Source organism: Lontra canadensis, unplaced genomic scaffold, assembly GCF_010015895.1.
Source record: "Lontra canadensis isolate GAN:19392208 unplaced genomic scaffold, GSC_riverotter_1.0 scaffold40, whole genome shotgun sequence".
NCBI classification, from domain to species: domain Eukaryota; kingdom Metazoa; phylum Chordata; class Mammalia; order Carnivora; family Mustelidae; genus Lontra; species Lontra canadensis.
The window spans coordinates 16,428,221-16,572,399 of NW_022631034.1; the positions used below are offsets into that span (position 1 = coordinate 16,428,221).

Genomic DNA, 144,179 nt, shown 5'->3' on the forward strand with positions numbered 1-144,179 from the left:
AGCTCCACCGACTAAACTAAGCTGGTGGCCTTGGGCTAGCTGCTTAACCTCCCTATGCCTCATTTTTCTCATCTGAAAACAGGATAATAGTAGCTGTTTTTATACATAACCATCTTCTCAGCACCTCTGCTTGAATTTCACATTAAAAGTGTCCCGAACTCAATTCCATATTCCCTAGCCCTCACAAACATATGCCTCCCCGTGTGAAAAAGCATACGACCATACACTCAGATGTTCGAGTCAAAAAGGTATAAAAACATCCTGATTCTTTCCCTTTTCTGACTCCCAACATGAGCAGTTCCATCTGTTCCTCATCCCAAATGTATTTCAAATCGCTCCGGTCTTCTTCACCTTCGCTCTCCCACCCTAACTAAAACTACCATCACCCCTTGCCCCAAGAATGATAGTAACCTTCCAACTGGCCTCATAGTCACTCTTGCCACATGACAGTCTGTTTTCCACACAGGAGTAGGAATTCCCTTTCTTAAAAGCATAGCAGCACATCACCCCTCTGCTTAAAACTTCCAGTGGCTTCCCACTGAACTTAAAATCAGGGTCCATACCATGACCTAGGAAGCCCTGTGTCAATAGCCCCTTCCTCTCTATCCTCATCTGTACCGTCCTCCCTGACACATTACACGCCCGCTACTGGCCTTTCTCTGTTCCTTCAACACACTATCCTATTCCATTCCAGGCCCTTTGAGTGGAATGTTCTTTCACGGGCAGAGATAATTTACCACTGGATATTAGTTCTTACAAGACTGCCTGAAACATAGTATGTGCTTAGTATATGGCCTGTTTGATCGCTTGCTTGCTTGACTGAGGGTTTTCTAAAGTCTGTAGGTCAGGATTTCATTCATCTAATTTATAGTTTAAATTCTTTAGGGGAGCTTTCTGTGTAAAGGAACTCTGAAGTAAAATATTTTTAAATGTGTAGAATAATTCCTAAATTATAATCATAGTTATAAAATTGTGACTTTTCAAGTTACTTAGTTATTTTGCAGCTATCATATATATATCTGATCTAAGGATGCTTTAGAAAAAATGGGTGGATGGAGCACCTTGGTGGCTCAGTCAGTTAGGTTAAGTGCTGCCTTTGGCTTAGGTCATGGTCCTGGGGTCCTGGGATCAAGCCCCATAGGGGGCTCCCTGCTCCACAGGGAGCCTGCTTCTCTCTCTCCCCCTCTGACTGCTGCTCTGCCTACTTGGGCTCTCTCCCTATCTCTCTGTCAAATAAATAAAATAAATAAAAATCTTTAAAAAAAAATGAAAAGAAAAAGTCGGTGGTTCACTGAATACATAAAATTCATTATATTCTGAGGTAACCATGTCAAGTATGGAATTAGACCCAGGGTCTTAGATATAATTACTGGTTTTTGTTTTGTTTTGTTTTTTAAAAACTAGGTATGAAAGGACAAGAGCAACACCAGATCTCAAGGGTACAAAGACACAGGGCAACGCCTCCTCGTGGCATTAACATTCCTAGGTTATGCCTGTCAATATTCCTGAGACCAAGCTACAGAAACCATGCAAATATTTACATGGAATTTTTTAAATCCACAAGGTTCTTCCTATAAAGACTTCTAAAAATAAACCTTTAAAAAATAAATGCCTTCGGATGTATTTTAACGTTTAAAAATTTTCCTGAATTTAAAAGCACATGAAAACAACTTTCTTAAAAGCACAGAATTAATACATTTATTTGTAGCCATGACTTTGGGGTTTCTCTGTTGTTGTTTCTTTTTTTTTTTTCTGCCCTCACGCTGGTAAATGACCCCCCAGAGGTTGAAAGGTATCTAAAGATCCATAAAACATGAATTTAATAAGTATAATAAATCATTTGTCACTGGCATTTTTAAGATTTGGCCTTATCGAGTTTTAACTGATATGTTTTGCAGGTATTCCTGCTGTTATACAGAAGCAAAATAGAAGTTTAATATTCCATTACTGCAACCCAAAGACACCATGTTTTACTGAAGTATGAAAACCTTGAGAGGAAAGAGTGTCCCCAAAAGACTTAAGATTTTTAAGCCACAGATCCAGCAAAAATTTTAAAGTTAATCATAATTAATTCTTTGAAAGTACATACTTTATTGGTGAAATCTCCACACTTCTGCTTTATGGTCCAATGTCTGCTGTTTGTATTTGGGGCAGGGAGTACATTTTATATCACTAAACTCTTCCAAAAGACAGTCTCCAGACACACCAGTTTTCTTAAAGTTAGATGTTCTGCACCTTGATTATGTTAAAACAACAGGAAAATTAAAAATCCACCACTCGTGCATTTAAAATTCTTACAGTTTTACCTAACTTCGTTGTACCAGTTGGAGAAAATAGATCCTGTTGAAAACCATTTCTGACAGGAAAAACAATGCCAATATTCAGAAACTCATACACATGCATGGTGAGTGAAATCATAAAGAAACACAGAGTGCATAAAAATACACCTGAAAATAAAATTATCATCCTTACAGAACTCACATCAATTGCTATTTGCCTAACTAATCACTGCTCCTTGTCCACAAAGTTCAGAAGCAGGTAAAGTAACAGGTTCCTAAATAAAGCAGGGACATGAGGCCACCACTCACGGCGTAAAAGGACCATGGAAGTGTATTTCTGTAAAGTGTGCTTATGTTGCTCTCTCTTGGTGAAAAAGTAGTACTGTTCAAATTGATTGCCACTGATTTTTTAAATTTTTTTTAAGATTTTCTTTTTAAGATAGTCTGTTTTGATACAGGATTTTCAGTGCCATTTGCACAAATTAAAGTGCTAATTGCTAACCTTAGAACAGCTAGAACTACTTTAAATAATTCTAAGTTTCTAAATTGACATGAATTAAAAAGCCAGTTAGAGCACACACTCAAATGTTTTCATTTATGGACTCACAGGAAATTTCCTTTTGTGATAAAGTAGCAAAGAGAATGAATCGGAGGGTACGAACTCCGTGAGAAATGCTATGTGAGTGTGGAAACCTGATTCACTGGAAGAAGCAAAAATAATTTCAGTGTTGTAAGTGCTCTACTGATTTAATGTTTGCAACAACAAACCACAGTCCATTTGAAAAGAAAATTTAGTTGATAGACACAAGTAGTGGCAGAAGGTTTAAATGTTTAAAAACACCACCACCACCACTTGGGTGATGACCAATTTTAGAATCAGAACCCATGGTTTACTGGAGCCAAATGGTATCACCTTGTAAGACCTGATTGTGCTCCTAACTTCCCAGTTGCATGGTTAGTGACGTAGTGCTGATAGTTGAAATCTGTCATGGCAGGAATGTTTACATTACAGAAATTGGCAAACACTATAAATTAGAGGGGTGTGTGTGTGTGTGTGTGTGTGTGTTGCGTGTGTGTGTTTGGGGGTCTCACGGTTAAACATTTACCAGCATACCACTAGAAATGCCAAAACTGAAAGAACATGCCAAAAAAATCTTTTGCCTTTGATCCATGACAATTGATAATCGAATTAGCAAATTTTCCTAATTGCAGTGAATGTGAATACTCGATAAAGAACCTCTCAGAAATTGTTACATGTTAACCATTGTATATGTGCAGATACTATCAAATTTACTGTGGTATCTTGAAACAAAAGGGCATCTTTCCCCCTCTTTAATTCACTTAGAAATCCAACGATAGGGGAACCTGGGTACCTCAGTGGGTTAAAACCTCGGCCTTCGGCTCAGGTCAGGATCCCAGGGTCTTGGAATCAAACCCCGCATCAACATCATCGGCTCTCTGCTCGGCAGGGAGCCTGCTTCCCCCTCTCTGCCTGCCTCTCTGCCTACTTGTGATCTCTGTCTGTCAAATAAATAAGTAAAATCTTTTTTTAAAAAAAGATACAAAGAAATCCAACGATAAATACCACTTGTCAGAATAGAAACTATTTACAATGACTATTTCATCGTATCCTTTCCTCCAAATCAAGAGTCCTTTCAGAGAAGTACTCCAATCATATTTTTAAACAGATCTCTACCACGGTCAAACAAAGCTGGACAACCTTTGGGAAATTTTTAATTTATCAAAATGCCACACTCAACCAAAGTGAAAGAGTGTGTTGTATGCTTTTGTATTTTTAATATGAGACTGAATAAAGTGGATGTTCCAAGGAATAAACGAAGGCATAAAAGATGCAAGCCAAAGTTTGACAAAGACCTTGACAATGATGTTCCATAAGCCAAGGCCTTTGTGTGCTCCCTGGGTGACACTCACCTTTGGGAAGCAAGACTCCGATTTTTCAGTCTTCCTTTCCCTAGGAAGGCTTACTCGTACACTTAGAGAAATAAACTCAAGAAACTACTCTTCGTCTGTTTAAACCTCAGAACAGGGCATCCTCGCTAAAAGACAGGAAAACTGAACTTCTATAGTATGAGAGCCTTCTGCTGCTCACATATGTCAAAGGCACTGAAATGAGCTCATCACGCAGGGCCTAGCAGCCCAAAACTATACGAGGCCCAGCTTACTGTGCGGGGAGGATGATCAAGGGAAGGTCTGATTGATTATTATGCCAGTTCTGCCTGCCCCCTGGACCCACTTGAAGATGTTATACCTCGAGGTTATTATTTTATTAGAAAGAATATATTAATTAATTAACAATTACATATAAATAATGGAAAGAGACTAATTGAGCAATAGTTCAGTTAAATGGCTCGACCAACGTCACTAACAGTGACAGCACAGCTGAACAGTTGATAAACAGTACCAGACATCGAGGGCAAAAATAGTGCCATTTAAATTAATCTTTCCATGTATTTTTTCATGATGAAAACCAATAACGGAAGCATATTTGAGATGAAAAGATGTTTGAGAAGATTTAATTGTTAAAGCAGCAAGACTCATCTCTATCATTAAAACTCGGAATGGAAATATATCTAGTGATGTAAGATTGTTTCTAGTATTATTGACAGAAGGACAGGAAGATCATCATATCGGTAGCATAGAAAGAGCGAGCCTATCACACTGCAAAGAACAATCAATGGGAGTGCAGTTTTCAATGTTAGAAGTCACCCAATTGAAGATATATGAGAACCAGTTTTAAATACAATATATCATCAGGATCTATTGTGAAACCATGTAATATGAAGATGACTTTTTTTTTAAAGATTTTATTTATTTATTTATTTTTTGACAGAGACGAATCACAAGTAGGCCCAGAGGCAGGCAGAGAGAGGAGGAAGCAGGCTCCCTGCCAAGCAGAGAGCCCGATGCGGGGCTCGATGCGGGGCTCGATCCCAGGACGCTGGGGTCATGAGGCTTTAACCTCATGAGCCGAAGGCAGAGGCTTTAACCCACTGAGCCACCCACGTGCCCCAAGATGACTTTTTAAAAAACTGCGCCAAATCAGTAAGGTATTTATTTAATAAAATAAAAACCTCACTTCTGGTACAGTTATTTTGAAGGTTTTTTATCATAAAAAATGAAAAGAAGACTTCATCTCTTTGAAGTCTTCAGGAATGCACATATCAATCTTCATAACCACTTTATGGCTACTATCACTATTATCCCCATTTTACAGATAAAGAGAATGAGGAACAGGGTATAAAAGAACGTACCCAAGAGCAGACTGGTAGGAAGGGATGGGGCTGAGATTCAAATTCTGCCCTTCATCTCCTGAATCCTTTTAGCTTTATACTACATACCTCTCATCATTTGGATTCAAGATAAAACTGGAGAAAGTCCAGGAGTCCTTTCTGAAGACAAAATTTATCTTGAGCTGTTTCTTGTCTCTCGATAGTCTAGAATATTCATCATCAATTCTGCTTTCTGTATTACTCATTATAACTGATGCCTATAAGGGCCATTCCATCTGGGAGCCCAAGCTAGGGCCCTCATATTACATAGAATGCTCTGTGCTAACAGCAGTGGAATGTTTTATACAATCCCTTACATATAACTCTGTTATGTATCCTTATTACATTTCATTGTCATGATTTAGATGAATTTTTCCTGTACTAGAATCTGAGCTCATGGAAAGTGAGGATGTTATCTTATTAATAATAATTTGTTTCTCTGGTATTTAGCAGAGCCCCTGACACAGAGCTGATACTCAATACATGTCTGTCAAAAGGAAATTACATGCCATAGCCAAGGCAAGCAGGTTGAAAGGAACAACTTCAGCCTGCATATTAAACACACAATCATTTTTTACACTAAATAAAGTTTTTTCACAACAACGAAAACATGTTTAGATAGTTCCTCAGTTGCTCTTCTTCATTCCTCATACAAAATACACCAGAAAATCATAAGGCTTATTCCTCAGAAATGTTTCTTAAGTCTGGATTATGGCCATCCCACCAAAGTTCAGGCCATCGTCCTAACCCACCTGCACTCCAGTCACAGTGCCCTACTTCTCTGCCCCCAAGGCCCATCTTTATCCCTCTCCACAAGGCAACCCCATGACATGCAGACCCCAACTCCTCATTACTTGATATTAAAAAAAATGATCATGGATTCCACCGTGTAAAGGGTAAAATCCAAACAGTTAGAGTGGTATCTAAGGATTTTGAGATTTGGCCCCAATCTACCTCTCTCCTTCCATCAACACCCTAACCCATGTTCAGGCATGCTGAGTCTCTCTGTTTCCTGAGTGAGTCAGGCCCTCTCACCTCAGATGTCCCTGGGTGTCACCTGGGGTGCCTGTGTTTGGCACCCCCCCCTTTTTAATCCCATATGTTGAAATCCTGCTCACATACTAAGACCCAGCTCAAACGCACCCTTATGACACTGGCCCCAAGTCTCCCATACAGCACACTCATAATTTCCGCTATCCTCCCACAGACCCCTCATATTATCTGGTAGTGAGTGATGATGTACCTGCCCACCCAGAATGTGAGCTCTTCATATCCAGAGCTCAGTTCAGCAGTGTTTGGCCAGTAGGAGACCTATTGCTGTTTGTGGTTTTAACACTCATCACGCCCTGTTGAACAAAACCAGAACTAGTCAATAAACCTCTCTCATTTATTATTTTTCTCTACACCTTCTTGTTTCAGAAGAGGCATGTGTGTGGTAATTCTATAATGTTTATATCTACCTTTCCTAAAGACAAGTATGACTATTTCTTAAAGATTGTTCAATTCACCCTTCAATTCAGTTTCCTCAGAGATCCAATGGTTAGGGGAACTTTTAGGAATTGAGAAACTACATTGTCCCCTTGTCCAAAACTGACATACTATAAGAGGAAGAACAGGTGGAGGGCAAGGTTAGAAAACGTGTGATGGCGGGGGCGGGGGGTGCCTGAGTGGCTCAGTGGGTTAAGCCTCTGTCTTGGGCTCAGGTCATGGTCTCAGGGTTCTGGGATTGAGCCCTGCATCGGGCTCCTTGCCCAGCAGGGAGCCTGCTTCCCCTTCTCCCTCTGCCGCTTCTCTGCCTACTTGTGCTCTCTCTGTCAAATAAATAAAATCTTTAAAAAAAAAAAAAAGAAGAAGAAGAAGAAGAAGAAGTAGAAGAAGACTTTAAAAAAAAGAAAAAATGAAAAGAAAAGGTGTGATGGGAGAACTTGGAGCATGATCCAGAATACCGGACTGGCTTTAGGAGCCCTTAATCTTAAAATACATCAACAGAATTGTGTTTCTCTGGAGACAGTAGAGAAAGTCATGTGGAAATAAAAATAACAACAAATATCTATTGGGAGGCCTGTGCCAGGCTCACAACTCTACATGGGATATCCCAATTAATTCCCTTCAACACTATGGAGAAACCCCTACTCTACCAGGAAGAAACTGGGGCCCAGAGTCAATGAGACCCAGGTCATCTGGCATCAGAGGTCACTTACTTTACCGGGAATAATAAAATCTAGGAGTTTTGGTTTTGTTTTGTCTAAAATTCTTGGCTGTGTAAATAACTTACTTTGTGATTTTGAAAGTGAATTTACTGGGTCCACCAAAGGTTTTTATTGAATGAATGAAGATGATTACCATCTGGTAACAAGTTTCCTTCATCCCATTCTTGTAGAACCTGAAGCCTAGTGATACCCCACCAGGCTGAGAATCACAAAGCAGAGTCTTTGGATCATCGGTGAGACATTTTTTATATACAGTGAGGAAATTACAATACTTTGCAACAGAAACTAGTGCTTCCTATTTTCTTCACAACAAAACTCTCCTGCAGACAGAGTTGCTATTATTTTTAGGAAATGAAGACTCTTCCATCCAGGTAGTTCACAGCAAAACCAGTGTTGGAACTCATATCATCTGCTTCCTATTCTACTGTATTTTCTATGACATAGAAGTAAATAATAAAGCATATTAAAAATAATAAACTAAGAAAAATGGTAGAGACTCCAGTCTTTGTGAGGAACTTCATTTCATTTCCCCAAAGCCTTGGAATTACTTGGCAAGGTGTTATGATGCTATGGAGTCTTTTAGAAATCTGTACTCCCCATTTGATAATTACTTATCTAGGTCAGATCTGAAAACTGCTGTGGAAATTTCTAGCATGTACAGGGAGAAGCAAGATCAATATTAGAATATTTCAGGTCTAGAAGTGGGCTGCTCATGGTTTTCCAGGACATATGGTCTCAGGAGATTCTGAGCAACCACAGAATTTAGAGAAGTTTAACCATTCACCTCCTACCCAGAGAAATAGGACACTAGGACTATGAGCCAAATGGTAAAATATATATATATATATATATATATATAGAGAGAGAGAGAGAGAGAGAGAGATATAAATATAGAGATAGATTATATCTATATAGATATATATATCTATAGGTAGATAGATATATATCTCCAAAAGTATAAACAATAATGCAGAAGTGGGATCTGCCTTTACTCTTTCCGTACACTTACAAGAACTCAATCTTTTAGTTAAAACAACCAAAGTGGGCAGTGATTATTATTCTTAAATGAGAGCAATATGGCAATGCTTCACATGGGAAAAGTGGAACTGAATGAGATGAAATGGAGAAACTTAGAAATGGTCAGGAGAAATGAATTCAAAAGCAAATTGTAAGTAATCTTTGGCTGAGAAACCTAAGGCTAAAATACAAAATTAAGTTAATTTCTGAGGAATCTACTTATTCCTTATTTGTACTAAATGTTTTATGACAAGTGTATTGCTTCAGTTTGGGAAGAATCAAAAAGATAATGGAATTAGCTGAAGTTGCTTATTTTAAAAATCCCTTGTTTCTTCCCTAAATTTGAGTTTTTCTTTGTACTTTTCACATTATGATATAGGACATTTACTGAATAAATACCAATTTGAGTGAAAATGATATTAGGTTTTGATGATCTACCTATTTTTAGCCTAAGGACTAAGTGATTTTCTGAATTCACATTTTCATCATTTTAATGAAAATGAAGTAATATGGTGAATGGTATTTTCTTAGATTGTATTAAGGTTTACATACTCTAGATTTTTCATATACACTATGTCATTCATTTTTTCCTGAGTCAGATATATTACAAACATACAGATACATTTTTACTGCAAACAGAATACCACAAGCTTAAAAGTGATTTTTATTATGTTCCTTGACCTTTTTATTTATTCTAATACTAGCAACAGCCTATCTATAATGAAACAGAGCTTTGCTAAATTTATATAGTTTTGAATTATTCTTGCAGGTTTTTGTCACAACAGTGTCAATTTAGTACTTAAAGGATTTATGTCTGCTTGCACCTGTTCTTAGGACAAGATTTGGAATTTGCTTTTTTTCGTTTTTATTAACATATAACGTATTATTTGTTTCAGGGGTCTAGGTCTGTGATTCATCAGTTCACAACACTCACCATAGCACATACCCTCCCCCAAAATTTGCTTTTTCTTACTCTGTGTTTTTATTACTGTATCAAATGTTGAAGCCTGGCTTATTAAAAAGATATAAAAATGGTGTCATTTCTGCACAATAACCAAGACACTACTTTCTAAGTCAAAATTTCAACGTTTTTGATAACTATATATAATAGTTCAGTTTAGGCCATTATAGTACCATTCAGTATATAAGTCTGTAGATACACTGAACTACATTTTTAAAAGGGAGATTAATTGGGCAATATTTCACATGGGACAAAACAGGACTGAGATGAAACTTCTTAAAGCTTCCAAAGTGTCTAACATATTGCTTAAGGAAAACCTAGACATAGGGTGAAAATTGTCTCAATAAATCTTCTCTCATAAATAATACAACAAACTTTTAATAAATTCTAGCTTTGAAGGAAATTTGTTGTAAACCAACAGGACTTTTTGTTTGTATAAGAAAATACTTTGGGGGCGCCTGGGTGGCTCAGTGGGATGAGCTTCTGCCTTCGGCTCAGGTCATGATCTCAGCGTCCTGGGATCCAGCCCAGCATCAGGCTCTCTGCTCAGCGGGGAGCCTGCTTCCCTCTCTGTCTCTTTGCCTCTCTGCCTACTTGTGATCTCTCTCTCTGTCAAATAAATAAATACAATCTTTAAAAAAAATAAAAACATATTTTCAAATGCTAAGTGCTTCTAGATACACTATGTGTTATGCAAAGCTTTTATCTCCTGATGGGTGACAACAGATTCTTATTAAAGACAAACTTTTATCATATTAGACCCAATAAATCATTAATATCTTTTCCTAAGAGCTTGGAACTCATTCCGACCACTATCTAAAACATTTTACACCACTCTGCATATCACCATTATGTTGCAAATGTCTAACAGAGCTCATTTTTACCATTTAGACAATTTAACTAGGACTATTATTCCTGGGTCAAACCAGCCCTCTTGAAACCCTGGTTCAAATATTCCCCTGGAAATGGCCAAATTCTCAACTGACAAGTGCAAGTAAATTCCTGCACTATATTTGTCAGTATTCACAATTATTCCTCCAGTGTATATTTGATAAATGATTAATAAATACCTTGATTACTTTATCAATAAATGAATTGGTTTAGTTTGTTGTTTTCCAAAGTTTGGTCAACGGAAGACTAGTCCTCAGAGATGCATTTCAATTAAAGGTACCATAGTGAAATTAGTTTAGAAACTGATGTACGTTCTAGTCTCTTGCTGAAAACTTCCTCTGGATCTTAAGATACTAAAGACTCAGAGAGGTCCTAAAAGTAGAGAAATACATCGTAGTTTTTACACCTGATGTTTTACAAATCTACCTGATCATGGGGCTAGACATTGTTGTCACCATGTTCTATACATACATGAATAATCATTAAGTGATAACTTTCTCCAAATTAACTTAAAGATCTACTATCTTCCTCTCTGCAAACAAGCAGGTGTTAATTTTGATTTAAGGCACTATATGATGTTTTGTACACTTGAAATTATTTCAAGATGATTTATTTTATAATATAAAAAGATTTCCAGTCATTTAATTGAATGGAATATATACATATGTATATATATCTATATAAATCTTACAAATTATCCTATAAAATAGGGAGATACCAAACTATCCACACTGGTCTCGTCTTTATCTGTCACTGAAAAAAAAAGTCAAAAAATTAAAGCATTCATAGAATATTTTAACCTTATAAAAATAATGACAAATTTAAAAATTATATTTTTAAAAGTCAATATGATACCATGTGGTTATCAATCCAAAAACTAAGTCATACATGGCATTAATGTTATTACTGCATAACAAGATTTTTAACCAAAGTATTTCCTTTCTTTAAAGGAAGAATATTCTCACTTCTTTCTATATAAACATCTTAAAGAACAATAGTATGAATACCAATGAGACTAGGATATGTTTCTTATTGAGACTTAGTATGATGTTTTAATGATGATAAAGCTATAAATTCCTAGGAAAAATAAAAGTCATAACTAAGATGCTGACATAATTCTATTCAGATTAATAATATTGTAGTTATAATCAATGATACTAGAGAGATATAAATGTGTCATTTCTAAATTCTAAAAGGGTCTGCCTTTCAGCTAACTAGGAGAAAAATTGACACCAATTTTGTTTACTCGACCTGACTTTAATAGCAGTAAAAGTTATCCCCATAGTGCTATTGCTCTCTGTACAGCAGAAGAAAATAACTGTGAAAACATATTTCATCACCTGAAAGCTTAATTAAAGCCAGACTCCTCTACTAAAAAGTGTGTGTGTGTGGGTGTGTGTGTGTGTCTCTGTGTGTGTAAGACAGAAATAACCATTTGATGACATGTTGTTGCTTTCTTATGTTAAACATTTTTTATTATAGTAATTGAAATAACTTCACCATACAGATATCACATGCTGAAGCATGACAATGCAATATTAATTGCACATAGTGTTGACATTTCAAGCATATTTTCTGTAACAACATTTGCATTCATATATAGGTAGTAAACACATGGGGATAATTTGAGTCATGATTCATGGTAGCAAATGTATTGCTTTCAAGCTAATCTTGAAACCCAGAATCTTCAACAAATCTATTAATAGTTGATATTGTAGCATGTACAGTAGTAACTATACGAACCAAGTCAGGACCAAGAACTACCATTGTTAACCTTTGAAAGAAAAATATCGGCATTATCTGATTACTTTTGCAAGGTAAGTCTTCTTACTAATTGAAAAAATATTAGTCTATTGAGCAATGACTTTACCAATAGTTTTCAAGTTAGTGGTGGGGATAAAATAAAAGTTTTATGTAGCCCTTCTTAGATAATACAGCCCAGTTAATACAAAATATGTTACCTGAATAGATTTTCTTCAATATACCATATACCCACTTACGACAAGGCGAAAAATCACCAAAAAGGGTAGCAATCTCAAGGAGTGCCATAAGTTTTAATATACTACTTTTGGTTTGCAAGACTGTTATTTGTAGCCATGTATCTTGGTTCAAAGAGTCTAGACAATGTTTTTTTAGGTATAGAAACTTGATTCTTAAAAGTCTCAGCAGACAAACTGAACTCTAATAACACATTTTACCTAAGTTTAATTTTTGCTGAAGTAAAAATACACCACCATAAAATTCAAGGAAAACCAATATTTAAAAAGCAGGATTTATCCTTTCTGGACTTTGTCCATCAAAGGTCAAAACTTCAAAGGTTATAGGAAGAAGAAGAGGTGGTGGTGAAGGAAGGAAAAAAGAAAGAAAAAGCAGCATAAGGAATACAATTTTGATAATGAATATATTTCTAATTTTATTTATTTGTAAATAATATTTACCCAAAATATTTAGATAACTAATTCAGAACCTGAAAACATAAGTTTCTCAATTTAAAGAGAAAAGCCAATTTTCAAAAATCATTAGATCACAGCAACACAACTAACTGAAGTTACACTTTTTATTGCTTAACCTTAGAGCCAGTAAACTAAGACTCGAAATGTAAACTAGCATTACAGAACAGAAAAGGAAGGTATTTTCTGTCACTCTTCTCGAGGTATTTGCTATTATTTTTTAAAGAAAACACATTTAAGAATGAATCAGTGCTTTGCAGAAACCTAGAAATAATCGACTTTATGCAACTATCAACTTTTTTGGTATATTTGAAAAGGTCAAATATGTCTATGTTTAGATTTAAAAAAGAATTTGTACATAGAATGGCTTTGATATGATAAAGATGAAAGCATTTGGATTAATTTGTACTAAAATGTGAAATTTCAAGTTAGATAACAAAATTCTATAATCATATGCTTTCCAAATTAAAATTAGAATGAAGTCCTTGATGTCTAGAAGCCTCCATCATCTAGTTGTTTGTAAATACTACGTGAAAAGAAAGTTGGGTTTTTTGTTTGTTTGTCTGAGTTTGGTTCATTTTAGTTTTAGGGAGGAGGAATTAGTAGGCAATTTTCGTGTACTTAGAAATATGAAAAAAAAATCTGTATAGACCTTTGCATCTGGCAGAGGTTATTTCCATATTTGATCCTGTTATAACTTTGTTTTTATACAAGCAAGGTAAATAAAATGCTAATAAAATAAAATGTGTTGCTAGTAAAAATAAACATAATATAAATCATAATAGTTCCCTCAACAGATTACATAAAGCAAATGGTAACTAATTACAAGGCTGGATAATTAAAGTGAAAACAAATCTGCCATCTCATACCATGTTCATAGATGAGGTTTAAAACTAAGGTTGTTTTTTGTATAATTTTGGAAATCATTGCAATCATATGTAGTCCTGGGAAGCATTCTAATCTTAGATTTACAGAATGAGTAGGGACTTTTTTTTTTAATAACAGAATGATTATAACTTTAATTTTAAGTAAACCAAATTCCCTATTAAAAACTCCTGGTAATATTGAATAACTTCTGAAGTTTTTCAAATAAAGGTACTTTCTCTCCTGGAAGAGAGAGAAAATCAGACCCGTACTATCACTTATATTGATATGTTTTCACTTTATGAATAAAAAATTTATAATAAAATCTGAGGAATATTTTATACCTCTAAAACATTTCTATGGCCTCTAGAGATTTTCATGGTTTACTACTGAATCTTCTCTTCTTAGCTTCTCATTAGGGAATAAGCACTATGGCAACCACAATCCACAATCAGGTAGTATATATAAATAATGAGCACATGGCTTTTATTCACAACGTTATCACATCAAACCAGATCAGTATAAATATGCAAATGTGAGCAAGAAAATTCTAGTGCTCAAAAAAACCCAGATCTAAGTAGCTAGAGAAATAAAATTTGTTCATTAATTAGTTGAGTAGTTTCACACATTTTAACTTTTTTTTTCAAAGGTTCTTAAATAGTGTGCGTGTGTGTGTGTGTGTGTGTGTGTGTGTTTTCTAAGGGGAGAGGGTTCATCCCCACGTTGAGCATTCTTCTTATTTTAAATAAAAACTTTGCTCTTTTATCATTAAAGACAGAAGTCCCAAAGCACCCACTCTAGCATACTAAATAACTGTTTTAATTTAAGTTAATGCAAGTGAGTGACCAACAAACTGGATAGATACCACATACCAGACACTTGAAAATTATGTTTCATTCATGGACAAATCATGAATTTAAAAGAAAAATTATTAAAAATGCTTCATGAAAAGACCTACTTGCTTCTCTTACAGTGATTTTGTAATATCCCAATTTTTGCATTATTTATCCTAAGAAATCTGTAATATATTTAAGAATTCACAAAATGGAGTCACAAACACTCCAAGTTATACTTAATTTCCTTTACTCTGACATCCTTGTCCTCTTTTTCCTCAAAGACTATAACAAATTCTTCTTTAGGATGCATTTAGCAAGGAAAACTATCTACTGGAATATGGATGTTAGGTAATCATAAAGAATCAAGTAGTGATAATTTAAGGAAAAACCTATTTTAGCCTATCACAGCCTCAGAATATGGCTTTAAAACCAAAATAGATCTAACTTACAACTTTGGGTTGCCAATTATCCTTTTTGCAAATTAAACTAGGACAGTTTGTTTCTCTCAGTTTTCCTGTTTGGGGGCCATTTCTTGATTTACCGGGAGTAGTTTCTAGGATACTAAAAGGTAAAACACTCCTAAATTTTGTCAATAATTAGTATCTGTGAGAAAGTAAGACTGTTGGGAGAAGTTTAAACAAACTTCTAAAAGATGCATATTGTAATTTCTAAGGATTTCCATGTCAATGATAGTGCTATTTATATTTTTATGAAAAACTAAAACCTCACCTCACTCCCTCACTCATTGTTTTTGAAACTATAAGCAAGAAAAGGAAGTAAATTGCTATGAAATGTATGCATAATAACTTCAGACAGAAAACTCCATCCTCTATTTTGATTTTAGAAAATTCTCAAGGGTACATCCATGACTAATAATATCTAGTAACCAGAATCTTCTATTTGAAACAATTAGATTATTTTCCATGCTGCAATGTGAAGCTCTATATTAGACTTCATAATGTAAGTCGGTTTCATCATTAAGAGACTTATAAAATAAGTGTGACACATTATCCTATAACACCAAAATGAATTTGAAATGTCAACACTTCTACTTCTGAAGAACAGAAGAAACTGTATCTGATCATACATACCCATCGGAGATATACTTTCCAAATAAAAGTGAGTGGTATGAGATACAAAAATCAGATGGAAAGATTCTGTCATCAGCATCATTTTCTGTTCCTTTATGTGACTCCCAATGAAAAGTAGAAAATAAAAGTTTGTTTACATTTTGTTTAATTTTAACCCACTGGATTGTCTTCCATTGTAGATCACTGCATGGCCTTACTAAAGCCTTACTGAAAATGTACACTATCGCAAGTAGCTAAATTTCCACATAAAGGAATAAAAAATTGGGAAAATCAGGTTGAAATTTTTATAGTACTTTGTAGTGTGCTACAGTAATGATAAACCCGTTTTATATTTAATTCTATCATCAAGCAACACCAGGCTTCTAGCTTTGTTTTTCATTTTAAATGGCTACTATATATAAGAGAATTAATAAGGTTTTATACTATTAATGCTTTTTCAGGTCAAAAGAAGTGTTATCTAGAAAATAATTTAACACTGAAATGGGATCAATTCTGTTTATATACTCTGCAGCAAAAATAACATTTCTAGTAGGAAGGTATTAATTATAAACCTAGCAAATTCTAGACATTCACATATTTGTGTAAACAATTTAACATGGTTTATTACATTTCCAGAAAGGTTAAGTCTTATATCCAGTTTTCTGCTAATTCTTTTCTCATATATTATAATAAATATATGTTATTTTAGTGCACATGTATATATTTTCACACATATATGTCATATATACATAAAACAGCACTTAATGGTCACTTTCTTTGCATGTTTAAATTGGAGGGAAAAAAATGAATTGCTATTATGCATAATCCATGGCAATCTTCCTTTTGTTTCACAAATGGCCATATCGGGATGTAAACAAAACATTGGAGCGAGTCATTCCAGGTGAACTGTATTTCAAGGTGTAGGTTGGTGTTCTCATGAAGAATTGTGTACTTCCTGGTAATAAATACCTACAAATGACAGTTAAAAAATTACACTTTACAAAAAAGTTAATATTAACATCTCTCACTAAAGTGTTCTGTGGTTAATAATTTATATATGCTACGTGAGAAACAATACTATAACAACAATGCATTCTACATCAAAAAACTGTTCTCTCCCAAGCTCAGGTGGGAAGGTGGAAGATGGTCATAAAAGCCTCACTTAAAAAGCTGAATATAGTTGCAACATATGATCTTAGTATCTCGAGACAACCCCAAAAAAGCCATTATACCCACATGCTAGGAAACTATTTCCATGGCTCATGTTAATTTGAAATTCATCATTAATCTCTATAAATAATATATGAAACTAGTCAAATATTTCTTAAAAACATGTGATATGAGAATTTGCCTGGTCACATTACCAATAATTGTTTGTTTCAAGGATGTTGGAAACATTAATTACAATTTGATGATATTTCATTAACATATTATGACTATAGGTAATCTAAAAGAAAAAGACTAAATTCATAATTATAAAATTTATATTCCCTAGACCACATTGTTCTTATGATAACAGAACACCAAAAGTAATCATGATTAAGGTTACATGCAATCCTTGCAGACAAATGTATTTCAGAATACATGAATTTTCCAGATTTTAAAATGATACAGTGTATATACTATATATAATATAATATCTCCATTGAGGCCTTGGAACAGCATCCTGAAGTCAAACCATTAATATTTCTGTAGTGAAATGTATGAATACTCACAATAAACAGGATGAAAACAATAAATAACTTCAAGTCAATTCAGGTCAGGTCAGATTTGAGAATAAGAAATTATAAATAAGAATGTGCACCTGTATAATTTGTTTCTCTCTGGAAAAACTTTGATTAGCATTAGGCCACTCCAATCTATATATCTAGAGAAAAAATGGAAATCCACAAGGAAATCCACATGAGCAAATGCAAGTAAACATGACTATTAAAAGTATAAACCCTGATAATGACAAGATGGACATGCTATAAAGTCAGGACAAAGACATCTAGGAGGAATTTCCAAAACCAGGAGTAGCAAGTAGCAATAGAAGGAGATGTGAAATTTTTGAAAAAATGAACAATGGTAGACAATCAACTCATTTATTTTTTTCACTTTATGTTAGAATCTTCCAACAACAGTATTCATACTTCCATAGATACACAATGAAACTGAGGGCCAAGAGTACTATTAGCTACCTATTCTACATTAAATAATGTTGATAACTACTATGCTTCCATGCCAATGGAAAGTTACATTTACAGTTGGGTTATATGAATTTTGTAGAAGAATATGAACTCATTATGATCAAGCTGCATACAGCATTCAGAGTAAAATGGAAGAATTCTCCATAACATCCATAAACATCATTTTATCATGCATTATCTAATAATATATTCTAAATCTATTACCTAGTATCACAAACTATAAATAATTGCTCAAATCATTAAGTTAATAGAGCAGTAAAATAATACACAACAAACCAAATTAAATCAAAATTGCACAATGGGTGATGAATAATGAAACAACTGGTTTCTCACATCACAGATTATATAAACTATTTTCTTAATATCACTTGGGTAATTTATATGGATTAATTATTATGTCAAGAGCTAGTGGAGTCATGATGATTAATCTGATATCTTCTGTCATGAAAAGGCTCCCGTCCTATCTAAGGCAAAGGTGCAAAAGAAAATAATGTGTTTGAACAAAACCCACTCCTTTTTATTAGTTGAAAGTTATTCTACCTTCTATTGAAAATGCATTCTGATCATACTGATAATTATCAGAGCAAACAACAACTTCTACCAACTTCCTTTTGAACAATTTCCAAGCAAGAGTTCCTACTGACATTACAATAACATTGACATATCCTTTTGAGTTAAAGCTCTCCAGTCCACAGAGGAAAAATAAAAGCATAAAGTCTAGGGTTACAGCTAACCTATACTATTTTATTTAACACTATGTAATACTTAGGGTTTTCTTTGTGCTCAGCACGATCCTAATTACTTTACAAATATTAAATCATTTACTTCTCATAACAATTCTTTACAGTAGATATTATTGTATGCATCATTTTATAGATGAATGCACTGAAGCATACAGGGGTACTTGCCCACAGTTCCATAGCTAGTAAACAGCAGAGCTTGGACTCCAGCTCCAGAATCAGTGCTCCTAGCAACTATACTGGATTGTCGTTTCTCTGTATGAATCTCAGTTTTAAAACTCATGGATACAAACTACAAAGTGTAAAATAACCTAGAAAATAGAAGGTTATACATCCACAAACCTAAACTTTTTAAAAGAAGCAGAAAAAAACTAAAATGAAACTTTCATAAGAAAAAGAGTTCAGTATGAGCTTAAAAAAGAAAAAAAAAAAAGCATATGAAATCACATTGGAGGAAACATTTTGTTTCCCTAAAGCAAGTGCTGTGGGATATTTTAAAGCATTACAGGGAAACAGAATGGATTATTTGTCTTATTATCTCCATTAATATCTCTTGGGAGATCCCACACTAGCTGAACATGAAAGATTATTTTTGGAAATGTTCTTTGCAATGAAATTAAAATACAATTTGATTGTTTTTAGCAAGAAGAATATCTCTGGGAAGTACATTTATAGATTATCTATATCTAAAGATTCTGTTAAAGGACCAAAAAATGTGAAAAGTTTACAGCTTTACCTCTGTTCCATCTTACTCCTGATATATAAAAATAGCTAACTTGTAAGTACCAAGGAGAAATACCTCAGATTACCCTGTTTGCTTCACACATGCACCCTCACTCCTCATCACTGAGGCTATGTGTACACAACCTCAAACATCCATCACATAGACATAAAACATGCATTTGCCCAGTTCCTACTTGATGTAGAATTGGTCTGTCATGTACCGACTTACTGCTGACCATGGGGATCTCTAGAACATAAACATTTCAAGACCAGTAGGGAATTAGCCTTGAAAACTTAAGCTACACCCACCTTCTGAGATTTTCCTGGAGTAAGATCAGGACCCCTGATACCCCCCAAATAAACTCAGCTTCCTGGTTTGGGGAACAAAGGTAAATAAAGTTCATCATAATATTTATCCTATGTTTAAAATTTTTTTCTACTGTGGTATAATTATATGTGTGTGTGTGTGTGTGTGTGTGTGTGTGTGTGTAATCATGAAACTTAATAGTTTTTCATCTTTAAGTGTACAATTCAGTGTATTAAGTACATTTAAAATGCTGTTTAACCATCACCACAACCTAGTTCAGAACTTTTTCATCCCAAACAGAAACTCCTTGTCCATGGAACACCAAATCCCCATTTCCCCCCTCCCCATTCCCTAGTAAACTCTATTCTATTTTCTGTCTCTATGAATTTGCCTACTCTAGCTACCTCATATATAGTGGAATCATATACCATATTTATCCTTTTGTGTCTGGCTCATTTAATTAGCCTGCTTTCAAGGTTCATCCATGTTGCAGCATGTGTCAGAATTTCATTCTTCTATATAGACTGAACACTATTCCATTGTATGTCTATATCACATTGTGTTTATCCTTTCATCTGTTGGTGGACACCTGAGTTGTTTCCACCTTTTGGCTATTATTGTGAATAATGTTGCTATAAACACTGTTGTACAAGCATCTATTTGAGCCTTTGTTTTCAGTTCTTTTGGGTATATATCCAGCAGTGAAATTGCTGGGTCATACGGCAATTCTATATTTAACCTTTTGAGGCACTACCAAACTTTTCCATAGCAGCCACTTCATTCCGCATTCTGACATAGTGAAAGCAGGGCATAAGGATTCCAACTTCTCAATATCCTTACCAACATTTATTATTTTGCATTTGGGGGATAATAGCCATCCTAGTGAGTGTGGATCATTCCATTGTTTTAACTTTGATTTAGGCAAGGGGTTGGGGAAAGCTCTAGTTTCAAATCCTACCTCTGTGCAGCATAGCTAGTAATGTGGGTTTGGAGAAGTCATTTAACCTCTTCAGGCCTCAGTTTTCAGTTTTCTCATCTGTGGAAAGAGTCCAATAGTTTCTCCCATGCTTGGCTCACAGAGTATAGAGCCAATGAAATAGTGCACAAGTGTGAAATATAACTTATGTGTTACGAACATCAGCCTCACAAGGGAAGACAATCCTTGTTCTGAAATATATATTTCAAGCTATCATAGCCTGGGGCCATATTGGTATGATGTATTTAACTCAATTGTAAAAGTATAGTACACATTTGAAAGTGCATAAAACATAAATGTCCAGCTTAATGAATATTATAAAGTAATTATTTGTATAACTGCTACCAGGTTAAATAACTGAATATTCCTAACACCCCAGAGCCCAGTATTACAGTATTACAGAGCCCTTCCCTTCTTCCCAATATCATCCCCATTTTCTCATAGACTGTTTGTTTTTTCCCCCTAGAAGTTAGTAGGACTTCTTATATGATCTAAGAATCTTATATAGGTTATATGGATTGCACATGCCTTCTTCCATTCACTGGCTTGCTTTTTCACCCTCTTAATGGGGTCTTCTGATGAATATATATTCTTAATTTTAATATAGTAAAATTCATCTTCTCACTTATGATCTGCACCTATTGGCCCTATTTTTTATAATATTTGCTTACCTCAAAGTCATGAAAATATTGCCCTGCATTATCTTCTGTAATCTTTAGTTTTACCTTTCACATTTGTGTAGACAATTTTTTTTTTTTTTGCATATGGTTTTGGTAAAATCAAGTTTCTTTTTTAAATTATTATTTAGAAACCCAACTGTCTCATCACCATTTTTAAAGATAAATTTCTTTTTCGCATTTGTCATAAATCATATGAACCTCTTTTTCTCATAAATTAAGTCTCTATAGATATGCCTGGATCCACTTATGACTTTTCTGAATGGTTTCATGGTCTATACTTTTGACAATATTACACTGTCTTAAATTACTTTAATTTATTATAAGTCTTAGTACACTATAGTTAATAAATCTTACCATTATATTTTTCTATTTCAAGTGTGTTTTATCTATTCTTGGCCCTTTGTTTTTCTGTATAAATGTTAAAACAAGCTTTGGTCAAAGACTGCCTCCTCCAAAAAATTTGTTGAGATTTATATTATGACTACATTGAATTTAGAAATGTTCAGAACTATTTACGAGCTGACATTTGATTATATTGATCCTATGATGAATAAGGTATATCTTCCCATTTTTTACATTTTGCTAAATAAAAGTCTTGTACATTTTTGTTACATTTATTACTAAGTATTAATTATTCTTTGCTACAACTGAAAATATCATACCTAAAATTTCATACTCTTGCTGTTTGTTGCTGATATTGGAAAAATACAATCGATTTTCTTATCTTTACTTTGATTTCATTAAACTTGTTAAATTTACTTAATAATTTATCTGTAGATTTATTTTGATTTCTACAAACAGAATAATATCCATTAGTAAAGAGTTTCAGTTTAGTGCTTTTTATTTCTTTTGTTTGACTTATTGAACCAACTAGGACCTCTACTACAATGTTAAATAGAAGTTATAATAAGAGGCAATCTTGTCTTATTCCTCATCTGAGAAGGAAAGCCTTCAACATTTCATCCTTAGGTAAGTTATTTTTATAAGTTTTGTAGTTATTCTTCATTAGATTAAGGAATTTCCCTTTTGTTTCTAGCTTGCTACACATTTTTTTTAAATCATATATACTGAATTCTATCAAATGATTTAGCTGTATCTTTTGAAATGATCTTTTATTCTATTAAAATCACACTGATCACTTTTTAATGTTATTCCACCCTTAAATTGATGCAATAAACAGAAGTTGGTCATGGATACATTATCCAATTTAAAGTTCCTGAGTTCATTTTGCTGGCATTTTATTTAAGACCTTTGTATCTATGCTCAGGAATAACACTGAACTTTCACTATCCTTTGACATAATGTTTTGGTTAGGTTTTAGAATCAACAGTATGGGAGTTTCATTAAACAAGGTGCAGAATGTCCCCTCCTTGTCTGTTCTCTGGATGGCTTTAATAGAATTGGATAGTGAAGACCTGTGAATCTGGAATTATCTTTGCGAGAGGGATTCTAATTAATGATCCAATTTCTTCAATAGTTAAGACTATTTACTATTTTTTATACAGGACTTTCTAACAAGAAATTTTGTCATTTAAAAAAAAAAGAAATTTTGTCATTTTTGGTAATATGTGTTTTTCCAAGAATTTGTTAATCGAAATTACCAAATCAGCATGAAATTTTTCATATTTTCTTATAAAATTTTCAATGCTTGTAGGATCTGTACTGATGTCTCAATCTTTGTTCTTGATGTTAACTCTTTCCTTTCATATTAGTCTTTCCAAAGACATATTTTGGCCATGTTGATCTTCTTTACGCTATTTGTTTCATTATATTATTAATTTCTGCTGTCATTTTTATTCCCTTTCTCTACATTCTTTGGGTTTATTTTAATGTCATTTTGTCACTTTTCAAAATCATTGCTGATGTCATTTAATTTTTGCCTTTCCTTTTGCCTAATGTGTTCATGTAAGTCTATAAATATGCCTATAATAATTATTTGTCTACATATTACAATTTTTTATGTGTTATCATCCAGTTCAAAATACTTTCGTATATCCATTATGATTTCTTCGATTCATGAGGTAATTAAAAGTATTTTTTTTATCCTTCCAAAGTATGGATATTTCAATTTAATTTTTGCCTTTGTTTTATAGCTTAATGGCATGGGATCAGGAAAAAACAAAAAAACAAAAAAAAAAAAACCTCTGTATGATTTAAGTCTTCTGAAACTTGTTGAAATATGCTTAATTATTTTACTTTATGATTGACTTTTATAAAAGTTCCTGGTGTACTTGGTGTTTCATATTCTGAGATTATTGGATTGACTTCTATATATGATAGGTCTGTTAGTTACATTGTTAACATGGTCTATATCTTTAATTTTTTAAAAATACATATATATGTTGAAATATACATATACATACAAATGTAGAAAAAACATATCTATAGATAGATCAAATCAATCTCAAAATCTCCATCTATGGTTGTAGATTTGTCTATTTTTCTTTGTAATTCTGTTAACTTTTGCCTTGAAAAACATTGGGAACACTGTTACTCCTAGGAATCTAGGATGTTCACCAACATTCCCACCTTTGCGAGGCCTTGAACTCCTACTTTTTCCATTAGGCCATGATCTATCAAAAGTGTTACTAAGTACTAACAAGCACTCATCAAGTACCTGGTTACCTCTCCAATGTCTTCAAGCAAGGTTTTCGTACTTTGTCTAGATTTTCTAGTTGTCATTAAAGGGAGGATTTGTCCAAAAACCTAGTGCTCTGTTACCAAAGGCACAAGTCTGCACTCAGTGGTTTTTAAAAATATTTTTAACCATGACACCCCTTATGAAATGAGCTTACATGGAAGTTCATGAAATATAGAAACACAGAGATGTTGATGATAGAAAGTATTTGGAGATCCCAAAGCTTCCCAAGTAAGTGTACTTACAGTACAATATTGAGCTGGTCCCAAGAACTTTAGTTTCTGGAGATAGATTAGATAGATATCTGAGCTTATATATCAGTTCTATTTGCTTAGTTAGGAGTCTACCTCTGAGAAATGGCTTTCCACTTGGTATGCCTATTAAGTTGTTATTTTTATAAGACTTAAAGATTCAAGTCTTTGTTCCATGGAATGGGTGACATGCACATTTTAAAGTCTCTTTCGAAAGAACATGCAGATCTTTCATCAAGATAAATATGGTCCGTAAACCTGACTGATGTTATCTCTATTTTCTTCTCTTTAAATTTTAAAGATAAATTACCTAAATATATATCTCCTCATAAATTGTTTAGGTATACATTATATATTATTTATATTAGGCATATATATTAATTTATAAATATTAATTTATACTTTATTAGGTATACTTCATAAAAGAAATTTATCTATTAATAAATATCAAATTAAGTGACTTCTACATGTAAAGTAAAAAGCTATAGGTTCCTAATTGATAAGGGAAGAAAATATGGCCAGTTTTCACATGTTTTTAAATTAATGTGACATCAACTTGGGTTTTAATAGCTAGGTATGAGGAGGATGTGTTTATTTCTCTCTCCTCCTTGTGTTTCAAGTAGAAGAATTTCCACCAAATTTCTGGCCTTTTACCAGAAGTAAGTTATCTGATTTTCAGGTTTAAAAGAAGGAAGCAGGTATGCCTGGCTCAGTCCCTTTCTCTTGTTGGATCAGCCTATCTGCAAAAAGGAGGCATCCTTACTTGCTCACTAGCCAACACTAATAGAACTAGACTTTATGGGGTAGTGTTAGTGGAAGGTTTGGGTTGATCTAGATCTGCCCATCACTGGATCAGTACATTTAATTCTAGAACTCAATTTTAGAGAACTTACTTGGCTCAAATGTACACCATGGTCCGTCAGTGCAGCTTTACTCAGTAATGAAGCTACATTCTGATGATCGTCTGTCTGATTCCTACATTTCTCTCTCTCTCAAATGGTTCTGAACTTGGGCGGGAATAAAGGGTATGTTTCACTAACCCCTCTTCACCCAGAATTCTTATAATCGTTATATTGGGGTTATACTGAGTATTTAACAGAAGTTCAGAACTCAAGATTATAAAGATTATAAAGTTATAAAAGCCCTCAATAGAAAATGTGTTACAAAATCTATAATTGCAAGAGTGACATTAAAGAGTTTGAAACCATCCTTCCTAGACTGGAACTTAAGATTTTCCTGATCATCACTCCTTAAAGTGAAGCCTCTTCATTTATATGTTGTAATGTCTTAATGATGACCACCATTCTTTTAAATCATACAAAAATATTAATGAAAATAATGTTTTATTTCAATAATTTGCTTCAGTCAAATCATTAAACTGTAGAATATTGTTTTGATATTTACATATCTCAAATACTAATGGCTAGTTTTACCTCTCTCATTGTTGTGATCACTGCTGAATGATTTACAGGGGGAGAGTTAAAATCAGTTAAAGGTATGACAAAGTATAATGTCAGAATCCAAGACAAACAAAGATTAAAAGTATATCTTTCAACACTTTTTTGTGAAATATACTCCAAGCCATTCTGCTGTTGCAGGTCACTTTTTAAAAAGTTAGCTTTATTAAGTATTTTCTATGATCTCTTTAATAAGCAGATCAATTTCTAGGTGTTTCAAAAGATAATCCCGGCTATGGTGTTTCATTTTCCTCATCACTTATTCAACTGTTAGTTGAATGCTATCATCATTTGACTATCACTTAGTTTTTCAAAGTCATAGTTCATTCTCTTCTATCCAGAGTAGTACTGTAACTTATACCTGTTAAAAATAAAGTCACATGTTCATCTTTAATTCTAATGAGCACTATGGATTATACAGAGAAATGGTAAAATGTACTATTTTTTCAATCTGTGTATTTTTTGCAGCTTAAAAACAATATTATTTCTATGTTAATAGAAATGTTAAACTACCTATTTTAATGACAGTATTTATTAAAATTCAATTTTTAAATGGAACTTAATGAAATTCAACTCCCATAGATGTGTGTCATGATGAAGGGAGTAAAGATTACAAGACCAGTGCTCTAACCCCTGAGATATGGGATGAAGGGAGTAAAGATTAAACTAAAGGCATCTTCTCAACTTTTCAGGCTGAAGGATAAATTTGAAATCTCCCTATTGGTGAAAACAGTCAAGTTTATGTTTGGATGTTTATCCTTGGCATTTGAAAGCAAAATTATATAAGCCAAATAATCTTATTTTCAAGTAGGTTATTTCTGTCACCTTCAGGTTTGTGGTTGTAGTCCTTGTTCGGTCCTTTAAAAGTAAAGATGGTGCAATTAAAAGTCTTTTGTAGATAAGAGCATGTATGAATTTTCGGTCTTTAGCTTTTTCTATAGCTATATAAACAAAAAGAGACTTTCAATTTCAAACTGCACTGTGGCATTACTTTATATAAAACTCACAGGGTGTAGAAATGTAAACAAGTACCTGGAATTACCCCAGTCAGTACCAATGCCTGAGACTGATCCTCTTGAGTCAGTTGCATATTTGTAAACCACTAGTAGGCACTGTTTACAAAGTTCAACCAGGCGCTGGCAACACTGGAGCTGCAAAGGAGTCACCACCTCTGGGCTTTTACTGAAAATACTCTCCCAAGAGGATCTGTTGGCATGGAAACAGACATGACCTCATGTGGCTGTTAAAAATGACAACCAGCTTTATCACTTACCTAGCAACAAACCAGTAAGGAAAGGTAGAAATGGACTCAGACATTTGAATTGACTACAAATGGTTGAAAGGTATAAAACAAATACAAATGTGAAAATTAATCTTTATAATAAAAAACACAACACAGAATTCATATACTATTTATCTTTAAAGATTTTACTGATGTCAAATGTGGGTAGCTATCAGGGTGGTTTCTCAACACCTCTGAAAAAAAAAAGAGTTGCTCTTTAGTAAGTCATATGTAAAATACCGAGCTTATTTCTCAAAGGTCAGATATTCTAAAACTTTAGGTTTCCTATAAAACCATCTTTACCTTTACATTAGTAATGACCCCAAAGTAGAGTTTAAAATTTGCTTCAATTTCACTTGTGCCCTCTCTGTATTAGGAGAATTTAAGTGAATCCCTTGATTATGACCACTCCTCTCAAAACACTTCAAGGTGTAATTACGTTCATGATATTCCTAGTGTACAGGTTCTGTATTCTAGAAGTCATGTTATCTCAGCAGTGCTGCCTGACCATAATCACAAAGGTAATGCCCTTCCTCCTTAAGTTCACTCAGCTTATACCAAAGCATGTGGTAGTACAAACGATCTTGGTAAACTTCAAGTGTGTGTATGTGCACGTATGCATGCACACAGGTAAACAAATACATATAATGTACTTACAATTCCTAAATTTACCATACTGATCCAAATCAGGAAACACCTCATCACCCCAACCATGAAAAAGAGACAGAGAGAGAGAAGGAGACTTATTTCCTTAGTGTAAATGAAACTTTTCAAGTCTAAAGGGGAAAGTTTCGTTTGATACTTGGTAATGGTTCAAGTCTCATTTTACATAAACTGATTCACTTAACCCTTAGAGAAAGAAAAGAGTAGATTTTCAGAAAAAAAAAATTAAGGAAAATATTTTTCTGAAGAAATGTACTTCCCAATGGGAAATTCAAAGACTCCATTTTCAATCTTCTATGGATATTTGATACCTTTGGAATTTTTAAAAATGTTTTAGAAACACAGAAAGGTATTTTTTAGTAGAAAGGTTTCTGTTTATTTTTTCAGGAGAAACATGGTCCTAAAAAGATAGCATATCATCTGTGAATGACAGGTATTCTTAAAAGGAATTGGATTCAAATGAGTAGACTGAAAGGAATAAATTTTCTTCCATATTCTGAGATGTTTGGAACTAAAGATAATACTGTTTTTATTATTTTAAAAAAGTTATTTCCATTCAAGAAACAGGAATATGCTAGTTAAATTAACTCTAAAAATAAATTTTAATACCAAATATAAGAGAAACTGGCTATAATACATATGTGTTTGCATATATCGATATATATCTATACATGTGTATATATATAATCAACTTAATTTGATCAAGAAAAATATTGGAGAATACCAATTAATTAGGGAATGTGTTTATAATTAGTATGTCCTAATTTCAAAGCCCTATATGTTTAGGCCCAGAGAAATAAAAATTTCATATAAATACATATGTATACAGGAAAACCTCCTGTGTTTTGACTATCTGCTTAGCATTTTCCTCTCCACTGAAATTCTGAGCATTGCTACATCCTCTCCTCTCAATTTGGATATATTTTTATTTTGATCCTTTGGAGCCATTTGATTAGATCCACTATCAAGTTACAAACATCATGGTAATTTTTCTTTTCCTGATTTGGAGTATAGAGGTAAGAAAAGAACAAATAAAATGGAGGAAAGTTAAAAGAGCTTCTTCTATCATAGTTTAATTTGATGTAACATTCTGAATACCACGTTAGTTATAATCTGACCAGCTTTGGCTTCTCATTCTCTCATTCTTCCTTAAATACTTAAAATAAACATATGGACCAAAGTCCTTTACCAATTTTTGGTGTGCATGTTCCCCACCCCTAACCAAAGACCACATCACTCTATTAATACATATTTAAGTGTCAGCACAGCAGAACTCCTTATAAAGAAAAAAAGAAAATGAACAGGTCTTGCTTCATTTGGTATCAGGTTAACTTCTTGTGCACAAAGGAAACCTATCCTTCAAACTGAGTGTATTAGAACTGCGTCCCTCACCTCCTATCCACCAGCTGGCATAACTGAGTAAACGAGTAATGTAATGCCTCTGTAACGCTACAGTGTCTCGATTTTCAATATTAACACAAAAAAAATTTTTTTAAGATTTTATTTATTTATTTGACAGAGAGAGATCACAAGTGGGCAGAGAGGCAGGCAGAGAGAGAGGAAGGGAAGCAGGCTTCCTGCCGGGCAGAGAGCCCAATGCAGGGCTAGATCCCAGGACCCTGAGACCATGACCTGAGCTGAAAGCAAAGGCTTTAACCCACTGAACCACCCAGGCGCCCCTAACGTAAAAATTTTTAAGAAGGTGAAAGTATATAGAAATAATTTACGATAGCAGTGCCTTTATCAAAGAACTCAAAGTCTTATCTGCTTTCTTTCTGAATCTAAAGTCCAAAACAAAACAGAATTTGAAAAGAAAACTTAAGTGGTTTAGAAGTTCGTTTGGTCCTCCCTAATCCTCAGAGATGTTTAACAGGAAAGAACTTTAAATGACCCTTTTTAGTAATGTAACAATAAGATACAGAATACTAAATACTTCTGTCAACAAAGGGGAGTTGTTATTAATGAAATTCAGAGACTTGAAAAACCTCTCATTGTCCAGCAATCCAATATTTTTCACCAACTTTCTCATCAAAACATTTAAGAAAGCAGTTACCTAAAAAGTAAAACTGATTCATTTCTTTCTCTTTCTCTGGTAGAAGTCCGAATGCATGACTGAGTGAACCAAAGTAGCAGAAAGGAGAAAGGAAAGTAAAATCAAAGCAAAACAAAACAAACAAAAACTGGACTACACCAACTGGATAAACAGCAACAATGAGCTGAAAAGTACTAACAATAATGTATCCAATTGAAAGTGATATGAGAACATAAGATTCAGGTCATTTTTCCTCTGTATGATGCACACATTTTTAAGTGGATTGTAAGTCTAGAAGTAGACTGCTTAGAATAATCCTTATCATTTCCTCTTGCCCAAAGATGCTAAATGAAAAAGTTTTCAATGAGAAACTTCCACTGGAAAATGCCTTTGGCTAAAGGGTCCAAAAAGATCTTTGGGGTTTACATATCATAGTTTTGAGTGGAGAGGGGACTTTACCAAACAATACATTCCTCTCCCATTTATCCACTGCCTCCTACTCCTTATTTTACCTGGAAAATTCTTCTTCCTCTTCCTACAAGACTCAGCTGAAATGTTACATCCTTTGGCCACATTTCCTGAGTTCTCAGGCCTGAGTTTGAATCCCATAGTACCTAAACTTCCTATACCCCAGTAAAACATGGCAGATAATTTTATTCATGAAAATTCCAAGAGCTATTCTGTAGAGAATACATTCAGAATGTGAAAACAAGAAAAGTTTCCATGTGATAACAAGGGTCACTGAGCATGGGCTTCAGCAGTCTGGAAGAACAAGAAAGAGGGGTAAAGGTATGTTCTATGTCATGTGTCAGTAAAACCCTTGGACCAACTCTAGGGAAAAACTACCACAGAGATCTACAATATTCTTTGATGTTTCTGGATGTTGACAGGGAGTGGTTTATTTATTTTGTTTTATTATTGGGGTGTTGACAGGCAGAGGCAAGAATCAAGGTGGCCGAGTAATTTGGATTACACTTTTCCAAGATTTTACACCTAACTGTGAAAGACACTTATACCTTTTACTAAAATCATTCCTTTAAAAGATACAGATGTAGTGAAAAGAAGGGGCACATGCACCCAAATGTTCATAGTACAATGTCCAGAATAGCCAAACTGTGGAAGGAGCCAAGATGCCCTTCAGAAGATGAATGGATAAAGAAGATGTGGTTCATATATACAATGGAAAATTATTCAGCCATCAGAAAGGATGAATACCCACCATTTGCACTGACATGGATGGAACTAGAGGGGATTAAGCTAAGTGAAATAAGTCAATCAGAGAAAGACAATTATCATATGGTTTCACTTGTATGTGGAACATAAGCAATAGCACAGAGGGCCATAGGAGAAGGGAGTGAAAACAGAAAGGGGAGAAATCAAAGAGGGAGATGAACCATGAGAGACTATGCACCAGGAAACAAACTGAGGGTTTCAGAGGGAAGGGGTTGGAGGATGGGATAACTGGATAAAGGGAATTAAGGAGGGCACGTGTTGTGATGAGCACTGGGTGTTATATGCAACTAATGAACCATTGGACACTATATCAAAAACTAACGATGTACTACTGTATGGTGACTAACATAACACAATAAAAATTTTTTAAAAATTTTAAAAAAGAACATTTGATCTACAGTAAAATAAAAGGCTATATAATATGTAAAATAGTATCAGGCATTTAGTAAGTCAAATGCTATTAACTCTCATTATCAACACTAGTAGTAATAGATACCATCAGGGAAATTTAAGGGGAGTATTGGCCAAGGAAGAAAAAAATGATTCTGAATCATTTAGAATATATTACCAATATAGTTCACGGAAGAGGTGTCAGAGGAAAAGAAGAACCCAACTTTATGGGAATCTTTAGGGTATGGGGTTAGAGATTATCTCATGGATTCAAAACTACCAATACCGATTTCAGTAGCAGACTATCTGACCACTTTCCCTGCTGAAGAATAGCTAGGATTCATATACAGCATTCCAACTGATGTGGAAAACAAAGGCAGATATAAGTATAGATAAAGTTCCTTATAACGTGCAGCCCAATGACAAATACTTGAGGTGAGCAGAGGATAACCTTCCTCCAGGAACTCCCAACTGTCTTAATGTTAATGCTTTGCTAGAGGGAAAAACAACTTAGCTTGATGGTAGCTAGGTCTCCAGATTTCTGTGCATCTTCTTTAGCATATGAAAATCCTTTAGCATATGAAAATCAGGAAGCTTACCTGATATTTACCTCCCCCAACTCCACAATAATTGTTCACACATTGTTCCTCACAATATCAGGGCAGTCCTTCTGCCCTCAAGTATTCTTTCTAGGCCATTAACTCTGAACCCCAACATTTCCACAAGTATTCTCAAGCATTCTTTTTTGGCCATTGACTCTGAACCCCAACATTTCCACATCACAACCAATGGATCAACAAGCAGAAACAAAATTCCAATTATAAGTCCAGATTGAGAGAACTTCTACAGAAAACCAACTAATAGGTCATGGAATATAATTCAAATGTTCCACTTAAATCTCTATAGAAATAATTTATAGCCAAGATTACTCTCAGATTTTACCACAAGCCAGAGCACCTTATAAATTCTTTCTGTTTTTAAGTGGCTATTGAGGAACATGATAGTGGTGAGAATAAGTCTGAAAATGGTATGAATTAATCAGTACTAGATGACTAGAATATTTAAACGGAGGACATTGGAGATCACTTCAGACTGTGATAGTCTAAGATTTTACCAAAAAGGGGGATACACCCTGGGTGTTTATATTGGATTTAAATAATACAGAAAGGATTGAAGGTTTGGGGTTATAGAAGGCAGCCCTGTCAGTTACTCAATGATATCAAAACCTCAGAGCAAGAAAAGAATAAATTTTAAAATTATTTGAAAAATAATGAGTTTCTTTTTCTGGAACAAACTTTAAGTAAAAGAGTAATGAGGGGGAAGATCAGAGAAATAAGAAAGCACCAGCATGTTAGAAAGTGTTGTATCTCTAGATAAGAAGTCTAAGTTTTAATGATAAATGATGGAAATCACTAGAGATTTTAGGAAATGACCCTGACAGTAGGAAAGATACGGGAAACAAAAAGCTGGAGACAAAATTGTCTAGAAATCTATTAATTTTACCTAGCCCTTCTACCAAAAGGTTCCTCCTATCTGAAATCCTATAATACTTTATCTAGGTCTTTTTCATAATCATTACTTTTATATATATTTTATTTTGTCTACTAGAAACAGCAGAACTTACTGGTTCAGACCATAAACTCTGGTGCCAGGCTCCCCAAGTCCAAATCCCACTTGCACTAAGTCCTTAGTGCCTATCTATGCCTCAGTTTCCTTATCTATGAAATGGAGATAAATCATAGAACTTGCTTCAAAGTGTTGTTATAAAGATTAGATCACTCAATATACATAAAGTATTTAGAGCAAAGCCTGGCACATAGTAAGTAGAATAGCTTTAGCAACTACCATTTTTAAGAGTCTTGACAGCAGGATCTGTGTCAAAATCAACTTTGTCTCTCCAAAAGTATTTAACACAGTGGTAAGTACTGGATAATTGCTAAGAACGATGAAAAACAATCTAAAGTAGCCACAGTGGGAATGTGACAGAAAAACTAACAGGATTCAGCAAACCACTGAATAAAGACTGGGAAGGAGAAGACATAAGCAGATGCCCATGAGATATCAAACCTGAGTGACAGGGAGGACAACAACGGCATTAAGGGAAGGCCAGAAAAGAAGCTGTTTCTGAATGAAAGGGAGGTTCAGAATGTCTGGTTTTAGACATCTTAAGGCTAGTATGAAAATGAGTTATAACAGCTTTGGCAGGACTGAAACTCTGGTGAGAAGCACAAGTGTAGCCATATTTTGGAAGTCTGTTACATGAAGACAAGAGCAGAAGAAACTTAAAGATACTGATTTGTAATTTAGATTTTTCATTAAGACTACCTTGGCACTGAGGTGGGGGGAGAGTTCCAAGATGGTGGAGTAGTAGGGGGACCCTGAACTTGCCTTGTCCTTTGAATACCATTAGATCAACTTTCATATTTTGAACAACTAGGAAAAGGATTGGAAGAATATGGAAACAACCTGCAGAGCTGGAACCAGAGAATTTGGCAGAGGCAAGTTTCAGAGCCCTGTAGTGGGGGAGAGGGAAGCTGCGCAGCCAGAAGAGGGGGAAGCTCAGTTGGAGGAGCAGTCAGGAAGAGGGAGAAAGTTGGACAGATTGCAGCAGTTTATAACCTCACAATAAGCCATGACGAGTGGGTCTCTGTATTACTCAGGGAAAGAGTGCTCCCCTTCCTCGAGGGCATTTGGAGGAACATATTTGTCCTCTCCAGAGACAAGGGGACAGCTGGGAGCCGTTGAGTGGAGCTTAGCAGCACCATCAGAGGAGCACATAGAGGGCAGAAAACCTCTTAACTTTTTGGTGTGAACCACAATAGTCTTAAACCTTTGTGTGCGTGCCAATCGACCCCTTTGCTGGGACTAACAGAGCAAGTGCAGACTGCAACAGATTGAGGATAACCTGATCGCTGCTTTTTGCTATCTGGCACAATAGATTCAAGCCTCTGCAACGGCTTTTCTGGGACAAAGGGGCGTAGGGGACTAAGTTGAGTACAGATGGCTGATAACCTGGCTCCAGCTTTTCGCTGAGCATTACAATAAACTCTAGCCTCTGAGTGTCCACTGTGCAATGGCTTTTAAGAAATGGGTCAGTGCTGGGTACACCCTGAGCCTCCCCACTGAAAGGGCATGCACATTACTAGGCCATTTAAAACTTGAGTTTTAAATCCCAGCCACTGGCCAGAGTTAAAATACAGGAAATTTCTAGCTCTGGGTGTACCAACAACTTGGGCACAGACAGATTAGGGCAGGGAACTGATGAGGGCCCAGGTCACAGGAGATTGCTCGCTTTTGTAAGACAGACAGCTGAGCAGGAGCTTCTGGGAGTCCTCCTCCCCGGAGACGAGGGCGAGGTGATGTTATATTCCACTTCTTGCACCATCCGTTCCTCCTCCCACCCACCAGCACAGTCAGACCCAAGAGAGAAACACAGCACCTCTAGTGGAGGTTGGAGTCCCCTACACTAAACCCCACCCCTCTCACCTGGCAGGAACATCTTTAGGAGAGCAAGTCAGTTTGTTAATGAGCACAGAAGGCCTCTTCCTCAGAAGACTAACACAAATCACCCCCCCCCCCCCCCCAAGACTAAGTCTACTGATTAAAGAACATCAGCTCCCAGCTTAACCTCACAAACAAGTCAAAGCATACCTACTTAAAGGAACAAACACTTCCCACTACAAGCAAGGAGGAACTATGCAGAGGGAGGACCAGGGGAAAGAGCAGTCAAAACACAAAAGCAGAGTGTACACAGCATGCGGGAGAATCACTCCCTGAAAATGTTGTCATTGATATTATTATTGCTGTTTTTGCTGTTTTTTTTTCTCTTTTTCTTTTTCTTTCCACCTTTCTTTTCTGGACAAAATGACTAGAAGGAGAAATCACAGTAAAAGAAAGAACCAGAGGTAGCATTCTGCCATAGATTTAATCAATATGGATATAAGTAAGATGTTGGAACTAAAATCTAGAACAACTATAAAGATACTAGTGCCCTTGAAAAAAGCATAAAAGACACTAGAGAATCCCTTACTACAGAAAAAAACAAAACTAAAATCTAATTGGGCAAAAATTTAAAATGCTATTACTGAAATGCAGTAAAAAAAAAAAATGGAGGCTCTAACTTCTGGGTAAATGAGGCAGAAGAGAAGGTCAGTAATTTAGAAGACAAAATGATGGAAAGTAATAAAGCTGAGAAAAAGAGAATAAAAACTACTGGATAATGAGGGGAGAATTTGAGAAATCAGTGATACCATAAAGCTCAATAATACTTGAATAATAGGGGTGCCAGAAGATGAGGGGGGGCAGGTTTATTTGACCAAATTAAAGCTAAGAATTTCCCTAATCTGAGGAAGGAAACAGGCATTCAAATCCAGGAGGCACAGAAAACCCCCATCAAAATCAATAAAAATAGGTCCACACCCCAACATATACTAGTGGGGCTTGAAAATTTCAGAGATAAAGAGAAAATCCTGAAAGCAGCTTGAGATAAAGCTTAACCTGCAAATGCAGAAACATAAGCCAGGCAACAGACCCATCCACAGAGACCTGGCAGGCCAGAAAGGACAAGGTGCTAAATGAGAAAATATGCGGTCAAGAATACTTTATCCAGCAAGATTGTTATTCAGAATGGAAGGCAAGATAAAGAGCTTCTAGGACAAACAGAAGAGAAAAGAATGTGTGATCACTAAACCAACCCTGCAAGAAATATTAAAGGGGATCATTTGAGTGAAGAGAGAGTATAAAAGTAACAAAGATCAGAAAGGAACAGAGACAACCTATAGAAACAGTGACTTTAAAGATAATACAGTGGCAAGAAATTTATATCTTTCAATAATTCCTCTGGATGGAAATGGACTAAAAGCTCCAATTGAAAGACAACAGATATCAGATTGGATTTAAAAAAAAAAAAATCAATAGGCAGTATACAGGAGACTCATTTTAGACCCAAAGATTGAAAGGGGGTGGGGATAACAATTTATCATGCTAATGGACATCAAAAGAAAGCTAGGGTAGCAATCCTTATATCAGACAAATTAGATTTTAAACCAAAGACTGTAATAAGAAATGAAGAGGGACACTATATTATAATTAAAGGGTCTATCCAACAATAAGATCTAACAATTGTAAATATTTATGCCCCTAACTTGGGAGCAGCCAATTAACTAATAACAAAATTAAAGAAACACACTGATAGTAATACAATAGTAGTAGGGGACTTTAACACTCCACTAACAGCAATGGACAGATCATCTAAGCAGAAGATCAACAATGAAACAAGGGCTTTGAATGACACACTGGACCAGATAGACTTCACAGATATATTCAGAACATTGCATCCTAAAACAACAGAATACACATTCTTCTTGAGTGCACATGGAACATTCTCCAGAATAGACCACATACTGGCTCACAAATCAGGTCTCAACTAATACCAAAAGATGAGGATATTCCCTGCATATTCTCAGACCATGATGCTTTAAAACTTGGAACTCATTCACAAGAGAAAATTTGGAAGGAACACAAATACATGGAGGTTAAAGAGCATCCTACTAAAGAATAAATGGATCAACCAGAAAATTAAAGAAAATTTTTAAAATTTTCATGGAAGCAAATAAAAATTAAAACACAAAATTTCAGAACCTTTGGGAGGCAGCAAAGGTGGTCCTAGGAAGGCAGTATATAGCAATATAGGCCTTTCTCAAGAACAAGAAGAGGCTCAAATATACAAGCTAATCTTATACCTAAAGGAGCAGTAAAAAAGCACAGCAAATAAAGGCTAAACACAGCAACAGAAGAGAAATAATAAAGATTAGAGCAGAAAACAATTAAATAGCAGAAACCAATTAAAATTTTAAAAAAATAAAAGAAGAACAATAGAACAGATCAATGAAACTAGGAGCCAGTTCTTTGAAAGAATTAATAAGAATGATAAACCCCTAGCCAGACTTACCAAAAAGAAAAGAGAAAGGATCTAAATTAGTAAAATTACAAATTAAAGAGGAGAGATCACAACACCGAAGAAATACAATTATACAAATATATTACATCAACTATATGTGAAAAAATTAGGCAATCTGGAAGAAATGGATACATTCCTAGAACATATGAACTACCAAAATTGAATGAGGAAGAAATAGAAAAACTGAACAGACCCATAACCACTAAGGAAACTGAAGCAGTAATCAAAAATCTCCCAAAAAACAAGAGTCTAGAATTTTCTGGCTTCCCAAGAAAATTCTACCAAACATTTAAAGAATTAACATGTATTCTTCTGAAGCTGTTTCAAGAAACAGAAACAGAAGGAAAACTTCCAAACTCATTCTATGTGGCCAGAATTACTTTGATCCCAAAACCAGACAAAACCCACCAAAAAGGAGAATTACAGATCAATATCCCTGATGAACATGGATGCCAAAATTCTCACCAAGATACTAGTCAATAGGATCCAACAGTGCCTTAAAAGGATTATTCACCACAACCAAATGAGATTTATTCCTGGGCTGCAAGGATGGTTCAATATTCACAAATCAATCAATTTGATATCCTACATTAATAAAAGAAAGGACAGGAACCATATGATCCTCTCAATAGATGCAGAAAAACTATTTGACAAAACACAGCATCCTTTCTTGATTTAAAACTCTTCACAGTATAGGGATAGAGGGAACATACCTCAATATCATAGAAGCCATATATGAAAAGCCCACAGCGAATATCATTCTCAATAGGAAACAGAACTATTCCCCTAAGGTCAGGAACCCACTTTCACCACTGTTGTTAAACATAGTACTAGAAGTCCTAGCCTAAGCAATCAAAGAAAAAGAAATAAATCAGCATCCAAATTGGCAAAGAACTCAAACTTTCACTCCTCACAGATGACATGATAATCTTTGTAGGAAACACAAAAGACTTCAACCCCAAAATTGCTAGAACTCATCAGGAATTTATCAAAGTTACAAGACATAAAATCAATGCACAGAAATCAGTTGCATTCCTATACACTAACAAGGAAACAGAAGAAAGAGAAATTAAGGAAATGATCCCATTTACAATGGCACCAAATACCATAAGATACCCAGGAATAAACCTAACCAAAGAGGTAAATGATCTGTTACCCAAAAGCTAGAGAACACTTATGAAAGAATTGAGGAAGACATAAAGAAATGGAAAAACTTTCCATGCTCACAGATTAGAAGAACAAATGTTGTGAAAATGTCTATAAAGCAATCTATACATTCAATGCAATCCATATCAAAATACCATCAACATTTTTCACAGAGCTGAAACAAATAATCCTAAAATTTGTACAGAACCAGAAAAGACCCCAAATAGCCAAAGGAATGTTGAAAAAGAAAATCAAAGCTATGGCAGCACAATTCTGGACTTTAAGCTCTATCACAAAATTGTAATCAAGATAGTATGGTACTGGCATAAAAACAGACACATAGATCAAAGGAACAGAATAGAGAACCCAGAAATGAACCTTCAACTCTATGGTCAGCTAATCTTTGACAAAGCAGGAAAGAATGTCCAATGGAAAAAAGACAGTCTTTTCAACAAACAGTGTTGGGAAAATTGGACATCTACTTGCAGGAGAATGAAACTGGATCACTTTCTTACACCAAACATAAAAATAAACTCAAAATGGATGAAAGACCTAAATGTGAGACAGGAATCCATCAAAATCCTTGAGGAGAATACAGGCTGCAACATCTCTGACCTTGGCCACAGCAACTTCTTGCTAGACAGGTTTCCAAAGGCAAGGGAAACAAAAGCAAAAATGAACTATTGGGACTTCATTAAGATAAAAATCTTTTGCATAACAAAGGAAACAGCCAATAAAACTAAAAGACAACCAAGAGAATGGGAGAAGATATTTGCAAATGACATATCAGATAAAGGGCTGGTATCCAAAATCTATAAAGAACTTATCAAACTCAACACCCAAAGAACAAGGAATCTAGTCAAGAAATGGGCAGAGGACACGAACAGACATTTCTCCAAACATGTCAGACAGACAGATGGTCCATAGACACATGAAGAAATGCTCAATATCACTCAGCAACAGGAAAATACAAACCCAAACCACAATGAGATACCACCTCACATTGGTCAGAATGGCTAAAATGAACATGTCAGGAAACAAGAAATGGTGAGATGTGGAGAAAGGGGACCCCTTTTACACTGCTAGTGGGCATGCAAGCAGGTACAGAGACTCTGAAAAACAGCATGGAGATTTTTCAAAAAGTTAAAAATAGAGCTACCCAACAACCCAGCAATTGCACTATTAGGGATTTATCCTAAAGATACAAATGTAGTGACCTGAAGGGGCACCTACACCCTTAATGTTTATAGCAGCAATGTCCACAATAGCCAAACTATGGAAAGAGCACAGATGTCCATCGACAGGTGAATGACTAAAGAAATGTGGTATATATATACATACATATGTGTATGTATGTGTACACACACACACACACACATATATTCTTTATTCTTTATTCATATATATATATACATATATATGTATATGTATATATGATGGAATATTATGCAGCCATTCAAAATTAAAACCTTGCCACTTGCAATGATTTGGATGAAACTAGAGAGTATTATGCTAAGTGAAATAAGTCAATCAGAGAAAGAAAATTATCATATGATTTCACTCATATGTAGAATTTAAGAAACAAAACAGAGGATCATAGGGGAAGGGAGGGAAAAATAAAAGAAGGTGAAATCAGAGAGGGAGACAAAATAATGATAGAAAATTAAACTGAAGTTTGCTAGGGGGATAGGGGTGGTGAGATGGGATAACTGGGTGATGGCCTTTAAGGAGGGTACTTGATGTAATGAGTACTGTGTGTTAACATGCAACTAATGAATCACTAACCTCTACCTCTGAAACTAATAACGTACGATATGTAAATTAATTGAATTTAAATAAAACAAAATTAAAGACTACCTTCTTTCCACTGAATTCAAATTAGTTAGGTGTTGTGTTCATATTCATGATCTCATCTAAATCAGTCTGCTATAAATTATAGCCAAATACAAAACTAAATGCAGTAAAAAAAATTCCATATTTTAACAGATTATAGAAATTCAACCATTTTATTGGGATTCCTATATAACTAAATAGTAAAATGTTAAAAGTTAACAATAATAAAAGGTAACTTAGAACTTACCCTGAATCACAGAAACAGTTCCACAGTCCTTGGCCATGACTCCAGAGTAGGCGATTAAAAACCCGGTTGAAAATCCGATATAAACTTACTTCCTCAACATCAGGTACCTTCCAGATACGTGGAAGAATTGTACGAATACTTGTTTTTACTATGTCCAAAACCTAGTGGAAAAACCCAAAGTTATTTCAAAATCTAAGCATGTAACTGTGTGTCTAAAATTCGAAGATGAATATATATAATTCAAAGACAAATTCATACACACACTTATACACACTCATTCACTGAACAACAGCACAGAGTAAAAATCCCAGAAATAGGTCCATGCATTTGTGAAACTCTAGTGTATGATGTAGGTGGCAAGTCAGACCATTGGTATAAGAAGAGATTAAGTTTAAAATTTAAACCTCAATTAAATCTAAATTAAATCAATAAATGGAGACTGAAAAATAGCAAGTTTTACTAAGAAAGTAAAGTTGAATCCTCACTCAACTAACAAAAATCAATTCTAGAGGGATTAGGACCTTAGGCTTAAAAAAATGAATCATTAAATATATTACTGAAAACTCACTATTGGTGAATATCTTTTCATTTTTAGGTTAGAAAAAGGTTACTTTAAGTCATAAAAAAAGTATAGACCATAAAATATTAATAAATTGATTATACTAAAGTTAAGAACTTCTGGACATCAAAAGATACCTTAAGGAAAATAAAAGATCAAGTTACAAACTCAGAAAATATATTTAAAACATATACCTCCATCAAAAGATAATTTTCAGAATTACATAATGAATGCCTAACAAATTGCTAACACAAACACTCACAACGTAGGGGGAAGAAAACGGACAAAAATACATGAACTGGAGTTTCACAGAAGAGGAAATAAATTTGCCCTATATATAATAAATAAATATTAAAACTATAATAAGATATCACTTCATGTCCATTTAACAGACAAAAATTAAAAGTCTGACAATACCAAGTGCTGGAGATCTAGGGTTGTTCAGGGTTTCTTAGACATTATTGGTGGGAGTACCAATTGGTGCAGTCGCTCAAAAATAGCTTGGCATTATCTCCTAAAGTTAAAAATTCATATACCCTATAACCCAGCAATTTTATTCCTAAGAGAAACTCTTTCAGGAGTTAAAAACAAGACTCATGTACAAGAATGTTCTAACAGCTGTTCATAATTGCAAACACCTGGGAAGAACCCAAATGTCCTTCAGTGGGAGAGTGAACAAATATACTGGTACACTCATTCCCTTGAACTATTATATAGTAATCAAAATGAATGAAATACAATGCACAAAACACAGAGTATCCTAGTAACATAATATTAAACTTTTAAAAAATGCAAACCTGAGATTATAGTATATATATAGTATTTTAATAGAAGTAAAAACAACTAAATTTAAATTCCATATGGAGAATAAACATAGACATAATAAGAATTTATAAAGAAAGAAAAGAACTAGTGAATCCTGAATTTAAGAAAATGGCTACCTGAGACACAGGGAGGATGTCCAGGGAGATGGAGGAGACCCATTTGGTTAGATGAATAAAGATAATAATAATAATATTAAGATAATAATAGAATAAGAAGATAATAATAGGTCATTGCCAGGAACATAGCTTTTGTTTTAGATGTTGGGGTCACAAATGGTAAAATTAACCTTAAAAACACTAAACGAAAGCAGGTCAAAGTCTTACCAATAATGAGAGAGTATCATGAAATAAGGACTATGACTAATCTAATTCTGAACAACTGAAATCCTAGAGGTTCTAAAAAAGAACTGTAAACCCAAAAAGTGACTTTGTCCAATTCACATGTATTTAATATTTATGTAATGCAAGTATTTCCAATGAAAACTCTTTTTTAAAAAAAGCACCAACAAATATAGTTATTCAAATTTCAGTTCACCAAAGTAGATTGTCACTTTTTTTTTTTTTTAAATGTAATCTCTACATCCAACATGGGGCTTGAACTCACAGCCCTGAAAGTTGCACGCTCTATTGCCTGAGCCAGGCACTCCAGGTGTTTGCTTCTTGTTTTATGTATCTGATTGAAGGAACTGCCTATAAATATGTGCGTGAGTCGTGTGGAGAGAAAGAAGCTTGCAAATGTGAGGGCTGGAGGAAGATGGATTTCTCTTCTCTTAATTGGCACAAATGTATAAAGAATTAGAAGCAGATAAAACAATTATTTAATTTGCCTCTCTTTAAAACAGCCACAGTTTAAAAAGTGATATTCCTTATTTCTGATAAGGCACATGTAGAATAAACATCCGTCGAGTCAATTCAGTAAAAAGTTTTCAAAATATTTTATTTTGAGAAGAATGTCAACTTCAGCTTCTCATGAGGAATGCCATGAGCAGCCTCAGGCTTTCCCTTCCCATTCCCGATTCCTTCCCCATGAAGTAGGAACAGTACTGCAACCCCCACAGCAGGTCAGGGGCATGTTAGATGAGGGGGCAGCGAATAAGGAGAGAGAACACAATCTGCAATAAAGTCACTTGGGAAAAGCTTGTTACTACAGATAACAAATGTTTAAGAAGGATTTAGTTTTTAAACTTTACTATGAATTACTCACAAGAATACTGCCATGTCCATTGGGCATGAATGCATACCTTTATATTTTTTACAATTTTCATTTAATCTATTAGTTTAACTCTATTTTTTTTTAAGGTGGAAAGAAGTACCCATGACTGATGTGGTAGAAGTGTCCACACTAGCAGTAAATGACACATTTAAGACATTTCTGTATTTTCCTTCCTACTTTCTTTAAAGATTTTGTTTATTTTTTTTTACTTGACATACAGAGATTACAAGTAGGCAGAGAGAGGCAGGCAGAGAGAGAGAAGGAGAAGCAGGCTCCCCGCTGAGCAGAGAGCCTGATACGGGGTTCGATCCCAGGACCTTGAGATCATGACCTGGGCTGAAGGCAGAGGCTTAGTCCACTGAGCCACCCAGGCGCCCCTCCTTCCTACTTTCTATGTGAGTAATAACAGGCTAAAAGTTGTAATGCAGGAAAAAATGTAAAAAGTAGCCATGTTTACATTAATTTCATATTCTACTATTTTTTTAAGATTTGTTAATTTATTTTACCGAGGGGAAAAGGACAGAGGGAGAAGGAGAAGAGCAGACTCCCCGCTGAGGGCAGAGCCCCAGGGCTCCATCTCATGACCCTGGGATCATGACCTGAGCCAAAAGCAAGAGTCTGCCACTCAAAGGACTGAGCCACCCAGGTGCCCCTTTCATACTCTATTATTAAATAATTATTCAACTTTATAGCATTTGAGATTATAGATTACTTATTTCTTTTTTATTACATTTTATGGTAAAATACATGTGATGCATAAGAACCAAAGAGAAGGGCAGCTAACATGTATGGCCTGCCTGCTCTATACGAAGCACCATACTAGTACATTGCTTCATCGACACCTCTTGGCCCCTACTCTGTACATGCTTTATTCTCACTTTAGCGGGAATTTTAAAACCATGATGGTCTAATGTTCTCACCCACACATGACAAAAAGCAACTTCTGAAAGTGGCCAGGGAGTTAGGGGTGAAGAATGTTTCTGCTCTACTCCTGTTATTTCCTCCAACATGGAGAGATGAATAAAATATTCTAGGCCTCTTGCAACACGAGCACCTCTGCCTGAGTGGTTTCTCAGGATCATGAGACTAGTACGACCTAGGCAATACAGGAACTTGCCCCTGTTTCTCCTGAGCCGCTTATGGGGAACATATTCTCCTTTGCTTCTCTTTGCCTTCAGTTTTAAAGGAGGCAAGCTTCCTGGTCCTGGAGAAAGGAATGGGTTAGAGAGACCTATAATTTGGAGGGCACGAGGGCATGCAAACCAAGGGTACAAGAACCTGACTCCCTCATCTCTACTCTGAGCATTCACATACATTCCTGCCTCTGCTTGGGACAGTCTCCCCTTACCTATTCACCTGGTGAATGTATACAGGGAGACCTTTACCTGCCACTGACCTATGATCCCTTCATCCCCCATTCTTCCCCTATTAATAATTATCTTGCTTTATTTTCATTTCCTGTTTAGTTAAGACAGACCATTATCCACATAAAGAGAAGCATTATGCTCATCTTGGGGAAAAAAAAAACTTATCACATTCCCGAGGCTCAGCAGGTGTTTATCTTAGTGAAACTATTCTTTGAAGCAAAGTGAAATCTATGCAGACAAGGTAAAAATCAGAGCTAACACTTATTGAGGGTTTACTATGGACCTCGTTGTGGACCAGGGATTATTCTAAACACTTTTACATATAGCAATTCATTTAGTCCTCAAAACAAAAACAAAAGGTAGACACAAATTGGTCCACGGTCCCTTTTCAAAACATCTTGGGGCTAGATTCCATAATCATACATATTACTATTTCTGTAGGAAAATATGTGAACATGCAAACCAGGAAACAAGACAAAAATAATACATAACTTCCTGTCAGGTCATTGTCGCCAATGGAATTCAGGTAATTTAGGTTGTGTTGCCTAATGGTTATGAAAATTTTTTTTTTTGTTTTGAGGACATTTGGGGGTCTCATTTTATGGATGAGAATGCTCAGGAATGGAGCAGATAAGTAATTTTGCCAAGATTGCACAGCTGGCAAGTGGACAGCAGTATAGAGAGATCTCTCCTCCTAAGCACTACCCAGCAACTCAAAATTACTTCACAATTACTTCAATCTAACCAGGTGTCAACAACAAATCCTAGAAAAGAATCAAATTGTCACTTCTTGGATTCAGATTTGCCTCTAGTCAAGTAACACTTGGGAAAATGGGTGGGGTCATTGTATACAGAGAAGACTGCCCGGGCACCCCCTCCATCAGGGCCAGGGCAAAGGGTCTAATCTGCTTAAAAGGCTATACAGATAGGGAGACACTGACTGCATCTTTAGCAAAACATCCACTGAATAATTTTAGCAAGGCAGAGAACAGACAGGCAAGAAATCAGACTGGAAAGAGGTAAACTAATGCTAGCTCATGAGTAATGCTATTTTGGATAACTAGGTGCTTTGGGGTTAGAACCAAAAGGATAGAAGATGACTAATTTGCAAACCATGAAAACAAATGGCCAGCAAGGTGCCCTTTGTGTTTATCTGTGGACTCAAGCGAGGCTAAGTTGTAGAATACAGGTATCCTTTCCTGACATTGTGACTTTTAAAAGCATCCTGAACCAACATTAAGCTCTCCAAGGGAAAAAAATAAATGGGAGATTCAGTCAATGAAAACATTAATAAAATGGAAAGATTTGTCTTTTCCATATGAAATATAGCACATTTGAAGGCATGAAGTACACAGATTCATATTTTGCAAGAACACACAGATGTTGAGTGACAAACTGCCCCATATGGCTGAACAGTTGGTTCTAAATTAAAATAATGGCATGAGGTGAGGGAGGTTTAGAGATAACATTAAAATCACTACATGCTGTACTAATGGTGCATGCAGTAGCCATGGCTATAGGGTAAAGGCATTTGTGCTGATGCAAAACGAACCACTCTGTACAGCATCGATGTCAGCCCAAATGAAAAAGAGATGGAAAATAATAACATCAAAATGCACGCAGAAGCAACTACACTGGGTATTAAAAAGAAATTGCTATTTAGAGAAGAAACACTTGATCAACAAAGATCTTTTAGAACCCCCACATAAATGCAAATATAGTATAAGCTTAATATCACTATATATTTTCTCTTCATCCTCCAATCTTAGTTTATGCCTACATATCACATCAGAGAATAAGCTTTTCAGCAAATCTAGCATTCTTCACAGCGCACCAACACTGCAATATTTTCATACTTAACATATATTCCTTATAAATTATATGAAGCAACTGCATTCTTGGCAGAAAGCTAAATTATGCAACTGTGGAGTTACCACAACATGATGTTAAATAAGATTAGCTGTTTCCATTTCCACCTGGTGAGGATTCTTTTCAGTATTTAATTCCCTCATCCTTGACCTTTAAAGTTTACATCCATTAAGGAAAATCTGAAATAAGGCACGTGAAAGAGTTTGTGTTTGTGGGTTCTAATCTTAGAGTTTTATAACATTTTAATGAGCAACCAGCAAATGCTTTGATCCTGGAACAGAAAAAGGGAGATACATATTTCAACAATGGTCCATAAATGGAAAAAAGATTTCAATGAGAGTTTTGGGCATTCTGCACCTAGAATAGTGCTTGGGACATGGTGGTCACCCAATCAATATTGTTGAATGCATGTTAGAATGAGCAAGTAACTAAATGAATGAGTGAACAACTCCCCAAATCTCCAATGTGCTTAGCATAGTTCTTATACAAAATGGCAACCAATAAATGTTTGTCAACTTAAATCATATTACATACAGCCTTTGTGGAATGCCATTGGACTCACCTGCTTTCAAGAGTGCAGTTAACTGACAGCTTCCCCGTTCAGCAGCCACTGCCACATTCAAGCTTATGCTCTCCTCTGCTCCCAACCAAAGGATTGAGCATGGATGGGAGAATCATAGAGGGGTCATTTTCATCTAGCAAGGTCCCTCTACAGGCAACCTTTGTTCTGGCTCCCCATCAGCCCTATGAGGCTCTCTGAGAACTTCACTAGTTTAGGTTCTTCTTCCCCAACCCTCCTGAGCTCCCTTCACCACTGTCAGGTGCAAATAGCAACCTGAAGGTTCTTCCTACCTACTTGAACTCTCTCTTTTATTTTTTGGAGGTGTTTTCTCTTATAAATCTCTTCCACTTCCAATTCTATCTTATCTCTGCTCCCCAGGAGATCGAGCTGACACAGCTTCCAATGATTACTATCATCCCAGCCCTAAGAAGGATAGATCTGATTAACCCACATCTAAATGTAAAGTAGTTAAATCTCTGGTCTTCTAAACAGGTAATTTTTTATAATATCTAATTCTACATACTATGGCTGACCCACCACTCTAGGTTTCTTTTTGTTCTCTTGGATGCAGTTTTTGGTTTTATAGTAAGCAATAGCACAGGTTTCAAACAGATAGGCAAATAAATGGCTAATATATTACAACCCAGCAGACAATTTTTTACACTTCATTTCTACATACTCTACATCAGCCTGCATTTCATACCTTCCAAGGCCAGAGCACCCTCCCTATGAAGTGTCACATCACAAGAACCCTCCAATACTTAATGTTATAAATCTCAGAGAAGTTCTGAGAATTCACCTGACCCAAGTAAAGGGCAGAGGCAGTAGTGAACCCAAATTGATGTGACTACAAGTCTAGTACCTCTTTCCACTATGTAATATTAACATATAATATTTTTAGCTTTTAAAATCTTTTTCAATGCACTTTTCAACTCATTATTATACTGGCTCTCATGTTACAAGAAAAAAATATTTCAGTCAGTCATTCTCTGATCCCACTTTATCTCTCATTTCATTGGAAATAAACAAGATTGGGAAGAGGTAGAGGGAAAAAAATCTTTATAAATAACATTTTAGTTTATAGAAAATAAAAAAATAAAAAAACATTTTATATATACATATATACATATATAAAGAAATCAGACAAACATATTTAACTTTGTCTCAATGATTATTTTCACCATATATCTCTATACTTATCCTATCTAAGCTAAATTTTAAGTATTTCACTTAATTCATTCTAATGCTACTGATTAAGTGAACAAAATGCTTAAAAAAAAAAAGTCCCAATTAAAAACTCTCTCTTTATGTCAGAGCTCAAGACCTCTATACTACTGGCTGGCCTGATGATTTGCATTCATGATGAGTGTATTTGTTATGCTTCCTTTTGTGAGCATGGGTGAAAGAACCTATAAACTTGGCAGGATTAATTTTACAGAAAGGGAAAGTTTTCCAGAAATTCATTTCCTTATTATTCAAATAATTACTCATGGGTGAGAGCTCTTCAATGACCCTTGCTTAAGTAGGGGGAGGAATGCCATCACAGTATGAATGCTGCTGAAAGCTGCCTTCTGTTTCTTTTCCTAGGAGTGTCTCACCTTCTACCACGTATCTGAGCACTTACAGTCTGTTTTAGAAAAGGGTCTTAAAGAATAAAATGTTTGAGGGAAGAAAGGGAAACATAGCGATCATGACCACAGCAAGAAAACTGCCACAAATGGGTTGCAAGTGTGTAAATTCTGGGCTTTCCCTTTCTCATCACAGCCTAGCCTACCATTCCTGAGCCATCTTTCAGGGCATCCATGAAAGTGGTCAACTTGACAGGATGAATTTGCTCTATTAAAATCAGCCCTTACTGCTTAGAGTCAAAATTCAAGCCACAAATTCTTCTGCCAAAAATAGAACCGTCTATTAAATTACCTATGTAGAAGTTTTACTATAATTGCTTAGGTAGTCTAAACTATGGGAATTTAACAAGATTTGTATTGAAGATGGGATGTCTTACTACTTTTTACAAGGACAGAAGATAAATAGTACTTTTGTTTTATGCTGAAAGTACCAACAAAAGGGCTCAAAGAAAAGTAACTAGGTATATAAGTTGTACTAAACACCATGGCCCCCACACTGATGCTTTCTCCTCTTCTGTAACAGAACAGTTTGGATAAACACAGAGATGGTGCCGAGGAAAGGATTACACAAACATAACTCCTTCCAAATATTCATAGAGTAAATCAAGCAGATACTGGCAAAAGTACTTGCAAGTAAATTTATAAGCAACTGTTTAATTTCACTCAAAATTTATAAACCAAATTGAGCATAACAATCCTAAAACATGAAACAGTTTCACAATTCCAATTCACAAATATTACTATGCACACACATCGTCTGATCATCCCATACCATGTTTATCAGACCTTCTCAAACCACATTTAAGGATTTTCTTTTTAAGATTTTATTTATTTATCAGAGAGAGAGAGGGAGACAGAGCGAGCACAGGCAGACAGAATGGCAGGCAGAAGCAGAGGGAGAAGCAGGCTCCTTGCCGAGCAAGGAGCCCGATGTGGGACTCGATCCCAAGACGCTGGGATCATGACCTGAGCCGAAGGCAGCTGCTTAACCAACTGAGCCACCCAGGCATCCCTCAAACCACATTTAAAAAGCAGAATGACAGTGTCTTAGTTTGCTGATGCTGTTCAAATAAACACACATCACTAGTGAAGAAAAACGGAAGCAGAAAGAAGCTAGCTGCCATTGACAGAGTTCCTAAGAGTCTAGAACTGAATCAACTTAATAAGTGTTTATAGAAATCCTCCGACAGGTGACTACAAAGTAAGACAAGCCCCTGGCTTTTAGAGAAGTGGAAAAAAATTAGTACAAAAACCTCTCAAGGCAGATCGTGTAAGTACAAATGAGTAAAAGTGCCATAAGGACTTAGAATAAAGAAAGTTAATATCTGATTGCGGGGGGCAGGATGCAGGGGGGTAGTCCAGACAGCCTTCAGAGGAATGCCTGTGTCTCCCTGTTATTCTGTCATTTTTAAAAAGATTATTTTAACTTGAAAAAAATATGGAGAAATACACAAAAACAATAATGACACCAAATGTCACCGCTTTCGTTCCCCTGGCTCAGTACATCTACCTACCCTTGAGAAAAACACCATCTTAACAACTTGGTACCTGGTTTGTAAAAATTTTAAAGAAAAAAACTTTTTAGTACATACACATAAGTCATTTTAAATTTTTTAATAAAATAATTTATTTTATATATAAAATAATAGTTTATCTGTAAATATGTATAAAATAAATTATATATGTAAAATATAAATATATATAAAATAAAATACTTATTTTAATAAGTAGTATTTAATAAAATAGTATTTTAATAAAATAGTTTAAAATAGTACATGCACGTAAGTCATTTAAAATGGGACAATATATATTATTGTACAACATGATGTGTTCATTTAATTTGCTAACTTGATATCCTTTTTGGCTGGTATATAGAAGGGAAAAAGTTGACAGAGGCATCACTTCTTCGAGATGCCCATGACAATGATGACCTTATGGGATATTCTTGCAAACCCTCTAATAAAATTTTCTAGCAAAGAGATAAATGAGAAAGTTCTATCAACTACAGTAGCCACTAGACACATTTGGCTATTTAAATTTAAATTAATTAATATTAAAAGTTTAATTCCTCAATCACAATAGCCACTTTTCAAATGCTCAATCAATGGCCACATGTATCTAGTGACCACTGTACTGGACATCACGAATAAAGAACATTGCCATCTTTGCAGAGAGTTCTATCAGACAACATAGTCAATCAACCTTTTCATTTCAGCTGGCTAGAGAATGGAAATTAGTCACAAAGACTACATGGGTGACTAATGGAGAAGGAAAATGAAGGCCACACAAATTTGGAAGTCTCCCTCTGTACTAAGGTGATCCATACATAGTTGGCACTTATCACCCTGAACCCAGAATGCCTCTGGGCATTTGAAAAGGGACACCTGAGAGCTGATGGGCTCATGGCTTCCTGGGCTTACTGACTGTATCCTTCAGTCATAATTAGTAAAGTTTGGCTAATTGTACTAATGTATGTATGTTTCATATGTTGTAAGTCATAATCCTGTTCTAACTCTCAGGTTAAGATCTATGATTTCAGCAGAGTATTCAATGTAATGCAATTAAATAGTGTAAATGCACTATAATTTATTTAAACATAAATCTCCTGATAAGACATTTAGGCTGCTTCAAATGTTTTACCTTCACAAATACCATGGCAACGAATGCTCATGTATGTCAATCTTTCCTATACTCACACAATTATTCTGTAGGATAGAACGTTGAAAGTAGTTTTGCTGAGTCATAAGGTTATGAACATTTGTAATTTTAATAGATACTGCATATCACTGTTCCAGTTGTACCAATGTATTATTCTCCCTCTAATAGTATAGCAAGGGCTCTTTTATGCATACTATTTCTATCACTGATATTATCTGTCTTATTAATTTTTGCCAATATGATGGTTTTTACTTGCTTTTCCTTCATCATTAGTGAGGCCAAGTATCTATTTATATGTTAATTGGCTATTTGAAGATCCATAAATTGTCTTTTCATGGCCTTTTTATGTACTTTGCCATTTTATTTATTAATATTTATAGGGTAGTTTGTCTTTTGCTGGTTGATTTGTAGGAGGTTTTGTTTTATTGGTGTTACTCTGGGTTTTATGTGCTGCAAGTATCTATCTTCCTCAATACCCCTCACCCCATTCTCCTCACAGCTTCTGCTTTTTAATTTGTTTCAAAGCTTTCATGTAATCAAAGCTGTCAATATTTTCTTTAAGTTTTCTGGGTTTGAGGTCTTTCTTAAGAAGTGGTTCCCCCATTGTAAGGTTACAAACATATCCTTTTCTTTTAAGCTTTTAATAGTTTCTCTTTTTACAAATAAAGCTATAATCTATCTAGAATGTATTTTTGCATATGGTGAGAGATAAGGCTACAACCTAATTTTCTTACAAATAGGTAGCCAATTGCTTTAGTATCATTTGGGGGGGTAATTATCTTTTCTCTACTGCGTTTAAATAATAAATTCTTTAATCTGCTTCTGGACTTTTTCATTTTAATTAGCAACTTAACCTACAGTCTTCCATCTTCTAGATTACAAAAGGTATATGGACTTGAGGAAATTTAGGGTTCCAATTCTAGTAAGAAGTCCTTATTTTAATCAGTCAAGGCCACAGTCAGTGACTTGGCAAACATGTATTCAGGGCTTATAATGTGTTTTCAGTCTACCTCTGTACCAGCTTTGCTATAGCTTCCTCAACAGCAGCCCAGCATTTGGCACGTGTCAGAACACCAAGTAATTATTTGTTCAATGTGTTAATGCTAAATTGTGAATCCAGTTCACTCAAATGAAAGTATATAATTTAAAAATCATCACTTGATCAGTGTCAACTTTCAGCTTATTAGCAATAAATCTTGGAAGAGGAAATGATAGCTTGCATTCCCAAAGGAATACAACTTCATTAAAGCTACTAATATAATATACCTTCCCCCAAATAATATTGCAGTGCACTTGATGGGCTAGGCAGGCTTGCTGGCCACTCCCCTCTCCTACTGTCCAAGATAACTATCACATACATTTTACCATCTCCTTCAATCTCTAAAACCCCTCCCCAGCAGAAGAAAACCTTTACATCTTCCCTCCGTGATGCCAGACTCTGCCTTCTCCTACTAGAACAAATGCTCCTGGTTAGGACAAACCATCCCAGCTTACTTACACAAGGATTTTCTATCACCTCTATTTTTCTGTGCCATTCCTGTCTTCTACATCATTTTCATCAGCACACAAACAACTGCAAATATCTTCATCTTTAAAAACAAAACAAAACAAAACAAAACCTTGTCATTAACCCACATCGCTCTCCAGCTACCATATTTTCCCTTTCCTCTCTACAGCAAAACTCCTTGAAAAAGGGCCTGTGCTGTGTTTTTTTCCTCTGTGCCTTTCATCCCTTGAAACTAACTCCACTCAAGTGTACTCCCTACCATTCCCCTAATTGTTATGATGAGGTAACTGCTAACTTCCTATTGCCAAAAACAGCAGTCAGGTCTTCCTGCTCACCATACAGCCCTGATCAGCCACATCCGACTCAGCTGATCACTCTGTCCTTAAAATGGTTCCCTAGCTTGGCTTCAGGGACACCCAGTTCTCATGGGTTCTCAAGAAGGCTGCTCCTTCTTGGTCCCCTTAAGTTAACTCCATTCCCCCAACACACACACACACACACACACACACACACACACACACACACACCCCTGTCTCTGATTTCTACAGGTAGATGTGGTAAAGGGCTCAGCTCCTAAAACTCTTCTCTTTCCTGACCACACTCACTCTGGAGGTAATCTCATCTAGTCCTACCAGTTTAAATATCCTGGTTGACCCCTAAATTTTGTATCTCCATACACAGCCTTAGCTCTGAACTCAAAAACTCATATATACACTACACAGTCAATACCTTCAACTGGATGCCTAATCAATATATCAGCCTTAGTACATCCAAAACCAAAATCAAAGTGAAATGAAACAACAGTAATAATAGCAGGAAACCCCTGCTCTTCACCAGATCCGCCCATTCAGTAACTCCCCCCAGCTAATCAACCATTAGCTCTTGCCTCCATCACTCTAAAAACCTTCTAGTTGGTCTCTGCTTCTATGCTGCCACATTCCCTCTCCCCCACTTCTATTCTTTAAGCTCTCACAATTCTTATAAACTATAAACCAGACTATGTAACTCTTCTGCTCAAAATTTTCCAGTGACCTCCCATCACTTGGAATAAAAGCCACGGTGCTCATATAGCCTCTGAAGCTGTGATCTGACCCTGGCCCACGCATCCCACTTCAGTGTTCACTACCACTTCACTCTTCACCGCCACAGGCCAACTATCCTATCAAAAGGGAATGAAATGATGCCTTCTGTGCCTCGTGCACACATCAAGCTGACTTGTGACTCAGGGCCTTGGTAACTGCTCTTCTCTCCTCCTGATACCTCGTACTTGCAGGTATCTGCACAGCACTAGTCCATTTAGGTCTCTGCTCTAAGGTTACCTTCTCGCTGTTTTTCACCGTCACTTATTTTTCTTCGTGGAACTTAAAACTACCCTACATTCTATTACACATTGTTTATTATCAAACACCTTAACTAAAATATAAGATCTATGAGATGATGGGGCTTTTCTTAAATTCATTTGTTTTAATCCTTAGAACCTAGAACAGTACCTGAAACACAGTAGTTGTGTAATAAATATTTGGTGAAGAAATGAGTAAATAAATGAACATGAACATAGTTTGGTTATGAATATGATTTAATGATCTTAATACATAACCCCAAAGGGCAAATCTATTTTTTTGGCATTACTCACTTTCCGTTGTTTTACAGAGTCCAATTTTATAAGCCAATATGAAGCCACTTTTGTTTTATGATATTTCCAGTTATCAATGATCTGTTTTGGGAGAGAACCATTAAGAAATTTAGTTTAAAAATTTCCTCAAAAGTAACGAAGAGTAAATGAATGAGTTGAAATGAATTTTACTAATTAATTTGTGAAATGGAAGCACCGTAATATTACTTGCAATAAAGAATGTCTACTTTCATAAAGACATGTGCAAAGATTTCTAAGTTAAAGAAACCATCAGAATCCAAAGTTTCCTCTTCTTGCTACAAAAAGGACACAGTCTCTAATAAATGGAAGTCAAATGTCTTCAGGTACATAGGACTGGGAAGAAGCCCAAAACACAGATATTCCATTTTAATTCCAAGAGCTATATTTACCACATCACCCTATATAATAACAGAATATTGAACAATACATTAGAAGGTAGCTTGTATATAATTAAGGTTCTATTATTCATTTGTTTCGTTTTTATTGGGTTTTTACTGGTAAAAATCTGCAAAAATTCCGAATATATACTCCAGCAATACATATTCAGTAGCAAACAAATTAAAATATTTTCTGCATATAGTAAATATATAGTAAACAATCTAATATCTTATATAATTATCCACTATGTTTTATTAATTATGTAAGCCGATATTCTTATAAAACAATCACATCAGCCACAAATATTAGTTCTACTCTCTGATTATCTAATTTTTCTTCTACCTGATTTAAAAGGTTGCTGTATAACTAATATCTCTAAGAAATATGAGTAAAATGGTACAAAATTGTTGTCTTTACCTAGAAGAGAACTTGAGTAAGGTAATATGCAAGTAAAAACACACCTACAGAATGTTTTAGAACTAGTGTTTGTTTTTCCTCCTTTTTCCTTGATGTAACAAATATCAGCTTGTTTGTAAGTAAGATACCATTTTCAGTTTTTTAAATATTCATATAACAAAATAATGTATAATATTTGGGGATTTTGCTTATAATTATGTCATGATTACAAAATAGAAATTGCCACTATTAATTTTTTAAATTAAGAAAGTTAAATTTTTATTATTATTTGTTGGGGAGGGGTTGTTTGTTTTGTTTCAGAAAGACAGTTGCTTCAGATAGGTCTAAAGTAATGATAAAATGTGAAGTGCATCATTCTGGGTCTTATCTTCCAACTGGCCACTAGATGGTGCCTTCTCCTCTGGAACAAAAACAGCAACAACAAAAACAAACCAAAAAAAACCTCCCAAAAAAACAAAAACAAAAACACCCCAAAAACTACAAACCAAAAACCAAAATCCCAACCAAAACTAAACAAAACAGGGAAACCAGAAAACAAGCTTCTGTTACTGAGGGATTACCTAGGAATGTCAATTTGAGACAGACGTTTCTAAAGGAAACCAATCTTTGAAGGAATGCTCTTTCACCTGAAATATCTGAATAACTTGACCTTCTTTCTAAAATAGGAATAAGTCATTGACTTTAATGTGAATTTTTAGGACTATGTCATTTTAGAATGTTCCACTGGGTGGTGCAAATGTGTTTATAACAAGAAAAACACACCCAATATAAGCCATTTCACAATTTTACAAAAACCATTCACGGTGTCACATTCAAATATTCTTGACATTTTATACCCAGGGCTCTATTTTTTTCATTACAACTCATTCCATGTTAGATCCTTCTAAATCTTTACAGAAGGAGGCTTAACTTTGATATTTCTTTCATCATTAAGAGCAGTAATTATTTAACAGTAATTATTCTTGCTTGATGAAGCAATTGCATCATTAAAATAGGACTAGACACTAAAAGATATTTTGCATTACTGATTACGTGATCTCACTGCTCATGGATCATAATAATTAAAATAACCCCTGTATTTTCTAAAGCTTGTTGAGGTTGAAAAGAACATCAATTAAGCTTACCATGTCATTGAGAATAACACCATCAGGAAATAAATTTTAATATTTTAAGAATAACAAAAAAAGTGAGCTCCTTGAAATTTTGTATATGTCAGATACTCACATCTTCTATCAGAAGTAATGATTCTGCATCTGATTTTCCTGGAAACCGGATCTTCATGTCCTTGAGGACAAATAAGGTCTGACTTGTTAGATCGTCTTCTTGTTCCTTTGTTCTCAGTTGCTGCAAAGACTCACTCTTAAATTTGAAAGAATACAGATATTTGGAGGGGGTCTTATTTCATTGTGCCACTATAATCTGAAAGATATTTCTAGGTAAAAATGATGTACTTTTAATTAAAAAAAAAAAACAGTGAAAAAGAAAATAATTTCTTTTACATTTATTCTTAGGATTAAATGGATATGATTTCCCAAGAGTGTCTTTGGCACTTCCACACAGTTATAGTTTATGTAGCTCAAAATAAAATAAAAATAGAAGTGTTTTAAAAAGATTTCCTGGTCAGTTCCCTTGTTACATACACCGTAGGCAATTCTTGATTAGAGAAAATAATTATTGATTACTACCAAGTGAAATTCATTCATTTACATTTTCTAAACTCTTCTCTTTGGGAACACGATCCACATTAAATAAACAAATTAAATAAGTTCCTGGCCTATGTGTAGGTACAAGGAGACATCTATTTGAGCATCCACAAGTAAGCCTGGTTGCAAAATAAATTCACTGACTTCTTCAACACGAATCTCTGGTATTCATGCTAAGGAGAGAATGCTATATGTTACTTTAAATATCAAGAAAATATTATCAACGATGTTAATATTTCAGTGCTCTAAGGATAATTTATCAATGGTTTGGTTTTTAACCTATTAATCAGAAGTCCATTAAGGTTAATTTACCACCCAATAAATTCCCCCAAATTTACAGCTGTACTGCACAGTACCACTGCAAAATGATACACTTGCACAGGTGAAATTCAACAAAATTATCCGACACGATTAGCAAATAGAAAATAAAATAACATTCTCAGTGTCCATCCCCGATTCTATGAAATAGGAGAGTCTGCTTTTTAAGTTTTAGGTTAAGAAGGATGAACAACCCAAATTCCACTAGACCATGAGCTGAATTATAGCAAGGATCTGGAGTTCAATCTGTCTTCCTCCCAGCCGGTCCCTTTGCCACCCAAATCCTGAGTGTAGTGCTTCCTGTGATCTCAGAGGACCGAATGGATGACTTACCATCTGAGAGTTAGGAAAGTTGGCATCATTAGTGTGAGGCACGTGCCTCATGTAGGAGGAGGCACGGTTTAAAGAATGTGACCGAGACCCTGAAGTTGGCCGGGACGCTGGTGTCATTTGTTGAGCAGAAAAGGGGCGGCTGTCTGCGCTGGAAGGTGATTGAGAAGAGATGGACCGAGGGCAACTGACTGAACGCCTAATGGAGCCTAGGATAATGGAGCAGAGGGGTAGTACAGCAGCAGTTAGTGAAGTTTCCCACTGTATTGGAGTTAAACTAACAATTAGACCACATGGTGGCAAAACAGCAATAAATTTAAAAGCATAGTCATCATCATGAGAATATAAGCTTGAGTTAATGGACATACACCTTATATTTAGGGATGTATTACAATTTAAACAGTAAACTTGGTGCAGAACCCCTATGACGTATTAAGAATGGCTACGATAAGAATGATTTTTTAACCAGTTCTGTTCTTGAAACATGACTTAGAAGAACCAGAAGAAAGGAAACCTAACATTCATGGAGTACTTTCTATAAGCCAGACACCTTGCTAGGTGCTATACTTTAATCTTAATCTTCACAGAAACCCTCTGAAGTAGGAATCTGCATCACCTGAAGACTCAGAACTTTCTCAAGTCACATGACAAGAAAGTGGCCAGACTCAGGTTTAAGTCCTGACCTATATAACGTCAGCGTCCTTCCTCTTTCTAAAGCATGATGCCACCTACTATCTTTGCATTAGACAGGTCATTTATTAGAATTTGTGTACAGATTCTATAAAATAAAATACTTTATGGCAAGACTCATAGAGGGGGATGGAAAGGAGTCTAGAGAGTGGCCAGAATAAATGGATGTTACAGAATTTAGGGCACAAAAGAAAAAAAATAACCATAAAACAGAAGAAAAACATAAAGATCATCCTAATGGAGTTTAAATATATAATTGGTTATTATAAGAGTAGTAGTAGACAAGTAGTCTTATTATTCACAGGAGAGAAGAATGAAAAAAAAAAAACTAGATTTAAATTCCCAAAGTAGAAGATTTAAGTCAAGGAAAAAAATGTCTGGATCTAGAGGGTTGTTATCAGAACAAACTAGGGAAAACCAAAGACTATCTTTCCAATGAATACCATTTAAAAAAGAGAACCAAGTGTTCCAGGTAAATTTTGATTCCTGACACAGGGAAATAGAATATCCCTCAATATCATCAAAAGTTATATATTTTTAAGTTCATATTTTATAAATTTCTTCTGTTCTATATTCTCTCTCTGCTCAGGGAATACATCAATCTTCAGTAATTAAATAATTTAATAAAACTCACATGAGGCAAGTTGAATACCCAAACATTTCTCTTCATTAGCTGTTGAAAAAAAATTAAACCTTTATAAAGGCAATGGACATACACCTTATATTTAGGGATGTATTTCTATAGGATATTTTGAATCAATGATAATCCTAAAACCGTTTGGGTTCTGGTGAATATAAAAAATACACTCATTAAAGCTATAGAAGAAAAAAAAAAAAAGCTATAGAAGATGTTTAAAAAAAAAAAAACTTCCATTTGTTCCAATTATTAACTTTCTTCTGCACCTAAAAGTCACATCCAATTTTTTTAAAAGGACCATGCTTCTAGAAAAGGATTGTGTGAGGAACATATCACTGGTCAGACTTCTAATACGAAAATACACAAAAGCATGTACTATTACCTACACCTTGGTTCTGCTCTCTTTGAGGGCTTAAAGTGGTAGTTAGGAATGTACAATCTGATCACAGGTGCAGAAGGAAAATATCCTTTCTCTTGAATCACCACAGATTCCCATTTTTTTCCCTGCATATACTGGAAATTCAGACAGAATAATTAAATCACTAGATATGGCAATAATATTTCGGTAGATTAGCAAAAAATGGTTGTAACTTGCATATACAAGTTACATGAGAAAACTATTTCATATAGTTTTATGTATGAATACCTTATATCAATCCAAAATATATCTTTGAAATTACAGCAAGGGTAAATTTCCTAAGTTATCTCTACATCAGAATATGTTACACATAATCTGGATTCTGCCCTCCATCATTAGCATCATTTTGGAAAGAAAACTCAAGGAGGGTTTGTGGCTATGGTATTCTTTAGTGTAATACTAAAGAGAGAATATAAAACAAATTGAAACCTTCATGGTAATTCCTAACAACTATAAAAATAATATATAACTAAAAAGGAAAAATACATATAACTGAATTAAACTAGCTTTAAAATGTGAATTCACACTCAAAAACACTTTTAGTACACTATTTTTCTGATCTCAATTTATTTTTAGCCTGAGAAAAAAGAACAATCTCAGAGCTTTAGGAATCTTGGCCACATTTCCACAACCCCACCCTCATCCGTGATTGGCTCACAGTCGTAGGGATGCCCACCTTAAACGAGGGATTAAACAACTGGTAAGATCTGGACAGGACAATGTCCTCTTCCAAAAGAGAAAGAGAGCCTTACTTTCAGACATACACTGAAAGCACATAAGGCATCTTTAAGAAAAAAAGGAAGTAATTGATAAAATAGCTTGCAACTCTAGAACAGGTGCTCAATAGACATCTTAAATGAGTAAATAAATGAAATGGAACATAATACATTATTTCTCCTCCAAACACATGAACTCTCAAAGACAGGAACACTAGCATGTATCTTTATAAAATAATTCAGTAAAAGAAAGTAAAGGAAAAGGAAAAGACCATTAAAAATCTTCATGATATTTGGTAAGAGATAATTAAAAATCTTCGTCTGTTTGTACTGTATTCCTCCTGGCATTTTGCCATAAGTATGGAAGGCCAGGTTTAAAACACACTCATTTCCAGAGAACTGACACATTAAATAAGCCACTGCTGGAGATCAAAGAAGGCTCACAGTTGTGTTTACTGCCTGACTGAACTGGTCCCTTTCCTGGAACCCTGGGACAATGGAGGACGAGCAGAGACAGGAGAGATGGGAGTTAAGAAAACCCCTGCCTTGGAGGCAGAATGGGGAAGGGGGATCCAAGTGAGCCTGAGAAAACAGCAATACCACACTGGACATTTGTGGATGAAAGAATTGTGAACTCATCTGAAATCAAAGAAGGAATGAATGACCAAATGGAAGAGAGAAAGGATGTGAAAAGAAAGGAAGAAAGAGAAAAGAGGAAGGTGGAAAGGAAGCCAACAGAGCAGCTGGTTGGTTACTGTCCAGAATACTTGCTGTAGGTATCCCAAAGCCCTGACTCAAGTGCTCAGCCCTGATGAAAATGGGAGGGAACAAAACTTCAACTATTTCACCATTGCGTGGCTCACAGAGATGTTCAAGTCAAGTACCTAGAGAGATACACACATTTTTAAAAAGAGGTGAACATATAAAATAAAACTGGTGTCCAAAAGGGAGGGAAAGCACAGGGGTGGGGGTGGAGAATGGAGCAAGGGAACATAAAGTCTTAAAAGAGAATGCAGCCCACAGATCAGCTGCCATGAGGTCCATTTCACAAAATCCATGCAACAATCCAGGACACAACAAAAACTATGAAACAGAGAAGAAAGGGCTCTCAGAGATCCTTCATTCAACCTGTTTGTTCTCCCTCTGCAGCCCCTGGAAGGGACTGTGCGGTGTGCCCAGGTCAGGGTTAGGGAATGAAGTGAAGTGGAGTCCAGGTCCCCTCATACAGGACAAGCTTTTATTGAGTTCAGTAACTGCCGTTCCATAATTTCTCACATAACAACAAAACTAGGAGAAATGAACTTACTGGACTGTTGAATTAATTTGTAGTTGTTGGACTGTTTAAAGTTATACGTGACTTGCTTTTCTCTGTTCTTATTTTGGTACTCTTCTTTCTCATTGTCCTCAGATTCCGAAGCGCTGCTGCTACTGTCGTAACTGCTGTCACTGCTGTAGTATTTCTGTCTTTTCATTACCTCAGAGCTCTCAGGCATGGAGGACAGAGGCTGAACCAGAGGGAAATGTGTCCTGTTAGAATTCAGAGCACTGCTAATGAACTATGAGCATGATCAGTTACTATTTTTAATTTCCTGCTTACGCTGGCTGCTTTTCACCAAAGCCTGAAACCCACCCAAAGCATGATGGCAACCGCATGCCGTTAGCCTACTGCGCTCTTCACTGAGGCTTCTGTTTCTGCAAAATGTTCCCTCTTAAATGGTACAGAGCTCAGTCGTGATGAGGAAAATGCTGTGTGATGTGAAGAGATGACCAGAGTACTCACAAAGAATAGCAAAATAAAATATTTGAGATGAAAATGAAAATATGAAAATCAGAAACATAATCAGCTTTTCTTCATTCCATACAGAGAGATTACTCACTACTCATCAAAACTCAGAGCTGTACTTTTGTTGTATCATTGATGTTCAGAGCCACTCAGTAAATGCGCGTTTGTGTGTTGTGTGTGTGTGTGAGTGTGTGTGCGTATGTGTGTGTGTTGCTTTTGAGAGAGAGAAGAAAGTGCCGGGGGAAGAAAGGCAGAAAGAGTAACAAAAGCCAGTTAAACCACTGCAAGTAAAGGGGCACCTGGATGGCTCAGTCGGTTAAGTATCTGCCATCCGCTCAGGTCATGATCCTAGGGTCCTGGGATCGAGCCCTGTAGGGCTCCCTGCACAGCAGGGAGTCTGCTTCTCCCTCCTCTCCTCCCCCTGCTTGTTCTCCCCCCCCCCCTCTCTCTCATAAATAAATAAAATCTAAATAAAATCTTTTTAAAAAATCACCGTAAATAAAATAAGATAAATTACTGTAAGTATAGTAAGGCCACATCATAAAACAGAGCCTATGAGCCTATCCACTCACATAATGTATAACACAAAGCAAGATATTCCTTACATGTCTAATTAGCTCTGGATATTTTTACAAATCAAAATTTTTAGTTAATTGTCTACTTTCCAAATGGGTTCTGAACAGCTTGTGCCTCTTCTCACAGGATTTCTGAATCTGACATAAAGGTTAGGCCATAATGGGGCAACACTGCTTTTCATTGTCCATGCTACCCAAAAAAGTGGTATCATGTAAAAATCAGTACGGCAAGAATTTTTGGAGGATAGATACCATGTAGAAGGGTAAAACTGTAATGCTTCAAAATTCCCTGCTATTATGTTCCAGTATTTCCATTAGAATTACTTGTCTCTAAACCTCCCAAACACTGTGTTTCCAAGGATGCCAGGCGAGGGAATAAAAAAGATAAGGGAAGTAGGACAGCTTCACTTCAGAAAGAATGTACACAACCAAGAACAAGGCATTTTTATGACTTAGTCATTTTAAGAGACTATTTATTATACAAACCATATGCCTCTTGCTCCTGCTGGGAAAGGTTCCTGTAGCTATACACTAGATTCTTGTTCTCTGTTTAACAAAAATGCTTTGATGCTAGCATACACAATAAGGAAAGCCTTGGTTACCATGGGACTTCACTGAAATAAGGTATATCTTCTCATGTGTCAGTGTAGAATGAAAGATAAAGAGAGAAATAGCATGTCATGAAGTGCCTGGAAGACACAGTAAGCCAAAGCATGATCCTCTTAAAGTTACCGCCTTAGCAAACGGTGGAAAAATAACCAAAGTAGGGAAAGTAATTTAATACACTATGGTACCAACTTGTATTTGAAAGTGTTTTTCTCTTGATAGTCCAATATTTTCCTGAGCACTAACAATATTCAAAGAGATATGCATAAAAACACTGACTAGTACACAATCATGGAACATTTCGATAGTCTTGGGGAATATGAATTCTAGAGGAAGCTTGTTTCTTCAGAAGTCTCACAGGCCCCCAAAGAGACAATGGCACAACCAGCCTTGCTAGTAGTGTCCTCCTTCATGTAGGCAAATAGCTTTCAGGTTTCTCAAAGAGCTTGACTACATAATGAGTTATTTGATCCTCTAATGAATCACTAGGGGAAATGGATAGCTGAAACTTTGTGTCATATATGCATTTGGGACTTTTTGACCAACACACTGTTCAAGCAATAATTAATAAGAAGTGATAGTAGTCTGAAGTTCGAACAGTACCTTAACTGAAAAATGGAATTTGTAAATTGGCATTGAGTTAGGATACACATCATACTACTTATTTTTATGTCCTATTGTATTATGAACTGGGCCACACATAAAAATATATAAATAGCATAAAGATTAGTAATCACTCAGCTGAAAAAAAAAGAACAATGCTCACAGCTAATACTTTATGTGATATTTATTATTTATAGAGCTAATAAATATTTCTTAGTTTCTCAAATAAGTGAAAAATTATTTCTCCTAGTACAAGTTTCATTTAACCTTCACTATATCTTCATTTATTCTTCTACCATAAACATACTGAAAATTAATGTTTACCATGTGATAGAATCCTTCTAAAATGAAAGGCTGCTTTGAAGTTTAGCTCACCCCAGACCCTGACCGTACATAAAGTTAAAAGTTATAACATGTTTTTACTTCAGACTGATTATGCACCTTTCAACCATTTTGAAATATTACTGGCATTAAAACCTACAGAAACTAGCCAATTCATTTCATTTCAACAAATAGTTATCTTCTACTACTTGCCTAGAATAAGAGGGGCTGAAAAAAATATACAATGTGAATTCTGCCTTCCAGGAGCTTATTTTTTTTAATTTGGATGCTAAGTATTATTTAATGAAGCAAACAAGGGTATGAGAGACGGTCTCAGGGCCTTTGCATTTCTCATTCTGCCTCAATTCTGTGCCCGCAAGTTGTCTCACAACTGGTTTGCGGAGTTGCAATGATTAATACACAAAGCTTAGAACCTATTCACTTTTAAAGATACTCTAAAATATATTAGAAGCATTATCAACAGCATCAGTCACAATTCTTCAGTATAAAGCACATATTTCAGAAGAAGGGTGCCTGATATCCAAGGTCTCTGATCGCTACCAGAAACATATTTTTCACCAGGTTCATCTTGTACTATTTTACTCCCCAGGAATCTTCCATTTGAGTGATACCAAATACTTTCTTGTTTCTCCAATACTCTATGCAATGTCACACCTCTATGTCTTTGCCTTAAATATTCCCTCTAAACTGAATATCCTTCCCCTCGTCCTTAATGTTTAGAGCACTACTCATTTTTTAAGACCTAATTCCAATGTCACTTCCTTGCAAGGCCATCCAGTCTACCAGTCCTTTGCTTCTCTATGTAATTATAGCACTTTCCACTCCCTTTATTAAAGCACTTGCCACAATACAGCCTGGACTTTGGTTCACCTACCTGTTCTTCCACTAGCCAATGAGGTCATTGTGGATACATTCAACAAATTTAATTAATGGCTTTTGATAACCTTCTAAGTACCAAACACTGTGCTAGGTGCTAGAGATAACAACATACTTCCTACCCTCAAAGTATTTACAAGTTCATTCTAAACCAAACATGCACACAATTTTCACAACTCACTAAAAGTGTTATTTGTAGCACAAGAGAAAAAGCAGAAGGAAGAGCTAAGTCTAACTAGGGGAATGAGGGAAGATTTCACAATGGCAGCAATGGTTCAGCTGGATTAGAAGGGGATTTGTAATCAAGCAATGAATGGATTTTTTTTTTTTTTAATAGGAAGGCATTCCCGAAGCTTGGAAAAAGCATGAAAGCATGACAGAGCATGATGATGTGTATGAGGACATAGTGATAGCTTTGTATTGCTGAAATGTAAACTAAAACAACAGCAACAATAATAATGACAACTGAATAAAAAAGTTTCCAAGATTTTACAAATTCAACACTTTCCAACTCTACTAGCAAGGCCTTTAGCATATAAAAAAGGACCATGTAGATCATCACTACAAAGAGAATGAAGGTAAGGCAAACACATGTCCATTTTTGCTTACATGATAGCTTCCTATTTATTCCTAGAAACCATACCTATTTTAACTAACACAATTTCAATGTTACTGAGTCAACAATAAGTGGGGCTCCCCATGAGGATTTCCAGAGTGATAATTTGCCTTACCTATAATGCTACACATCTCTGAAAATTGTTAAGTCTAGAGATAGGAGAAAAATGTAATACTGAGTATAGAATAAGGGTACTAGTTTTAAGTCCCTCTTGGCCCTCAGGGTCTTTACTAGCCTTAGGGAAAGAATTAAAAAATGAAGGAAACTTGGAGTGCCTGGCTGGGCTCAGTCAACTAAGCATCTGCCTTTGGCTCAAGTCATGATCCCAGGGTTCTGGGATTGAGCCCCACATGGGGCTCTCTGCCTCTCTGCTCAGCAGGGAGCCTATTTCTCCCTCTCCCTCTGCCTGCCACTCTGCTTGCTTGTGCTCACCCTCTCTCTCTCTCTCTGTCAAATAAATAAATAAAATTTAAAAAAAAAACCATATAAAAATTGAAGAAAACTAACAATACTTCTCTTGAGTATATCTCCCTAACTCTAACTGCACTGGTCCATACAGTTCCTTGAAAGTGGCATCAGTCATTCTTACAGTAAGAACAATGAAGGTAAAATCAACTGTACTTAGTAGCATCTACTTTGATAGTAAAGAATGTAGAGGTACTGCACCTTTGGCCCTCGAGGCTTGGCAGTTTTGCCCATCAATTTTTCATCATCAATTTCACATTGTTCCAGAAGATCTAAAATATCTTCTTCCTTAAAAAATATTAAAATTGTGATCACTAATGGACTCTACAATATTTCCAAGGTCATTAATGTCCATAAAATAGTGTACAACAAGGTGTCCTAGAACTATTTAAGGAAGATTGCTTAGATCAAATGAAAAATAAAGAATCATGGAAAAATCTCTTGAGGAAACCTTCATGGAAATCTGGCAATATAAACAATACATAACTGAAATCTATCATGCATTAATATCATAAACAAATATGTCTTTACATTATAGTACACTATTAAAATCTTAGAGTACAATACTTCAATAAATTAGCCTATTGATCATTCATATTGAGCATATTGAACATTAAAATTTCTAAAAGTTCACTCTAGTTTTCCAGAGCAAAATTTCATCAATCATCTCTATATTAATTAGTGCAAAATAATATTACAACTTCAGAAGAAAATTGATGATTGACCTAATAGTTTCATTTAGAACAATCTAATGTTAGTATTTAGTAAATGGGTACAATTTAAGGTGACTCTTTCAAAATTTTAACTATTGTGCAAGAGTATCTTTAGAACTTTGTGAAGGATTTTCATTCTATGGGTCTAATACTTGCTCTTCCAGAATCATTGCGAAGTCAAGGGGCAAAGTTATAAAAACATATACTGAAATAGATTTTGAGCAAACCAAAGTGATAGGAGTATAACAGCTACACTGAAAGAGGTTCCTTGAGTTATTTATTCAATCTATAAAAATATCACATCTCCATTTGTATATTTATGACATGTTTCAGTGTCTCCTATAAAAAGGTTTTTGAAGAAACTAGAAATCTCACTGTGCAATGGAAATATATAAAAAATAAGTTACTCTTCATGCCAATCCAATAAAGCTTAAGTATTAAAATACCAAAATACCTTTGCTATAATGTTTTGATTAAACAATAATTCTACAATGAATTCCCGTGACAGCAACACAAGATAGTTAAAAAGAAACTCAAAGAGTTCTGCTTCTGCTTAGGAGAAAGAAGATCATAACAGATACTACTTTCATTATAGCAGCTAGAAAAAGACAGATAAACTAAACAATCATAGTTTTTAAGACATCAGAAAGCTGTGGATAAAGCATAGTGTAAAATAAACTAAATACCAGAGCGGGGAAAAGTTCTAGGCAAGCAGAGATGAGTAGCCATTTTCTACTTTGGAATCATTTGTCAAGTCTGCACACAGATGGGCAGAGACCACGTCTATAAAAGGCTGGGATAAAAAGGAGAGTTTTCAATGGTCATGTGAGCTAGTGTAACATCTAGAACCGCCCCACAGAGCTTGTTCTCTTGACCTCCTGGGTCTCTCCGACAGCAATTTTAGTGAGCATGTAGTGGAATAGGAAGATAGAGGCATGTGAAAGCCAGTCTTACAGTTTTTAGATACCAATAGAAAATTAGGTCCATAACAAACACTGAATAAATTTCATCCTTGAAAATGAAATCTTGCCATTTGCGACGACGTGGATGGAACTAAAGGGTATTACGCTTAGCAAAATAAATCAATCGGAGAAAGACAGCTATCATATGATCTCCCTGATATGAGGAACTCAAGAAGCAACATGGGGGGTTTGGTGGATAGGAAAAGAATAAATGAAACAAGATGGGATTGGGAGGGAGACAAACCATAAGAGACTCTTAATCTCACAAAACAAACAGGGTTGCGGGAGGTGGGGTGGTGGGGAGATGTAGGGAGAGGGTGGTTAGGTTATGGACATTGGGGAGGGTATGTGCTATGGTGAGTGCTGTGAAGTGTGTAAACCTAGCTACTCACAGACCTGTACCCTGGGGCTAATAATACATTATATGTTAATAAAAAAGAATTTCATCCTTGAGAACCTTGAAACAAGATGGTAAACTAAAACTACTACAACCCAGCCTGGACCAAGTTTAACTTTTCTTTTTGATAGAAATTAATTTGACATGTAACATTGTGTAAATACACATTTATATATTTCATATGATTGTCATTAGTTAATAGCTTCTCCATCATGTCACATAATTATCATTTCTCTTTTGTGATTGGAATAATAAATATCTGTTCTCTTAGCAAGTTTGATGCTTAGAAGACAATATTGTCTATATTCACTATACTATACATTAGATCTCTAGGACTTATTTACTACTAGTTGCAAGATTGTATCCTTAAACAATCTCTCTCCTATTCCCCCACATCTGAACCCTGGTAAACACCATTTCACGGTTTTTGAGTTTGGCTTTTTTGGATTCCACATGTAAGTGAAACCCTATAGTATTTGGTTTTTTTTTGTCTGACTTAATTAACATAATGTTCTCAAGGTCCATTAATGTTGTCACAATGGCAGGACTTACTTCTTCCTCATGGCTGCAAACATTCCATTGTACATATATACCACATCATCTTTATCCATTCATCCACTGACAGGCACTTGGAAAATTATTTCCAAGTCTTGGCTACTGCGAATAATGTTGCAATAAACATGGGAGTGAATTTATTGCTCTGATATCCTGTTTTCACTTCCTTTGGGTATAACCCAGAGGTGGAATTGCTGGATCATATGTTAAATCTATTTTTAACTTTTTGAGGAACTTCATATTGTTTTCCATAGTGGATGAACCAATTTATAATCCCACCAACAGTATGCAGTATTCCTTTTCCCCACATCCTCACCAACACTTGCTATCTCTTGTTTTCTTGATGATAGCCATTCTAACAGGTGTGAAATGATACTTCATTATGGTTTTGATTTGTATTTCCCTGATGATTAGTGATGCTGAGCATTTTCTCATGTACCTATTGGACATTTAGATGCCTTCTTTGGAAAAAAAAAATGTCCATTTAGCTTCTCTGCCCATTTTTTAGATTCTTTTTTATTGTTGTGGGTATATAGTTCCATGAGTTCTTTAAATGTTTTGGATATTAATTCCTTATCATATATATGATTTACAAAATATTTCTCCTATTCTGCCGGTTGCATTTTCATGTTGTTGATTATTTCTCTTGCTCTGCAGAAGCTTTTAAGTTTGATGTAGTTCCATTCTGTTGATTTTTGCTTTTGTTCAACTTCTCTTTGGCTCAAAATGATTAGCCCCTTACCTTAGCACCCTGAAAGAAGAAGGATATACCTTTTTTTTGAAAAAATAATATCAGTTCAGTTTTTATGATTCTTTTATAGACACTGTCAAACAAATAAAAACTTTAGGATATCCAAAATAACAGGAAAATGTGACCCATGAAATAAAGGAAAAAACATTTTAAAGAGCAGGTCCTTAAGTGATCCAGATGTTAAAATTAACAAATAAGGATTTTAAAATAACTGCTACATACATATTGAAGAAAATTGATGAAAAATGGACAAAATGAATGGAAGATACAGAATTTCAACAGAGAAATGAGATTTTAAAGAAACAAATGAACATTCTTGAGTTGAAAAATATAATCAAAAATTAAGAAGTGACTGGATATGCTTGCAGCAGACTGGACACAGCAAAGATATCTCAGTGTAAATTTTCCAAACTGAAGCACACAGAAAGATAAAAGAAAAACAGAACAGAGTAAACAAGATACATGGGATGCTGTCCAATCACCTAATATATGTGTCATTAGAGTCCCATAAGAGACAAATACAAAAAAACATAGCAACAATATCTGAAGAAGAAACGAAGAAGAACTTTCCAAAACCAATGGAATACATCAACCCAGAGCCTCAAGAAATTGAGAAAACTACAAGCTGGATTAATACAAAGAAAACCACACTTAAGCACATCAAAGTCAAAATGCTAGTGGTGGGGGAGGGTGTGGAATCATCCAGGGGAAAGGACACATTACATTTAGGAGGAAAATAAAAATAAGAATAGAATTATGAATAGAAACAATAGGAACCAGCGGACAAATAAGTGACATCTGTAACAGTGCTGAAACAAACAAACAAAAGAGCCTGTCAAGACAGAATTCTATATCCAATTAAATTTCACTTAATGAGGATAAAATGAAAAACAGTTTCTTACCAAAACACAAGACAGAGAGAAAACTAATCAATACCACACTTCTGCTACAAGGCATATGAAGTACTAAAGAAAGTTTCTGAAACTGAAGAAAGACAACACTTGTAGGAAGCATGAAACTGCATGACAGGATGGAAGAACACGAGAAAGGGTATATATGTGAGTAAACATGAAATGTTAGTTAGAAAACTATTAAAGACCACTGCTTGCTTAGATAATATTAACAATGTATTCTGAGGTTCACAACATAAGTAAAAGTAAAATATATGTTAACAGCACAAAGTCGGAGGTCTGCTACAATATAACTAAAAGCCAAAAGAGAAGATAAAATAGTATAAGAAAAAATAATTGATTTTTCCAAAAGAATACAGGGAGCAATGAAAAAAATAATGAACAAATGGAATAGAGAAGAAAGAGCAAGAGGGAAGACATAAACCCAACTATACTAGTAAATGTGTGAAATGACTAAGAGATAGATAGTGTCAGACTGAATTTTAAAGCAAATATGACCCAACTGCATGGTTTTTACCAGAGATATTTTAAATATAAGAACACAGATGAATTGATAAATAGATAGTATGATATATCAACCAAACAGTAACCATAACAAAGAAACTAGTTATCCACATTAGTCACACAACGTAAGCTTTAAGACACAGGATGTTATCAAAGGGAAAGATAAACATTTCATAATGATAAAATAGAAATGATGAATTCATTAGAAAGACACCTTCATAACTTCAAAGTATATGAAACAAAACAACAGAACTGCATCCACAGTCACAGTTGGTAGTTTTAACAATCTTTTTCAGGAATTGCTAGAACAAGTAGGCGAAAAAAATAATTTTGGAAAGGATTAGGATATTTGAACAACACTAACAGCCAAATTTACTTTTGACATGTATAAAACTCTATAACCAACCTGCAGTAGCCTATTATTTTCACATATACTTAGAACATTCACAAGAATACGTACTCTATTGACTTGAAGCAAGTATCAATTCATTTTACAATATTGAAATCAGAATGTTTTCTAATACCAATGAAATGAACTAGAAATTTTTAACAAAAATAAAGCAAGAAAATTTCAATGTATAGAAATTAAACAAAAAACTTCTAAATAACCAAATAAAAACCAGGATGGCAATTAATATAATATATAATATATAAAAATTGCTAGATACAAGGACAAGATAAAAAAATCAGATGTTACAATGTGAAAAAAATTTAAAAATGAAAAATTTTTAAAAAACAACAGATACTTAAGAATAAATTTAATTAAAGATGTGCAAAAACTAGACACCAAAAGCTATAAACACAGTTGAGTAATGGACTCAAGTACATGGAGAGATATGCCATATTAGTGGATCAGAAGACTCAATACTATTAATTCCTCAGTATGGTTAATATTACTGTTAATATTGATTCCTCACAGTGCCAATTAAAATCCTAGCAGCTACTTTGTATTAAAAAATTAATCAAAATTTAAAATCAAGCCGATTCTTAAATGTAAATGGAAGCCTTAAGGACCTACAAAGTCCAAAAGCAACAGTACTGAAGATAGTGTGATGTTTGTGTGAGAAGAGGCTCACAAACCAATGGGCTTGGGCAAGCAAACTGGTGACATTTAAACTAGATTTCGAAGAAGACAAGGAAGAAGGGAATTCAGATTTGAAGCCTATTATGTGACAAGTATTTTAAACAGACTATTTTAATTAACCTCCATTTTATTTTAGCCACAAGCCTGTTATAGTTTTAATACTACTGTATTAGTGATGAGCAAACTACCGATCAAATAGTTTAGTCTAAGGTTACATAATTTACACATGGGGGAGCTGGAATTTGAATGTATGTCGATCAGCTCCAAAATTCCAAGGTTTTCTAGCAGAAAAGGTGGGGGTAGGGGAGCAGAGTGATGAGAAGATGAACAGACACGGTAATCACGGGAGAGACCAGTACAGAGCAGGTGACAGAAAATGGACAAAGGTCTCCTACTGTCTTAATTAAGAAAAACAAAGGGCCACAGAATATAATTCTACTGGTGGAAATGTGTATGTCAAAAGAAAGACTTCTGGAGGAAAAGAACATTGAGGTCCACATTACTGCTTTAGCTCCTGTCTCAGGTGTAGCCAGCTTGAAAGTGGCTCTGTACCTTGTTGCAGAATTTGAGTGAAAAGACCATAGCAAAATCTATGAATAATAAATTGTATCATTTTTTAATGACTCAATATAACAGGGTATCCAAGAAATGGGAGGTTATCACCATAGTGGAATGTCCAGTAATATAAAGTGCATTTTACTGAGTCCACACAAACTTATTTGTCCAGTGAGATTTTAGCAAGCACAGGCTTAACAAGCACTTGCACACTGGGGATGTCCTCTTGAAATGCTTCCTTTTGAAACGCCAAGCTACCTAGCAAAGAAATCATGTAAAGAGAAAGAAACATCAAGCCAGCATCTCAGACGTTCAGCTATCTTAACTGAGGCACCAGACATGTGAGGCCTTCCTGGATTTCTAATCCCAGTTGAGCTTCCAAATAAATGCAACTATGATTCACTCCAAGCAAGCCAAGCTGAAGAGCTACTCAGCTGAGCTCAGCCAAGATTACAGAATATGAGCAAATACTTGGTTTACTATGCAACAAAAGATAACTGATAGATATTTTGATAAAAAGATTACTGTGTATGTGTGTGTGTGTGTTTTAATTACTTCTCATATACCAGGTCTATGCAGTGTATCAGGGGAAAAAATACTGCACAAAGAAGTTAGTTACAATCCAAATAACGAGAGCATCACAAAACACTAGGTTAATTCAATGGATATTTTTTTTTATTCAGGTACCTATACACACCGCTGTAAGAAGACATGTTTACTATAATAAATTGATATTACAACATAACATCAACATTCTCTACTGCATAATTTGTCCTGTTAGCTTACTTATGAAATCACTTGGTTGGTTATGAAATGCTAGCAACTGCTAAAATAGAAGGAAAGTGCATCTTAAAACAAATGTTTTTACAAATGGCTCTAAGGTGGGTTGCTTTTAAAAACATATTATTTGGCTTCATTCACTTCTGTCTTTATAAGCACTCATTCCTTTACCTTCATCCTTTTCAAAGGATTATTCAGCTCTCGCTGGAATGAAGCTGCTCTCCCTGAAAGGAAGGTCTGAAATGCAACAGCCAACAAATTCTCATACTTTTCAAGCAGAGTTTTATCTTCGGGAGGATAAATTCGTCTACAATAAATCAGACAAACCAATTTATTTAAAAGAAGCTACTGTAGTGCAATAGCTAAGTTCAATTACACAGATAGTCCTTGACCACCTACTCTCTACCAGTTGCTTCACTAAGAGCTAGAAATAAAAATGAATGCAGTTATAAGAAATTCACACAAATTTTCATCAGTTATTTATACAAAGTTTATCCAGAGAATGGTCATTAAACAATGAAGCTCCAGAAAGCACAGTAAAAGGGTTGGTTGTGGAGCAGTGGCTGGAGAAGAATTGCAATTAGGCATATTGAAGAAATACGGATCTTCATGGGAGAGAGCAGGTGATGAGGAATAATCTGGAAATATGCAATTACAGTGTGGTTACTGACATATACAAGAATGTGGGCATTCATCTTGATATTCTCTTTTGGGATGGTGGAATGTGCCTCTCTGAAGAAGAGAAGAAGGTAGAGGTAGAATGAGAAGAATGTGTTCTCAGAGTTGCTGTTGATGGTGTTAAGGCAGAAAAGAATGTTTTACTAAGAGTGTGAGAAGCTCTGTGGCCCCAAGTTCTCCTAATCCTTAATGACATTAAGTTAATGTCAAGCTTGGGAAGAGCGGCACTCTGTCCAAGAACACAAGGAATTCAGAAGGGGTGTCCTCTTTTATCTTGTCAGAGGATACCATGGAGGGGTTCCAGTTCAACACAGTCCACCCCTCTGTATTGTCTCATATCTGCCTCCTTTAAACATTTTCATTATTTGCCTGGTTCCTGATATATGCGAGTTTAAACAAAGTAGAGCAACCACTCTGAACTGACAGAAAGAAAACTATGAGACCTAAAACCTGACTTTCTCAAAATACTATATTATAAGAAAATAAGGTCACAGAATAGTATCAGACTTAAAAGATCTCATACAACCACCCATGAAGCTGGCTAACAGGAATGAAACAAATAGTGCTCAAAATAAGTATAAAAGATTAAAAATGTAGAACAGTTGTTTTGACACTTTACCTTTTCAATCTATAAGAAAATGGAGGCACAGTTACCTATAATTCCCCATATGCCGATTTTCATGTTCCTCTTTTAAAATCTGCTTTCGTAACTGAGCGAGTCTCTCTTTCTAGAAATGAAGAAATTTGACAAATAAAATCTGACCAATGAATTATGCAATTCAAATTTTGGATATATTCTTAAAATTTTCATACCAACTCTTCTTTCCGCCTCTCTAACTGATGTCTCTGCTGTTCCCAGTCTGAGGACCCTGGTAAGAGCCTTTTTATTGAATTTTGACCATATAGTCTCCTTTGAGCCTCAGCTTTTTGTTTGGCCAAGTTTCTCCTTTTATCACTGGTCCTGAAATTTAAAACACAGGAATTCAAGTAAGTCCTGATCTTATCCCTGTGAGGAGAATGAGCAGAAGAGGAGACACATTGGGGCTATGAATCAATGTTTATATATATCCACATCCGTCATAGTCATCTAATCATCCATCAGCTATGGGTCTCCTTATACTAAACTGAGGTTCTGTATTCCCAGGAGCTGTGATGGAATACTCTGAGCAATCTACATTCTTTGGGATTTTCTTGAGATTAAAAGCATATATCCTTACAAAATGAACTTTGAGGTATACATGGAGCCACACTCTAAGTAAAACATTGTGTTAAGAATTGTGCAGACTTGGGGGCACCTGGGTGGCTCAGTGGGTTGGGGCCTCTGCCTTTGGCTCGGGTCATGATCCCAAGGTCCTGCGATCGAGCCCCAGATTGGGCTCTCTGCTCTGCGGGGAGCCTGCTTCCTCCTCTCTCTCTGCCTGCCTCTCTGCCTAGTTGTGATTTCTCTCTGTCAAATAAATAAAATATTAAAAAAAAAAAAAAGAATTGTGCAGACTTGAAAGACAAGTCTAACACATATATGCCCATGGAGCACTCCATCTGGATGGAGAGAAAAGGCACATCTATAATGTAAACTTCATTAGCATATGCTCAAAGTGTTAAGAATTGTACTAAATTCTTTGAGTGGAACAACACTAAGAAAAATAAGGAAAATGAATTCCAATTTTCCTTTATTTTTAAGTCTAGAAATTTCTCACTGTCTGAACTATGTATATCTCACTTTTAAGAAGACAAAAACACCCATAGATTATGTCCTGAACTGGTTGGCAAAGACACGCAAAAAACAAAAACAAAAACAAAAAATAATAAGGCTTACTTATATAATAATAGTAAATGTAAAAGAAAGTATAGGTATACTGTTTGAATAATCCAAAATATTTGATGCACTTGTGTAAGCTAAATAAACAAAAATTTCACTTTCTATATCTCCTCTATTCATTTCTTTTAGGATAATTGAAATGTCAGTTAAATTGAGGTGAATCATTCTTTGATCAAGCAAAAAAGGGGCCATATGAAAATTTCTTAACAAATTTACCTATCAAAAAAAAAAAAACAGAAAAACGAATTCATGCTTTGATCTCTTTTTTTAATAATGCTTTCCATAGAAAGCTACTTCTTAAGCAGATATCTGCTAAATGCTTGGAAACATTTAAAATAAATAAATTGCTTGGAAGCATCCCACAACTCTTTTAGAGTTCTTTAAATGATGATTAGAATCAATTGAAATAATAAAATCCCTGGGCTTAAATGACCTCAGAGGTCCTTTAATCCAACACCCTAAACACTATTTGAGCACTTAATGGTAAACGCCTCACAACTTCATTAAGCAATTCAATTAAACTTCTAACAAATTTCTTTCATACTGAGCCAAAAGCTTTCCTACAATATAGCATTTTAAATATTTGAGATCCATGATCATTTACACTGCAACCAACCTAATAATATTCTGTTGGTGCAGCAATCCCCCTTCCAAGTGCATATCCAAAGGAGTGGAAATTGGGCTGCAAAGAGATACCTGCACTCCCATGCTCATTACAGCATTATTCACAATAGTCAAGACAGAGAAGCAAACGAAATGTTCCTCAATAAATGAATGATAAAGAAAATGTGGTATATACATACAATGGACTATTATCCAGCATAGGGGACGGGGAGAAATTCCTGGCTATGCTTTTCTTTTTTTTTTGCAAAAAAAATTTTTTTTATGTTTTCAGTTTTTATTTTTTTTATTTTATTTTTATTTATTTTCAGCATAACAGTATTCATTGTTTTTGTACCACACCCAGTGCTCCATGCAGTCTGTGCCCTCTCTAATACCCACCACCTGGTTCCCCCAACCTTCCACCCCCCCACCTCTTCAAACCCTTCAGATTGTTTTTCAGAGTCCATAGTCTCTCATTGTTCACCGCCCCTTCCAATTTCCCCCAAGTGCCTTCTCCTAACTCCCCATGTCCACAAATAAGTGAAACCATATGATAATTGACTCTCTCTGCTTGACTTATTTCACTCAGCATCATCTCTTCCAGTCCCGTCCATGTTGCTACAAAAGTTGGGTATTCATCCTTTCTGATGGAGGCATAATACTCCATAGTGTATATGGACCACATCTTCCTTATCCATTCGTCCGTTGAAGGGCATCTTGGTTCTTTCCACAGTTTGGCAACCGTGGCCATTGCTGCTATAAACATTGGGGTACAGATGGCCCTTCTTTTCACTACATCTGTATCTTTGGGGTAAATACCCAGTAGTGCAATTGCAGGGTCATAGGGAAGTTCTATTTTCAATTTCCTGAGGAATCTCCATGGCTATGCTTTTCAGTGGGACGGTTAACCCTGCCTTAACAACTTAACAACTGCCTCTTTTTTGTTTACCCAGGCAGCAAGACCCAGTGGGAAGACCTGTGAACAGAAAGGTAGGAAATCCATGTGTTTGAGGGTTGTTACTTTTTTAACTTCCTGAATGAACTCTGCTTTAGTTTCTTCTTGTGAGGTGAGGAAGATAATGTAGAGATTTTCCTCAGGTATTCTCCAATACAACCTTACACTCTATATTGAATAATTATACAAACACTGTAATTTAACCTATTTACTGAAGATTCAGAACATGATATGGAGAGAAGAAAAAGCAGTTTGTAGAGAGGAAAAGATATTTAAAAAGAAAACACTAAATGGGTTTGAAGATGAAATCAAGAAATTCAAAATATAAAATAAGAAAAAATTACAAGCCAATCCCATGTACAAGTGATTGTTCTATGCCAAAAGTGGTGAAAACCTTCCAAAAGATGGAGGAAACACCTTACCTGATGTTTAGCAGCTTTAGAGCATTTAGCAGCACTCCCCTTTTTACATCATAGTCTATTTTCTGATCAGTTCCAAAGCTTGGAGCACGATTAATCTGAAATTTACAAAGAAAAGATGAGAATAGCCAAATGGTGGTGGTTAATTAATATTCAAAACATATTTGTTAAGCTAATGCAAGATCCCAAACCAGTAGAAAAACTCTACAATAAATCTCAAGGCTCTGCATGGTAGATGGTCCAGTTACCACTGCCATATCTTCCTTCCCAACCACCCTAAGTCAAAGAGTTGCAAGGAATTGACTGCTCTCATCGTCCACCTCCCCCTGCTGCCTTAGCTCAGGATCTTCAGTAAGCATTTGTGCCCTCTCCCTCTTCTCCACCTTCTCCAACCCAACACCTCATGCACTCTAGGTTTTAAGTTTAGGGAAGTTAAAAGTGACTCATCCTGACAAAATTTTAGAAGGCCAGTATTAACAATAATAATAATGATGTAACAAAAATAATATGCATGTTACCAATACAGTAATAATTAAATGTACTTATTTAGCATATAGAAACTCTCAGTGCCCTCTTTGCACTGCTTCAGATCTTCTGGATGATTTCATCTATTGCTGCCTAAAAAAGAAATTATTTTCTTTCTACCTGGATCAAACAATAAATCATCAATTTTCATTTCCAAAGACACTGACTATAGAACTCCGAAGTTACCATTAAAGATAACTGCAGATTAACTTCTATGAGTTTCTCTAACTGTTTAAGGACTCATGGGAATAAGCAAGCCATTTGTGGGTGTTCTTTTCGACATTTTTTCCAGGATTTCATTAAGATGAAAAATAGGAAGTAACAGTAACTGCATATACCCTGAAATCCATTTTACAATACACTACCACCTCAAGAGCAGGAATTTTTGTCTTTGTCTTTTTTGCTATGAAAACATAACTAGAATAGCAAGTGTTTAAGAAAATTACTTAATTAATTCAGTTGGCTAGAACACTGCTGAGTTCAAACCTACAGCTTAGCTTCATGACCACCACCAAACCTCATAGCCTATCTCAAAAAAAATGACACCATTAGTCATAGAAGAGGGTTGTCTTATACAATTCTATTCCATAAGAGACAAAATAACTAACAGTATGCATTTCACAACTGGCAGCTATAAGAAATATAAATAAGTAGAAGTATGTACATAGAAGTCAAACAGACAACAAAAAGATCACCTGTAATCCCATTACCCAGTAGACTATAATCCATCTGATAAATGGTGTATTGCTATCCATTTAATAAATGATAAATTTTTGTTATGCATATTTATCATTTTTATTTTATCTTCCAAATACATACCTATACTAACAATATTATTCTATAATCCAAGTTTTTTAAAATATATCATGAAAATCTTTCATGTCATCACTTCGACCATGGTATTCCATTTATAGAAATGTGCCAAACTATACTGTGCTTTTGCTGATCTCTGATTTAGAAGGTGATGGATATATTTCTGCCCATGTGATGTCATCTCAAGGAGAAGGGAACAGTGTGGTAACTTTAAGAACATCCATTTATTTCAGGCAAAATTTAAGAAAGGGAGTTTATTAATCTGTTATTTCAAAACTCTTAAGTATTTCCACTTACAAGTGTGAAGAAAGGATACGGTAATATCTTTTATATGAAAAATCTTTTAAAAATAAAATATTTTCTATACTATTCTATTCTGATTCAAATCTCTGCAATTTGTTATACAACTAACAACAGCTCTGCTGCTACACAGGACAGGATTATAAATTGAACCGGACATTTAGGAACCAATGACTAAATGGGTCACTGAAATGTTATCTATCTTTATAGAATTCCTTAGGTGTTCCATTCTAAAATTGCCATCTGGAATTCTACCAGACATATCTGTCCTCCAGGATGGAAGTAACCTTAGATCCTCTGTTACCTATGTCAGAATATTCCCTCTACTACCATAGAAAAGAAATTGGTCTACTGAGAAATGTACCCACACAAGGTAAACTAATATGTGAAAAGGTAGAAGAAAACTTTTTTCAATTCACATTTTGGATTTTTCAAAAGTTTTATGAGAAAGGTAAAGTAAAAAATAAAGATAGAAGGATAAAGTGAAAAATAAAGACAGAAGAAATTCTGAAAATTAAGGTTCCATTCAGTCAAAATTTTACCCTGGGGTGCCTGGGTGGCACAATGGGTTAAGTGTTCAACTCTTGGCTTTGGCTCAGGTTGTTATCTCAGGGTCCTGAGATGGAGCCCAGCATCGAGAGACTCTTTCTCCCACCTCCTATGCCTCTCCCCACTGCCTCTCTCTCTCACAAATAAATAAATAAATCTTTAAAAAAAAATCTATTCTGTGATGTTGATCGCTTCTTTGGTTCTCATTTCCTACCCCAATTCTAGAACAAACAAAGCTCAGCAGATGTTAGAGTCTTAAAGTTCAGTAGCTTGTAAATGCATGCAAAAATAAAAACTATTGGAAAGCAAATTAAATTAATAAATACTATTTATTAGCCAACCAAATCATAATTTTATTATCAAAACAAGCAAAATAATTTTATGCATATATCAAAGTATCCATATTAGATTCTAGGCTCCCAAATTACCATTGTTCCCTTGGTCTAGTAACTTATCCCCATCGCACCCCCATCTTTCCTAACCCCCAGTCCCCACTGCACCTTCCACAGCCTTAAGCCCTCTGCTCAGGTGTTCCCTCCTCTGCAAAGATTTTTTTAACTGTCAAATAAACACATGCACACAGAGAGATTAATCACTTTATTGTTTGTGCTGGTACCCTGTTCCTTACTTTTTTACTCATAACTATTACTGTAAGACACATATCTGAGTCCCCACTAGACCAGGGTAAGTGTTCTGTCTTCTTGGATCTCCACCCCCTGACACAAGGGCTTGTTGAAATTAATTCATGGGTAATTAAAGTATCAACAGCTTATTCATATCCTACCCAATTTCCATATTTTCCCCCAAAAAAAATGTTTCTGTGCTTGAAAATTTCTGCAATTTTGCCACTATGAATTATTACCTGCAATTATTCCAGTTAACTAAAAGTTATCATATTCTCAGATGCACCTTCTATCTTATTCCACTTGATGGTGCCAAAAGGTTTTTAACAACATATGTTAGAACCACTACAATTGCAGCTGGGAGAAAACACAAAGAAGCAAGATCTAAATAAGATTCCTTTAATTATTTTAATATAACAAATCTTTCATTATCCATAGCTGTTGGTTACTGTAAAGTTTCTGTAATGGTTCTGACTGATCTGGAAATGAAGAAATGAATCAAAAATGAAAATATGTTAATGCAAATAATGTTATTTAGCTCTTGATTATTGTTGAGTTTTTTAACGACTATTGATCTGGACATGATGAAGAGAATAAAGTATGAAGAAACATTAATGCAAACAATGGTGTTTTGAGCCTTTAAAAAAATACAAAATTCAACCGTTCAGTCAATTCTGATATACCAAACTCATACAAAGCTCATTAGACAAATGCTTTTAAAACCAGGTCAACTAATCATCTGCAGTTATTATTCCCCGATATACTTTCAGTTCCACCTCATGCATGCGCCATCACTTCTTCCCCACCCCATCAAAGACAAAGGACAAGCAGCAAGAGCAGGAAAAGTGGATCTATAGTTAAGAACAGGAAAGGAAAATTGCAGACAAAGTAGGAAACCTAAGGAAGAAAATATCAGGCCCTAGTAAGATGCAAAGTCAAGTGCTTTCATATACGTGTAATGAAAGAAGCAAAAAGACAAGCAAAATTCCTCACATTTTTCTTATTTCGAGGACCCAGGCAAGAGTAAAATTTGAACATCTGACACCTGTAGTTGATTGGAAACATAAGATACATTCCTGGAACATAGAATGAGCACACACACACACACACCCCATAAGCCCTCCAACTGGGAAAGTACTCTTTCTTGAAGATATACTTTGAATCTCTTGATTATCTATCACTCATTCGATTTGCTTTTTCAAGTTACAGATGGAACTTCCAACTTCAAAATCATTACCAAAAAAAAGAGATGATCAGCTTAAAATGAAAGGTACTTGGTGACTGTGCCTTCTACAGCAGTATGTCCAACAGTGTAACTAATCTAATCAACGCTGGTGTTAGGTATGTGCTGTTTTCCTGGTAAAGTTTCCTAAGCACAGTGTTCTGTGCCCATGCACTCTGTGACTCCAGATCTGGGGTCTGAGAGGGAGCTGCTGAATGGGTTAGTACTGGACCACATAACTTCTAAGTTTTGTTTTGGCTTTTTGGTTTTTTTTCGATGTAACATAAATATGACTGGAAGGAAATATACAAAAATCTTAAACAGAGACTATTCTTATTTTTCCCTTATATTATCTCATCTTTTCCTAATACTAAGTGACCTTTTATAATAGGAGAAAAGTAATGATGACTCTGACCATAGCAGGGACTGGCAGCAAATCCAAAGGAACACAGTTAACAGGCTGGGTATGAGCGGAGCCCCAGGCGTATTATATGGCCTTAAGGGAGAATCCATGCCAGCTGGGGTATGAGGTACTGAATACTGATTAATGAACCAGTGGAGCCTCTCTCTTCTTGGAGAGTTTGAATGGCTGTGATCCTGAAGCCCCGCCACCCACACAGAGGAAAGACAACACCCAGAAGTCATGAAGTGGTAGAGGCCGTGAGGCTGGGAAAATAGTGGAGAAAGTAGGTAACAAACCAGTAAAAGCAGATCCATGCATATATTCAAAATTCCTGGCCTAGGAATTCACTCGACATTCATTTAGGAAAAGTAGTATCAAGCACATCCTGGCCCATTCCTGGATCTGTTCTATTCTCCGAAATTTTGTTCTCTTCTTCCCACATGCTCCATTCAAGCCTCTTTCTGCCCAGTTAATGAGCCAACGGTGCCAAGTACACATTTAAAAAACATTTGTTTTCATGCACAAGGACAGTAGTAACTTCACTTTCTTCTTAAAAGAAATGCCTTACCTCCAGAAGCCATGGCTTTAGTTTTCTGTCCAACAAGATATCGAATCCCAGGACTTCGAAACAGACACTTTCACTTCCTGGAGGTTGCCCGGGTCTACACATTCGATACGCATGCAGGACGTGAGGCTCTGCGACAATCAAAGTCTTCACAACCAACTCCTGCACGTATAGTGATTTAAAGAAAAAGAGGAAAAAAAGGTGAAAATGCCTTACAGAAAAAGTTTCCATATATGGAAATAAGGCCTGGACCTACAAACAGCACCCTGGTCAAGTTCCCAAAGCTCTATGCCATGTGGCCCCTGCCACTGCTCTGATTCCACTCCATGCCACTCCTGCCCTGCTCACTACACCCTGCGCAGGCTGGTCTGCTCAGGGCCCCTGGCCATAACTGGTTCCTCCTTCTGGAACACCTCGCCTGATAGTCCCATGCCCGGCCTTGATATTCAGAGAGACTTCCCCAAAGCTGGAGTCGACAGTAGCTGCTGTCATCCCTTCTTGCACCACTTCGCACAGTATAGAATCAGCACATCTTTTCCTTTTTTTTGGTGAGAGCCATGGCCTTGTGCCTATGTTAGTGCCTGCCATTTAGGAGATACTCAAAATAGTTATGAATAAGTTAAAAAGTTGATAAATGTGGCTTCTATCGGTTAAATAAATAAGGCTAAGATCATATGCTAGCCTTCTCAGAAACCATGCAGAAGGGTTTAGGAGTGGCAGGGAAGAAAAACTACAAGGAGGATAAACTATTTCACAGACAGCATAGAACTTCCAGTTAGACAAAAGCTGGAAAGGTGGGATAGAATCTAGGGGAGGTGGGCTTCTTTGTGTGGTAGTGATTTTGCAGTTCATAAGGTTTACCTGAGAAGAGAGTCCAGCCGATTACAGAAATAGCTTATCAACACTTCCTGCGAGGACACACGACACTACAACACTACTAGAGTGAGTTATGAATACTCATAAAACAAAAAGTTGGTTTACTGAAGTTTAACAACAAGTTACGGATTGTGGAAAAGCTGTCTTGCAGGGGTTTTTGGCTTAGAATATATGTCTTTTTAAGTCCCTCTCTACAGGTATAGGCAATTTAGCAAGGCAATTAAGAACTTAGCTCAAAAATCAGGCTTTCTGGGTTTATTCTTGGCTTTGCTTCTTGCTAGATGTACAACCTCAGTTACGTTGCTTTAACTTTGTGAGTCTCACTTTCCCCAAGATAAAAGGGAAGTAGTAGTAATACCTACTGCAAAAGACTGATGTAAGGACAGAATGAGACTCCATTTAAAACTCTCAGCATAGTGCCTAGAACAGAGTAAACCTTCAATAAGTGTTAACTACTACTATTATTATAGTTATTCTATCATTCCTCCCAAACCCCACCTCCTGTGTTAGGTCAGAAATAAACATTCTACTACCTGGTGGCAGCAATATTCACTGTGTGAGAGAAAAAAAATGAGAGACAGAAATTAACTTTGCTGTTACCCAGACCCCCAATCCAGATCATATTTGGGGTAAGTATCAGAGATGGCATGAGAGGTTGTTTTACAAAATTTTCATCAAAATAAAAAATTAACAGTAACACTAAAGGATATAAAGACGAAAGCCAAAAAACCACTTCATATAAATCTTTGGATATATTAGTGAAGTCACTAGAGAATAAAGGAAAAAAAGTTAAAATCTTGGCTAATAAGTATCTGCATGAAACAACTCACGCAGGGTGGGGAGAGTGAAAAGTAATAAACCCTGAATTACAAATCTGTGTTTTTTCTACATAAAACACACATTTGTAAGGAATGCAAAGGCAAGACTGCAGATATACGTGAAAATCAGGAGTGACATAACCAAACATGAATCAAATTCCACTAATGTTTTTGAGAATTTCCAACACAGCGGCATTGCTTTGAAATACGATTTGAAGATTTGTATTTATGTAAACATACAAAAAGCATTCAGTAAGGATGGTTTTACGATTACAATGGTTGTAATTTCTGTGGCTTGATTTTCTAGTGATTTCTTATTCATTCTTGACCTGCACAAAAGTATATATCTCTGTGCTACATACGGGGTACTACTGTATGTCAGTTTTCATACACAGTCACTTTTTAGAGAAATTACCCCCCTAAAAAAAAAGGTCATTAGTTAAAAAAGTCCTAAGTTAAATTCATGAAATTTGCAAACTATGACATTAAGATAAAAATTTACTGATTGACACTTTCTTTACCTCCCCGTTTTTATATTATTTCATTAACTCATCTTAAACAGATATCTTTATATACAGTTCTTAGTAAAGATAAATATAATTATAAAATACAATTATAAGATAATTATAAAAAGTAAGTATTAACAGTCTCTTAAGTATTAACTCATTGCTTATTTGTAGATTGTTAATAAAATTATATATTCTAATGTAGGCCAGAATGATATAAAATTTACCCATTTATAGAAGGGATCATAAATGTTTCTGAGCTTATAGGTGCACATTGACCACATTTAAGTTATATATGAAAATTATATTTTAGGCTCTAACAGAAAGGTTCATTTCTACACCCTCTTGTTAACATGAGTCTTACTTCTATGTCTTCTCCCAATTCAATCATGTAGGGAAAGTACCACTTAAAGCCAGTTTTTCTCTCTGATTGATTCTCTCTACTCATTCTTCACCAAGGCAGTCCAAGAAGTTACACCTTTCCACGAGGACTTCTCCAAAGAAGTGAAAACCCAGATGGAAGTGAAAAATTTGGTAAAGACAAAGGAAAATCACAGGGCATAGAGAACTTTCTTGTTCTCAGTGAGCTAGTCATCACATGATCCATTCATTAAATCATCCAGGTAGCATCAGGACTGATCTTCCTTGTATGAGCCACTGCCCCAAAAAAACAAATTTCACCCCTTTGATGAATCTAACCTGCTATGATAATAAACTATTATTATTAAAATATTTTTTTGAATTTCTGCAAAATCGGCATTGGTAGAATAAATAAGCAGATAAATAAACACAGCATTATTGTACTCAAAATTCTTGTTTGGATGTATTGAGGTTATCAGGAAGATAGAGTAGAAAGTTAACAAGTTGGTGGACCTCTTACAAAATTCAGTGGACAAACATTTATGCTGGAGCCCCTGAATTTCTAAAAAGTTTTGAATGTGTTGCCAATATTTATAAATCAAGAGACTTAGAGTTTTCACTGGCAAATTAGAAGAATGAGTCACACTGGGCCCGGAATACCATGTAGCACCAAAAGGCTGGTGCTGAGTAGTGTCCACCCCCTTCAGATGTCTTATGCTTTTCAAATCACCATGGTAAACACCCTATTTACTTCTTTGCAGACCATTTCACTCCTTTTTACTTGTCTGACACCCAAGGGTCTCTGGATTTATGTTCTGTGATATAGAAAATAAAATAAAATAAAATAAAAATAAAAATAAGAAATAAAAATTAAAATTAAAAATATCAACCAACAAAACAACAAAAGGATAAATACAATGATGCTGATTTTTCTGATTTTCTCAAGAGAACCATATTCACTATGAACTTTCATGTCCATTTTCCATGATAGATTTATTTAAATTATATAGTATTTGTCCCCAAAGGCAAACTAAACCATACTGCATAGCCCTCTCATATTAAGTCCTCTTCTAACTTTGAATACCATTGTGATACCTCTGCTGGGATTCATAAAGAGTCAGTTTCACTGAGGTTATCTTCTCAGATCTGCTTCCTTTATTCTCTTTACCATTACCATTTGCAATGCAACCCACTGCCATGGCTTTAAGTACCAATCACACCCCAAACCTACACTTCGAACTGCCTGCTTGATCTTTATACCTGAGAAAACATTTTAAGTTCAACAAGTCTCTACTGGAGCTCATTATCATAGCCTCATGACCTTTTAACAGTTTAGTGCAGGTGTCAGTGCCTCCAGAAAGCCCTTCTCCAATCCCCACCCATAGAAAGCTACTATCTGGTCTTCCTCTACATTCCCACAGAATCCCGTGCATGGCTCTGTTGTTGTATATGTTAAGTTACACTTTATTAACAACTTCTACGTGGGTCTTTCCTACCAAACTCCAAGTTTTTTGAGGATTGGAACTGTATCTCATAAATCTTCAGATAATCAGCCAGAAACAAGCATGTATTATGGGTTCATTAAGTGTTTACTGAATGACTGAATGAAAGTAATGAAGAGAACTCTTTTCCCTCACCTATAAAACTAAACTCCAGATTATCTCAAAATAAATTCCTTTCTACTCTATTTCAGATAAAGCCACGCCCATTCTCCCTATAATTCCTCCTTAAAACTGCAGAGGAATGTCTGACTACTTCTCCCTGATTTTGGACATTCAGTTAATGTCAATGCTGACCTCACTGTCCCCTCTTCTACTGTGGTTCATTTCAGGCCATTCTTTTCACTTAAACTACCTCTAGGTGCCTTCCTCTACCTACTCTTGGTCTGTACTATACCAATATTCAGATTTACCTTTTAAATTCACAGTCATTGGCCTTACTACTCTCCTCCTACTCTCCTCCCTTAAAATCTGGAAGGAATGAATCCTTACTGCCTATCAAGTTAAGCCTTGATTTTCAGACCTAAAATTTTGCCTCCACGTATCTTTTCAGCTGTAAGTCCCCACAAAATTCCCAAAATACCATATGTGTCAACCTGGGCCACTTACCACTATTTTCATACATCTATGCCTTTACTTATGCTTTTATTTGCACCTAGAACTCCCTCTCTCCAATCCCTAGCAATAAAAATAGCATTTATCAAGGTCTGTCACAATTCTCACTTCCCTCATGAAAATAGTTTACTGCCCAATCTAATGTAATCTGTTCTTTAGTTAAAATGCTGATGATGGGGCGCCTGGGTGGCTCAGTGGGTTAAAGACTCTGCCTTCAACTCAGGTCATGATCCCAGGGTCCTGAGATCGAGCCCCGCATCGGGATCTCGGCTTCAGGGAGCCTGCTTCCTCCTCTATCTCTCTCTGCCTGCCTCTCTGCCTACTTGTGATCTCTGTCAAATAAATAAATAAAATCTTTTTAAAATTTTTAAAAAAGAATAAAATGCTGATGATCCTCTAATCTGAAGAAAGACAGTTATAATTGTGAAAATGGTATAATCTTACTGAAATATCACTCCAAAACTTAGCAACATCATGTTGATTTGCTTGTAGGAATTCTGTAAACCACTTGATGGAACGTTTGCTGCCTTTGTTTTCCGTCTCATCCCTTTCAAAACGCTCATTGTGCTTGTTCACAGAGTAGTTTGTTAGATGCATGTATAACTGGGTCTGTAACAAGTAAGAACCAAAGTTGTCATCAGCTATGAAACTCTAGAACTGTGAGGTTTCACAGACCATAAAGCAACCAAAGATGAAAGACTATTTTAAAGTTTTAAAATATACAGATCAACAATTTCATGATGACTTAGATAATTTTCAAATTAAATACAATGGCATATTTCTAATAAAAGGATTACAAATGTAGTCATCTACAAAGTTACTTTATATATTATTCAAAATATATCTACCATTAAAAGCATTAAAATAATTATAGGAAACTGAAATTACACACTGCTAAGCAAGAAAAACAGTTTGTTTTTGTTAATTTGTTTTTAATTTTTTTTTTTTCCTGATAGTTCTCACCCATATTTGTTTTGGGAAGAGAATTTTCTAAGAGAGCATTCTGTGTTTTTTCAAAAAATAAAAAATGAAATATCTAGTAAGTAGCATGAATCAAAAGGCAGGACTACCAAACACAACCTCCTCCTTGCATAGGAACTAGGAGGCCACCGGAACTCATTCACGAGACAGAGCACACTTCAAATCAGCAGACAGAAGCAGCACACAAAGCTGTACAGAGTCTAAATGATTAACAGTAAATTAACAGCACTCCTTACTGGAGCTGTTATGCCTTAGCCTCTTTACACTTTTATATTTGTTGTTACTGTTATCCTCAAATAACTTGAAAAAGAATCCAAAATTTTAATCCTTTCATAATTGTCAACTAATACATATCTAATGATTCCTTATCAATCTAGCATAAACATTCATCAAATCTGTATCTCCTACCCTCATGAGCCTATTCCCAGGAGTTACTTTAGAGAGCAATGTTGCATCACAATGAATATATACTTCATGTACATGATTATTATTTAGGTTTGTTATTAACCAAGTATATTTGTATCATATTTTATTTTCACTGCAGTTACTTAGGCCTACAATATAAAATCTTTGAAACAAGTGTGCAGAAGTAATCATTTGAGCTACATGTTGTTTACTAACACAAGTGCCCATCACTAATTAAGAATTTATTTTTTCATTCTGGGACACCAGGGTGGCTCAGGTCCTGATCCCAGGGTCCTGGGATAGAGCCCCACATTGGGCTTCCTGCTCAGTGGGAAACCTGCTTCTCCCTCTCCCACTCCCCCCGCTTGTATTCCCTCCCTGTCTTTCTCTCTGTCAAATAAACAAAAATCTTTAAATTAAAAAAAAAAGAATTTATTTTTTCATTCATTAAACAGTACTTATGGAGCACCTACTTACTATCTACAGGAACTGGTACTGGGCACTGTGGATACATAGATAAACAAGATAGATACAGTCCCTACCCTAATGAAACTTAGGAAAAAGCTTTAAATTAAGTGATATTTAAAAGAAAGAGCATAAATCTTATGCTTATCTAACTGTAAGTGTTTCCACCTGAAGAAAAAGAAAATTAATCGAACTATAGAATTTCCTAGTTGCCAAAATATAAATCATTTTTCAATTTAAAAAAAGTTGAAAAATAATTTTGAGGGGTTCTCCATTTGGCAAGAATTTCTTGAAATAAATAATAATAGCAGTAATAAAGACTCTAGCTATCCTAGTGAAAAGGTGAGTAAAAAATAGAACTGTGCATTTTTCTTAAAACAGGATCTTTGGGGCACCTCGGTGGCTCAGTTGCTTAAGTGACTGCCTTTGGCTCAGGTCATGATCCTGGAGTCTTGGGATCAAGTCCCACATCAGGCTCCCTGCTCAGTAAGGAGTCTGCTTCTCCCGCTGACCTCTCTCCTCTCATGCTCTCTCTCTCTTAAATAAATAAATAAAATCTTTAAAAAAAAAAAACACAGTATCTTTGTAAGTAGGATTGGAAATTCTAGTTTCATATCCACCTCAACAAACATCCCCTTCTAAGTAGTTCATTGCCAGTTGGACATTAGCCATAAACAATAAACCAAATAGTAACTTGCAAGGAATGAAAAGGATAAAACTATTCTCCACCCCATTTTTTAGCATGTAGGCTCAATACAGTAAATTGGGATATATAAAACTTTTCAAGAACCAGCCAAATGTTACATTGGTAGCAAAAAATAAATGGTTATTATATTTCAATGCCTGAAATTCTCTGTCTTATGATCTCCTTATATGCAGTTTACCAATATTTAATTCTTAGAAATACACACAGCTCTTCATAAAATACATGCTATTTTAAAAACTGGAAATAGGAAGAAACAAATACTCAACAGTATGCCAGTGAGAAGCATTGATTTATTTTTTTCAGCCTTTTTTTTCTTAAGCTTACATTTTATATAATTGGGATCTTACTTTACATAAAACTTAAAATTCTATATACTTTTTTTTACTCTTTCATTTCTTAATCTAGGAATTTGATCATGGAGTTGAAAAAGGTGAACTTTTAAATTTTAGAGACCTATTAGGAACTGACACTTATATAGGAGAAGATCATTCTTTTTACATGTGAACCAAAGCCACAAGATTACATGATTCAAAAGCAATTGGCAAAGTGAGACCTTGAGGTTACATTTCCTGACTACCATACTTTCTTTATGATTTCCTAATCTAGTATATTTAAGCAAATCACATACACATAATTTAAGACATTAAAATAAATCACTTTATTACCTAAATGAGCTTACAAGTCTTATTACTCTTTTTTCTCAAAACATGACTATCTACCTTACAATGTATTATTCACACCAATTATTTTAATTATAAGCTAAGAGCTGACGAGTCTCAAATTAGGCCTATAGGTTGGTTCTCTCTTCTGAACTCTACACTTATGCTATACATCTGAATGCTTATAGCCTAGATCCATTTGGAGGCTGTGCAGGCGTGTCAAACCAAACACACTGGCTTCCTGCAAGACCTTTAATAGCCCCTGCATTTCCTACCACGGTGAATCGTACATCATCCATCCAAATGGCCCATGCCACAATTCTTGAGTTTTATCCTTAATTTCTCTCTCCTTTTTCCTCCTGTTCTACAAATCTAACCTGTCAGTATATCAATGTTATCCACATTATCATAAATATATCTTAAATCTATATTCTTATTGTTAGTATAGTCCTTCTGCTGCTACTTCAGATAAGGCCATTTTTCCCCTCACAGGTGGTTAGACAGGAAAACAGCTTCTCCCGTACCCTCACCTCTCCCATCCATCTACATCTACATCCATCTCTCAGATTCCCCACAGATAGACCAAGTGACTTTTTAAGATAAAAATCTCACTCCTTCTTTCCTTCTTTAAAATTTTTCAATGCTTCCCTTCTTCTTAGGTTAAATTCCAAAATCCTAGACATGGCCTAAAAAGCCCATCTGTTCGGTAAGCTCTTCACCCTCATCTCCGAACACCCACCCCACCACGGTCTGTATTGAGCCACACTGAACATGAGTGCTTTCTCCGGACACACCATACCTCTGGGCCATTTTTCTCTACGAACTTCCACCCCACCGCACCCTGCCCCCAACCTGGCTAGCCCTTCATTATTCATATTTCACTTAACAATCTCCCTCTCTAAACTTTATCTCCAGCTGCGTTAGTGCCCTTGCTATGCACTGCCTTCGCACCCTCGGTGTCGTAGACCATTACACTTACCATCAGGTATTATAATTGCTTATTTTATTTTCTGCCTCCCCACTAGACTGTTGCTTTTGAGAGGTCAAGCACTGTATCTGTCTTGGTCACTGTTTTTCCAAAACCAGCACAATGCCTAGAATGCAGTAGAGTGCAAATATTACTTGGTGATTGAATATATTCACACCTTATGACCTTTAAAGAGATGATTCTTTCCTTTATCTTCCTTTCCAGTGAAAAATTTACAGTTCTCTTATTCTTCCTTTGCCAGGTTTACAACATTTTTCATTAATTGAACATAGCAACATTTATGATCAGTCATTATGTAATTTTTAAAATATGACTTTCAGTGCAGTTAATTGTGTGCATAACATTGGAGGAGAACAATAACCAGGCTTTTGACAAAATGGGAAATGATAATTATAATTTTTACTATAATTAGTAGGTCCAAAAATAGGGTAGGGGTTAACTAAACTTTTAAGTATGGATAATAAAATTTGTGACTTTCATGATAAATTATGATAATAAATTACAGTTTGACCTTCATAAACCATAAACTGCTGTTTTGACTTTCATCAATGTGTTATGCCTATACAAAGGAAATCTTAATGGAAAAATATCTATAGAAAGCTCCATTTAATAGATTTTCAAATGCACACTAAGACTACCAGTTTATGTCTCTACTTTACATTTGGTCAGTGTAAATTTACCATCTTTTCTTTTGTGCAAAGTGACAAGTTAATAACTCTACTTTCTGGTAACTCTCACTTTCTTTGTTTCATATACTTTCTCCCACATCCTACTTGTTAAACCCTAACTTGTGATATAAAGCTTGCTCAAATACCACCTCCTCCATGAAAAGCTAAACATAAACTATCCTTCTACTCAACTCCATGATACTCTGTCTATACTTCTCAATGATATATTATTTCTATTTATATTTCTAAATAAATCATTTCTATCCAGGGCCAAAGCATACACCCATGAGTTTTGAAATCCATTTCTGTATAGGGTTATTGTACATACATGTGTACATGTCATTTCTATGCAAGGCCACTACATACACATGTGCTTTGAAATCTAGCCTTGTGCTTGCAGACAGCACCCAAAGGGAGGGCCTTCTCCTAGTTAGTCTGCCGGAGGAGACACCTTTTTATCTTTCTAATTTTCACAAAGCTGTCCATAAATGAGAAGAAGTCTTGTTTATGTACACAATTCCTAACTATAAAAACCTGATAAGGAGTACTTTGATTCATAAAATCTTTACATACAGTGCATACTCTAAGAAGTACAAATTGAACAAATGAATAAAACCATAGATTCTGTCTGGTATCACTTACCAAATTAGACTCATTAGGTGGAATGTATTTCTCTGTTCCCATTCGCACAAGTCCATCATGGTAGAGAAATATTTTCAGCGGATCACATGATGTCACCAGAATATAAATTCGTAAATCAAACTTGTAACCTTCCATTAGAAAAGGCTTTTCAATGTATTCTTGAACAATCAAATGATCCTGAGATGGAAGTTTGTCACCATTTCTTATCAAAGAAATTCTAAGTTAGAAAAAAAAAAGAATTAAAAGACTAATTTGATATGGGGTCAAGATATTTACAAAGTTACAGGTAATACTCAAGAGCAAAATGGTGGAGTAGGGAATCCCAGCGTCTGTCCCTCCACAATAGCAATAAACAGCCAAAAGATAGTCAGAATCAACTTTTTTGGAAAACTAGAAACTGACCAAAAGCTTATAACAACCAAGGAGCACTTCATTTAAAAAAAAAAAAAAAAAAGCCCGAATCTATATAAAACGAGCTTTGTGGCATTTTAACTTACTCTGGCCCATTCCCCAACCTCAACTCATCCTCAGACTTAAACAATAGCCCATGTTCCCAGTACAGGTCCTGGTTCTGGAGGGAGCAGAATAGACCTTATTCTTGTAGTAGTTTTATTTCTCTTGTTACTGTTGTTTTTCCTGTCTGATGGCTCCCTGAAGGAACTCAAGGACCGCTTTTATCTTGCCTAATTAGGAACTCTCTTAATGTAGTTGAGGCAGCTACTTGTGGGAGAGTGGGGGGGCAGGAGGCATTGTTGAAAACATTTGAAGACAAATGCATTAGTTCTTGCTGCCTATGACGACCAATAAATGTTGGAGAAAACAATATACTAACTAAAAATATTAGAAAGAAAAACTAAAGTACGAGAATCTTTGGGGAATAAAAGCTTTGAAAAGCTCAGACATATTTCTGGGAATCTAGAACACCATGTTCATGCCCAAGGCTAAGTGCATGCTCAGGAAAGACTTGAAAGGCCCTAAGCTCTTACCTCTGGTTAACCATCAGGCTCTGCACAAGCATGAAATGAAGACTAGGGCAGAGTTTTAAACTGCCTAGTTGAATGCTGAAGGCATATTCCAACACACATATACACCCCTTCTGCAAGGACTGGGAGTTTGGGTTTGGGGGAGGTTTTCTTGGTTTGTTTCATTTTGTTTTGTTTTGTTGGTTGCAAGTGTTTGAGGAGATGTCTGTCCACTTACAAGCTAAGCACCCACCCAAAAGAACAGGAACTTCAGTTCCACACACAACAAAAAATACAGACTTCACAAAATTATTTCAGAAAGATAACTAAACAAATAAAGAGTAACCATAACAAGCAGCAACAAAAAACCTTTCAGGGGGGAGAATCCGATTTCCAGCGTTGCTACATTATAACATTCAAAATGTCTGATTTCCAACAAAAAACTATGAGTCATGCAAAGAAAATTAAAGTATGGCCCATACACAGGAAAGTTACCAATTAATAGAAAGACAGACATTGGGCTTACTAGACAATCAATTATTTAGATCAACAGTTTTAAATCTGTTCAAAGGGTTAAAGGAAACCATATGGAGAGAACTGAAGGAAACCACGAGAAGAATAGCTCACCAAATAGAGAGTATCAACAGAGATAGAAGTTTTTGTTTGTTTGTTTGTTTTGGGTTTTTTTGGTTTTTTGTTTGTTTGTTTGTTTGTTTTTTAAGGAAGAGTGGAGGGAAACAAACTGAAATTCTGGAGTTAAAAAATAACAATAACTGAAACAAAAAAATTCATTAACAAGGCTAAACAGAAGATACAGGAAGTCAGAAAAAAATTAATGAACTTGAAGGTAGATCAATTGAGACTGAATAGGTCTGAGGAAAGGAAAGAAAAAAGAATGAAGAAAAATGAACAGAGGTTAAGAGTTCTATGGGACACCATCAAGAATATCAACATACACGTAATAGGAATCTCAAAAGAAGAGGAGAGAGAGAAAGGGACAGAAAGAATATTTAAAGAATTAATGGCTGCAAACTTCCCAAATTGATGAAAAACATTAACTACATATCTAAAGAACCCAATTAACTCCAAGTAGGATAAATTCAAAGACATCCACACTGAGACATATTATAATAAAACTGTCAAAAGCCAAGACAGAGAGAATCTTCAAAGCAAGACTAAAGCTACTTATCACACTCTATTGATCCTCAATAAGATAAATAGCTGATTTCTCAACAGAAACAATGGAGACTAGAGGCAGTAAAATGATATATTCAAAGTGTTGACAGAAAGACAGAGGAAAAAAATAGAATAAAATAAAATAAAATAACCTGTTAACCAATAATTCTATATCTGGCAAAAGTATTCAAAATTGAAGAAGAAATTAAGATATTCCCAGATAAAAACTGATAGCTTGTTAATAATATAGTTGGCCTATAAGAAATGCTGAAGAGAATTCTTCTGACTGAAATGAAAAGACACTAGACAGTAACTCAAATCCACACAAGTAAATAAAAAACACCTGATAAAGGTCACTACATAAGTAAATATGAAAGTCACTATTAATGTAGTTTAGATTTATAATTTTTTTTCCGATTTTATGTAAAATACAACTGCATTAAACAGTAATTATAAATCTATGTTGATGGGCACACAATGTATGAAAATGTAATTTGTAACAATAATAATATAAAGAGGGACAGAGCTATATAGAAGCAAAATGAGGGGCTCTTTTGTTTTTGTTTTACTACTGAAACTAAGTTGATATTAATCTAAACAAGATTGTTATAAATTGAGGTATTAATTATAATCCCAGGGAAACCATTTAAAAAAAACTCCAAAACAGATTCAAAGAGGGTACATGCAACCTGGTGTTTATAGCAGCAATATCAACAATAGCCAACTATGGAAAGAGCCCAAGTGTCCACCAAATGATGAATGGATAAAGATGTAGTGTGTATATGTGCAATGGAATATTACTCAGCCATCAAAAAGAATGAAATCTTACCATTTATAGCAATGGGAATGGAGCTAGAGTGCATTATGCTAAGCAAAGTAAGGCAGTCAGGGATAGACAAATACCGTAAGATTTCACTCATATGGGGAATTTAGGAAACAAAATAGATAAACATGTGGGAAGGGGGAAAAAAGAGAGAAGGAGAGAGGGGGAGGCAAACCATAAGAGGCTCTTAAAAATAGAGGACAAGCTGAGGGTTGATGGAGGGAAGTGGGCGGGGAATGAGCTAAATGGGTGATGGGTATTAAGGACAGCACACATGTACAATGAGCACTGGATATTGTATGTAAGTGAGTCAAAAAATTCTATTCCTGAAAAAAATAAAATAAAATAATTTAAAAATTTTTAAACTCACAAATATATAGTAAAAGAAATGACAAGAAAATTAAAATAGCACACAATAAAATATTTAATATAAAAGAGAGTAGAAGAGGAGGAATTGAGGAATGAAAACTATATTAAGACACAGATAACAAATAGCAAAATGGCTGAAATAAGTCTTTCCTTATCAATAATTACAAATGGATTAACTCTCCAACTAAGACTAGCATTGGCAGAATGTATTTAAAAAAAAACATGGTCCAATCACAGACTGTCTACAAGAGATTCACTTCAGATTCAAAGATACAAACAACGTGAAAGTGAACAAATAGAAAAGATACTCCATGCCGAAAGTAATAAAAGAGAACTGGAGTGGTATACTAGTATTACACAAAACAGACTTAAAGAGAAAATTTGTTGTAAAAGACAAGGACAATATGCAATGATAAAATGATAAATCAAAAGATTAAAATAACATATATGTGTTTTTATTAAAAGCAGCCTTGGGACATCTGGGTGGCTCAGTTAAGTGTCTGCCTTCAGCTCAAGTCATGATCCTGGGGTCCTGGGATCAAGTCCCGCATCCAGACCCAGCTCAATGGGGAGCCTACCGCATCCCCGACTTGTGTGCTCTCTCTCTCTATGACAAATATGTAAGTAAAATCTTTAAAAATAAAAAAATTAAAGCAGCCTCAGCCATAATTTCTCTGAAAAAATACATTGCAGAAAATGAACATTAGAAAGCAAATGGACACAGGAATATTAAGTTGTGTAATCTATGTTCAGCTAACACGTCTAGTTCATGGTACCTTAGCTTAAAATGTGTTTTACTCATTCTTAATTTAATCACCATGGCTCGATAAAGAAAAAAACTTATTTGTAAAGCAAAGAGGTTATAATTATTTTGCTTTACATGTCTAGCTATTGAAAGAGTAACTACCTTACTATTTTTTTTCTCCAAGTCAATTTGGCTCTACTATCAACTGAATTTTATCCTCCAAGGTTACTCTAAAATTATAAATACAAATTTTACGTTTAAGAAAAAAATTAGAAAATATCTTTTTTCTCTATTTTGTTTTCTCCTATAAAAGTCTTTCAACTGATTTAATCTTTAAATTGAAGAACTGAAGCCTGTGGAACAGGAAAAAATAGCTCAATAAATATTTAGTTCCAAAAAAGCAACAGAGACCCATTTTATTATTTTTTCATATTCAACCATGAGTGAATGCTCACATTTATTCTTTTCCCCCAAATTTTTTTTAAACTTTTATATGTTCTGGGTGAAAAATACCTACCCATGACCCATTGCACCATTGGCTGGTTTTACTATAAAAGTTTTCTGCTTTCTTTTTTTCTTCAATTCTTTCATGTAGTTCTGGAATTGGGTATATTCAGCAGGGAAGATCCATGTTCGAGGAACAAAGGTATAATCCAGAGGCCGGGACTTGATCATTCTGTAAATTAGAGATAATATGAAAAGTAATTTCTATTCATACTTTTCTAAATTTTCTTTCTCTGTGCTACTGGCATTTATTGCAAGGATTTAAATTCCCACGATTTCTTCATTTACTGATTCATTCCATATATGTCTATAAAGCACCTACTATGTGCTAGGCATTATTCTGGACACTGGGGATACATCAATGAAAGAAAAGGACAAGATTCTCTGTCCTATGTACCAATTCATATATTGGTAGATCATTCGAGTATACACTATATGCTAGGCACTAGGGATATTAAGATAAATTAATATGGGATAGGGCACTAGGTATACACTATATGCTAGTTTACACTATATGCTATAGTGTACTATATTCGAGTATACACTATATACTAGGCACTAGGGATATTAAGATAAATTAATGTTCTCTACCCTAAGGAATTTACAAATGGACTATTAAATACAATGTGGTAAGTGCAATAAAGACATACATGGCAAGGTAATGAGGAAATAGTCATTAACTCTGCCCCTGGGATGAGAGGGTTGGTAGCAGGAAATAGTTCACCACCAGGTGCCGTTCATGTTGTGTCTTTGAAGATAACTTTGAGTCCTCTGAGGCACCCATAAGGAGCAGTTTTGATCATTTTTTCCTACACTATTTTTGAAGTTTAACTACTTTTCTAAAAAAAAAAAAACATGTGAACCTCTGAGTACACTAGAAATTTTGTTTCATTTTGTTTTAACATGAACTACATATGTCTCTATATGTGGTTTTATGGCTACAATGTATGTCCTGATATTTTTATATTTGCTACTAATCATAGGCTGCCTATTTGATACATAATTTAAGGATAAAACTAGGTATAAAATGCTTACTTTTGATTAATCCCAATATTGACCATTTTGTACATATTGATTCCCAATAAAAATGAAGAAATTAGAAGAAATATTTTCAAATATTATTTATTAAAGAAAATCTGATTATTTCCAAAAAAAAGCTCCTTTTAATAAATGTAAGCAAGTCTCTTATAGATAAGGAAATACTGTTCCCAGATGAGACTGGTAAAATCTAAAATGAAACCAAAGTACATGGAAAGCACGGAGGCCGGGCCGACATTCTGAAACTAGGGTGTGGCATGTGCAAGCCACATGGCTTTCCACAGCTTTGGTTCCTATGGTTATCATATTTCAAGTGCTCTTTCAAGAAAACCCTATAAGAAAGTTATATTTCCACCATGAGAAGGGAAATAATTACCAACTCTTATCTGTGAAATCCAGAATAAGCCAATAAACTAAAGAATCTCAATACAAAATAGGCTAACACTGACTGGTTTGGAAAATGCACATACACACATATACACAAAGCTAAAGGAAACACAGGAACAGTGCTGATGTCCTTGTTATTGTGTCCAATACCTTTAAATGTATTTATTATATTTTTAACAGTGATATGAAATTAGATCAATTTAAAGTTTAATTAAAATAATATATTTTAAACTAACAATGCAGAGTATTTATGAAAGATATCACTCTTTCACATACATACATACTTGGAAAAAATCTAAGCACACATACATTCAAGAGAAAACTTTATTCCATTTAGCAATCTAGCACAAATCATTTGGTGTAAAAATGTGTAGCTTCAAAACAGACATGCAATCTTACTTAGGAATTTGGAAATATGGAATAATTTCTGTTCATAATTGTCATGGACTTACCAAATGATATTAAGCATGTAATTTAATTAATTTGATTTTTATATAAGTAGGTCATTACTTTCCATTTAATAGAAGGTTCTTTTTTCCTTAAGGAAAATTCCAAGGATCTTAGAAAAATAAAGAAATTGCCTATGTGTAATAGCTACTAATAAATCTACAGTTAACCTTCTTGTTCTCTACAAAGCAGGTAGAACGATCTTTTCAAAATGCAAATTTGTCATTCTACCAGCTTCACCCCCACTCCTCCTCTCCTATGGAATTTAGGATAAGGACTATAATCCTAACCATTACCCTTCAGCTAATCTCTCCCATTCCCACCAATGTCTCTGTGCTCCAACTACACTTGACTTTATTTCAGTATCCTGACTATTCTTGCTTTCTCCCACCATATGACCTCAGACCATACAATTTTTCCTGCCCAGAAAACTGTTCTCTATCATTTTCACCAATAAACTCCTCTCAGCATTCATATTTAAGCTACCACATCACATCCACGGGGAAACTCTCCAATGTCTCCCTCCGCCAGAAGTCCTTCACTATCCATTAATTGACTACTATGTAACTCTACTTCATTGCACTTATCACAGTTACAACCCAAAGCTGCAAAATCCACAAGTCTGATTTTGATCACCTGATGTGCCCAAAGGCCAGGACACTGCCCAGCGTATAATAGATATTTAATAAATGTTAGATGAAAGTAAATGACTTCAATGAAACACATGTCCAAAAATTTACGAAGGGAATTCCCTTTCCTCTGAAGTCTGTTCTTGCTATAATCCCTGTGTTAGTAAATTGCCCCCACCTACATGTTTCCTAAGCTAGAAGCCTAGCAGTCATCTCGGACACTGCTCTCCTCCTCCCCTTTGATTCACACATCACAGCAGCTTTCCAGTCCTGTCAGTTCTTTCTTTTCCCTATTTTCCAGATGCATTTTCTCTCCCCCATTCCCACTACCTCTCCTTTGGTTTATCAGATGTTGATAATCATCACCTCCTTCAGGGCTTCCTCCCTCCTTTCTCCCCCTTCTTTGAATCCATGATCTACAGGCCAACTAGAGTATGGAAAACATATCATTTCTCTACTCAAAGCCATTAAAAAAGTTCTCATTTTTCTCAGGATAAACAGAAATGTCTGCTAAGTAGTTAAAGAGATTAAAGAATCAATGATGAAATGATTGAATAAAACAGAGTAACATGGTGAATGCAGCCTGGCCTTTGCATTTACCTGCAGCAGCATCACAAACTGAGCCTCCCGACACCCTATAAAACCACAGGAACTACTTAGAAGTTCCCCCAAACCTAACATGTTGGTTTAAGTTTCCATATAGTTCCTCCCACTGCCATCTTTGCCTATAGTCTCCTTGCCTTCTTCTCAAAGGGTGAACTCCTATACACTCTTCAATACCCATTTTGCACTTGAATTCCCAGAAAACCACCCAAACCCTCCTGGAAATAACCTCTGTCATCATCTTTGTCACTGCCATACACTGACTCTCCCCTGTGGTACCATCAAACTGTATTATATGTACATCACTCTTTCTCCCTTACTAAAATTTGAGTTCTAGGCAGGGACTAGGCCTTATTCATCTTGTTTGCCTGTTAGCAGTCTCTAGTCTATAACAGACACACAGAAAATATTTGTTGGGTGAGTGTATAAACTTTCACATGATGCATATAAATATTTAGTTATATATCAAGTTTCCTAACCTTTCTCTGTTTGAGTTTTCTTTTTTAAAAATTTTCTTAAATTATCACTCAACTTCCTTAAACTAAAAAAAAAACCTAATCCACAGAAATATAAATTGCACAAAAATTCTGCAGTTCATTTGGTATAACGCTTGAGAACTTGTGAACAGTTTTTCCCATAACAGTAGAATTGTTACTCCAAATAGTGGTCTCAGAGATAAGTATATATATATTTATCTCAGAGACCTGGATAGGGACATACACATATGCCTGTGTGTATGTGTGTGAACAAATGCACCTACTCTCATGTCTGGCACACATTAGATGCTCAATAAAACATAGATGCTCAATAAGCATGGTTTGAACACACACACAGTGTATTATGTTGCTAAACTGCAGTGAAAAGAGTCTGAGATTCTGGAGCCCAGGATTCTGCTCCGGCTCCACGATTCACTATTTGTTTTACTTGTGCAAGATACTCATTTCTCTGATTCTCAGTTACCTCCTCTACAAAATGAAGGAAGAACCAGGAAACTTCTAAGATCTGCTAGCTCTAAAATTCTATCTCTTCCATCAAAATGCCATTTCAAATCAATGTAACCTGGTGAAAGATACACTATAACATTCAAAACAAACTTTGTAAAGGTCTTCTCTATTACAAGAAAATGAAGATTACTTGGTCATATTTCTTGCTAAGAAATCCTTTCTACAGATCTCCCCCATTCCTGGAAAATGGTTGATCCTCTGGAAAATAAAAAGGTAAACATTAATATTCCCATGGACTTAATGAATACATTCATTTATACTACAATAAAGTTACATCCATCCTGAGTTTAATGTTCTTAAAAAACTATTAATGTAAAATATTTAAAATGAAATGACTATAATGACTTTATAGAATTAAAGAATCTACAATAAGCAAAGAAGAAAATTGCAAATTTTTTTAAGAAATCAGAAAACCATGTTTACAGAGATATCGATGTTACAATTTTCCATGTTGAATAACTGGTCATTCAATGTCTATTTCTAGTATTCTAAATTTACTATATTCATACAGATAAGCATTGTAGAAATATTGGCAAGAATCGCCTTGTTAGTATCCTATAGCCAATTTTGTATTACACTCTATACTGACAAACTATACAAAATGTTGATTGTCTAAAATTCTGTGTATTTGGCTTTTTAGTTTGATGTCTACTTTTTAATATGTTTGTTTGACATTCTACAAATAAAATAATGAAGCCCGCATGGCAGATATTACAAGGTATTTCCACTTCCTGATTTCTCTGTGCAATTTTTCCATGTCACTCGTCTTTAAGAGTAATGCAAAGCAACTGTGTAGGAAGTGTTTTCTCCTATTCTTCCTTAAAGATGGAAAGAGGTTAAAAGTTAGAATGGAAGGAACTCAGGCTTTTATGCAAAGAGTCAGGACTACTGGACAGCAACAAAACAGGCTATTTAGGTAAGTTAGAAATGAAATTTAATATATCCACACATTAAGAATCCTATCTGAGTAAAATTATGATGGAATTCATAGAACTCTCCTAAAACCAATAACTGGTCATGATTAATCCCCACCTGGTAATTTTGCAGCTCTGCAATCTTCTCCTGCTGAACCGCAGAATCACACCATATAAGGTTACTTGTTTCATCCTCATCTGGAGTTTTCATAAATCCCATTTCATCTATCACTAAACGAACTGCAAGTAAATGATTAAGTTAAATGAAAATTAAAATACTACTGAAATATATTCACTGTGGAAACAGGTTTTATATATGTAAATTTTATCTCACAGTATTTCGTTTGCAAAATATCCATTAGTTATAGCATTCCCTTATTTTTAGCTACAACAGTTTATATAGGGCCAAATTATACTCACAGTAACTGAGAACTGTTTTTAGGTTGCACTCAAAATCCTCGGTTTCAACCGTCAGAGTTTCAGCAGGTACACAACTCTGCTAAAAAGTTCAGTGACTAATCATGGCACAGTGAAAACACATACACAGCTGAGACAACACCTCTACTCAGGAAAATGGACTTCATGGCTTTTTTTTTGTGACCTTGGGCTAAAAGGGAAAAGGTAAAAATAGTTCCTGATCATTAGACCTATCCTATACTTTCCACCTCCCCAGTTCAAATTATTTTTAGCAATTAAAACCAAGTCAGTATTGACTCAGGATATGAAATAATGAAGCAGAATTCACCGTAGAGATCTGGAAACTGTCCCTCCTATCTGCTCCTAACACCTTCATCCGATTGAAAAAATTTGTGCTCAGAGGAAAGCTTGTTTTTTCAGTACAAACTATTTATATGCTCCTCTCTGATCTGGATACCAAATTAACATACTAACACTTTTCTTCCAATGAATTTCAAGTTTAGAATAAAGATAAGCAAAATATTTAGGATAAATTTTGGATCCCAACAGAATTCTGAGTCTTAATAGAAAGGTGTAACTATATGGCAGCCCTTCGATGTTTTCTTTTTAAATGTTTTCCTTTACTGTACACCCTATGTATGAGGAGAAATGGTAAAGGGGGATCAGTTGTCTGAATTCACTTGGCTCAAGTACAAAACTGATGAGCAGACACTTGTCAGTCTCAAGTTCTAGAGACTCTTGATTGCTTTTTGGCTGAGGAGAAAGAAAAGATTTTTTATGCAATGGTTCCTAGACTACAGACATAAAAGAAGAGAATAGTGATTGGAGAGGGATGATGCTAGGGTGGGGAGGAATGCTGAACTGAAATCACCATTCTCCATGAAAGGCTCAGAAAAACTTGGTGTTGTTCTGAAGGTGCAGGTGACAATGTACAAAACAAGACTTGGGGGAAGGGCCATTGTCTTGTCTGCCCCCGACCACCACGCAACTTTGCTGACCTGAGGGCTCACAGGGAGGGCAAGGGCCGCAGCTACCCAGCCTGGGAGACTGCTTTAACTCACTCATAAGCAGTAAAAAAAAATAATGAGGCCAGAATAACCGCTCACAAGCAGACCTGTTCTTGAGTATAGGAGATACATTGTCTGGGGCTGTTCAGAGATAACTGAGAAGACCTTAGAGAGAGATGGAACTGGCGGCAGTTACAGAGGGAGGGAGTATAATGAGCTATTAAAATGTACGCATGAATGTATACATGATGAATGTACACATGAACCAGTGAGGCTGGGAACATTCAGGTTACATAACAATAGTGGAAAAGATCCATTATTTCATTAGATTCACAAACCAAATCTGTAAGATCAATCATATATAAATCTCTTTTATTAAGAAATTCAAAGCTTGGAGAGCTGACAAAGTTGAACTTCAAAGAAAAACACAATGCTAGGTTATTATAAAGTCTCTTTTCTCAGGTAAGCCATTTAATCAAATTTTTATTTGAACTGAAATTTTTGGAATCTTTTAAGGATATCATCCTCCACTGCATGGAAAAGAAATCCCTTTTAATGCATCAGCTCCAAATAGAAATTTGTTGACAGCTAAAGCCTACCTCCATGCCTTGAAATGCTGGTATTTTAGGAGGTTTCTTTTAATAAGGGGGTAAAAAATAATTGTCTCTACACTGAATTTCTACCAAACCGAACACTCCATTGGTAAAACAGAGATAACCATATGAACCATTTCCTCAGATTTCCCTTTATATATTACATAACCCCCTCTCCAATCTTTATTGTCCCCATTAAATAAAAATTACCAAAGATATACTCCTCATAATTTGTCCTATGATCTTTTCCCTTGATCCATAGAGCTTTCAGAGGCTGTTCAGGAGTTTTAAAAATAGGAATCCATGCAACTCTCTGAATCTTAGATATAGAAGATACATTTGTGTTTCTCAATTTAAATTTCAATTCACATTTTACTTAGGCAATATGATATAGTAAAAAGAAAACTGAATTCGGAAACAAATGAATTTATGTTCAAGTTCCACTTTTGTCATCTGTGTGAACTTGGGTAGGTTGCTAACTCTCACTGGACTCGTTTATTCAACTTTCTATAGAGGATGTATAAAAAATAATGTGGAATTTCATAATGTAGTAATTATAGAACCAGTGAGAGAACGTACTTCATTACTCCATATGTCTTCATAAGAAACTAAAAGAGAAATTTCTCTCAAGACTCAGGAATACAGAAGTCATATGTCCTTCGAATAACCAATGATTTTATCTTCTGTGCACAGTGCAGTCTATAACTGATTATGTTTTAATATTTGCTTTGGTTGCTAGGAAGCTCTGAGTCAAATCCATGTCCATCTCGAACTACAGAGAGTCTCGCGGTATGTATTTTGTACTCTTACCAGCCACAAGATTCATCTTAGTTTTACTGTCTTTATTTTCCCGTGTTTATCATCTTAATGCTATTAGCCACTTCAAATTCACCTCACTATTATAGTGTAGAAAGGCAGGGGAAAGGGAGGAAAGGAGTAATGCAGCCTATTTTACAGGGTTATTTGGAAGATTAAATGAGGTAATGCATATGGAATGTTTGGTCAATGACTATAAAAATATTACTATTAAAACTATAGCAAAGTATTCTACATGAGGAAACAGGCAACACCAGCACAAAAACACAGGTGTTCTGATTATGGCTTAAGTGTATTTCCATTATATAATTCAAAATGCCAAGATAGCAGTAATTAAATTATAAGAAGTAAGGTGTTGCATAAACTTGCTTAAATAAGGGAAAAAGCTACCTTGCTTTTGACACACAGCCAATTCCCTCTTTCCCTTCCCTATACTTAGCTCTGTATTCCCCAAACAGTCCCTGATCCAAGGACTGAGCCAGGAATTCTGTTAAACACCACAGCACAGCAAGGAGGTAGGAATCAGTATAAAGAAAACTGGTAGTGGGTATTAAGGAGGGCATGTATTGCACAGAGCACTGGGTGTTACACATAAACAACGAATCTCGGAACACTACATCGAGAAAACTAATGATGTATTGTATGGTGACTCGCATAGCACAATAAAATAATTTTTTTTTTAATTCTAAAAAAAGGATGCTAAGGCAACTTCAGCCCTGGGAAAACTTCCTGGGAAAGTGAGAGAGAAATGAATTGAAACACTCTTCTGTAGATCAAGGTTCCTTATGAACCCCACCAAAACCTTAAAGTAAATAATAGGATAACACCACCCATCAATCACTTTAACAATGGTCACCTTACTCTTGTTTCTAGAAAACATGCTGCAAATAAACCTGAATCTTTCACATCTCACCCTCCCATGCTAACTTGCTTCAAGTCCCCGCCTCTGAGGACTACTTATTGGAACAGAGTATCAGGGAGCCTCAATTCCAATGAAATATTCCCACTGATCACTCAAAAACTTTGGTGAATTACTATAAATGAAAATGAGACTCTCAAAGATGGATAAGAGTAAAAATAATTAACATACTTTGATTTTCCTTAACTCTCTCAATGCAAAATGGCTAAGAGGAAGATTAGTTGAGTATCTCTGGTATTTGTTAAGAGTTCTGCAAGGCTGGGGGTGCCTGGGTGGCTCAGTAGTTAAGCATCTGCCTTTGGCTCAGGTGGTGATCCCAGGGTCCTAGGGTCCAGCCCCGTACCTAGTCCGGCATCCAGCCCCCTGCTCTGAGAGGATCTTGCTTCCCCCTCTCCTACTCTCCCTGCTCGTATCCCCTCTCTTGCTGTGTCTCTCTCTGTCAAATAAATAAAAAAATAAAAAAAATTTAAAAAGTTCTGCAATGCTGGGCAAGTGTATCATAATTTAAGACAACTATTCTTCTTATCTACTCTCTATACCACAGATACTGCTTATACATAAAAACTGAAACTTCATTAATAAAAAGCAACAGCATCATCAAAAGAATTTTTTTTTTAAAACACAGAGAGAAATGTGTTGTTCCTCTATTCCTGAAGTCAGTCATTGTTTGATAAAAATCTCAAAGTTTGTAATTTTTAAATTTTACATCTAACATTTTAATCTGTGTAATGTTTACTTCATACTTGATTTAAAAATTAAGTATTAATCAATATCACATATATAATACCATCTCATTAATAGCTAAAGCCTTTAGTTTACATGGATGTTCTTTTTGTTTATTGACATGTTAAATATCTCATAAAAAAGAACACTTTATAGAAGGCATTTAAAAATGAATTGTACAAACGGTATCTCCCTGAATTTCAACATTGTTTTCAACATCAAACCAATCTTTCCAACAGTGATGAAAATCTCATGATTCTGAGGAGACCTACCAATTTCAAACTTTGTCCCAGCAACATTTGCTGTAATGGTTCCCTTCTTTTTCTTTTTTCTGACTTTCCTTTTCATTGTGCTTTGGTAAGGCAATTCTGTATTCAGATCCAGGGGAGAGGGTCCCTGAATAACTTTAAAAGAAATGTAAACCAATCAAGTATCACTAAAATAACAAAAATTTCATAGCAGAGAACACAGATGCCCCCCCCAACAACAACAACAAAAAAAAGGTAAAACTAAAAATTCTGGTTCGTTAAGAGTCCTCAATTAATTTTTAATTCTTAGAAAAAATTCCCAGTGATGATCTATAATAATACAATCATGTCAATCTGCTTACCTCTTTCTTGAGGCAAAGATGGCATTATTGCCTGTGCCTGTTACAGTGTGTGCTGTTGTACCAAGCTCTCAGGATATCTGGGAGGCCTACATTAGTCTAAGTAGGATATGGCTCCAGATCACTGAAAGTTCCTATCATATTATCTTGGTGGAATCCTCAGATTTCAGGACACAGAAGTTATGGGATGAGAAGTTACCTGTAGGGATTTTAAAACAAAGTCATTTAGAAAACAATTTTTATGAAATGTTTCTGTTCTTTTTAAAAGTCAAGTAAAGGTGAAAGTTAATGTACATATTCAATCAACAAATATTTGTTAACTCATTAAACCTTATGCAAATGCCAAGTGATGGCTCCCTGTCCTAAAAAGTGCACAGAGTAGGAGAATTTTATTTAAGTCATATATTTACACACAATAAATAACATGCCATACACCAACAATAACGATAACCATATTCACTACCAACTATTGAACACTTGCAGTCATGGGTCACTTAAGCCACTTAATCTTTCAACAAAATTATGAGGTAGAACTTTTATCCCTGTCTTACAGTTAACTGACCTCGGAAAGGACAAATCTTTACCAAAAAAGTGACAAAATTAACATCTCTCCGATGTCAAAGTCAGTGCCCTTAATTAGGACTCCACACAACCTTCAACCCAATGTCTGAAACTTAGGTACAGCATTACTTTTCATATGAAACAGTGAAGTAAGTGCCAGGACAGAGATCACATAGCAAGAGAATACAGAAAAAAGGGATTTCTCATTAGGGAGGGGGGCAGTGGTTGGCAGGGAGGAAGGTGATGACTTTATAAAGTAGACCACATTTGAATTGTGGCTTAAAAAATGGAAACAATTTCGGAAAGGCAAAAAACGAGAGGAGTTGTTATTACAATGAGCTTATTTGGTCACACAGAGGAATGCTGTAAACATTTTTTAATGAACAAATTTAATCTGGCTACACCTCAGCATGGCGTATATGACACCTGTATTTTCACTGTGTATGTAGAACCCAGGTATTCATGCCCTGACTAGACTATACTGCTCAGTCTATATTATCAATTTCCTAATTTCTCCCTTCACAATGTAAGAATTGTTGAGTTCTTGGAAATGTCTCTAAACACAATGAAAAATTATAAAAGTTATCATGATAAACAAAGGTATGGTATCAATACATTTACCAGGAGATTATTAGGTTTATCAGAAATTCAACTACATAAAATGTGACTCATATACGTCACATCCAATAGTCATTATTAATAATAAGATTCATTATTTAAGAAAATTTAGATCTTAGTTTGTTCTCAAGCACCATTTTTAGTAGAATAATTACCTAGACTAATTAAATCTGAAAGCTAGGAAATATTTATTACAGACCAACTGTGGGTAGCACTGTTAGGAATCTAAAATATCTTACCTTATTAACAAACCTGGAATTTAGATACCATTTCTGCAATTTTCCAGATATGGAAATTAAGTCTAAATAAGTTAAATAAATCAAGATAACAATTTATAAATAGAAAACCTAGGCTTTGAGCCCCATTCTGTCCAATTGTTCATACTATTCACAAAGCCCCACTATTTTCAGACACTGTGCTAATATGCTATATAGATGTAAAAAAAAATTTTCACAACCCAATTGTATTACAAGCTGCAAGATATGGGCATATTGAGGGAAATCACAATACTTCAAACCAGAGAAATCACAGTAAACACACCTAGCTTGATTTAAGCTCGCAATTCCAAGCTGGAAATAGACTGGATTACTTTTCAGAATAAAAGAAAGGAGTGATATAAAATTCAGTGTGATTTCTTTCTGGAAGCTCTCTGATACCTCAGGGAGGTAACTATTTGGGTTTATAAGTCCTTGTCCAACATCTTGTTACTGGAGTAAACAAAGATCCTCTTATGGTAACAGAGTACGTATTACATTGAAAGTAGGTGACAAAGTCAACAAGAGTGTGAGACAATGTCTGCCTAACTATACTGACAATAAATTAGTAATTGTTACAGGCTCTAAAAACAGATTTGTTAATTTCTAACCTAAATAATGAGCCAAACACTCTGATTAGAACAAGCTCAGAACAAGGACTGTTATCTCTTCCCCTACCACACAAGAATTTAAAGGCCTTAAATTTAGTCTCACCAAATATGTGCCCTATTTAATTGCATTTATGTTTTGGTGAATAACAGTAAGAGTGCTTATCAAACTCAAGAATTTCATTCTACCGTCCAATTCTAATCATTTCACCTTATTCTTAGTGAGAGACGTGAGACAACAGACTGATCACACCACTCAAATGAGCCATGGTTATCTACTTTTCAGAAGCACACAGCATGGTTCAGTTACCTCCGAGATACTTTAGCCAAGGGTTTCTTAAGCTCGGCTGCAAAGTAGAATCACTTGAGGAACTTCTGAAAATCCTGGTAACCAAGCCATACCCCAGATCCCTGGTGCGGCCCAACTATCAGCATGCTTTAAGCTTTCCACATAACTATATCATGCAGCCAAGACTGACAACCTCTGCTCTAAGTATATAGTGACACTGAATCAAATAATAGTTAGTTATAACATACACATATCAAAAAAAAGTAAAACAAAGAAAAAAAACTTTGAACCTATATAAAAAAAAGGCCAAGTATTTAGGTAAAAATCATCCATTAAAATCCTCATTTCTAGTTGAAGTAAACAAACTGAGAGGGAAAAAAAAAAGAATTAGAAAATCAGCAGGAATTGGTTTCTCTTTATTTCATTTTATTATTGTGTTATGTTAGTCACCATACAGTACATCATTAGTTTTTGATGTACTGTTCCATGATTCATTGTTCATGTATAACACCCAGTGCTCCATGCAATCCGTGCCCTCCTTAATACCGATCACCAGGCTCACCCATTCCCACACTCCCATCCCTTCTAAAACCCTCATTTAGTTTCCCGGAGTCCAGAGTCTCTCACAGTTCATCTCTCATTCTTATTTCCCCCTTCATTTCCCCCTTCCTTCTCCTAATGTCCTCCATGCTATTCCTTATGTTCCACAAATAACTGAAACCATATGATAATTGACTTTCTCTGCTTGACTTAATTCACTTAGCATATTCCCCTCCATATTCCCCATCCATGTTGATGCAAAAGTTGGGTATTCATCATTTCTGATGCCTGGGTAATATTCCATTGTATATATGGACCACATCTTCTTTACCCATTCATCTGTCAAAGGGCATTTCAGCTCTTTTCACAGTTTGGCTATTGTGAACATTGCTGCTATGAACATTGGGGTGCAATGGCTCTTCTTTTCACTATATCTGTATCTTGGGGTAAATATCCAATAGTGCAATTACTGGGTCATCGGGTAGCTCTATTTTTAACTTTCGCAGGAACTTCCACACTGTTTTTCTACGTGGCTGCACCAACTTACATTCCCACTAACAGTGTAAGAGGGTTCCCTTTTCTCCACAACCTCTCCAACACTTGTTTCTTGCCTTGTCAATTTTTGCCATTCTAACTGGTATAAGGTGGTATCTCAATGTGGTTTTAATTTGAATTTCCCTAATGGCTAATGATGATATCTGCAAATGACACTACAAAGGGCTGATATCCAAGATCTATAAAGAACTTCTCAAACTCACCACCCAAAAAACAAATAATCAAATCAAAAAATGGGCAGAAAACATGAACAGACACTTCTTAAAAGAAGACATACAAATGGCTAACAGACACAGAAACTGATTTCTAAGACAAATAAGTAATTTTACTTTGCAAATAAAGAAGCCATTTCCAAAAGGAATCAATTTCCCAAAATGTTAAGCAAATGGAAACCTCAAATGTAGAAGCTCAAGTGTTACCATGAAAAACAATAGATACATAAGACTAAAACAAAAAAACTGTAACTCCAATGCATTTGTGTTGGAGTGCTCTTTCTTCCCAGTTCTTCACATTGAATTACGACCACTTAAAATCCAGATAGATTTCCACTTTTCTCTTAAAGCTTCCTCTGATTATGTCTGAAGAAATTCATTTTTCCCTCTTCCATCCTATCACAGAGGCCATCACATCACCAACCATGAATTAGGAAGGTAAACTCTGCAAAGACAAGTGGTTTTCTTCTATCTTGTCAATGCTTCTGCTCCCAGAGCTTAGAATATTGCCTGACATAATGCTAAATAAGCACGTATTCATGTTACCGCCTGGGAGTAAACAGAGTTGGTCATGGAGTTCTGAGAAGCAAATACATATCATTTACAAAGATTACTTTCACATTTTTAAGTGAAAAAGGAAAGTATCTAAAAGTTTACATTTGGGTAAAATAACAGAAGAAAATGTGGAATATATGCACTGAGTAGTGGTGGTCTGCTGTGGCTGGGGGCAGAGCTAACAGAGACTTTCATGTACAACTTTTAGTATTCTGTGCATGTATTACCTATTTAAGAAGTAAAATATATGTGATAAAATTGTGTTACAACATTAACATGTTAATAACAAAACCCATCGAACTTTGTATTTCATTTATTTTCCTTAAAGATTTATTTATTTGAGAGAGCCCGTGTGCACATGAGCTGGGGTAGGGGGAGCAGAGGGAGAGGGAGAGAAGCAGACTCCCCACTAAGCACAGGGCACTACATTCATTCTCACAGTGCAAAAGGAATAAATCGATTTTTCCCAGTGGTGGGTATTAAGGAGGGCACCTATTACATTCAGCACTTGGTGTGGTGCATAAACAATGAATCTTAGAACACTGAAAAAATAAAATTAAATTTAAAAAATAAAAATAAAATAAAATGCCAGCCAATGAAGATAGCATTGGTGGCATTTTTGAAACAACAAGATGAACACAAAACATCTTTTGTATAAATTACACAAGAGAAACTCAGATCTTCCCAACAATCCCCAAAAATACATACCCTGGTGAATGCTATATAAAATGGGTTCTTCATACGTACTGGTGAAATTTTAGCTTACCATGGATTACTAAAACAATCTTCATTGAATATCAGTAGAAACCAAAATTAGGTTAAGTTGAAAACACATAAAATAACATTAATAAAAATTCAATAAAAGTTGTTTTTATGGTGAGGGGAGGGAAGAAGAAAGAAATAGATATAAACCAGTACCTACTGTGTACTAAGTATTTTCACATAACTTTGTGTGTATTTACCTCACCCAGTAAATGCCCCAGTATGTTTTATTCTAATTTTACATGGAGGAAAACTTAGACTTCATGGCTAAGTAACTTGCCCAAAGTCACACCTAACAGGTGACAATGAAGAGGCTTGTCTCTAAATTCCATGACATTTTCCACTTTGCATGTTAACTCCAAAATTCAGTCTTTAAATACGGGAGTTGAAGATTTCACAAAGAAGCTTAATTCTGCTTGACTGGAGCTATTTTAAAAGCTAGGGAATGAGAGTAAGAGAATCAGGCTGTGGTATAACATGTAGTTGAGATCACAAAGTTTCATCAGAATTATTAATCTCTCTTCTTTGAACACCAGGCAGCTATCAATATTCAGACTGTCGTCCTTTTTTTTTTCCTTCATGAAGGTACTACAATTCAACAAAGACTCTCAGGTAGCGGTATCTATTCTCAGTGAACATAACAGATAACAATTTTCTTTCTTTGTGGTGCTTGCATTCTAGTGTGGGAGAGAGAAACAATAACAGCAAACATATTAAGTAAACTATAGAAAATGCTAAGTACTATAGGGAGAGTCAGCACAACTGGTCAGGAGATCAGGAGTGTAGGGGAAAAGGAAGGAGAAGAGTTGGAAGGAAAAGTTTTAAATACTGAATCCAGATAGTCCTCATTGGGAAGGTGATATTTCAAGGAGGGTAATGACTTGTCTCAAGTGGAGTTGATAAAAAATCAGATGTATCCTGGAACACTGAAAAGAAATAAAATAAAATGGAAAAAAAAACAGATATATATGTGTACATATGTGCATGAAAGCATGTGAGGATGTGAACATGTGTGATGGGGAGGGAATGGGGAAACATCATTTCTGAGTATTGAACACTCTTAAAGCCCTCCAATATGGTTCTTTTTCCTAAATCCTGGTGTTCCTAAGTATCTATTTTCTATACTGATTTTTAAATTACTATTTTCACACTGACAAGGAGAATAAACATGTTTCACAGTATATATAACTAGTTGTATGTACTTTTGGTAGTGTATCACTCTTCTGATGGACAGGGAGATAGGAGGTGCAGGGAGATCCCAACCTTGCCGTGTACTTTGTGTCCCCATTACTGTCATTAGATTTTCACTTACTGCTGACTTTCTTTGGTTCTTGTCTCCTAGCATCATAGATTTTGGCATCTGAATTACTCCCATCCCCCTTCCATACTTACTGCCCTATTGTATGGCTTTTCAGTTCTCAAAACCCATCAAGAAGAATCTGTATTAGGACAGGCTACACTTCATGGCAAAAACATCCCCCAAATCTCAGGAGCTTAAAATAACTATGGTCTATTTCTTAATCATGCTACATATCCAACAAAGACCGGCAGGGGTGCTTGGCATTTCACAGTCACACAGGAACCCAAGCTGTTACAGCAGTAATCATCTTAAAACCAGCCACTGCACCAGAGGGAAAGAGTTTTGGAGGATCTCATATAGGCAACTAATAACACACAAAATTTCTACTCACAAGTCAATGACCTAAATAAGTCACATGACCTCTACCAACAAGAGTTTGGGAGTACAGTCATACCATATGGCCAATCGGAATAAGAGCCAGGAGGCGCCTGAGTGGCTCAGTTGGTTAAGCCACTGATGCTTGATTTTAGGCTCAGGTCATGATCTCAGGGTCATGGGATTGAGCCCTGTATCGAGCTCCATGCAGGGCATAGAGCCTGCTTAAGATTCTCTCCTTCCCTCTCTCTTTGCCCCTCCCATAAGGAATGAAAGCTAGTAAGTAACACTAACAACCATTAACCATCACAGACTCCAGCCAATTAATTACTTCCTATTTTAAATTTGCCACCTACCCCTGGACACTATTTTCTAGTTCTCCATAGCTCCACTTTATAGTATTCTCCTCTGACTGAAGAAAGGGTAGGGGGGAGCTGAGACTTGTACTGAGCCCAGTCTGCCCCTTGACTTTATACAATGGATAATTAAACATCTCTATCCTTGGCCGCTATGGACTGTAATAACACTGATGAGGAAAAGGAAGAACACAAGGAAGAAAAGGAGAAGAATGGGATTGATGCAGTCACTTAATGTAAAACATGCTATGTGCCCAGGCACTCTTCAAGGTTTTTACACACAAAACTCTAATCTTCTGGGGCGCCTGGGTGGCTCAGTTGGTTAAGTGTCTGCCTTCAGCTCAGGTCATGATCCCAGCGTCCTGAATCAAGCCCCACATTGGGCTCCCTGCTCAGTGGGAAACCTGTTTCTCCCTTTCCCACTTCCCTCCCTCTCCCACTTCCCTTTTGCTCTCTCTCTCTCTGTCAAATAAGTAAACAAATAAAATCTTTAAAAATTAAATAAATGAATAAATAAATAAAACTCTGATCTTCACAACCCTAAAATATTCCCTGTTATTATTATCCACATAGATAGCTGTCTAAAGAAGAGATGTATAATGAACAATGACATTGAAACACAATGTATAAGAAAATTTTAAAATAATAATTCTGCAAATCTACCTCAAAATAATCCTCTCTGCATTTCTAAACTGTAATTATCTGATGAAAGATGTTCCTACTATTACTTCAAAATAATTGAAAAATAATAAATATAGCAAAAATTATATCAAATTAAGCTTTTACTTTGGGGAAAAAACACTCTCCACACATACGGTGTATTACTGGAAAGAAGTTATTGCAAATTGCAGTCAGAAATCTATTACTTCATGAAAATTATCAAAATGAGGCAGTTATTTTTTTGTGCATAAAGAAGGTAATGCTTCCAGACATCAGGTCATGAATACAATTTTGTCTATTGTTGCACTGTAACACATCATTAAATTTCAGCACTTGTTCCCCAAACCAAATTTGATATGCTATTTTTATTTTCAAAAAAATGAAAGTAAGTGAAACATGTGCCAATGTTTAAACATTAATATCTGATATTATCAGGATTGGATCTAATGTCAACTCTAGACCAGGGGCTTCTCAAACTTAATGTGCATGCCAATCATCTGGGAATACTGTTGAAGCTCAGATTCTGATTCATTAGTTCTAGGGTGGCACCTGTGAGTCTACTTTGCTAACAAGTCCCCAGATATGCTAGGACTTAGCTCACACTTAGAGGAGCAAGGCTCTAGATGACCACAATGTTTAATACTATGCTGACATAATATTTTTAACTTAAAGTCTTTCTGTATAACATGTGACAATAACAAAATTATAAAAATGATTTTAAAATTAATATAAGTGATGTAAAATTACATATTAAAGTTAAAAGGTCCCATGAGTCAAAAAAATAAAAATAAAAAATAAAAGATTAGGAAATGTTGACCTAGAGCAGTGGTTCTCAAAATATAATATGGTTCGGGAACAGCAAGCAGTGTCAGCATCACCTGGTAGCTTATTAGATATGCATATTCTTGGGCTCAACCCCAGAATTTTTTAATCAAATTCTGGGGGCAGGACCCAACAACTGACAAGCCGTGCAGGTGATTCTGACGTAGGCTAAAGTTTCGGAACCACTGGACTAGAAGGACAAGAGCTAGTAGCATGGGCAAACTCAAAGAAAATGGAGGACACTACTGCTGGAGTCTGCTGGAGTCCATTCCCTCCCCATTGGTCTTCTAAAGTAGAACCACGTGGATGACTTAGAAATCCCCTGGCCAAGCAAGAAATGCAGAAGAAAATATTTGCCAAGCAGGACTCTGAGCAGAGAGAAAGAAAGATACTTGCTACAAAGGATCTCATTTACTACTGGAGTAAGCCCTGCTAAGTGAGGTGAGGTTTTGTTAATCCAGAAAAACAGTTTACATTCCTTCTTTGAGCCCGAACTAGCTGCCAATGCTGACCAACCAAGACATTTGTTTTAAAGATAATCTACCAAAAATCATTAAACATATGAGGAGGATTAACAGCAACCACAAAGATTAATAATATACCCTCTCCTCCAAAGCACTGAGCCAAGAGCAGAGTAACTTGACCTTTTTAGAAATGAAAAGTTGGGGGGTGGGCTGCAGATGGACAACAACATTGTGTATATTGTTGGTGCACACATACAATGAAAGTACTACACAAGTAAAAATAAATGAACCAGAACTACATGATGAATCACACAAGTAAGGCACATGAAAAAAGCTGAGGAATACAAACATTAGTATATTATTAATATAAAGTTAAAATAATTAGAAAAAATAATAACAAATGGTATACACTGAGAGAGAGAGAGAGAGAAAGATCAGTTAGGAATTAATACATATGAAATAAAAGTGTAAAGAACTACATGGAGATGATAAACACGAACTCTGACACCTCTTGAGTGGAAAGGAGAGGATGCAATAGCCAGTCCTGTCCTACAGAGAAAGAGCACCAAAGATGTCATTTCTAACGTAAAGAATGAATGTACCCTTATCATGGTTTAGCTTTCTGAAATAATACGTAAAAAAATAGCCAAGATTCTTTTGTTTGAACCATCATGTTTCCTTGGAAAAACTGTGTTCTAAGTCACACTGTTGGAAACTTAGGTCTCATCCTGACTCACAAGTAATGCATAGTCACTGACAGACTTAAAGAGGAGTAACACAATCCAATTTTCTTTTTAATAGATTATGCTGACAGTAATCATGAGCACTGGATGGGAGAGGGGCAAGAATGGAGACAGGGTCCTAAGAGGGTGTTACAAAAGTCCGGAAGAGAGATGGTACAAGCTTGCTCACAGATAGAAGCAAAAGACACAGGGCCAAAGAATACTGTTACTACAGAACAGGAACAGAAGTTGGCGATCAATAAAGGAAAAGTAATCTCAGACGACTTGCAGATTTCTGGTTTAGAGGAAGTGGGTAGAAGACGGTATCATTCATCAAGAGAATGCCTGCAGAAAGAAGAGTCACTTTGAGGGGTAAGATGGTATCAGTTTTATATTTGCAGGAAAGGACAGACAGGAAAAAAAATAGAAAATAACACAACAGAATTAGTGACTGACTGTAGATAAGGAAAACCTCTACTTTTATATATAAAATAGTTTTAATTAAACACAGAAAGGTCCATTCCAAAGCTAATGGCTCCATTTCTGTGCTCTCTGCCAAGAAATTACAATAGATTTTCAAAATGCCCAGCTGCCTGACTGGTGAACAAATGACATCACCCAAACCACAGTCCTAACAAGAGTACATTGGCACCGCTCATTATGTGTACAAATTAAAAAGGTTTTCAGAGAAGCTACTTACCCCTGAACATAGAAACTTTTGTATCCCTTCCTCAGAGTGGGTATATTCCCAAAGGCTAGATCTGTAGTGTTTTAGACCTGAAAAAAACATTTGATCAACCACTTCCAAAAACCTGAAAGAGGCCAAGTGTGACATTATATAAGAATAAACAGAAGCATTATTTATTCATTCTAGTTACAATTAAAATTGACTTTGAGCAACAGTAGCTCCCTCTAACATACTGCTTGTTTTCCAAATTGCTTTCGCCTGCTTCTTATTTGTTTAATGTTTTTGGTTAAATTGCAGCATCCACAAAAAAACCATCCACTAAGCTCTGTGGAATGTCTTATCTTGGAAATTTAGCCTAGTATGACATGAAAAAAAACCTAATAAATAGGTATTAATAATACAGCATACCTTGAAGGCACTGTTCCCTTATTAAGCACTGTTTTATTTTCAGTACTTAGAATTATGAAAAGGGCTTATTCAGTAAACGTTGAACTAAATAAATTTCAAAAAGGTTAACATCTATAATTCAGTTAATAAAGGGACAAAAGACAAGGTGATTTCATAAAATGCTTAAGTAGAGTCAAAAGCCAGTACGGGTTTATTTCCTTTAGAATATAATCCTGCAGTTCTATCTAATTCTCAGTAGCCTAAAAAAAGTCCACTTGCTCCTTAGGAATAACACGTAATGTTATCAGTTAATTTTTGCATACATCAATCACTTTTGTGAATCCATTTGCCTCCTCTCATCCCCTTGTCCTGCAAAGAACAATACCAGTCTAATACAGTTGAGCCTCACATCCTCAAAACCCCCAACCTGTGCTTGACTACACCAAGACTTCTCTTGTTCTAAGCTATGGAATAGGAACTGTGGTCCTGGGGATGCACCTCTCCCTAACTTTCAGTAACCTAGATCACAAAGTAAAGGAGAGGGACTAAGAGAAGCGGAAAATTTCTAAAATCTCCAGTTCTCTGTTCTGTGCCAGAAAATGCACAATAGATATCAAAATGTGCAGCTGCTTAGCTGGTGAACAAATGACATCACCCGAATGTCATCTGATACCAACATTTATAGCTTTAAATGTCCAAAACTTAACTCTTTAACTTCCCCTGAAAACCTGGCACTTCCTCTTGTGATCCTTATCTTGGCAGAGGACATCACTATAGCCGAACATCCAATAGGCAGATAAATTAGAATCATCTCTTGTTTTGTAAGTTTTATTTATTTATTTATTTATTTGAGAGAGAGAGAGAGAGAGAGAGAGAGAGAGAATGAATGAGCAGGGCAGGGGTGGGGGGAAGCAGAGAAAGAAAGGGAGAAGCAGACTCCCAGCTGAGCAGGGAGCCCAACCCTAGGCTCAATCCCAGGACCCTCACATCATGACCTGAGCTGAAGGCAAACATTTAACTGACTGAGTCACCCAGGTGCCCCAGTCAGAACCATTGTTAACTCTTACTTTGACTCTCTTATTTGACACCAATTCACTGCATACCTCGTTACCAGTTTTAGGGTATGATTAGTTTTATTATTTATATTTCTATCTACTTCTAAAATAGTTTCTGTTATCCCCATCTAAATGCACCTTGTAATGGACACGCTATGTCAATACAAATTATTGTTTTGATTTCTGAAAAAGAAATATCAGCCTAAGTGCACAGTCATGAGCACAATGCCTTTGGACATCTCACTTTTGCCACAGCCCACACTCAGCTATTTCCTGTGAACAGTAATCTGAATATCCACTGGTGAAGCACTATTCCTCTTCAATCTATGTGCTTTAGATGGAGTTGATGCCAATCCTGGCTCCAATGCTGGACAGATGACTTAGATCTAAAATAACTATGGAATCCCATCTTCCTGACAATGGAACTGGTTCAGAGACAAACACAGGATCCAACTAAGACCAGCAAGAGTCAAGCCCAGAACTCATTTCCAGATTCTTAAAGTATATAGCTTCTCTTTCGAGCCAGATTTGAATCTGAGATGGTACCTACCTGTATTGCTGGTCCCCATCTCATGCCTACACAGAACCTAAGGATGAAGCCATATAAAGAAGGCAGAGAGAAAGATAGATAACACGTTCCCAAACTTTCCAGCAACAGAAACTAAAAAATTTCTTTTTTGCTTCAGCCAGGTTCCTAACCTATACAAATAATAATGAATTTAAGTTCCATTTTTAATTCTGTTTTTTAAATAAAGAGAATTACCTCAAATGTCCTTGCACAAAATGCCACAACTCAAATTAAATAAAAGGAGGCTTCATTTACGTTTTCTCCATGAGACAACTGGCTCCCAGGCAGCAGCTTTAAAAATGTCTTTTAATTTACATATTCCTCAATCTCAAATGCAGAATCTGAAATATCAGAGCTAAACTGCTGAGCTGCCATATCAGAGGAATACTATTTGTTAGGAGGTTTTGAGCTTAAGATAAGAAATTTTCAATGGTATTAACTTCTAGAATCAAGTAAATTTGTCACAGCTTTCAAATCCCGATAAATGAAATTAAATCCCAGTAAAATTATGCCATGGTCTGAGAGTCATGCAGTCAAGGTTCAGAAAATCCATACAGAAAAAAGAAAATGCACAGGCTGAGTTCATATAATGCTCTGCCTGTCTCCATTAGCTAAACTAAGATGTGTAAAATGGTTAGATCTTAAGGAAGGAAAGAATACAATTATTTTGTTTCTAGGTGCAAAATAAATTTATAAGGCAATCTTTGTAGAGAAATAAAATACTAATAGCCTTTATCTAACAGGCCCACTATTAAAAAACTAATTAAACTTAAGTACGTTTCAGTAAGTTTAGCTTATTTTAAAATACGAGTATTTCCCGCAAGTCATTCCAGGCATTTAAAAACACCATCTATCTGGAGCTGTAATCTTTGATGTGAAACTAGTCCTTTTATGGAAATGCAAAGGAAAGAACTATTTTTGTCCTTTATTCTAATGAACAATAATGGAACACAGAACAGAAGCAGTACCTGAAGTTAACCAGAGAGCAGTAATATAATAACTACAGATGTTATACTCTCAAATAGTATGAATTTATTTTCTAATTGTTCTTTCTTTCTTGGCCTCTCCATTTCCTTTATACATGGAATAAGTAAACACTATCAAGGTATATCACAAATGTGTTTAAAAGTGTACTTATCCCTTCATTATTTCATTATATTTCTAATTAAGGCAATAAACATTTTTTAATGTTAATCATTTCATAACGTGCTCTTGTGAGGGAAAAATAAAATGCGCCCAGCTTTCACTATCTACATTTTCCTTTAGCAAAGTTAATTAGTAATTCCCAAACTACCCAAAAGAAAAGAATTCATCCAAAACATATATGATATACAACTATATCTATATAAATACACTCAAGAATGAAAGTTGACCCAAAATATCTATAAAATTATATATGTAAACATATATAACATCTATAACATGTGTCTCAGTGTTGTAAGTTAAATATTATACTAAATCAACAAAGCTGATTTTCAGTTATGCCTCATAAGATTTGGGTTAACTATTTTTAAATCTTGCCTAGTATTCAAAATTATCCGTGTATACAAGCCTGACTAGAAAAAAAAAAGTGCATTATTTAGAACAACTTTAATCAATGTATTGCAGAATTTTCATCTACTTCTGTCTTGAACTGGCTTTGGTGACTGTTATATTACTGGATTTTATACTACCCAATTATTTTTAAAATCTTCATTTATATTTTCTCAATCAATCTATTGAAAAAAAACAGGTTTGCTTTCACAAATGATATGAAAAAGAAAAGCAATAACATTATATACTTGGTATGCAATTTTAAATATTGTCTCTATCTACATTATTGCTTTCAGCTATTATTTGATTAAACATTCATTTGAATGTCTTCTTTAAACAGCTATAATATAACCTTCTGGGAAGTGCATATATGCAGCATTATCCACAGCACTACACATCTTTAAAATGTGGGAGGGCCTCATTCAATTTACCTGAAGGCCTTAAGAGAAAGCACACGGAGGTCCCCCAAGAAAAGAGGAAATTTAGTCTTTAACTATCTTTTTTTTTTTTAAGATTTTATTTATTTACTTGACACAGAGACAGAGATCACAAGTAGGCAGAGAGGCAGGCAGAGAGAGAGAGAGAGGAGGAAGCAGGCTCCCCGCTGAGCAGAGAGCCCGATGCGGGCCTCAATCCCAGGACCCTGAGACCATGACCTGAGCCAAAGGCAGAGGCTTAACCCACTGAGCCACCCAGGCGCCCCAGCCTTTGACTATCTTTGGACTTGAGCTGCAACATCAGCTCTTCCCTGGGTCCCAGCTTGACAACCTACTCTGCACATTTTGGACCTGTCAACCTCCATAGTCAAATAACCCAATTCATACTCATTTATTCTCTCTCTTTCTCTCTCTGTCTCTCAACCCATTTCCATCTGTTCCTACCTCTCTTTACGTGTGCGTGTGCATGTGTGTATTACTGGTTTTTTTATTTCTCTACGGAAGCCTGACTAATATATTCATTATTCTACGGGGTCAGCTACATTTCATAAGACTAAAAATCTATTTTGAAATACTCTTTAAGGCAAGAAGTTTCTGGAGAAAATACATACCAGCCTAAATATAACCAAGGCCTAAACTATAGATGGTACCTTATTATAAAAAGAATGAATCGTACAACTGTCTAAAGAACGACTTAAGAGATTTATCTCTAGAATACAAGTGAGGAAATGAGTAGTTAACAGACTACTCCATAATTACCACCATATTTCTTTGATTCTCAGCTATACTGTTTGGTTTCTTAAAAATTTAAAAACATCTGAAATTGTGATGCGCCTTATAATCACCATCAGCCAGGTGGCAGTCCTGAGCGGCTATCATATGCCTGTGCCTATACATCAAAATTAGCCGAATCCATGCCAGGCGCTGAGAGAAAAACTCAGATGTATAATAATAATGGAACACTCTTTTATGAAATGTTGCAACACCAACTCTCCATGACACAGAGGATGATGATGTCTGGAAGAGCACGCACAATGAATGAAGGAGACATTCAAGTATCGGTCTTTGAATTGGAAGAAGTTTAAGGAATGCTTTGATCAATTTATTTTACTTACATTTTCCTTTTTTGTATGCATAAAGTAATGACATTTTTAAAATTTACCTTTCAAAAGGCTCTTCCAACATGATATAATTATACTAAGAAAGAGCTATTCCATAATTGAAATTGCAGAGGCGTTTTTTCCCAAGTAAATAAAAGAACAATGTGTCTTACAATGAACATAATCTTAACTGTGATGAAAAATAGCAGTGTATTGACTATCAGAATTTCTAGTGTGTAGAACTAATGACAACTTCAAAGACACTGTGGGCTTTTACTCTATGCTAGCAGTTCTCAAAATTAAATATGTACCAGAATCTCCTGGAGAGCTTAAATAAGATTGCTGGGCCCCAACCCTGAGCTTGTAGTTCAAGGCAGCACAACTCATACAAGACCTCACTCAGCAGCAGGGCTGAGAATCTTCATGTACTCTTTGAATTGGGCAGGATTAGCTCAGGGGCAGAGTTGAGCCTGCAGAGAAAGGATGTCAGTACCTGTCCCTCACGGGGAAAGAGGAAGCAATGACTGCCTTGTGAATGATCCGTTTCCAAACCCAATTCTGACACCAACAATCTGTGTCATAACTGCACAAGGCACTCATGTTTCCAATTATTAATCTGAAAAAAAGAGAAAATGGAATTAAGACCTCCTCTAGCTCTAAAATTCTATAATCTCTGACCACAAAAAAAAGTACAATTTAGAGCATTCATGATCTAGAATGGTTTTCTACTCAGGTCTCATTCAAAATATAACTTCCAACATTCCAATTAAAATTGGACCCAGATACAGATACAGATGTAGTGAAAAGAAGGGCAATCTGTACCCCAATGTTCATAGCAGCAATGGCCACAGTTGCCAAAGAACCAAGATGCCCTTCAATGGACTAATGGATAAGGAAGATGTGGTCCATATATACTACGGAGTATTATGCCTCCATCAGAAAGGATGAATACCCAACTTTTGTATCAACATGGACGGGACTGGAAGAGATTATGCTGAGTGAAATAAGTCAAGCAGAAAGAGTCAATTATCATATGGTTTCGCTTATTTGTGGAGCATAAGGAATAACACAGAGGACCTGGAGAGATGGAGAGGAGAAGAGAGTTGGGGAAAACTGGAGAGGGAGACAAACCATGAGAGACTGTGGACTCTGAAAAACAACCTGAGGGTTTTGGAGGGGCGGGGGGTGGGAGGTTGGGTTAACCTGGTGGTGGATATTATGGAGGGCTTGTATTGCATGGAGCACTGGGTGTGGTGCATAAACAATGAATTCTGGAACACTGAAAAGAAATTTAAAAAATAAATAAAAATAAAAATAAAAATTGGACCCAGAATACAGAACTTCCAGAACAGTAGAGTGAGGAGTTCAGCAATTCCTCTCTCCAAAAACAATGATAAAATGGTACAAAATTGTCCCAGCTCTTTTCAGGAGCCTGGAAAAAGCCCAAAGGCTTACAAGAAAGCTTTATTCAACAAGAACTACTGAACTTGGGGTAAGAACAGAGGAAGTGGCATTTGAGCTTGGAGCCATCCCCATACCGCAGCCCCCTCCACTTCCATCTGCACAGCTGTTCTTCCTGGGCTGGGCAAAGCATGAAACGCAGTAGTTTTGCTGCTTCAGGGAGCTCAACTGATTTGGAGCAAAGTGTGGGAAAGCACCATGCCCATAGGCACTGTCATAAAGGAAAGCAAGCTCTATGGCAAAAATCAGAGAAGGCCACTATCATGGTTGCATGTGGTTGCGACCCTGGCCAACACTATTGTACCAGAAAAATAGCACAATCCTGAGTACCTACCCCTCTATCACACCTAATCCCCAAGGAAGTTGCCTGCCAGTTTCTCTGCTCTCCTTACTCATCACCTCTACTCCTCACCCACCCACTACAGGGATAAGAATTTTAGTATGAGATTCACAGGCAAACAGATTATGCCTAAATTCATGTTTTCAATGAAGACATCACTCCACTTCTGCTTTGCGGACAACAATTATATCCTACTTCTTAACTCTCAACTGGGTTCTAGGTAGATGAGACTATAAAGCAGCTGAGCTCCAAGCAGAACAGGTTTTATTACAAACACTAATAAAAGTCAGCTAGGATACTGGACTCGAAAATTACCATTTCTTTTGGCCTCTTATAACACTGAGGCTAGGGAACAGTTATTTTTCTCAGCCTAGGCTGAGAAAGATTATCCCCCCAACAGAAGTCCCATCTTTTGCTGTCAAAGAAAAATGAGAACACTGACTTCATAATCTCAATCTATAAGGCTGGGAAATGGAATTTTCCTTCACCCAAAGAGGCAGTAAGTTGCAGTGAGGAATATTCATAATAAACATTAAAGATGTAAAGTTAATAATAAACATTAAAGAAGTTCTCCCTGCTGATGCTTCAATTTTATAATTTATTTTTATATAATTATTCTTCTTACTGACAAGAATGAGCTAAAGATTAAGAGATGTTTATTTCAATATAAAGTCTATGTTAAGAAAAATTTATACACAAGAGCAATTTTCCCTTGAATTCAGAATTACCTTCTGAGCATCATAGGCACTCCATAAATGTCTTGAATTAAATTAATAGTTTTAAACAATTGTTGCAAAAAAATTCTATTCCTTTTTATTGTTTACAATTATTATCTGAAAGCAAACATGTACATTCTTAGAAATTTATCAAGAACATCCATTTGATGATATTCAATGTTAGTGCTTTCCTGGTTACATTACTTTACTCAGGTATACGGTTAGTAAAATGACCATGAAGTAATAAAGTAATCTGGTAAATAAAATATTTAGGTTTCCAGAGAGGATGCACATACACTAGAACAAGCTGGTTATGACAGATAATGGTTAAATTTCCCAGTTTACTCTCTAGATAATACTGACTCCAATCAATGTTACATCAATACATTTGAAATGTTATTTATAAGTAATATCTCATATAACAAAAAATTAAACATATTGCTTTGTGTATATAAGTTATCACTTTAAGAATAATCCACTGACTTTAGCACTATTAACATTAGAAAACTGAACATAATAAATTAAAATCCCAATAACTGAAACCAACTCAAACCAACATGTTATTAATTCACTCATTTTAAGGTAGCTTATAATTTTTTTCACTCACTAAAGAAAATATTCTAGGAAGCAATTAAGAATATAGCAAAAATCTAAATTATGTACGTGTTTAAGCTCCTGGCTTCATAATTCCACTTCTAGGAAAATCCATCCTAATGTTGAGGCATATTAGTGAACAGGGATGTACATCAAGACATTATTTACAGCTGTAACTGAAAACAACCTAAATGTATCCAATAGAGAAATTTAGTAAATTATGATACAGCCAAACAATGGGTTATTGTATGATCATTTAAACTGGCTATGAAGGGGTGCCTGGGTGGCTCAGTGGGTTAAAGCCTCTGCCTTCGAGGTCCTAGGATCGAGACCCGCATCGGGCTCTCCGCTCAGTGGGGAGCCCGCTTCCCCCTCTCTCTCTCTCTCTCTCTCTCTCACTCTGCCTCCCTCTCTGCCTACTTGTGATCTCTCTCTGTCAAATAAATAAATAATATCTTTTAAACTGGCTATGAAGAATTTTTACTCATGTGGGAGGCATATAATTATTTGAGAAAGAATATAAATGATTCACAATAAATTGTATAATATCATTTATTTTCTCATTAATGAATGAGTGATAAAATTGTAGAAAGTCCATTTTAATTCACTAAACCTAAACAAATATACCTCAGCTGGGATATTATGTTCACCATCTATCTGCTTTACATGTCACATTCCATTTGTTTTGTGAAAGTTAAGAATATTTTAAAGCAAAGATATGGAAATACTTGATTACAAATCATATGTCAGGATGAATTTTTCTATACAGTATTAATAAAAATCTCTTAAAATAGATCTATAAAATCAGCTAATTCCAAAAGAGACTGATTCCTAAGTAGTAGACAAGTATGAATTACATTTTGCATTTATTTTGGCACATGGAATATTTACTAAACGACCTCTGAGGTTAACACTTCTGGAGTAAATCATTACTTGATTCCAGGAATTCAAGCCAAGATCAGATCATCAAGTAAAAATAGCTAGCAGTGAAGCTACAGTATCATTTATATTTGTTTTGAAGTGCTATTCGCACCCCAAATCAGAAAAATTAGGAACATACAGTACATACTAAATTCATTTTAAAAATTTTCCTTTTAGAAGGGCACCTGTGTGGCTCAGTGGGTTGAAGCCTCTGCCTTCGGCTCAGGTCATGATCTCAGGGTCCTGGGATCGAGCCCCACATTGGGCTCTCTGCTCAGCAGGGAGCCTGCTTCCCCTTCTCTCTCTGCCTACCTCTGTGCCTACTTGTGATCTCTTTCTGTCTGTCAAATAAATAAATATTTTTTTTAATTTCCTTTTAGAGACAAATGGAAAGAAAGTAAAATCCTAGAAATCTTTTTTTCCTAATGAGAGTGGGAGCAACTGTTTTTTAAGTACTGATTTCAGTTTGGCCATGTCAGGTTTGAGATTATCAACATGTAGACAGCATGTCTACATAGAAACTCCAAGCAGCAGTCAGAAGTTAAAGTAATTGTTAATCAACAATAAATAAATAAATAGCCTGCAGTTCTTCCCTTACCTGCCTTTATTTGTGGGTATTATTCAAAAGACCTTGGTTTGAGTTCCCCAGAAACAGATTCTAAAATTAGGATTCAAGTACAAATAGTTTATTTGGAGATGTGCAAGAAACACTGATAGGGGAGCAGGGATGTGAGACAGGGAAGAGAAGGCAGCCAATAAAGTGTAACTTACAAAGCCAGCTACACTCTGGGAAGCTGGAGTTTAATTCCCTATGGCACTCTGAGACCAGTGTAAAATACACCTGCTTCAGAGTTAACCCAAAGAGGAGTCCACCACTGGTTGAGGGTCACAGTCGGGGTACAGTGCATATTAATTTCATGGCATTTCCAGCCCTCCTGGGGGAGTGAGCATGAGAGCTAGGGAAAGGAGGCCTGCACAGGGAAGGGATTCCTAGCCTCATGGCCCCCAGAAAAGTCCTCTTAAGCCCTAGGGAAAGAAATGCGGACATTGGCAGGCAACTGTAAGTAGGAAGAGCATAATGAGGTGGTAAGGTGCCAGGGATATGGGCAAGGCACTGAGGGCGTAAACTCAAACAACTATCCCTAAATTACATTATTTATCCCCAAGACTTCAATCATCTTTTACCTGATGGATCCATTCCACACATGGCCTTTAAATTCAACCAACAGACCATCCACCATGGCCTGACTATCATGTAAAAACAAGTTAAAATATTAGCACTTGTTCTTAGCAAGGTCTGGTATCCAGTTTCCATATGGGGGATTTAAGAATGACAATCTGGTTTAGGGGAGTGGTGAAGAAGATTTGATATTGCATAGCAAATATACTATAATTTATATTGTTTGTTGTATTTGCATAGCAGGTTTCTGTATTTACTTGGATTGGGTTTGCGTGTGTGTGCAACTTTGATGGAGTTGATGGAGAATGGTCATATGTGACTCACATCCACAGGATACCCCTCAGTGGCCCACTGCTAGAACCTTAATTGTCTGTCAGCTCTACTGCATTGCCTGGAGTTGGCTGGACTCTCAGCTCAGTATCCCATCCCTGAATGCATCTTCTAGGCCCTGCCATCTTACAGCCCACTCATTCTTATCTTCTAGCTCTTGGCACACAATCCTTGGTTCTCCCTACTGTTAAGGTTTTGAGGCCTCTGCCATGTCCAATAATGAACTCCCCATTCTAGTCCCTCTGCCCTGTAAAAACCTATCAATAGTCCTAGACATCCTAAAAATAGTAAGTGAAGGACAAAAGAAGAGATGGAAAGAAGGGATTTAGTTGAACCTCTAGTTCCTAACTCTCCTTAGAACTCCAGATCCTATTGCCAAGGCTTTTCCCTCACATTTTATACTTAGTGTCATTTTCTATCTCAATATGTCAACAATCCCAATAAGGGCATATGTCTACCAAAATACTTAGACAAGACTGTTAATATCAGCTTTAGTAATAATAGCCCAAACCCGAAACAACCCAAATATCAACGAAATGTAATATGAATAAACTGTGGTATATTCATAAGATGGAACTATACAACAATACAAAAGAATGAACTACAGCTATTCACAACATGAACTCCTAACAGTATACTGATGAGTGAAGAAAGCTGGGTACAGAAGAGTGTGTCCATATATTCTGTATATTCTGTATTATTTTTATTTAGATGTGGCTCAAGAATGGAAAAAACTTGGGGCACCTGGGTGGCTCAGTGGGTTAAAGCCTCTGCCTTTGGCTCAGGTCATGATCCCAGAGTCCTGGGATCGAGCCCCCGCATTGGGCTCTCTGCTCAGCAGGGAGCCTGCTTCTTCCTCTCGCTCTGCCTGCCTCTCTGCCTACTTGTGATCTCTGTCTGTCAAATAAATAATTAAAATCTTAAAAAAAAATGGAAAAAACTAAAACTGGACCACTTTCTTACACTATATACAAAAATAAATTCAAAATGGATTAAAGATCTAAATGTGAGACCTGTAAACATAAAAATCCTAGGAGAGAGCATAGGCAGTAATTTCTCTAACATCAGCCGTAGCAATATTTTTCTAAATGTGCCTCCTGAAGCACGGGAAATAAAAGCAAAAATAAACTACTGGGACTACATCAAAATAAAAAGCTTCTGCACAGCAAAGGAAATAATCAATAAAATTAAAAGGCAGCCTACTTAATGGGAGAAGATACTGCAAATGACATATCCAACAAAAAGTATCCAAAACATATAAAGAATTTAAACAAATCAACACCCCAAAAAACAAATAATCCAATTTAAAAATGGGCAGGAGACATGAAGAGACATTTCTTCCAAGAAGACACCCAAAAAAGACACACAAAAAGTTGTTCAATATCACTTATCATCAGGGAAACTCAAATCAAAACTACAATGAGATATCACCTCGCACTTGTCGGAATGGCTAAAATAAAAAACACAAGAAACAAGTGACAGTGAGGATGTGGAGAAAAAGGAAACTTTCTGCACTGTTGGTGGGAATGCAAACCACTATACCAACGTGGAAAACAGTTCCTCAAAAAGTTAAAAGTAGGACTACCCTATATTATGCTACTCCATATTTACCCAAAAAACACAAAAACACTAATTCAAAGGGATACATGCACCTCTGTTTACTGCAGCAATGTTTACAATAGCCAAGTTATGGAAATAGCCCAAGTATCCATCAACAGATGAATGGATAAAGAAGATGGGATACATATATGCAATGGAATATTATTCAGCCATAAAAATAGAATGAAAGCTTGTCATTTGCAATGACATGCATGGAGCTAGAGAGTATTATGCTAAGTAAAATAACTCAGTCGGAGAAAGACAAATACCAGATGAGTTCACTTATATATGAAATTTAAGAAATAGAATAAATGAGCAAAGAAAAAAGAGAGAAAGAGACAAGCCAAGAAACAGAGCCTTAACTACAGAAAACAAACTGATGGTTACCAGAGGGGAAGTGGGTGGGGGGATGGGTGAAATAGGTGATGGGGATTAAGAGTACACCTACTGTGATGAGCACTGAGGAATCTATAGAATTGTTGAATCACTGTATTGTACGCCTGAAACTAATATAACACTGTTAACTATACTAGAAGTAAAAGATGGGAAAAACTAAATTTAAAGTGATAGGAGTCAGAATTAAGGTCACTTGCTAGGCAGGATCAGGGATCACTAACTGAGAATAGTCATGAGGGAACATTTTGGAGTGCTGGAAATGTTCTATATCTTGACCTAGGTGATGTTTACAAAAATGTATGCATACTTAAAAATCCATCAAGCTGTACCCTTAAGATGTGTGCAGTTTACTCTATATGTTACATATTGTGTGTGTGTGTGTGTGTGTGTGTGTGTGTGACCTTCATTTTTTAAAAAGTAGTAATATATAACCATCAGAAATAGCAGGAGACTCCAGGGTCACAGAATTCAAGGGAGAACAAGATTTCCACAAAGATACAAGTAAAGGAAGGAAAGATCCAAAAAGAAAAAGACTAAGAAGTAGTCATTTCATTAGGAAAGTGGAGGTTGTGATTATTTTGCAGACAGCCACAGAAAAAGATTACCACTAGTTTACTAGATACGAGGAAGAGATGACCTTCAAAAAGTAACAGGGGGAGGCGGGGGAAGATGGCCCGAAGTTTAATGGAAGGAAGATCTAAAGGAAAGATTTGGGTTTTCTTTATTTTGTTGTTGTTGTTGTTGTTGTTGTTGTTTTGGTGAAGAGGAATATGATAGTAAAAAATATGTTTGAGAGCCAGTATGTTAAAGATAATTAAAAATATAAGAGAAACAAAATGCCTAATGGGTTAGGCACAAGGGTCCAACTACAGTACACACACCAAATCCAGCCCACTACTTATTTTATAAATAAAGATTTAGTGGAACACAGACACCCTTATTTCTTTATGTATTGTCTAAGACTGTTTTTGCCCTAAAAAGGCAGGATTGAATAGTTGTAATAGAAACCATCTGACCACACACAGAAAAGTTTACTGACCCCTCAACGAGTGTCCTCTAGGAGTCAAGAAGAGATAGAATTAACAGAATTAGAGAGGTTACCCCTCGGAAAAGAGTAGAAAATGTGTTTATGCCAATATGTAGTGGATGAGCAAAGGAGGGATATAAAAAAAATTAGTCCTGGGGCACCTAGGTGGCCCAGTCAGTTAAGCATCTGACTCTTGGTTTCAGCTCAGGTCATGATCTCAGGGTCATCAGATGAAGCCCTGTACGGGGTTCCAAGATCAGTGCAGAGTCTGCTTAAGACTCTCTCTCCCTCTACCTCTACACCCCTAACCCCTCTCTAAAATAAGTAAATTATTATTATTTTTAAATTAGTCCTACTCTATGCTAGGAAATGAGCAGTGCACCGAGTACCAATAAAAAATAAGAAATGATGTCAGGCTCCCAGAAACTAAGTCAACTGTAATATTAACAACTATTACTGGTACATCTACAACTATAGCAATGACTAATGTTAATATCATACTGCTTACTGAAGACTTCCACCTGGATATTCTCAGTGTCACCACAAACCCAAAATATCCAAACCAAACTCATGATCTTGGCACCTTCCTCTTTTTCAACCCCTAGTAATTCCATCTCTATCCTATTTTCTTTATCCTCTGAGTATCTCTGGAATCCATCTACTTGTTACCATTCCCTTAACCTCCACATCTACTCCTAGCTGCCATCAATCTCACTTGTACCACTGCACTAGGTTCCTAATAGAGGTACTGATACCCACGCTTAGTCCCCTGCAATCCGCTTTCTACATATAGATTCCAAAAATGTGTGTGTGTGTGTGTGTGTGCGCGTGCACACGTGCGCGCAAGGGAATATTGGCCATAAAAAAGAATGAGATCTTGCCATTTGCAACAATATGGATGGAGCTAGAAAGTATTAGACAAAGTGAAATAAGTCAGACAGAGAAAGACAAACACCATATGATTTCACTTATATGTGGTATCTAAAAAACAAAACAAATGAACAAAGTAGAAACAGACCCATAAATACAGTGAACAAATAGTGGTTGCCACAGGGAAGGGGACAGAGGTGGGCAAAAAAGGGGTGAAAGGAAGTGGGAGATACAGGCTTCCAGTTATGGACTGAGTAGGTCATGGGGATGAAAGATATAGCATAAGGAATACAATCAATAGTAACGTAATAGCATTGTATGGTGACATACACTTGTGAGAAAAGCATAATATATAAAGTTGTCAAATCACTGTATTGTATACCGAAACTAATCTGTGTCAACTACACTTCAATTTAAAAAAATGCAAATCTAATCACAAGTCAGTCGTGTTACTCTCCCATTTCCTTCCCCCAACTACCCTAGCTGGCTGAAACTCCTTCGATAGCTTTTCAATTCTCATCTGATAAAATTCAAAAGCCCACTCATAACCAAGAAAGACCTTTCAAAAAAAAGCCCTTGGTACTAGTCAATTTAACTAAGCTAACAATATTTCCTAGAAATTAGTTCCAGGTTATTTAGCCAAAAAGAAATCTGCATGCAATTTTGAAGGCACAAGTAAAGCAACAGACATTGTGCTCTGAAGGTCAGTATAAGGCACCATGCGCTATTTGCTTGTACATTTTGACAATGATCTGTTTGCTCCCCTGTTGAGATAGGAAGCCACTGAGCTTGCAGTTACTCCAGCTCCTTGCCAGATCTTCAGGTTTCTGAATCCTAACACATCCAGCTTCCCTGGACCAGGCATATGTGAAGCTCTTGGCAAAGAACATCAGCTATTTCTGGAGGTCACCCCCACCATCAAGACTGGAGGGGGTAAGAGTCAGACATAGGCTCTAGTTTCATTCCTACAGGCTCCAATTTATCCTAGTGGGATCTAGTTCATCTCAGTTGTCCCTTCTAACTGCTAACCTTGCTGACCCACCACCAGATATAAGATACAAGCCCTCTATAAACTTCTTCTCATCCTTATCTTAAATGTCTTTTCCATATCACTCTTAGTGATTCTTCTTCCCTGATGGAACCCCTAACAGATATTGTCTACTAGCCTGCTTGTCTTTCCAGCCTGATTCTCAGCTACTTTCTCTGTCACTCTCTGTGTCATAACCACCCACTGCATAGACCCACTACATAGACTTTATAATGCTATTCTTTCTGACAGAATCCAACCCCCATCTGTCCCTGGCCTTTGCCTAGTTAGAGCCCACCTTTCCAGACATTACTCTCACAGCCTCACGTACCTTTCCTTCATAGCACTTACTGTAGCAATTATATATTTATTTTTAATTAATTCTATCTCATTGGCCTAAAAACTTGCAAAGAACAGGGACTTGGATTGATTTTGCTCACAGGTGTATTCCGAGAACCCAGAAGAGCACCCAGGACATGATAAACACTCAGTAAATACTTGTTGAGTAAGTGAATGAATGAATGAATACTTGCTCTGTGCCAAGCACTATGTTAAATGCTTTATGTAGATTATCTCAAATAATACTTAAAAAACACTTTGAGACTAGTACTATTATCATCCTCATTTTGCATATGAATAGATGAAATTACACTGCTATAAGTGGTAAGACTCATATCCTTCCATTTATATGCAAAGAACAGTTTTACTCAGGCATTCATTCTCTTACTCTCTTTGCCCTTTACAGCACTATAAGACCAGTTTAATAGGACTATTTATTTTTTTCATGTAACAAATGAAGAAGCTCATATTTAAGAAGTTAGTTAACTTGCTTAATGCCATACAAGGTATCAGCTACAGCTAGAACACAGATCCAACGCCAAGTTCATTGTTTTTTTAAAAACTTGATCCCTCTACTTCCTTACAACAGGCCCCAATTTTGTCCCTAAACTGCAATCCACATTCAGATTCACCAAATATCTCCTACCACGACTGCCCTCCACAGTAAATTCTCTACAAGCACTATCTTCATTTTAGAAATCAATAAAGGTGATGGGAAGACATAGCACAGCACCTTAAACAATACATAGTTGTATGGTAATGACCAACAATGCCCTGGCTTATACTTTACTAGGATCATTTTAACATATTTCAAACTCATAGTAAAAGGGAATGGGGGAAAATGTATAAAATACTATATTTATATGAAAAAGTTTTTCAAAGGATGCAGTTAATTTTTTATAAGGAGAAGGAAGGAAGAAGAAAGAAAAAGAGTAAGGAAGGAAAGTGAAAGGAAGAAGGTGGGAGGGAAGGATTGAAAGTTAAATTTTCCTTCCCAGCAAAATCAAGCCAGCTTTTTCGGTCACATGGGAAAGTAAGATTTCATTAGCCTCTACACAATATGCTTAGTCATTAATCATAAGTAAATCACATGGCCTCTAACAATGCTGTCCTAAAAACCTATCTGTGTGACACATTCTATATTTCAATTTTCAATTTTCAATCACAAGAGATCCTTACAGTTCCACAATGTCAAAGGAGATTTTGAGAATGATGACAGCAGAAAAAGACGACAAGGAAGATAATCACACTGACAACACATGTCAGTCTCTGTAAAACTCAATTCAATAGTTTAGCTACTTCTCACAGATTCTAGAATCCAATCCAAGTCAATTATTCCTAGCTTGGGTTTTACCACATTCTAATGCCTTAGAAACAATCCTTCATTCAAAACCTACATTCAGAAAATGTTCTTTCACTCTCTTAATATTTTACCTCCAAACTGTTCTATTGCTTTTGAGTGAATTTAATCTTGTGTCTACAAAGGCTAACAATGTAAAGGATTAAGCACTTCTTTAGGCTTAAAATTCTTCAATTTTCTTAATACTCTTTTTTTTTAAAAGATTTTATTTGTTTATTTGACAGATAGAGATCACAAGTAGGCAGCAAGGCAGGCGGGGGAGTGGGGGGAGCAGGCTCCCTGCTGAGCAGAGAGCCTGATGCCAGGCTCTATCCCAGGACCCCAAGATCATGACCTGAGCCTAAGGCAGAGGCTTTACCCACTGAGCCACCCAGGCACTCCCAATTTTCTTAATATTCTTAATAGCAAAGCTTTTTAAACTAAATTATTTGTAAAGTCTCAAAAAGTTAATTTCCCCTCCCAGAATCAGACACTTCAACATTAAATACCTAATTTTAACTTTGAGTATATAATGCCTGTTGGTTTACCAAGCATTTCATTTTCAAGTGCACTGACAAGCAGAAATAGCAACTTTTATTCTTAGTCACAAAACCTAAGTTCTTTAATTTCCTTTGCAAATATTTGGATCTACCATAGAACACTTTTTTGTTAGCATTTTTGTAAGTCATTGGCACTGGACCATGAATAACATGTACTAAATGCTTAATAAGCACCAGGCACTACTCTAAGAACTTTACATCTATTAACTCATTTAAGTTTAAGGCTATAGGCATCCCACAAATTTAATTTATCACTAAGTAATAAATTAAATATTATTAAACAATATAATTTATTATTAATAATAGGGCAAAAGAAAATGTGCAAAGGAAAAAATTAGATTAATAAGATAAGCATGTATTTCATCTAAGCAAAGTTGATACAGCAATTTATAAATCTATTTACTGGGGCCCCTGGGTGGCTCAATGGGTTAAAGCCTTTGCCTTCAGCTCAGGTCATGATCCCAGGGTTCTAGGATCGAGGCCCCCCCCCCCCCCACCATCAAGCTCTCTGCTCAGCAGGGAGCCTGCTTCCCCCTCCCTCTCTGTCTCCCTCTCTGCCTACTTGTGATCTCTGTCAAATAAATAAATAAAATCTTTTAAATAAATAAATAAATCTATTTACTGGACAGAAGAAATGGTTTGTTGTTATTTGAAGATGTGCAAAACATAAAAAACACATACCCCCATGAAAAAAGAATGCTTCCCTTTGGGTGGAGGTGGTTTACAAGTACAGTTTTTTAAAAATGCTTTCTTAGTCACCATTATAAAGGCTTATTGAAAACCAAGAAGCAAACTAAAGATTATAAGAATGAGTAAATTTTAAGGGTGCCCGGGTGGCTCAGTGGGTTAAAGTCTCTCCCTGCCTCTCTGCCTACTTGTGATCTCTGTCAAATAAATAAAGAAAATCTTAAAAAAAAAAAAAAGAATGAGAAAATTTTTATTTAAATGCAAAGAAAATGAGTAAATTATATATTTGAAATAAATCGGTAATTTAGATGTTCTTTTTAAACCAGTTACTATAGAAAATTACATTGCAAAATAAATATAATAAATATACTTTCTAAGACCAAAATCAAAACAGTAACAAGAAACATACCAGCAGATTCCTAAATATACCTACTTCATAAAATGGAAAATACAGACCTTGTTAACAGACATGAAAAATGTTCTTGTCATCATGACATTAAGCCTAACGGATTTTGGTGTAAAGTGAATGATAAAATGGAAGAAGCATTTATAGGTTAGCATTCACTCCTTTGGGAAATCTAGAAAATATATATCAGATATCATCTACTACATAGTATCAATATACTTCTGCTAAAATTAGGATTGTTACATATTGTTACATATTGGAGGTATTTATCTGTAACAAATTAATCTGTTATACCTGCCTTGCAAGTCATTGTGTAAAGTTTACACTGTAATTTAAAATGACTTTAAAGAATTCAGTCTATATTATTGAGGCAGTTCAATGAAAGCTAACTCCATAACTCATTGAAATAATTACCTGGGTAACTGAGCTCCTGATGATAAAAGTAGCCATTTCCTCCCTAATAAGCAAGTGCTCTCCCTTTTTATGTTAGCCATATGGTATTTTATTATTTGAGAGAACAATAACAAAAACAAAGCACAGTGTTTTCTACATGATATGAAAAGTGTTGATCACATTGCCTAAAACACAGTAAGCACCACAAAAAAGTTAGTGATTTAAAATCATAATTGTTGGGGTTCCTGGGTGGCTCAGTCGTTAAACATCAGGGTCCTGGGATAAAGCCCCGCATCAGGCTCCCTGCTCAGTGGGAAGCCTGCTTCTCCCTCTCCCACTTCCCCTGCTTGTGTTTCCTCTCTTGCTCTCTCTCTCTCTGTCAAATAAATAAATAAAATCTTTATAAAAAATCATAATTGTTGATATTAACCAAGGAAACCAGACATGATCCAAACACCTACCATTCCACACATTGCACTACAGCCTTTATGATTAGGCATTTCAACATAGACTGCACCAGAGGAGCTTTAAAAAATATCAATGCCTGTAAAATACTTAGGAATAAACTTAACTAAGGATGTGAAAGACTGCAAACTACAAAACATTGATGAAAGAACTTAAAATAGAAAATAAATGGAAAGACATCCCATGTTTATAGAATGGAACAATTAATACTGTTAAAATGTCCATACTACCCAAAATGATTTATAGATTCAGTGTAATCCTTATCAAAATCCCAAAGGCACTTTTTACAGAAATAGGAAAAACAACCTTAAAATACACATGAAATTATAAAAGACCCCAAGAAAACAAAACAATTTTAAGAACAACAAAGCTGAAAGCATCACACTTACTGATTTCAAAATACATTACAAAGTTATAGTAATTAAAACAGTAAGATATTGGCATATAGACAGACATACAGACCAATGAAAAATAGAAAATCCAGAAATAGAACCATGTAAATACAGTAAACTTATCTCCAACAAGGGTTCCAAGAATAAGTGAGGAGAAAGAATAGTCTCTTCAACAAATGGTGTTGGGAAAACTGGATATCCACATGCAAAAGAATGAAACTGGACCCTGATCTTACACAATACATGAAAAATCAACTCAAGGAGCTCCTGGGTGGCTCAGTGGGTTAAGCCTCTGCCTTCAGCTCAGGTCGTGGCCTCAGGGTCCTGGGATCGAGCCCCACAACGGGCTCTCTGCATCGCGGGGAGCCTGCTTCCTCCTTTCCTGCCTCTCTGCCTACTTGTGATCTCTCTCTCTCTCTCTCTCTGTTGAATAAATAAAATCTAAAAAAAAAAAAAAAAACCTCAAAATGGATTAAAGACTTAAATGTAAGACTGTAAAATTCCTAAAAGAAAACAGAGAGGAAATGCTTCATGACAATGGTCTTTGCAATAATTTCTTGGATATGACACCAAAAGCACAGGCAACAAAAGCAAAGATAGACAAGTGGGACTACATCAAACTAAAAAGCTTCTGCACAGCAAATGAAACATTTTTAAAAAGTGAAAAGACAACCTACAGAATGAGAGAAAATATTTGCAAACCATATATCTAAAATGGGCTAATATCCAAATATATAAGAAACTCCTTCAACTCAATAGCAAAAAAAATAAAAATGGCAATTGTTGTCATGAGCACTGGGTGTTGTGATGAATCACTGAATTCTACTTCAGAAACCAATACAGTGTATGTACACTAAAATTTAAATATAAATAAATAAATAAATAAATAAGCAAGCAAGCAAAGGACTTGAATAGACATTTCCCCAAGGAAGACATGCAAATGGCTGACAGGTGTATGAAAAGATGTTCAACATCACTAATTATTAGAGAAATGAAAATGAAAGCCACAAAGAGATTATCACCTCATACCTATTGAAATGGCTATTATAAAAAACAGACAAAAGATAGCCACTGTTGGTGAGGATGAAGAAAAGTTGGAATTCTTGCATGATGTCATTGGTATATACAATGGTACAACCATTGTGAAAAACAGTATGGAGACTCCTCAGAAAGTTAAAAAGAGAACTACCCTATGACCCAGCAATCCCACTTCTGAGTATATATCTAAAATAATTTAAATCAAAGTTATATAATAAATCAGGGTTACAACAAAGAGGTATTTGCACTCCCATGTTCACTGCAGCATGATTCACAAAAGCCAAGATGTGGAGACAACCTAAAGGTCCATCAGTGGATGAGTGAGTGGATAAAAGAATGTGGTGTATACATATAGATGGAATATTATTCAGCTTTAAGAAAGAAAGAAATCTTGCTCATATGTGACAATACAAATGAACTCTGAGGACATTATGTTAGCTGAAATAAACCAGTCACCTAAGGACAAACATTTCATGGTACCATCTTTATAAGGTATTTTAAAAAGCCAAACAAATGGAAACACAGGTGAAATGGTGGCTGCTAAGACATGAAGGGAAGGGCATATGGAGAGTTGCTATTCAGGAAACATTAAGTCTCAAAAGAAAAAAAAAAAAAACAAATACTGATAGATGGGTCCAAGCCCCAAACATTCCAATTTAATTGGTTTGGAATGCAGCCTGGGCACAAAAATTTGTTAATGCTTGCATGTGATTTAAATATACAGCCAAGTTTGAGAACTGCTGTTTAAATAGATATGTTATTTTATTTAGTCCTTGTTGCGCCCGAGTTTTTGTGGCGGAGAGACCACCAAGGAGCCAACACCGATGCAATCACACAAGGGTTTATTCAACAAGCTTAAGCTTGGGTCCAATTATACCCTACACAGTGAGTAGGGACTTGGACCCCGAGCTTAGTTAAGGCAGGGGTATTTATGGGTTCCTGTTACTAAAGCAGAGTGGGGGTCTCTGGAACCAAAGCAGGGTGGGGCTTCCTGGAACTAAAAAGTAGGGTGGGGGTCTTTAGAACTAAAGTAGGGTTGGGGTCCTTAGAACTAAAGTAGGATGGGGCTTCCTAAAGTAGGGTGGGGGTCCTTAGAACTAAAGTAGGGTGAGGCTTCCTGGAACTAAAGCAAAGTAGGGGAAAGTTCAGCCCTTGGGCACACAGGTCTGAGATGGCTGCCAGAGCTAAGATGGCTGTACCTATGCTAAGGCTAAACCTGACGTGGGATGGCCTTGATTTTTCTCTGCCTCCACAGTCCTCAGACACTGTATTATTAATTCTATTTTACAAAACAGAAAACTGAGACTCGGAGAGATATAGTAACTTGCCAAAGACCTAGATCTGTTCAACTCTCAAAACCTTCGCACTATACTGTGTTGCCTTCTGAATTGTAAATATCCTAAGGCCATCAGTCTATTTCTTACAATCTTCAAATTCTGCTGAGAAAAAAATCAACTGTTGCTTTGCAAATCTGCACAGTGGTATTAAAGGGGTCTCCTTATGAATTCTGAGCTCTGGTACAGGATTTTGTTTTTGTTTTGCTTTCAAAAACAAATCTTGACCCACAGAAGTTCATGAAATCAATTCAGTGAGATTCAATAGCATTTTTAAATTGAATAATAGAATAGATAAAAATGGAACAGTGCCAGACTATATTGCATGTAATAGAAAAAGTATTAACTATAAGTACTGAGTCTTGAAACTTTTATATCTGTGTGTGTATGTGTGTGTGTGTGTGTGTGTGTGTGTGTGTGTAATGTGTAATATGGCAAGTAGTAAATCATATTCCTCACCATGAGTTGCAGCCAAATATGTTTAAAAGTTATTCTAGTTGGGATAAAATCATAGAATAAAAAGACAATCCTGAAAACACTATTCATTTTCTTTTTTTATTTTTTTTAAGATTTTATTTTTAAGTAATCTCTACACCAAATGTGGGGCTCAAACTCATAAGCCCTAGATCAAGAGCCACATGCTCCATGACTGAACCATCCAGGTACCCTTGTTATTCATCTTCTGAATTGTGTACACTTATGTTTAATTCTAGAATGTCTTCATTTGCTACCCAGCATTCAAACCACAGCTTAGTTGTCCCCTCCTTTTCTTCTATCTCCTAGGCAGAATTAACTGTTGTTAACTACTGTTAACAGTACCAACCACACTGTATCATATTTTTAAAGTATTTGATTTAAAAAGGGCAGTGTCTCTCATTCTCAGAAATATGAAAAAACACAGAGCCTGATACATAGCATAGCTTAGTTTTGTTGTTGTTTTTTTAACAATTAGGGACAGCAGGGCTCTATTATTTTATTCATGAAATTCTGATGATACAAAATATAAATTAAGAATGAATCACATCTTCTATCTTCCTGAATAATCACAAATTAGCAGTAGAGTTACTTTAACATCTGGCTTATCCACACCTAGTCTAGATGATAGTTTTCTCTGCCAAAGCCTATATCAAACAAGAAAGAAGACAAACTTTGAAATTAGGTCTGTTGGATTAGTTTACATTGTTTTTACCAGCCTACTCTTTTTTTTTTTTTACCAGCCTACTCTCTTATCTTATTCTAATATTAAATCACCTTCTCCAATTCCTATTGCTATACTTGCTATTAAATTAAATAAATTTAATGAGTACTTACCAAATAAAATGTGCTAAATACGTTGTGATTTGTTTCCATTTTATGAATGATAATAGGAAAAAAATTTGCTAAAATGCAAATCCAAAGGGAACAAAAAAATCTATTCTCTTGATCTTAAATTCTTAATTCCATCAAAGTTTTTATCATCTATATTCATCTAAATAAAGGCATCTTAAGTCTTTGAAATATTGAGACTATTTAATCATTCAAGAAGGTACTTTAAAAATAAATATTATATATACACATATATAAGTATAAATATACAAATATAAAAACATATAAGTTTACTATCTTATATTCCTGACCAGCCAAAAGTCAAATATTATCATAATAATCTGAATAATTAAGACTTAACAGATATCATCCACTATATCGAGTATGTTCCAAGTAGCTACAGAAAAAAAAACATATAAATTTATATAAACTAGAACTAAAATTTATTTAACATTAGAAGAAAGTTAAAGTTATAATAAGACAGAAATGAAAATTAAAATTGGAAGAAAGCCAGAGAGCATGCTCCATAAAAATCTATTTCAGTAATCCATGTGAAAAATTCAGTCTTTCTGTAAAGTCTGAAAAATGCCAGTCTTTCTGCAAAGTTAACCTTCAAATTTTATAGTTACAAATTTATGCAATCTTAAAATGTGAAAAAGAAAACCACATACCATTTCTTTGTTTCAAATTTTTGGCCCCAATTAAATGGCTCTACGACCTTCTACATTATGCAGCTTCACATAACATTATGGGCCCATCTATTAGAGTCAACAGCCAGCCATGGTTGGAGCTGACTGGTAGACAGCATCACAGATTCATCTTAAGAAGAAACAGGCTGCTCTGGTGATGCCCAAAGAGGGTAAAGAACTGGTCACAAGCCAAGTATTTCCTCTTGGAGCACAGACAGAAGGACTCTATGTAGACATTACTCAGAACTTGCTACATTTGAATCTTAACTCAAATGTGGTACTTTGGGACCAGAAAAAGAGGTAGGGGAAGGTACAATTAATAATTTCCAAAGCCATACCATGGTCCCAAGACTGGACAACTTAGGCATGTTTTTACAATACAACAATGTTTTCCTTAGTCATCTAATTCCAATAAAAAGAGTTATGTGACTATTTCACCTATACTATGCTAAATACTTAAGTTCACACTTTTAAACATAACTCCCTCTAGATAGCCTATAACAAAATAATGAATTGCTTGTTTTCCTTAACAAGGAAAGCTTGTTTTCCATAACAAGAGTTATGTGACTATTTCACCTATGCTACGCTAAATATTCAAGTTCTTACCTTAAATGTAACTCCCTCTAGGTAGCCTATAACAAAACAATGAATTTCTTATTTTCTTCATTTCAGTGCATTAGATTTTATATACTATTTATCTCACCTACCAACTACATACCTAAACATCATAGAGTTAAAATAACCCTTTATCCATTACAGAGTCTGAGGCAACTGCTTAAGTGGGCCAATCAGGATAAAAAATGATGCAGACACCAGTCAGAAAGGGAGATTGAGTTACAAATGTGCCCAGGAGGGCTATATGAACCAAAGCAGCTCTCCTTTCTCAGCTTCCCATTCCATTTAGCTGACTCCTCAGCTAAGAACACACAAATTAAAGAATGCAACCCAACCAAGGGACCCTAAACCAGAAACATATCCAAAACTCAAATGAGACAGATAAGTGAAGGAAGGAAGGAAGGAAGGAAGGAAGGGAGGAAGGAAGGAAGGGAGGAAGGGAGGAAAGGGAAAAAAGAAAAGAAATGAGAAAAAAGAAAAGAAAGGAAAGGTTGCTCTCCTTAATCACTCTTTAAAACGGCATACTGGAGATCTTATAGATCATAGAGAAGAAATGCTCTTTGCCAAAAATCAAACAGCTTTCCTATGAGAATCTACAAATCCAGCCATGAAAGCAATATTAATAAATAGGTGGTATAAATCTAATCTTTAATCTTTCAATATTTTTATAATTGGCTTTTCTAATTCATTTTATAACTCATTTTTTAAGGATCAGTTTAAATCAAAAGTATACCAGAAAGCATTCCAATAAAGCAAGAGGTGTTTTCATATTTGTAGAAGGTGAAGTAAATGAGAACTAAAATTTATTTTATTATAACATATAATACTATATATTAGTAATTATTAATATATAATAATTATATAATTAGTAGAATTATATTATGTATATATTATAAACTAATGAGCCTCTATTAAAACCTGGACATTCTAATCTGGCAGTGATAAAAATGGAAATTTCTCATATGAAAGATATTTGGCTATGTTATTATCAAATTAGTTGCCTATAATTTCAAAACAGTTATGGGAGCTAGGATATAAACTTGATCCTAATTCATTCATTAGTTCAACACATATTAAAAGTACCTAATTGACTCTGAACCTACTAAATTAGTTTGGACAAGAAAGATCTGGGCTTTTCATTAAAGCAGAGAGAAGGGAGTGTGCTCTAGCCACTGCAGAAAACCACAGTGAAATCTGAGTTACTCCTCATGGGTCACCCCAGAAGGCTTTTAATGATGTGGAAAATGGAT

General features: G+C 35.6%; 1 protein-coding gene across 3 annotated transcripts; it reads right to left on the bottom strand.

Annotated features, from left to right (window-relative positions):
• Positions 1-14,411: 14,411 nt before the first annotated feature.
• TTLL7 (tubulin tyrosine ligase like 7) lies at positions 14,412-107,604 on the bottom strand. Of its 3 annotated transcripts, none has more exons than XM_032870229.1 (20): positions 107,489-107,604; positions 107,151-107,282; positions 102,522-102,643; positions 101,620-101,687; positions 97,395-97,553; positions 92,803-93,019; positions 87,733-87,897; positions 82,618-82,776; positions 77,618-77,712; positions 74,632-74,779; positions 74,473-74,546; positions 73,312-73,447; positions 66,130-66,216; positions 61,369-61,567; positions 57,605-57,810; positions 56,475-56,609; positions 54,435-54,515; positions 40,615-40,775; positions 26,862-27,035; positions 14,412-16,837 (listed from the first exon to the last, which is right to left on the bottom strand). In XM_032870229.1, exons 1-20 carry the CDS (start codon positions 107,511-107,513, stop codon positions 16,717-16,719), a joined length of 2,664 nt encoding a protein of 887 aa, XP_032726120.1. In that variant the 5' UTR covers positions 107,514-107,604; the 3' UTR covers positions 14,412-16,716. The 3 variants fall into 3 exon arrangements, with proteins under 3 accessions (XP_032726120.1, XP_032726121.1, XP_032726122.1); XM_032870230.1 differs by lacking the exon at positions 14,412-16,837 and adding an exon at positions 25,965-26,190; XM_032870231.1 differs by lacking the exon at positions 14,412-16,837 and adding an exon at positions 26,655-26,770.
• Positions 107,605-144,179: the final 36,575 nt, after the last annotated feature.

What these genes read in the sequence shown, in the direction of transcription:
- TTLL7 (XM_032870229.1), bottom strand. Translation starts at nt 107,513, where the DNA reads ATGCCATCTTTGCCTCAAGAAAGAG. An exon ending in TGGGACAAAGTTTGAAATTG is followed by an intron (nt 102,644 to 107,150) that starts GTAGGTCTCCTC and finishes ATTTACTTGCAG; the next exon opens with TTCGTTTAGTGATAGATGAA. An exon ending in CTAAAGCTGCTAAACATCAG is followed by an intron (nt 74,780 to 77,617) that starts GTAAGGTGTTTC and finishes TTTAAATTTCAG; the next exon opens with GACCAGTGATAAAAGGAGAA.